Raw genomic sequence first — 113,065 nt, 5'->3', positions numbered from 1 at the left:
AAGGAAAAATGAAAGTGTCTGTCAAATACAGTTATGGCTTATTCAAAATGAAAATCATGGGAAAAAATATTCTTCGATTTAGATTATCTATTTTGTTGAATAAAACAGGAATAACAATGAGAAAATGAGCCACTTTTATCCTCTAAAATGGTAGTTCCTGGGTGACTTTTAAAGACATAACATCTTTAATCCCTCAGACTTCCTAAGATGTGTTTCTAGGTATTGTTCCACTTCATACTTGTCCTGGGAGGTAAGCGCAGTTATCATCCCTTTCCTCAGAAAAGGAAAGTAGTTAAGCTTGACTAGGTAGTTATCAGCAGCACTGAGGCTAGAATTAATTTATCCTGTTCTGTGGACTGTTTACTGACTGCCTGGTGTGAGTCAGGTCACCTATCCTGTGCCACTGGGCTTTCCTCATTTTTAGTGCAGTCTTTCCTCTCTGCTTGGCCTTGGTGTGGAAAGACAAAAGGGGTTGTGCAACCCTTTAATGCATGAATGCTGGGAGTTAACCAAGGAGGAAGACAAAGAGGGCTTTGGTTCCTCCAATTTGCATTGTACCACAAAGTTCAGAAGCCCCCTAGAGCCGCCCCTCACCCGTCTATAGGGTGGTCTCCTCTGGGCTATGTTCCCTGGGTTGGATTGCATGTGCTTAAAACAAACAAATCTGAGCTCTTCTCTTTGATACGGAACTGTAGATCCTTTGGACGTTTTTATTCCATATTCTCTCTCTGAGCAGAAAGGGACTATTTGAAATTGGCAAAACTAACTAAAGGAGTTGATAGTTAACCAACTGGATCATATGATCACGCTCTTCCTAAATATAAGGCCAGCTCTAGTTTTAACCATGATCCAAACAAGTCTTGGTTCTCTATGGCTCTTGTGTATACCAGAATCCTATAAAGGAAAGCTAGAGCGCCACTTTTTCCGACTGGTTTGGCAGTATGTTGATCTTTTGTAAAGCATACCAGCCAGATAAACTGATCTCCGACCTAGTTTGCCAAGCATTTCTGCATTTACCAGAAAATGGGAAATTATCTTTCACACCAATGACATTGAATACTCACATCTTTCCTGAGATTTTTCTGCTTTGGACATGAGCAATCACGGCTCTATGATGTAGGTGTTTATGAAATCCCTGCAAAAATCCGTTGGGTTTTTTGGCAAAGGAGCACCTCTGCCGTTTGTTTTTATTCTAAAGAATTGCATCCATAGGCCGCAATCTGTCTACCATTCCAAAACCTAGCCAGATGGACTGTTAGCGGGTCTGTTCTAATTTGGGAACCATTCCAGCTCTGAAATAAAGTGCCTTAATAATTTTGTTCCATGTGTATCAGCCATTGACTGAGGTTTTGGCCCACCACAAAGAGCAATTATGCAGCTTTCTTATTACTATCATTATCCATCTGTAAAGCGTCCTGTCAATAAACCACATTTTCTCCTGGCTTGGGGTCTTTTTTAACCTAGTCTCCTGAATATTATTCTATTCTGCCTAAGGTGAAAGGCGATGCAGCAGACAGCAACACGTGCAACAGAAGGGCTTCTAGAGATAGACTAGTGACCGGTGGATAGCGGAGTGGACTGAAAGACTGACGAGAGTTTTCTTCCTGTCTTTAGCATCACACCCTTGGAGCTATACCTTTCCAACAGCAGACATAATCTCTTCAGGGCTTGTAGGTATAGCTATTTATTATAGAGCCTGCACTTGCCTTTGGATAGACTTAATCATGCAGTATCTTTCCCAAAATTGAGAAAGAGAGAAGTTCTGAAGTAGTGAGAATATTGATTACTTGACTACTATTGTCTTTTGTTCATATCACACAGTTATGATCATGATTTCTGCATGGCTATTTGTAGACAGTATTGGAGAGTACTCAGTAGTGACTAGAACAGTAAGACTCAGACTCTTCTTACAGTTTATATATATATAAGTAGTTTTTTAAAATCTCAGAAAGAGTGCTCCTTTTTTTTAAGATTTTATTTATTTATTTGACAGACAGAAATCACAATTAGGCGGAGAGGCAGGCAAAGAGAGAAAGAGGAGGAAGGAGGCTACCCACTGAGCAGAGAGCCCGATGCAGGACTCAATCCCAGAACCCTGAGATCATGACCTGAGCTGAAGGCAGAGGCTCAACCCACTGAGCCATCCAGACGCCCACGAGTGCTCTTTTTAATTTGGAGTGAATATTAACAGCATTATGAGTTTTGTTGATTTATTTATTTGGTATATTAAATATTCTTCAGCTGCAACTTAAAGACAACTTCTGTGACAATTTGTTGATGATGATTTCAACATATTAAAATTTTAGCTACATACTGAATTTTGATTAATACTTTGGCCACCATATTATTGGGGTTGTTTCAATTATCCTAAAACTAGAAGAGTCCTTTTTTGTTTGTTCTTAAGCTTCTAATAGTGGTGGCTTTCACCGTTGGCACTGTTGACCTGGAAACCAATATAAAGATGAACAGAATAAAAGAAATAAGGACTAAAAGAATGTAAATATAATTGTATGGCCACATCCATTCATACTGCCATGAAGTTCTGGAATTGCTTTGAAGAATATGTAAAAATTAACTCAAGGAAAAGAAATACTTTTTCATAATTGGCTCACGAGATTGAAAATTGGCTAATTTTTCCATCTTCCGAAATGTTTTTTAATTTTCACCTCTATTTTGTGATATGTAAGGGCAATGTATGATTGAAGGAAATATTCCTGAAGTCATATGATATGCAAGAGGGACACGTGGAACACCAAAGGTGATAATTTAGCATCTCAGGCCCCTGCTAACGTGCAGACTTTAACAGCAACTCAGTCTAGGTTCCCACACTCACTGACTTCCATCCCGTTGCCTAAAGCCGATTGTTCACAAAGTGAAGTCACTTTACCACCCTCATAGTGCTCTGTGTATCAATTATTAATTCAAATCCATTAATTCTATTGAATTCAAAATGAAGAAATTAAGATAAGAATTAAACATGCTGTTCATGACCAATGTTTTATAACTTAAATATAATATAAATTGTAATAATACTTTAATTTTTACATTCTACTGTGTTCTCTCTGGAGAGCCCTTTTACCAGGCACCTCCAACCAGCTGACAACAGGGGTTCTCAAATTTTCGCTTGCATGGGAATCATCTGCAGGGTTTGTAAAAGCCTGATTGCTGGGCGTCCTCACCAGTTTCTGGCTCAGGAGGCCTGGGGTGGGGCCAACGAATTTGCATTTCTAACCAGCTCCCAAGTGATGCAGATAATGCTGATCCAGGGACTACACTTGGAGAACCACTGGCTTAAAGGACCCTCCATCCTGCCAGGATGGCATTTTCCATCAATCAGCCATTTTGAAAGCTTGCAAATGAATAAAGACTTATGTTCCTCTGCATTATTGAGATATAATTGACATACAACATTACATAAGTTTAAGGTGTACAAGGTGTCACTTATTATAAGCAGCGAATTTATATAAGAATCTAGGAAAGTTAGAATACTGATAAGAGACGCTCTGAACAGCATCTAATACTTTGAATGTTTCTGGAGATTTAGAGTTTCTTTTCATGGATGGTGCTACTCTCCTCAATCAAAGAAGTTAACCACTAAACACCTGTGTGACTAATTGCCATCTGTGCTCTCTGGAACCTTGCTAATAGAAGAACATGTCAGAGATCTTTAATGAATTTTAAAATGCACCACTGGTGGATGATCTTAAGCACTTCTTATGTAAGGGAAATTATGGACCTCCTGTCTAATATATTGCACAAATCCAAATAAATGAAATTGAGCCAACTCTTTTGTATGATGCGGCATTAATTAAGAGGTGGGAATAAAGTCTATAGTTATGCAATCTACACAGTTTCTAGAATGAAAAAACTGGCCTACCTGTTGAGACCCCAGTTCAGTCTAGCACTTAAGGACTAGGGATTATTCTCCACTGGCAGGAGAGCAATGGAATTGGACAGTGAAAATGGAATTGGACAAACTGAAACTCAGCAAAAATCTGAATATTTTGATTTATAAATTTACTACCTCTGTCTGCCACGGACTTCCTAATGAGGATCACCTAACCTCTCAACCACTGTATTTCCCCAATTACATAGGAGGGACAATTACATAGTTTTGTGAGAACATTTTTAATAGAAATGAGCTCCTTTCAGAACTTAACTTTCTAGAATAATGGTCAAAGCACTTATTACTGTATCTTTGCTCAATTTGATAAACCAGTTTTCTTGAGAGTTCATGCTGTAAAACATGAGTACTGATAGAAGTAAAAAAAAAAAAAAGAACTCTGTTTCACATGTACAAATAGTGATGTCTGTGAGGCTTTTGTTATTTTAAGGAGAGTACAAATTGAACCATTAATCTAACCATAGAAGAAAATTTTGCCTTCACATGCATTACTTTTACTGTACTATCTTTCCAATAACCACTCTAAGTATTTTTAGAGTGGTAATTACTGACCTTGCCCAAAGCTTTTTCATTCATCCATTCATTCATTGAATAAATACTTAGTGTTCTAGCTGAACTGTGGTTGAAACTGTGCCATGACCCTACATTTTAATCACAGTTGTAAGTCCCAGATACAAGATATTCAAACATGGAATTAAAAAGGAATAAGGAAGACAAATGAAAGGATTTCTGTTACTTATGGGATGATTTAAAATAAGTGAAAAAATCAGATCAAATATGCAGTTTTATGGTTCTTCAAATTGTTTCTTTACTTTGAAACTATGTGAAATACATACTTATATCTTTATCATGTAGCTGCTTGTCAAATTTCATTCACTTCATAGAGTTATCCACGCATGCAATGCATGCAACAGGCATTGAAATAAACTAATTTGCCTATGATCATATTTCAGGCCAGTGCCTACAGCTATAGAACACAGCATCCCTCCCAGAGAAGTTGAAGATCATCATTTCCCACAAAAATAAAGCCAAACATTCCTCTTTCACAAAATCTCCAATAAAGTTGGTTAAATACTATATATATATATATATATATTTCAGGCTAAGTTAGTAACATAAGTGAGGGTAAATCAGAAGTTTTACTCAGGGGCACCAGGGTGGCTCAGTGGGTTAAGCCTCTGCCTTTGGCTCAGATCATGATCTCAGGGTCCTGGGATTCAGCCCCGCATCGGGCTCTCTGCTCTGTGGGGAGCCTGCTTCCCCCCCCCTCTCTCTCTGCCTACTGCTCGGCCTACTTGTGATCTCTCTCTCTCTCTCTGTCAAATGAATAAATAAAATATTTGAAAAAAAAAAAGAAGCTTTATTCAGGGACAAGTACTTTAGGGTAAAATAGGTATTATGAAACTTTGACTAGAACGTTTCAGCGTGGCTTTTTGTTAGGGTTTAATTTGTTCTTTAAGGGCTAAATATGAGTAAGATATATTCTAATTATTTTTTCAAATAAAATGGTTTTGATGTATTTAAATGAACAATACTCTTTTAGAAGTTATTTATATTACACCATAAAATTTAAAATTTCACAGCAACTTCCCAAACATTATTGAGGGTACTTTGGACCAAACACTGTACAAGGTGCTGGTAATGTAGAAATGAGTGCAGAAGTGTGCCTGAAAGTGTTCAGACTAACTGATAATCTTTGTTAGTAAGCTACAGAATCTATTTGAACATAGACTTGATTTTTGGACTAATCACACGGGTGTCAGGGCACTTATTAAGTAGTTGCAGACATTTTGAACAAAAAAAGACCAATATTTCAGGGCAGTAGCTAGCAGTATCTTATACTCTGGAACCTCAAATAAGCCAGTAGACCACTATGCTTTTTGAGTAAGCTTACTAAGTTAAACTGAAAATGGTCACCTTGAGGAAATGAACAACAAAAGCTCCATATCTGTCATTAAACCTGTGCAGGTCTGTTTCCTGCAAAGATATATCACCTTCAGTCGTTTTGACCCCAACATAGTATTTCCTTCCCCACTAGAGCAAACCTGCATGAAATACAGAATTCTGCCCCCATGAAATAGGCTTCTGTTTGGTGAAGTGCTTCTGTTGTTTATGTCTATCTTTTATAATGGCTGCAGGCCTTTGTTTTGTCTCAGAAGCCTATAAACAGAGTTAACCCTCGACGTTGTTTTGAAGTGGGTATATTTTGTTTTGGATGCTTTTTTCCAAGAGGCAGTCATTTTTCTGAAGATGTCTACCTACTTCAGTTGTTTGTCATCTTTAATCAGAGGATCTAAAAAATTTTATTTTGGTAAAAAATTTATTACTAGAAAATCACAGTACTGAATAAGTATAAAATAAATTTAAGTAATTAAATTTTCGAGTGTTACTTTTGTAAATTTATAGCATTTATGGTTCAGAAGTGATTAAAATTTAAAACTATATTAATATTTTTGGGACACCCTTTAAATAGATGAATAATATTTAGATATAAAATTTAAATATAAATGCATGCTTTTTAATGAATAGTACATAATACAAATTAACTTTTAAAAGTTATATGTAAATTTGTGTAAATTTATAAGTTGATATAAATATGTATTTATTTGAAGTTGTATAAATGTAGATTTGTATGAAGTCATTTTACTGTCTATAAATATGTGAATCTGAAATACATATCAGTATTTTTTATTTATATATATACTTAAAATTCACTCTTTATATATATACTTAAAATTCACATCTATTTGACAGAGAATGAGGAATATACATTATTGAGTGAATTTGAAGTTCAGCTAAAAGTTTTAAAGCTACTTTTATATATGATCACTCTTTATAAATAAAAATTCATTCCATAATACAAATCTAAATTTGGGGAGAAAAGCAGTTATGAAGAATAGATATTTTTTTCTCAGAACTATTTTATTTTGACTCATAGTTTTATGATATTGGAGTAATTTAGTTCACCTTATATCAAAAGAATAGCTAACCTATTGTCATGTATTCTGGGAATGAATGACCCAAAGCTAGAATTTTGGTATCTTACGTCTGCTCGTAAATTTACACTGTCGAACATAGATTCTCTCTCTACTCTTTAGAAAAAATTTTTATTTAAGTCATAAGGAGCTATGCTGTTGAATAAACTTCTAATACTTACATAGTTATAAGAACTAACATCTTGTACTCTCTCTATATTGACAAATAACATGGAGTCATTTTGCTTCTTTTTGCAATAATATAAACTGTATGATCTGCCTAATTGAAATAATATTTCTTAAGTTATCATCTTACATTATTTTATAGTCTCTCCATATCCTGAAAGTCTTTATGACCCTACTGCAATAGAACCCCTATACAAATCTAAGCAATTCAAAATATTCATTATAAATTGCAAGCTAAGTTTTTCTTTGTCTTGTCTCTGAATCAGTATCAGTAATACTTTATTTTTCCCCCTTCTTTACACTGTTCTGTATTGACCACTTATCTCCAAAGGATAATAACAGTATGATGAATTGATACAAACAAAAGAATAAATGCCAAAAGAGGTGTTGTCTCCACCATTCCCTGCTATTGTACATAAGGGTCATCTTGGGGAAAATTGCTTCGTAAACTCAGGGTCTAAGTTTTCTCACCTGAACAAACAAAAAACAATCCAATTCACACAGATAGGTGCTAAAGCCTCGGTCTGTGTTTCACTGCCCATGAATCCTTTTGGAATAGTGGTTTCTAATCTTTATATTGACTCCTCATCAAATTAGTTCATTGACAAATGTCCATTGATTCCGATCACATTTCGTCTATCCTTGTTCATTTCCTATGACTAGAAGTGACAATGAAAGCAAAAATGTGAATTCCAAGTTTGCTAACTTGTTCCACTGAGATTGAACGCTGATTTTTCCTACACATGATAATTCTTTTCCAAAGAGCATTCACGTTTAGATTAACTTAATATGAAACAAGTCTCTAAACACATAAAGAACATTACCCAAAAGAAATATTGAAACTGTTACTGAAATATTCCATAGTCAAAGAAATAATCTGATAGGAAGTTAATACGCATACTGTAATGCATGTAAAGTGTTTAAGAACAATTGTAATAAAGCTGTTTCTGAGAAAGCTAAAAAGTGAAGGAGGAAGGAAGATAACCTAAGGATCGACACTGATTAACTGTTGTCAATCTAATTCCTAACTGGCCTAAATTCCTAAACTTTCAAATTGACAGACCTACTGACTTAAATCCTTATAGCAAAATCTCCAGCCTTGATATCAATGAGTATAGTGTGATCCTGATACTGGAAGGGATAGATTGCCATGTGGCAAGGCAGACACAACTTGAGTTCCTGGCTCCTGGTTTCCTTTGTTTTGTGTCTAGCATATACACTATTATCTGCTCTATATCGTCTGCTGCTCTCAACCTTAATTTTAAAAGCTCTCTACCTTTGATGGGATAGTTATTTCTTTCCTTAAAATCTTTTTAAGATTTTATTTATTTATTTGACAGAGAGAGACACAGCAAGAGAGGGAACATGAGCAGGAGGAGTGTGAGAGGGAGAAGCAGGCTTCCCGCTGAGCTGGGAGCTATCCCAGGACCCAAGACCATGACCTGAGCTGAAGGCAGACGCTTAAGGACTGAGCCACCCGGGTGCCCCAGTTATTTCATGTTATTAGTGTGAACATAGTTCTGAGAAATCCAACCAGGTACCTTCTGAGATAGCTTACACATCTCTAATAGCCTACCAACTTCTGTTATACTAAATCCAGATTCTGTAAGAAATGCAAATAATTGGAGAAAGGTACAGCAGAGAGTCAGTGTTAAAGGTCATGTTTTTGAATATTTTTTGAATTGGTCAAATTGGGAAGATAGGAAAGTATAGAATGGGAAAGACAGGAATATTTAAGTGATTTCTAAAAGAGAAATATGTAAAAAATATGTAAATATGTAAAAAAAATATGTAAAAAGAAGAAGAAGAAGATTATAATTTTCTATTTAATTGAAGCCAGGAAAGGAAAAAATTCAACCTCAAGATTTGAGGTTACTATTTGACCATGTAACTTGCCCACTAATGATCATTATAATTGACGTTTATGAAGCACTTTTTATGTGTTCAGGCACTTCTCTAAGTACATCACAAGCATTAATTACTTTAATTCTTCAAACCTATAAGGTGAATGTTTATATTAGCCTTTTATTTTATTTTTTTTAAAGATTTATTTATTTATTTGACAGAGAGATCACAAGTAGGCAGAGAGGCAGGCAGAGAGGAGGAGGAAGCATGCTCCCTGCCGAGCAGAGAGCCCGATGCAGGACTCGATCCCAGGACCCTGAGATCATGACCTGAGCCAAAGGCAGAGGCTTAACCCACTGAGCCACCCAGGTGCCCTAGCCTTTTATTTTTAAAGATGAAGAGCCTATGCTTGCAGAGGTCATATGACTTGACCTAAAAATTTCAGTTTTATAGTAAAAACCAATAGGGACACAAAATTCACTTTCTTTAAAAGATACTTTATTATGAGTACCTTTGGAATTCGTTTTCTGAAAAGGTTAATAGTCTCATTATCTACTTAGGGACAAAGAATTAAAGATACAGCTGTCTATAAAAATTACACACACTCTCTGACAGACATACATTAGTTTCACTTTTATTTATTTTGTTTTTCTAATATTTTGATAATTCTTTGAAGTCAATTGCATATATGAGTTCCTTGGCAAAGGAGAACACAATCAGTAAGTTTTGGGAACAACTTGAAATTAAATTTGCTTACTTAGTACTAGAAGGCATTTTTTTTTCCTTAAGCAGAAATAAACTTAATAAATAAAATATATGAGATATAAGATTATAATTTGATTATAACTTAGAAGAGAAAATTATAAATATGTGTACAAAAATACATTGGAAAAAATAGACTGAAATATTGGAGGTAGTTGTGTTGGGGTGGTGGGACTCTAGCCAATTTTCTTCATTCTACATATTTTTTCCATTTTATTTAATGAGTGGTTGTTACCTCTATGATGAAAAATATTTAAGTATGGAAATAGGAAATGTAATTACAGAATGCTATAATCAGAGAGTCTTAGAGTTATAAATATATTATCTAAAATAAATTTCTATAAAGTATGGGCATCCATTATAGAAATTTCTAGGCATTAATATGCATATTTGTTAGATTTGAGAACTTAGAAACAAACGACTTCAAAGGGAAATCTACCTCATTATCAAAATATTAGATATTGGAACTTGATATTAGATTTTTAATATCTACTTATTGAAAACTTTTTTATGTTGACCCTAAGTTTTATCTCACTGTTATGGTTTAGACTTAAAAATAAAGGAACAATCTCTAGGTTTAAAAAACCAATCAAGGGGAATGTTTTGCATTGATTTTGGAAGTGTTGCTTTGTTCAAGGCACTCTGCTAAGCACAAGACCAATAAAATATAAGTCCCACTCTCTTAAGAGTTACTGATATAGTTGAAGACATGAGACACATACCCAAATAAAAGCCGAAAAAAATCGAAGACCTAAAAGTGATAGACTTGATTCATTGGTTCATTCAGCACACATTATCGAATACCTAGTAGATGACAGGAACACAGTGGTCAACAGAAAGCAGTCCCTGCTATAGATAACGTCATAGTCAAGTTAGAACAGCTAGTAGGAAACCTAGTGATTATGGTACAAATACACTCATTTATCCATCCTTTTATCTCTAGTTCATTTTTAAAGCTTTCACTAAGCACCCTTTGTGTAGCTACCAAGAACAGCACCAAAAAGAAAAGTGAGGGCTGTAGAAGCATGTCAAAATTAAGTCTTTATGGAGAGGAATTTACCATGTGGAATGAAGTAGGCAACTGTTTGTATTTGAAACTATTGGAGAAAAAAAACTCAAAATAATTTTTCTAGGTTTTAAGTGATAAGAAAGGAGATAAATGAAGAACATGCTGAAGCCAGGGACACATTCATGGATGAAGTATTCTCTAGTGTTCGTTTGAAGGGGTTAACTTTTAAATTCCTCTATTCTGCAGCCATCAAAAGAAATGAAATCTTGCCATTTGCAACAACATGGATGGAACTAGAGCGTATCATGCTTAGCGAAATAAGTCAAGCAGAGAAAGACAACTATCATATGATCTCCCTGATATGAGGAAGTGGTGATGCAACATGGAGGCTTAAGTGGGTAGAAGAAGAATAAATGAAACAAGATGGGATTGGGAGGGAGACAAACCATAAGTGACTCTTAATCTCACAAAACAAACTGAGGGTTGCCGGGGGGAGGGGTTTTGGGAGAAGGGGGTGGGATTATGGACATTGGGGAGGGTATGTGATTTGGTGAGTGCTGTGAAGTGGTGATTCACAGACCTGTACCCCTGGGGATAAAAATATATGTTTATAAAAAATAAAAAATTTAAAAGAAAAAAGAAAAAAAAATGAAAAAAAAAAAAATTCCTCTATTCTATTACATTTCAAGGAGCTCACTATTATGAAGCAACATTTTTAGTAATGCTACTTTAAAACATTAACATTAATAATGTAATGGCTAAGTCACCTCAATTTTCTTAGCCTATTTTACACAAACGAACAAAACAGGAATAAGCTAATTAAAAATAAGTTAATGATGCTCTATCCTTTGTTATTTACCTCCAAACAGTTTTCAGGTGGCATAATATCTTTCTTTTTAAAATTAATTAATGATTTATTTTTTGTGAGAAAGAATATATAAGGGGGGAAAGTCTAATTCTAGAATCATTGCCTTATAAATAATTTATTTTAAAATTATTATTTTGATGGTAGATAATCAATTTTTATTTAGGCTAATAATATTAAAGCAATCAAGTAATTATGACAATATACAGAATTCTAGATAAAATGACAACCAAATTTATAAAAATTAAATTCATAGAACAGATAAAGCAGAGGAAAAGATTGGTATGTTATGAGGGAAGACTAGAAGTCTTTAAAGTCTACAGGAAAGGTCTTCATATAAGACTCTAAGTCACCTAGAAGATTATGAATAGCAGTTAATGAACGTAACTCACATTCATTTAGCATGGTTTAAGTTTGTTATTATAAAATCAACTTGGTCACTAAAAAGTACATGATGGGGTTTGTGCCTGAGTGGCTCAGTCGGTTAAGCCATGCCTTTGGCTCAGGTCATGATCCCAGTGCCCTGGGATCAAGCCCCACATCAGGCTCCTTGCTGAGCGGGAGCCTGCTTCTCCCCTGCCTGTAATTCCCCTGCTTGTTTATGCTCTCTCCCTCTCTCTCTCTCTCTGTCAAATAAATAAATAAAATCTTTTTTTAAAAAATAAATGATGTAGAAGATTTACATAAAAATGGAAGTTTTTTCTCTAAATTCTACAACTCAACTGCCCAGAAGAATCTACTATAAACAATTTTTTTTAAAGATTTTATTTATTATTTGACAGAGAGAGGCACAGTGAGTGAGGGAACACAGTGGGAGTGGGAGAGGGAGAAGCACACCTCCCCACTGAGCAGGGAGCCTGATGTAGGGTTCGATTCCAGGACTCTGGGATCATGACCTAAGCCGAAGGCAGACAATGACTGAGCCACCCAGGTGTCCCTAGATAATTTCTTTTGTACCTTTCTGGATGCTTTTTTGGTAAATGCAAATATATGTTTATGTTAAACATAAATGAGATCAAATATAAAAAGTGTTATGTATTTTTAACTTAGTGAATCATGAAGATCTTTCCATATTATCCCATACAGATTGAGCTCCTTTTTAATAGTTAATGCTCCATTTCATTGATGAAAAATAACTATTCTAGACTGTTTCCAAATTTTGTCTGCTTTAAAAACTGCTGTAACCAAACATTCTTGATGGTCTGCACATGCTCATATTAGTTAACCCTACAGAAAAATTCTTGGAACTAGATGGGTTAAATTTTTATAGTTAATGCCCTTCAAGAAAATTGTACCCCTACACTCCCAATAACAAGGAAAAGTGCTGGATAATAAGACATTTTAGTCTTTGCTGAACTAACAGGTGGGAAAGTTCCTCACATTAATTTTCAGTTATTTAATTATGAATAGAGCTTAATAATAATAATTAATTATTAACAACATAAGTATTTCATTAATTATGAGTGGAGTTTTCCCATATTTGAATTGGTCATTTCTATTTTATTTTGTCTGTTTTTATTGAGTTTTTCATCTTACTGATTTTTGTTTTTGTTAAAGATTTTAGAGTTTTCTGTCATATAAGTCATGAATATTTTCCCTAGTTCCTAGTTTGTGTTCTGCTTATTTATGTTTTGCTGTATGTATGTGGTGTTGTGAGGAAATTTTAAATTCCTACCTTGTCTGAATTACCAATCTTGTTTTTTATGCCTCCTGAGTTTGACACGCCTGGTAGAGTTTTTTCTATTCCATGATTATAAAAACAATCATATGTTTGTTATTTTTAATGTTATGTGTTTTTACATTTACTTATTTTATTTATCTAAAATACGATTAAGTGTAGGGAATGAAGAAGAACCCAGTTTTTCCCCAAATGGCTTTTCAGTTGTTCTAGCACCATTTATTAAGTAATCCGTCTTTTCCCTACTGACATCAGATGCCACCCTTACCCTATAATAAATTCCCACGTGGAGTTGGACTTATTTCTGGATTTTCTATATAGTTGTACTGAAATAATCCCTTTTAAAGTTCTCCTTCAGTCAGTATTTTACTCAACAAGATTTCCTATCTTGGATAGAAAATATATCTTCATTATAGCTATAAGATAGAAAGTAATCCTAAGGGGTTTAGGAGTCAGGCTGCCTTCACAGTAACTATGTACAGAGAAGTGTGGGGTGTGTGTGTGTGTGTGTGTGTGTGTGTGTGTGTATTTAATATCTCAAATCCTTAAAGTTTTAGTAGCTTGAATATGAGAATAATTTAAAGTTGTCTTTTCTCTCTATATAGTTCCATCTGCTCTTAGTTCTTTGTCTTGTAAAAGAGGGCATTGTTATGGATTGTTATGAATTACTATGCTATATTTTAAAAGTGTTTTTGAAAAATAGAAATAGTAATAATTTATGTGCACTAATCATTCATAGTTTATCCTATATAATTTATTGTATATAATTATTTAATCTTCCCATGTGAAGAGGCATGATAATTATCAATGTCATCTAAATTCTATAGGATTGAGATCTGTCTCAAAGATACAGGTCATTGATCCAGGACCATATGGCTAGCAAATAAAAAAAAAAAAAAAGAGAGATCCCAAATCAAACCCAGATCTTTTCAGAATAATAATGCACAGGTTTTTCCAGTATTCCAAATTTCCTAAGTGTAAAAGCATTTTCAGAGTTTGGGCTATGTATGGTACTATGATAAGACATTGGGTTATAGGAAAAACCTTCAGTTCTAGCTCCCTGTGTTAAGATGGAATGACTCGTGAAGCCCCTTATAGTTTAGGCAGAGGCAAAGCTGTGAATAATGGCTTATCTTGATACCCTGTTGGCAACTTTGTAGTATCCTCTTCTCAAACACCGACGATTGCACGTTCTCCTGGTTCTGATGGGCAAAAACATCCCAGTGTCTTCCCAAGCCTGTCCTCCTTGGACTTACTCTCAGGTCTGATTCATAACTCCTTTTTACTGTCAATGCTATGCTTTTAGAGCTCTGCATCTTAAAGTGGTCTCCGGAAACCCATGATTATTTGAGTGATACAACACAATACTCTTTTCAGGGCCATTTGTATTTTATGAAAGACTTTTAGTAACTGATTGTTATTTTTTGGTTATTTAGTTCCTTTTGGAAAATAGGTAGCATTATGGGAAACATCACCTATCATCCTCCAAAAAGAGATAAATAATCTTAATCTGTATACACACACACACACACACACACACATATATATACAAATGTATACATGTGATAGTGCAAAAGAAAATGGGCCTTCTAATGGAAAGATCTAGGTTCTAGTCCTGTTTCTAGCACTTATAAGTTGGGTAATAATGGCTATATGTAGCCTTTGTGTATGTGGTAAAATGTGAGCAAGTTCCATTTATCTAAGCCCCATATCCTTATCTATAAAATGAACACATTTCCATTTGTTCTCCCCATTAAGTGTTGTCATGAGGTACAGTTAAGATCATGGATATAGTAATCAATTGCAAAATATAATGTAGCAAAAGATTCAAGATTCAGAGCGACTCACTCTTAGGGATGCTAATCTTCAGATGAATCCTGCCTGTACCTTTCTGATCTCTACTGGCATGAGGGATCTACTCTTGGTATGTAAGAAGATTGGGAATGACACAAGCAAATGTGCTAATTATTCTGCAGAAACATTAGGACTTTAAAATAAAAATTCCATCCTACCATATAATAGTAAAGAAGTCTTCCATCTCCTCCCTTCCCCTAGGAGTTAACCAGTAGTTTATTCTCATTATGTCAAAGGTAGGCATAATTCCCCTAAGATGGGTTCTCTTCATTGTGGCCACAACTGGAACTTACTAATTTTTTTATTAGACCAGAATCACAACAGAAATAACCCAGTCAGCAGACAGAGTGGAGCAGATTAGATCTATAGGATGTCAGTATCATTTTCCCTGTTTTCAAGGCAAATGAAATCTCTCATGACTTAGTTTCAATGACTAAGACAAGAAGTTGGCCTTGTGGGTAGAGGTCAAGTGCAATTTGATAAGGACCTTGGTCTCAAAATATATTAAAGATCAGAACATCATATAAAGATTAGGATGAAGTTTCCTGAGCTGTTACAAGAACCAGATAATGTCAAGTTTCTAGGGACCTTAGAGAGCAGCTAATAAAGCACTTTCATTTTATAGATGGGGAACTAGAGCCATTCATTGACTAGCCTGAGATGATATAGGTACAGTAAGTGGTAAAACCAGGACAAAAGTATGGATCAGTAATATCACTTAAATATTAATATTTGTAACTCTAATAGTTATTTACATTTTTAAAAGTTTCCTTCTAATTTTACTTATAAACACTACCTCATGACTACCTAGGGCACTCCCTAAAATGCTTTCTCCATCTGTTTGGGATACAGAACTGGTTCTACATATGGATTATATACTCAAAGGAAGCTTTCCATAGAAAGGAAGAAGAAAGATAGGAATGCTGTGTTCCATTGTTCTCATTGTCACACTCCCTTTCTCCTTATTTCTTTAATTTGAAAGGTCTTCAAAGCAAAGCTCCTTTGCTTCCAGGGTATCTAGAGCAACATGCCTTAACACTGATGTTCTCAGAACATATGTCAGTTATTCCTTCTCTTCTTAATCTCTCTGTGCCTCATTTTTTCATCTGTAAAATGGGAGTAACAGTAATACTTACTCCATCCATTACTGTGAGAGTTAAATGAGACAACATATTTAAAGCACTTTGAACATTGTTAATACATAGCAAATGCTAATAATATTAGCTATTATTACCACCACTGTTATTTGCTGAATCCTTTCTTCAGGGAGTGTCAGTAAGATGTCAGTTTTTTTTTTTTTTTTAAGATTTTATTTATTTATTTGAGAGGGAGGGAGAGAGAGAAGAGAGCACAAGAGCAGGGGGAGGAAGAAGCAGACTCCCCACTGAGCAGGGACTCTGACACAGGGCTGGATCCCAGGACACTGGGATCATGACCTGAGCTGAAGGCAAACACTTAACTGATTGAGCCTCCCAGGCACCCCAAGATATCACTTTTTAAGATATAAGGCTATTCACAGGGCACATGGAAAAACCTGGCTAATAGCATCAACAACATATTTGAGATTATTTGAAAAGCCTGGTTTAACAGCAGAATAATTTTAAGATCCCATTGAAATTTGCTCTTTATCATTGTAATGAGATAAGATGGTGTAGAGGATAGTAGGTGTCTGAACAGAACTTTTCTTCTTAATGTGTAAAATTTTATTTTGTTATAAAAGGAAAAAATTTACCAGGAATATGCAAAAACAACCCCATAAATATATAACTCTCTCCTAATAATCTTACTGCACAAAGACTTAAAGGTTATTATCTCAATTCTATATGCTTTCTAAGGACTTTCTACTTCCCTGACTGTATCTGGGCCTTCTCTCCCTGACTTCTCAGGCTTTCTAGAGGCTACATTCTCAAATTATAGTTTGTTCTCAAAGAGAAGTGGAACAAGCTCAGGTCACAATAAAAATGTGTCCATATATTGAATAGTTTATTGCATGTCAAATGTTTTATGGACCCAACCTCCTTGAAGTTCACATTAACACTGGAAGACAAGTATTATGATCCCCATATTTCAAATAAGAAAATGGCGCCTCAGAGAGATTGACTGACTTTCCCAAGGTCACACAGCCCCTAAATGCCTCAGTGGGGTTTCAAACCTTGTTGGTCATTTCACGATGCCATGCCTATACTTCAAGAGGTTTTACTGAAAACACAACATTCTAGAAAATATCACCTTTTAAAACATATGTAGAAATATTAAGAATAAAACACAAAAGAAAAATTCAAGTGAATGGAAATATAAAAACAGAAGAAATATCTTTCATACCAGCTGTTCTCTCTATCTCTCTCTCTCAAAATCTTTAAAAAATAAATAAGTCAGTTGTTCTGGAAGAAACCTGTGGTTCTGTATTGCAGTATTCAATAGAATATCCCAGCAAATAAACACATACATACTTTTACTCTGAGCAGATGTTGTTAGCAAGATTTTTTTTCCATTTTAACTTGTATTAACACGAATGATCAGTTTGATCTTCAGTGAAAATACATAATTTTTTTCTTCTATGAAAATAAATAATTTGTTTTCACATCCTCTGTGGAATATTTGAGACTTCTAATTATCCTTTGGGATTACTCACCCCAGTTTCCTTTGAAAGCAGTTATTACTTTAAGACCATCCCAGGGATGCCTGGGTGGCTCAGTGTGTTAAGCCTCTGTCTTACACTTCAGGTCATGATCTCAGAGTCCTGGGATCAAGCCCCATATCAGGCTCTCTGCTCAGCAGGGAGCCTGCTTCCCCCTCTCTCTCTGACTGCCTCTCTGCCTACTGGTGATCTTTGTCATATGAATAAATAAAATCTTTAAAAGAAGAAAAAAAAAGACCATCCCAGAAGCACAGCAAGAGGAGAAGAGTCAGGATGAAGGTGAAGGCAAGTCTTGGGCCTTTGGGAAGCACAGAGCCCTGGGGAAGAGCAGCCTCCTGCAGCACCTCAGTGTTGGGATTTGGGGGTGCACATGTATTTGGAGAGTGTTTATGTCACTCCTGGCCTCTGTGGAGCCTCTGGTTTACCCTAATATTTTGTTACATGCCCAGCTTCCAGCCTGATTCGTTAGATGCCAGTTCCTAAGTACAGTAATCATATGTTGGAAGGAAAGTAGTTATCATAAATTATGTCAGTGTTCCCATTTATTGAGAAAAAAAAATTTATGAGTGCTATTTAGAACCAGATAATTTTCTATGGAATCACAGAACACTCTTGTGTGTGTAAGGGGCAGATGCTGTCAAATGCATGAGCTGTTGAAGAGTTGCTAGAGAGCCTCTTCCATGCTGAGGGTTGCTTTTTAATTAGACTTTTCAGGTTGTCTGTGTAAGTCGTAATAATTCATAGTATCAAAAATATAATTATCTTAAATATTTGAGGATCTCCAGCTGGATTTGTTTAAGCAAGAGGGTACCCCCATGTTTATATTCACCAAATGATTGTTGATCCCCTGTACATTGCACAAAAATCTCATGTTACATATACTTTTAAGGCTCTGAATTACTTGTATTACAAGTTGTGGTGCCATAAAACAAAAGAAATGCTTTTCTAAAATGAGAAAACCACCATGAGGTACTATTGGACAATGAAAACAGAGGCTGTCGAGTCAGAAAAACTTGGGTTTGAATTTAAACTCTGCCTCTTCCTAAATGGAAGACTTTGAATAAATCTCTTAATCTCTCTGGGATGCAGTGTCTTCCTCAATAAAATGAAGAGGCTGTGTCCCACACAGGGTTGTCAGGAAGGTAACTAGCGTGATGCCTGGCCATACCAGGTCTCTGAGAGTTTTTGAGTTTAAGAAGATCATGAGCAGTACCCTATGACTCCTCCCCCCATCTCACCTGATTCCCTTCCCCCTCGGAAGTAACTATTATTTGTTCTTCTAAAATGTCTACTTATGATCTCCATGATTTTCTTCATTGCATGTGTTTGTGTCCTTAAGCATTTTTTTTTTTTACCATCTTGCATATTTTTATACTTAACTTTCTCTTCTCATCTCCCCCTTGAAGTCTTTCCCAATGCCCCAGGCTTCGGCTCCCTGACTGTCCCTGCCACTAGAATTGCTTTTCCCCAATCCATTCTCTAAAGCAGAATCCTACCGCTCCCCCAGTTAACACTCTAGTGACTCCCTAGTTCTCTTGGTCCGGGCTTAGAGATGAAGGATTTGAAGCGACATATGCAAACTGCTGAGTTACTCCTAACTTTTCTGAAAAGACTGATTGAAGCTCCCTTAGGAAAGCCCCGCTACTCCTGCTGAATGCCTCCTTCTGGAAGGTCTTAGTTCATGTTACTCTGAACCATAAGGAAGATAAGGAGCAGAATTGCTGACCAGCACTGACTTCAAACTATAGTTTTTAAGGGAAGACACATTTTTATATCATCCATGTAAATATGTAAATAACTATAGAGTTCTCATGACTCCACCTGAGTTCCAGTGAAATAACAGAATTAAATGCCTTTGCTTATGACAGGAAAAAACAACTCAAAAGCCTTTAGAAAAGACTTCAGGTTTTGCCTTTTTTTTTTTTTTAAGCTACAGATCATTCCAAATCAGCTCTGAAAATCCCTTCTATATTAAAAAATTAGTAAAACTACTATAAATATAATGCTTAATTAATATGACTTATAGGGAAGCTTTAAGTTAAACTAATGATGTAGGGAAACCAAATTTTTGTTTTTAGACTATGCACATTCACATTTTCTAGTTAGAATTAAATATTACTACTTTTACAATAGAGATTTTTTTTAGTTTTGTATTTAAACTTTCATGATATACTGATACCATATATGTAATTTATTTGGTGCTAAGTCCTTAGGGACATAGTCTATAAATGCAATACTATTACTGGAATAAATCAGATTCACCTGATGGGATGATTTCCATTGAGAAAATAAACTAAGAACTTCTGTATTTGGCAAAAAGTTAATATCCAAATGTGAGTTTTCCAAACGTTGCTTTGACCAAAGTCTTTAGAAAGAAAATAAAGCAAGTTTCTGCTTTGAAAGCAGCTGACCTCCAAAGTTTTAGATTGATTCTAAATTGGAATTTTTTGCTGAGTTGTCTTGAAAGTTTTTTCATTTTGTTTTGTTTTTGTCATACGTACTAAAAGGTCCAAAAGGACCTAGGGCATTAGTTTATTTATATGATACGAGGTTAGGAAGCCTGTTCGCTCTTAAATACCCTATTAGGATCTTCTCTTATCCTGATAACAATATCACATTTCTAATAACTCGAGTCCCAGAGTTGCCAGCAACTCTTGAGAGAATGGCTCCCCAAATTAGATTTTGAGAAATGTGCAAGATAAGATCATTTCCTGCCTAATAATGAATATCATTGGGGACAGTTTAAGAGATTTGGGAAAAAGAATTTTGCCCACGAATCTATAGGCAAAATTCTTTTCCCCAAATCTATGGGATTCCTTTTTTGCCACGCTTTCATCTGAACCAACCCGGTGCCACTGTGCCTTGCTCTGCCCTCAGCTCAGTCTCAGAGATCCCACAGGCTGAGTCCAACTCCTAGAACCAAAACTTTATGCTGTCTCACTAAAACCAGGTCATCTTTCAAGCAAAAACATTTGGTCTGATTTGCTGAAGGTCGTATTTCCTGGCTAATGGTTCTGAGCATGACAAATTGATGCCCACTTACCTGGTGTAGATCTTCATTCCGGGTCAGCTGAGTCACAGTCTTGCAGGGTGGTCTTTTCCTTTGTGTCCCACTCCGTTTCTGCCACACAGGATTTTTAACACAGAAGTTGGGTTTTCTGTGATCAAGAAAGACGAATTCTAGGATTTTCGTGTCATTTTGTTCCCTTTAACTAGTGCCTTCATTTAAGGATCATTTTGTTTCTGGGGCCCCTGGGTGGCTCACTTGGTTAAGCATCAGCCTTCAACTGAGGTCATGATCCTGGGGTGCTGGGCTCGAGCCCCACGGGTCCCGGGGTCCTGGGATGGAACCTCACATCTGGCTCTCTGTTCAGCGAGGTGCTGCTTCTCCCTCTCCCTATGCTCCTTCCCCAGCCTGTGCTCTCTCTCTCTCCCCCTCTCTCAAATAAATAAATAAAATCTTTAAAAAAATTTTTTTAAAGGATCATTTTGTTTAAAAATAAAGAAGATACCAAATGCCTCCTCCTGACAGAGAAGTTCCCTTTTCCTCTCTTCTCTGTCTCTCTCCAGGTAGAGACTCAGGAAAAGTGAAAAGCAAGAGTAAAACGAAGAGCTAAGAGTTAATTTAGGCTCTAGCCAGGCTTCTCTGTGGGATGTTTCCTTACCAACACCTGGGCCACACCCCGAGAGTCAGAGTCCTGAATGAGAAGCCAGGACACTAGTGTGTTTTGAACGTTCCCCAGGTGATTCTAATCTGCATCCAGGCTTGAGAAACCCTGGAGTTTCTAACCACGACGCAATACAGAATACCGCTTGAATCTGCAGCTTGCACTTGCTACTGCATTTTACCTGTGTGACTTTTAATATTGTCTATCTATCCTGTTTTTGTGTCTGTAAAATGAAGGTGGTGGGTAATGACCACTGGTCTGTCTTCCTTCCATCCTGAAAACCACAAGCAAAAACATCTCTTCCGTATAGCATTTCATTGTGTTTGAGGATGTTGTAAATGTGTATCACTGTGTTTAGGACAATCAATATATTGATTCCACTCCATTCACTCTAAAGCATTTGGTTAATGGCTATTATTTTACTTTTGAGTTGTTCATTCATTCAACAAATACCCACTGGGTACATCTCTTGATACACCCTTATTTAGAATGCCCCCATCACAGAATCTTGGATCCTAAGGCTAAAAGGGACCTGTTTCAATTTTCTCAACTAGAAGTTGGAGAATCTGAGACCCAGAAGGTATTGCGGCTTATGCAAGACTTTGTTATACTAGACTAAAACATCTAGTTAGTGGCAGAGCAACTTAATCTTTTACCTGAAGTCCTTGAGCCATATTTTAATATGGCTACCTATTGTTGCATAAAAAAATTACCCTAACATTTAGTAGCTTCAAACAATAAAAATCATTTATTATATCTCACCATTTCTGTGGACCAGGAATTTAGATAGGGCATAGTGGGAACAACTTGACTTTGCTCCTTGATGTCTGAAGCTTCAGCGGGAAGTCTCATGGGTAGCAGGCTAGAATCATCATCCGAAGGCTAATTCATTACATCTGTGGCTGCTAGTGCTCAGACTAATGATCACAACAGCCATACTTGGCCCTTCCCTGTGTTGTGGTCTGGGCTTCCTTACTGCATGGTGGCTGAGTGCAGGAGCAAGTGTCTCAAGAAAAAGAGAGAGCCAAGGAAAAATAGACAAGCTTGGAAAGGCATGAAGAGTTACTTCTGCCACACTCCCAAGGGCCAGGTCAGTTACTGAAGTACCCAGATTCAAGAGGAGGGACCATAGTCCCCAACTCTTAGAAAAGTGTCCACATCACATTGTAAGAAGATAATGTGGGGTGATTTACCTGTCCTATTGGAGCCACCATCTTGGGGAGAATACTTTCTGCCACAAGTCAGAGACTATTTATGGGAGCCCAGTACAAGTTGAAAACAATGTCCATCATCATTTTATATAAATGAGGCAAGAGAGTACAACTCCATCAAGAATATATCTCTGAAAAGCCTAAAGCCAGTCAAGCTTAAGCAACATATGCCCTCAAAAAAACCCACATATACCCAGTATATACCCTCCACATTTAGTGTTCTGATTTTATGCTCTAGCTTCACACTCTGGCTTATTAATGCTATATAAATGATGGTTAAGTAAGACTCTTGAAAAAAAAATAATGACAATTTTCTCTTTATTATTTTCCACAGCATTTGGGAAATGAGAGGGACTTTAGCCCCATCGTGACTTCTCAAGAAGTCAGGAAATAACTGCCATACATCTTGGGCATTTGAGTGGAGTAAGGCAACTAAATGTCTCCTAGAACCTAGAACTTACATCTTTTCTTCTCTATATCTTTATATAGAATGTAACTCTGAGAGAGAATTGCTTGTGCCTTTTTTTACTCACAGTTGCGTTTCTAGTGCCGGCATAGTCCTTAACACAATGCATATGTATGTTATTATATGTCAACATATATATGTCAATATATACACTGAACCATTTTATCTTTCAGAAACATTGCAGAGTATATACATGCTGAAAAATATAAAAAGACTTCTTTTTATTAACATTGTAATTTTTTCCTCCTATTTATTCATAGGAGAGAAGTAGAATTTTATTGGCTTTATTTCCAATATGAATAAGCAGGTTCATAGTCCAAACCCATGAGAAACTTATTATATAAAGGTATATTAGAAAATTTCTCATTATTTAAGAATATTAAAAAATATATATATATGAATGTTGAAATATAGGAATAATCGACAAATTTTTAACCCAACAGGATATTATTTTCTACTGTGATTAATGCAGAATAACCAGAAAAGTTAAAACATTTTAAAAAATCTAGCCAATTTGATTTCTTGATGGGAAACCTTAGTTTTATTTTTTATTTTTTTTATTTTTTAAAAGATTTTATTTATTTATTTGACAGAGAGAGAGAGATCACAAGTAGGCAGAGAGGGGAGCAGAGACAGAGGGGAAAGCAGGCTCCCTGCAGGGATCCTGATGTGGGGCTCGATCCCTGGACCCTGGGATCATGACCTGAGCTGAAGTCAGAGGCTTAACCCACCCAGGCACCCTTACTTTTATTTTTAAACTTACTACAATGACCTCTTGTTTTGGAAAATAATCTGTTTCTTTCTTTCCTTTTTTTTTTTTTTGTTTTGTTTTTTCTTTTTTCGGCCCTACTGTTGCTGTTATAGTTGGGCAAATATCAACATAATTTAGTAGATTCAAATGGTTTTGACATGCTATTACCAGTTTGGCTACTGACACAAGGAGCCACTGTTGTTATCTTATTTAACCATCTCTCATTATACTCCATAGAATAACTTAAATACATACACAAAGACACAGTATTAAAAAATAAGATGAAAAATCTTTCTAATTCTTTCAATCTGATGTCAAAGTTATTTTGTTGTATAGGTCCCAAGAAGAACTTCTTTATTAATTCATCCTTTCTAACCACTAAACAAGGAGATAGTCCAAGTCCTTTTTGAAACTTCTATCAATTTATTTTGGAAATCATTTTCTAATATTTTTAGAATGTAAAACATAGTCCTTGAATTAAAAATGTAACTGGGACAGAGTCCTTGACTCAAGCATCATTAATTGAATGACCCTTAAGTCAAATCTCAACTGAAGAGTCCTTCAAAACTAACTTAATTCTAAAAATACATTCATAAAGAAGTACATGTATAAAATTTTCCTTGATACCATAATATAAAGGCAATGTTGAAAGCTTTACACATTACCCAATCGTGATAATTATTATATCTTATATCCTATAAAAATGAAAATCTTAGATCATATCAAACATTTCTTACCATCTATTTATCAGAGTCCCTATAATTCTGGTGTATTTAAAATTTAGTGACCTGTTTGGGAAAATATCTAATGTTCTTCTTCTATAAATGAAGGTCATCATGAAGGTTCATGATGGCTCATGAACTTCTTTCTTGTAACACTGATGTTTATGAAATTTTGGTCTGTAATCACTTCCCACACTTTCATTCTTAGCATGAACAAATAACATCTTTTTCCGGTCAAATCCAAAAAAGAATACGTATATGAGTCCACATTTGTGTACACACATGGAGTAGAAGACTAAATGGGTGGGACAAATGATTCTTGAATTCCTTTGCTCAAGTCACCCATAAACTGATGTGAGAACCACATATCTACCTAATATCTAACTCCTAGTTTGTCTGAAATTTTCACTTCATTAATTGATTTACTCTCTCCTGACACTTATTTTGGCATAATATAAGTGCAATCTATTTGAAGTTAATTCTCCAAATACTCCTGACTGTCAGAATGCACAGCTTATGTCAGTCGTTTTGTGACTAGTGAGAAGTAGAAAAGACATAGCCAGTTGTTTTCTGTACTGAGTCCCAGTTTGTTTAATTTTGAACAAGGAAGCAGGAAAGAGGAACCCAATTTCCCAAATTTTAACCCAACTCTGTGGAAATTAAAATCAGGGAGAGTTTACTACAAATTCACTGGGTCCCTGGAGTGCAAGATCTTACGATCTGATATTGAATCCCAGATCTGCCACTTTCTCACCTATGAACCTCCCCTCTTGGGGCTGTGGAGTTAATTCAGGTGATGTGAGTGAAGGCCTTAAGCACTGCCCTAGGCACACAGTGGTTAGCATACAAATAGCTCCATATGTCCCTCTATCTGTGATGCCCCTGATGGGCTTCATTTCAGATTGGGTTAATTAAATATATTGTAATGACCCAACCCACTAGACCACTCAACTCTTTACAGTTATGACTTTCATTTTGTTCATTGCTACGTGAGAATTCAATGTCAGTGGAAACAGAATCAAGGCTTAAATTCAGTTAAATTGCATTAAAAACAATTGCTTTTAATGCTTTAATAGGAGTGTATTAAAAAAAAATAAGTCAAGCAGAGAAAGACAACTATCATATGATCTCCCTGATATGAGGAAGTGGTGATGCAACATGGGGGCTTAAGTGGGTAGGAGAAGAATCAATGAAACAAGATGGGATTGGGAGGGAGACAAACCATAAGTGACTCTTAATCCCACAAAACAAACTGAGGGTTGCTGGGGGGAGGGGGTTTGGGAGAAGGGGGTGGGATTATGGACATTGGGGAGGGTATGTGCTTTGGTGAGTGCTGTGAAGTGTGTAAACCTGGTGATTCACAGACCTGTACCCCTGGGGATAAAAATATGTTTATAAAAAATAAAAAATTAAAAAAAAAAAAGCCCACCCTCCTTTGTTAGTCCACATGCCTTCTGATAGCCATACTTCCAATATAGACAACTGGAAAATATATATTACATTTTGCTTTGACTTGGTCTTCTCTTTTGTTGACCTAAGTACATTGGAGATTTGACTAGTTTCTATTGAGAATCTTACTGTTGTTTTTTTTTTTTTTTTGTCTTAGTGTATGATTCAGTTTTGTTTTATGCTTTTTTTTTTTTTTTTTTTTTTTTTTTTTTGCTTTTTTATGATGATTTCAGCACTCACCATTGATGTGCTTATTAACTGGGCAAAACCACCCAGTGAAGCATTTTGATGACACAGCACTCCGTTTCTGATGGTGGCACAAGGCAGCTGTCACTGCACTTTCACTAGGAATTGTGCGATGCCCACAAGGAAAAGAGAAGAGCTATTGAAATAGCTAATAGCCCTGATTGAATGTCTTCTATTTCTTGGCCACGTTCTGGAACTATCCAGGAATGGATGTCCTTATGATTCTTTCCAAACCATTCTCTAGGGAAGCAAGACATCTGCTCCTCTCTAAGCTATGTCATGGAACTGAGTTTTCCATGTTTGGCATGCTGTCCTCCAGAGGGGAGAAGGGATCTTGCCTGATAGGGAGAGAGAAGAGTACACAATGTATCCTCTAGGCCCTAGAAAATCTTTGGTCTCCTTCTTCCTTTGTCCCCAGTCACTGAGTATTGTGGAGCTTAATTCTCTGTTCATCATTCTCCATCTTCATACAATTGTAGAGTTACTAGAAGTCAGGGGGCTTATAGTGTGGTTTCTCATTGTACACATCCACAGTCCTGTCTTGCCCACTTCCCACAAGCAGTGGATCGCAGAGCTGGGTCTTGAATCCATATGTGCAAGCAGGCACTTCCTATCCCCCATCAACCCCATCCCAGGCAGTTACTTCATCCTTTCCCATCATGTCAGTGATGAACTCAAAATGAGACTATTCAGAGCTTCTTCTTCTTTTTTTTTCTTCTGTTGTCTTTTCTTCTATTATTTTTATTTTTCACTGTGGTGAAATACACATAACACAGAATTCACCATCTTAACCATTTTTAAGTACACAGTTCCATGGCATTAAGTACATTCACCTAGCTGTGTAACGAGCACCACCGTCCATCTCCAGAACTTTTTCATGGTGTACCCATGAAACAGTAACCTCTCCAATTTCCCACCGAGGTGGTATCTCACTGTGGTTTTGATTTGTATTTCCCTCGTGATTAGTGATGTTGAGCATCTTTTCATGTGCTTATTGGCCATTTGTATTTCTTCTTTGGAGACATTTCCATTCAGGTGCTTTGCTTATTTTTTATTGTAGTTTTTTTATGGTGTGGCTGACGGTTGGCTTTTTTTTTTTTTTTTTTAGTTTTGTTTTTTGAACGTTTATGTAACACCTCTCTCTTCCTGAGAAATGTCATGCTAAAAAAAATACCATTTCAAGATATACCATGGGTGTAATTTACACAGAGCTGCCAATGGGGCTTTTTTTTTTCCGTCCGATAGATATCACAAGCCTAGTCATTGAACATTTTGAACATTTCTCTCTTTTTGATCTTATAACCTTAAGGACTATATAGATATAGAAGCCTATCTTATTTACAAGTATTATTTGAGTGTCTGTCCAAGATGGCAGATCACAGATTTCACATACAGTGAGAGAAAGGAAAAATATTGCTGAACAGAGAAAACAGTATGTGGTTAAAGAATTCCTGCTGGCATTCTTTGAGTACCAGTTATTGCTGAGGTTAGATACTGTAACTATCTTATGGTCTGTTATTTTGCAGTCAGGCCTTGCCTTTATTTCAAACACAGATGTTGCAAAATTTACCTATTTTTAGCTACATTTAAGTAATGTTACCATAATGCTCATTAGGAAAGGCAGATATGAAATGTAAGATAGAATATGTTGTGTTTTTTTTTTTTTTCTCCTGCTTATGGGAATTTCCAAAGAAGCAAAACAGTGATAAGAGGTAAAATGGAAAACTTGGGCAATTTTCTATAATATCACCAAACGTGTTCCGCCTTTGCTTGCAGTTGTTTTTATGGGTATATTATGACTATTCCTCATTGGCCACTGAGATTCATTTCCCTTTATAGTTTAGTAATTACATTTGTGAAATATATTTATTATTATTATTTTTTATTAACATATAATGTATTATTTGCCCCAGGGGTACAGGTCTGTGAATCATCAGGCTGTGAAATATATTTTTAACAGCTAATCACCATCAGGACACTCTTAAGAGATGTAATTAGAAAGACCAGCAGACATTCTGTCTTAAACATATTGCTAATTTAGTACTAACTCATTTTTTTAATTGCAACTTACTGTTGGTATCATGAATGAAGCTTTAATTACAGAGAATGGGCCGCTCTGAAATGGCACTCCCACTTGGTTGAAGTGCCCTCTTTTAATCTGTGGGGTATTCCTTATCGGGGATTATTGTCAAACATTTTTTTAAAGTATTTTTCCAGTTACCAGAAGACAGATTAAAAGCAGGGCCAAACAATTAAGGTGAGATGAGCGTCACTTTCTCTTCTCCTCTGTAAAGCATTCTTTTTTTTTTTTTTTAAAGATTTTATTTATTTATTTGACAGAGAGAAATCACAAGTAGATGGAGAGGCAGGCAGAGAGAGAGAGAGAGAAGCAGGCTCCCCGCCGAGCAGAGAGCCCGATGCGGGACTCAATCCCAAGACCCTGAGATCATGACCTGAGCCGAAGGCAGCGGCTTAACCCACTGAGCCACCCAGGCGCCCCTCTGTAAAGCGTTCTTATTCTCCGCTACACCACAGGGAACTTCCTATTAGCAACACCAAATAAAGCCCAGAATAAATCCAAGTTAGTTTATTTTGTCTTCTCTCCCCCTCCCTCTATATTTCACATGCAATTCCTACACATTGTAGAAGTTAGAAAATGCAGATAAGCAAAAGAAAATCACCTGCAAACCCACCTCCTGGTGAGGTTTTAGTATTCCCTTTGCCATGACTCTACTGTGAAAATTTGTGCAGTTGTCCCGGGTGCGTGTGTGTGTGTGTGTTTCTAATTATTTACTTTCTCTCTCAGAAAAGGATTATTTTTTCCTGATACATTGACTTTGGGCTTCATGTTGTGACTTGCTTAGGTCAGTGCGAGGTGACTGAGAAGCTGTGTCTTACCCCATCGGAGCGAAGTTTGAAATGCCATTTTGTAGTTTGGCTTTTCTGGCCTGACAACCCCCTGCCAGGACAGCAACAGGATCAGGTTCCCTGCTGCTCCTTCAGCCTTGGTCACAGAAAAAAAGTCTCTGAGGAAGGAGATCTAGTGAGGGAGCCTCAGCTGCCCCGTAGCTCCATGTCATTTGAGCAAAACATAATAATAGTAATAATAAATACCTGTTATTTTAGGCCACTGATTGTTTATTACACAGCCAATCTAATATTTTACCTAGCCCCTAAGGCTTAGTTTCCACAGCTACAAAATTATAATAACAATATTATCTGCCCAGAAAGGCTACTGAAAGGATTAAGGAAAATAGTACATTGATAGTGCCTGCTGCCTAATAAGAACTCAGAACATGCAGGCACCTGGGTGGCTCAGCCGGTTAAGTGTCTGCCTTGGGCTCAGGTCACGATCCCTGGGTCCCACAATAGGCTCCCTGCTCAGCGGGGAGTCTGCTTCTCCCTCTGTCTTCTCCCCTCTGCTCATGCTCTGTCTCTCTCTCTCAAATAAATAAAATCTTAAAAAAAAAAAAGAACTCAGAAAATACATTTTATTCTTTTCTTCAAGCTATTCTTCTGTGCACATATATATATATTTTTTTTACAAAAACAAGATTATGCAGTACATTCGATTTGTAGTCCTTTTCAAAAGTGTTAATGTAATAAATATGTAATAAGATAATTAAATATCCTAATACAATTTTCAATGGCTGCACAGATTTCCATAGTGTCGATGTACTAAAGTTTATTTAACAAATCCATTATTTTGAGCATTTAGATTATTTCCAAATTCCACCACAGTAGACAATATTATAATGGCTATTTCTATAATTAAATATGAGCCAATTTATGATTATATAGTTAGAAAAAAATCACATCAAAGGATCTCCATGTTTTAAGGATTTTGACACATATTATAAAGTTGTTTATAGTTTATAAACTTATGCAGTTAATAAAGCAAAACTTTGCCAGAAGATAGTTATATATCCCCATTAGTATAATGCTTATAATATTTAAGCTTTCCTGTGGTAAAATCCCATCAAGAAATTATGTTAAAATGCATGAACCCTTATGTTGCAGTATTTTTTCCTGCTTCCACTAAATTAGCCAAAAGAGACATATTCTGATTTGTTTTCTAAGCATCTAAAATTTATGTTGATACAAGGAAAAATGTGCTGCTGATCATAATATTATCATTGCTCTTAAATGGGGTGCCGTTGAATTTTGTGTCTTTGATAGTATTGTGTGAAAATAGCAAACCACATTTTTGCCATAGGACTCATCTATATGACAATCAAGTTCTTCCATATTGTCTTCTTATAATGAAATAGGACTTTTGCTATTTTATTTTTCAAGAAACACCGAGTTTTAATTAAAAAACTGTGATAAGTATCCTAGTCTTAAAAATAAGTCAAGGTAACAGTTTCTAGACTATGTTTCCAATTGTGCTATTGATTTTGTTTCCCGTTCTAGTAAATATTGTCAGCCCATGGGGTCATGTCAACTTTCTGTCAGTTGTGGGTATATATATATATGTATACATATATGTATGTATATGTGGGTATATATATGTATATATATGTGTGTGTGTATATATATACACATATATACACACACACATATATATAGTAGGTGGGCTTGGGCACTTTACAGTCATGTTTGCTGCCCGTTTCAAGTTTCGAATTTGCACAGAGCTCCATAAGAAACATCTCTGTTCTAGGGAGACAAATTAGAATTGAACTGCAATTAATCCAGTGCCCTGAACTATGAACCTCCGAGGCATTTAGCAAAGTATTAACTGATGGCAATATGAGCAAACCACTCCTAAAGGTGTTGCTTTTTTTTAAAACATTTTTTTAAAGATTTTATTTATTTATTTATTTGAGAGAGAGAGAGAAAGAGCACAAGTAGGCAGAAGGGCAGACAGAGAAGCAGGCTCTTTGTTGAGCAGGGAGCCCAATGTGGGGCTCGATCCCAGGACCCTGGGATCATGACCTGAGCCGAAGGCAGAGGCTTAACCAACTGAGCCACCCAGACACCCCCTAAAATTGTTGTTTTTTATGTTTGAAAGTTTCTTTGTTATGTGTTATGGACCAGATGGAAACATTTGGCTGGCTCTATTTCCCACAGTTCTTTGGTTTAGGAGAGCCCTGGGATCAACATTAGCCTTACCACTGATACAGGGCTAAGAAGATCCTTGATGAATTGAATATTTTGATTTTGATCTTAATTATCTTTGTGTGTATAGACTGCATTTAATTCTGATAGAAGGAGAGAATATAGTACTGCATTTTTAAATTACGTATTGTAAGAATATTGAAGCAGTTAATTGAGGAGTATTAGTTGTAATCTAGCCCAATATTCACCTTGGTGACCAACTTTGGAATTAGCATAATTCCACAGAGAGCAACCTTGAAACTGACATTGAAGCACTTGTGAATAATTGCTTCAATACAGAGAAGTATTGAAAAAGAATATAAATAATTTACATTTGTCATTAAGCAATAATCATTCCAAAGTATGATTGTTAGTTTACTTGTATGATTTAGGTAAAAGTCAGTATAGTTAATACAGTTGACCTAGGAAAATAATATTTGTCTAACAGTTTTATTTTGTTGGGAGGGAGGGGCAGAGGGAGAGAGACAGAGAGGATCTTAAGCAGGCTTCACACCCAGTATGGAGCCCAATGAGACACTCTGTCTCACAACCCTGAGATCAGGACCTGAGCCAAAATTTAGAGTTGGAGGCTTAACTGACTGAGCCACCCCTGGTGTCCCATCTAATGATTTTAAAATGAGTGGTCATAAATCTCTTAATGTCTTTTAGATTATGGGCTGATAAGGATTCTTAGTTTTCATCCATTATAACCACCAAAAACCTTCAACAAGGAATATTCATGAAGAGGCTCTAAAGGGAAATATATTGTCATTATTTGTAATTAATTATTAAAAACATATGACAAATTAGAATTCTATAAAATATAATGTGTAATATCTAAACCAAGAGAAAGAATAAAATATGCATTAAATATATTTAACGATCTTCAAATTGTCAATTTAAGAGGCAATAAATGTCTACCAAACTTCTACACATTTTCCAAAGCAAAATTTCACACACTTTTTAAAGCACAGACAATTCTTTCTAAAAAATAAAAATTACTGACAACTTATTTTCAAACTGTCATTACCTAATATTGATTTTAAATGTCTGTACTTCTAGAATCAGTGTAAAATATGAAGAGAGTGTGGTTTTGAAGAACTGTTTTCAAATTTTGTCTCTGCCCCCCTCATTGACTGTGAGAACTTAGTAAAATCACTTAACATCTGCAAACTTTTGTTTCCTTATGCATAAAGTGGATAATGTTTATTTGCATTTGATGTGAGGATAATGTTATAAATATAATTACCCGGCTCTTGGTGTGCACTAGGTTCATTTTAGTTTCCTTCCTTCCTTTCCCATCAGTCCTTTCTTTAAAAAAAAAAAATAATAAAAATAATAATAATAATAAATAATAATAATAATAAGTCCATTTTAATACGTATTTTACTTTGGCTAAAGACTACTATATAGTCCTGTGTATCAATCAGCCATGATAATAATAGGTTTTCTTAATAAACATCTATATCTTTGCAAAGAATATCAAAACTTAACTGAGGGCACCTGGGTGGCTCAGTTGGTTAGGGGACTGCTTTCTGCTTAGGTCATGATCCTGGAATTCTTGGATCAAGTCCTGCTTTGAGCTCCCAGCTCCATGGGGAGTCTGCTTCTCCCCCTGACCTTCTCGTCTCTCATGTTCTCTCTCACTCTCAATCTCTCTCTCTCTCAAACAAATAAATAAAATCTTAAAAAAAAAAAAAAAAACCAACTTTCCTGAACCTAAAGCCTTAAGTTCAGCAGAGAACAAAGAGGCTAAGGGAAGAGCTTTATTACCTGTCCCCTTCCTGCCAGCAGTTAGTTCAGGTCCCAGGAAGACCTGCTGATTAGCTATTCTGCCCAATAGCAACAGCAGAGCAGTGAATTTATGTTAGTCAGCTGACATTAGAGAAGCAGTTGCTAGTCAAGTTTCCTTTGGAAAGAGTCACAGGTCCTGTTAGAGTAAACTCTTGGTCAACTCAGTTACTCCAGTTCACTTCATTGGCACAACATGAATTCTAGCACTTAACCTCTCCAGTGTTTCTGTTAGCTACTATCACTGAATGCAAACCACCAGAGGTAGGCAGGGGAAGTACAAAGAGCTGTCATAGAAATTCAGCCAGAGATTGGGAAAATATGAATAAGGATTACGTATGGATGGAGATTATCTAGATGTCTCCCAGACACATTCTGAATTCACTGAACTTGGCTGCCTGCTTCTCAGTTATTGTCCCATCTATATCCCCAAACCAAATCACATGCATTAAGATTACTTCTTTGGTATTCCTAATTAAATGTCAGATTGGCCAAGTCCTATTTTAGGGACCAAAGCTTCTTCACATATATAATTTTAAAAAAGTGAATTGACAAAGTGAGTCACATGCAAGTTTTATTTTAATAAAGAAAGTACCAAGGTTCCTGAGTGGCTCAGTTGGTTAAGTGTCTGCCTTTGGCCCAGGTCATGATTCCAGGGTCCTGGGGTTGAGTCCCGCATCAGGCCCCCTGCTCAGGAAGGAGTCTGCCTCTCTCTTTCTCTCTCACTCTCTCCCCCTTCTGGTCCTCCCCACTATTTATTCTCTCTCTCTCTTTCTCTCACAAATCAATAAATAAAATCTTAAAAAGAAAGTACAAAGCTTTGTTTAATAAAGCAGGTTGCAAAATGTTGGCTTCACCTGAAATACTAAATTCTCATATTGAAATTTACTTTGATACCATCCTTTTAGACAAGTTCCTTAGACTGCCATCTTGAATATTAGCTGTTAAGGTCATGGTGGGAACCAACTGCATCATCATGGCTGACATTGAGGGTTCCAGCTTGGCTGGCCATCCCTGATGTCATTAATCCCACTGAATCTCTGTTTTTTGAGGGAATCCAGCTAATTTTACAGAAACTTTGAACTGCTTACATAGCCCTGCAAAAAGGATAATTTCCAAGGCACTCAAATTTCAGGGAAATGGGCCCTTAAATAATTTAATAGGAAGAAAAGGAAAGCTTTGTAATGATTAAATTATATCCGATAGTGCCTTTCTCTATTAGTAAATATATGCTACTAGAATTGGAAAAACAGAAAGAGACTTGTCCCTTGTAAGGTTCTCAGTGAAATATCTTCATGTACAATCCCAGAAATGGTGAAGGGATTGGGAAGAATATATAAATAAAAGGGGTCCATAAGAGTAGTTCCCACTCAGGCATTCTCTGTAGTACATAATGGCGCCTAAGAGCAAAAAGTGCATCTGACTCAGTAAATATTTGATGAGTGAATTTATAAATACAATAAGAGCTCTCTGCTTCATTCCACTCCCCTTCATTTCTGCAAACACAAACATACGGAGATACATGCACAGTGAACACCAGCGCTATGGGATAGAGGAGGGAAGTGGAGAACTCCACGGCTGGCCTACAGCTGGTGAGCACTGGCACAACAGAGCTGTGGTTAATAGCCAGTGGTTGTTCTGATTGGTGGATGTGGAAATAGCAGCCACTGTTAGCCATTTTGAATAATACCACAGGGTATTCCTTTATTTAATCCACTTTATTCAGGCCTAAGCATCTTCTTCCCCAAGGTATCTTTGAAATCAGAACCAAATGGAACTCATGAGGGTGAATAAGAGGAAACACACTGGCACAAGGATGAGCTGTGGTTGTGGATTATTTCTATCCCAACTAGACTGGACCTTACAGGCTTTACTAGCAGAAGGCTGAAGCTAGAAAAAAATCTTTGAGGTAAGGCATTGTAGGGGGTTACAGTGTACACCCATTTGGGAATATAACAGGGGTTTAACTAGAGCTCTTCCACTAGCCTCCTAACCAATTTGAGGGAAATCACTTCAGTAGGCTTTCATTAACTCACCTCTATAGTGAGAGTTTTGGAAAATTTGAATTCTGGAGTCTCTTCCAGTTCCACCACCCAGTGAAATCAGGCATATCTTTTTCTGAAAGAAGTTTGTCAAAGGTGTATTAGGACACAATAATGTGTAAATAAGGGCCAAATCATAAACCCACAATTTTGAATTCCTGTTGGTATTTATAGGATGGTTTGATGTGTGTCGGACTATTTCACTTAAGCAGTACATCACCTAGCAGGAAGTCTTCTGGGTAAGAAAGAAGAATACTTTTCATATATCCATATTTGTGAAAGCAGACTTTCAAAACAAAGGAGATATATATATATAGATATATATCACCATAGCTGATCTCAACAGAAACCATGAGAGTATTAAGTTATGAATTTATACAGAAGCTGTAAAGCTGTTATTTATTATATATATTATTATATATATATATTATTGGCTGTACTCCCTATTCTGTAATAGCACCAACATATTCAACTAAATCATCTATTTGTCGGAGTTACAGAAATCTAGATAAGTTGTGGCAAAGTCCTGTCATTTCTATTCCAGTATAATAAAGAGATGCTAATAAATCTGTAACAGTTGCCTGTAACTACAGTCTTTCTGCTCCTAAAGAGTAGCATAGCTTTCATTCACTGAAATCAGTGAAAGTCAACCATTAGTTAAATTTGCCTGTCCATTCCTTGAGTGTTAATTACACATTATTAATGGTGAAGTAATTGATAACAAGAGCTAACTTAAGTGAATTTAGTTAGAGGGTCCATTGTTGCAGGACTTCTCAGAACCTTTAGTATCCTAACATAAACATAAAATTTTTTTCCAGAAAAGACCACATAGTGTTCCATATTTCTCAGACCTTGTCCTTGTGAACTACTCCTTCCTTTTTCATTATTAAATGAGTGGGCACAATGGTCATATTTTAGAGATCATAATGTGAAAAATGATGTCTTTCTTTATTTTCTATTGAAGGGTCAGAAAGACCCAATATTTATCTAATTGCTATGGTTTCCCTTTCTCCAAAATGTCTTTTTTATTTTATTACAGTTCCATTTAGAGCCAATGTTGGAGTATGAAGAACCCTTAATTATAGTCCAATTGTCTAATTTATAGATAATTAAATTGAGGTCCAGAAAGGTGCAGTAACATGCTTAAGAGTCATATGATGAGTAGGGAGAAGGTGGTGGGGTTATGGACATTGGGGAGGTTATGTACTATGGTGAGTGCTGTGAAGTGTATAAACCTGGCGATTCACAGACCTGTACCCCTGGGGCTAATAATACATTATATGTTAATAAAAAATTTTTAAAAATGTTAAAAAGAGTCACATGATGAGTTTGAGGTTATTTTAGGATTAGAATGTAGATTCCTTATTCCTTAGCCCAAGATTTTTTTTTCTATTACACTGCAATGACTCCTCTTACCATATTCACCATAGCTGATCTCAACAGAAACCATGAGAGTATTAAGTTATGAATTTATACAGAAGCTGTAAAGCTGTTATTTACAATCAGGTGCATTTGGGGGTGGCTGTGTGGCTCAGTCAGTTAAATGGCTGCCTTCAGCTCAGATCATGATCCCAGGGTCCTGGGATCAAACTCCATGTCAGGCTCCCTGCTCAGCAGAGAGCCTGCTTCTCCCTCTCCCTCTGTCTGCCACTCCCCCCTTGCTAGTACTCTCTCTCTTTCTCTCTCTAGCAAATAAATATAATCTTTAAAAAAAAAAATCAGGTACATTTTAGGTTCTCCATACGTATGACCCTGTTGACAACTCAAATTCCATTTGTCCAAAGCTGAGTATTCTTTTCATGTCAGATGGCAGTATATGTGTAATGACTAAGAACATGAACTTCAAAATCAGCCCAATTAGAGTTTCTTCAATATAGTCAATGATACCCACATCCTCATCTTTGCTCATGCTGATTCTTTAAACTGGACTATTTTTCTTCTAACCTCTCACATATTGAAGTTAAACTTTATCCTGAGATGGTATTAAAACACACATAATAAGTGCATGATGTGCTTTTAATTAAACTGATTTGAGCCAAACAGTTCCTGTCTTTCTTTTCTCTATCATGGCTGCTATTGTAGATCCAGTACTAGAAAGGATTGATGAGGTCACAATGCCTTTTCCTCAAATTCGTCTTAATTAATGAAGTACTATCTAATTATTCATTAATAGTATCCATTTGAGTAATGTCACACTTTTGAATTGCACATGATTCTGAACCACTTCTCCAAGATTTCTCACTGATTAATGTTGCCTAGCCAACTGCTTAGAGGCAATCTATCTTTTTCATTCGATAAATGTTTATTGAACACTTACTACATCGGGCCCTTGACAAGAGTCAAAGGAAAAGTCATTTTTTTCCAATATGACATCATTTTTATTCTGCTTCCCTTCTCATCTAGACTCTTTTACATGACGTGCCAACCTGTTTACCAAAAACAGCTCCCCAAGGCAGAAATACCAATTCTTACTAACTAAATTTGGAGCTTGGAGTCAGATGAGCATTTTAAACCCATGATGAGAAGCAAAAAGTTGTTTTGCTTTGCATAATAGGCCAACAGAAATTGCGTTTATGATGACATTGTATCTTGGCAAGTGAGTTCCTGTAGTAATGAAGAACGATTTCCAAATAGATCATGTAATAAAGGCGTTATCCAAACAGAAGGCATTGTTAAGGCAACAAACCAGCAGACCTTGTGGCTTCACAAAATATATTTACCTGTCCACTTGGACTATACCTACAGAAGCTTACTAGATAGATCTGTCTTCAAAACAAATGTCAAATTTCAGATTTGAAATGGATTCTAGGCAATGGATTATAGACAAAATGGATTATATAGACAATGGATTATAGACAAAATGGATTATAGACAAAAGGCTATAGCTACTCTGAGATAAGCAGTGCCTGTTTCTTCTCCTTCCTGCTCTTTGCCCATACCCCCATCCCTCTCCTGTTCTCATAGCCAGGGTATTAGGGGAGAGGATCTTAAAGAATAATGCTCCAAAGGAGCAATTGCCTCTGAGATGCCTTTTATAGCTTTGGGCTTTGTACCAAGGCTGGGGAATATTTAAGACCTCAGAAATTCCACTTTTGCTCCATGGAGAAGAAAAAAGAAATTTTTAAGTAAAAGGGCAGCTCTTTCTCATGACTTGCAAACTTAATAGACTATGGTGGGTTAGAAATTGCCATCGAGCCAAAAGAGCATTTTCCAAAGTATATTCTGTAGATGGGTTAATAACCGTGATTACAAAAAAAAAGGTTTTTTTTCATCGTCAAACAGGCTTGGAGAATGAAGACTTAATGAAGTCAAACTAGTGGTTTTGGTAGTGGAAAATTAGCTACTTTAATGTGCTAATGTCTATGGTAGATCTCTAAGAAGAATATAGGAAATGCTTAATTTCCTAAACATTTTTGGCCATGGAAACTTTATTTTATGCTGCTTCTCATGGGATTACTACTATTCTATGGAATACACTTTTGGAAATGCTGATCTATGAGAATAGACACATTATTTTCAGACTTTGACATTTCATATTCTTTCCACAAAAAATAAATAAATAAAAACAATGTAACTTTACATGTCAAGGAAATTTGTTCTCCTTAAATGAAGATTATTCTATTCAATCATCATCATTGAATTAGTGATTTAGACTGAGTGTATTAATAGAAGTGGTTTCCACTGACCAGCTCATCCCTGCAACAAAGGAATACAATTTGCTAGGGAGGAGATTAGTGATGAGTGCTCCTTTGTGGATTCAAACCAGGGCAGATTCTGTTATCCTACCCAGTAGCTGAACCACTGTCCAAGGTTATTTCATTTCCATGTTCTGTATCAAACTCCACAGTCAAGTTTTTAGACTCTACCTTCATCTGGTTTCTATATGGGGCTATATGGGGCTTCCATAAAAGCTTTTATCTTTTTTATTTTTTTATTTTTTTAAGATTTTATTTATTTGACAGATAGAGATCACAAGTAGGCAGAGAGGCAGGCAAAGAGAGAGAGATAGAGAGAGAGGAGGAAGCAGGCTCCCTGCTGAGCAGAGGCTCGATGCGGGGCTCAATTCCAGGATCCTGAAATCATGACCTGAGCTGAAGGCAGAGGCTTTAACCCACTGAGCCACCCAGGAGCCCCAAGCTTTTATCTTTTTTAAAAAAGGGTGCCTAAAAGACATCTTGGAAACCACTGCACTAAGTAATTAGACTGATGGACAGATCCAGGGGAATCAATATGTTTCACATATGGAAGTGTGTTCTTCTAGTCAAAGGAGGATTGGCCAAGGAGTCTTTACATAGACATGGAAGTGGTATAGAGGTGAAGCTACTTGTCCAAAATAAAAGAAATCATAAAAGTAAAAGTAGAAATTAGAATCTCTTGGCTCTACAATTAGGGCTCTTTGGGAAAAGAATAATGCTTGCTGTCTTACCACATTCTGACCCTACATCACCCCTTAAACTAAGCAACCAACATTCACCGAGCACTTACTGTGTTCCAGATTTCTTTCTAGGTTCTTGGGTGGCAAAACTGAATAAAGTCCTTCCTGTAGAGAAGGAATAGGGAAAACATCAGGAAGTAAACAAATAAATCATCTAATGTCAAAGTCAAACTTTGTTCTGGTTTCTCAGAGTCCTTTTCCAGGATTCCAGATGACTGTCTGATCACAGGCTACCTGTCTCAGAAATACCCACTCCAAATCGAACATTTCCAAGTTTCATATTTATCTCCATTAGCCGCTGTTTGCCCGACTTTGTCCTTTCCTGTTTGGGTGCAGGTTTAACCCTCTAAGCCTTAGGCTAAAACAGTTCTCTTCAGAGTCACTGAATTCTGAACCCTACCTGTTGGAAATTTCAGGTTAGTCTTTCCTGAGAGTCCACACTGCAATCTATCCGTTCTTTAATCATCCATTCAACTAAGCTATGGGTCTCTGTTAGTTCATGTGGGTTCTCCATGTCTGTCATTCTTTTTAACTTCATCCTTTTTTTCCCCTCTTTCCTTGAAAAAATCTTCGTGAAGGTGAATTACTTCATTCTCCATTCTTTTTTTTTTTTAAGATTTTATTAATTTATTTGACAGAGATCACAAGTAGGCAGAGAGGCAGGCAGAGAGAGAGAGAGGAGGAAGCAGGCTCCCAGCGGAGCAGAAAACCCAATACGGGACTCGATCCCAGGACCCCGGGACCATGACCCAAGCCGAAGGCAGAGGCTTTAACCCACTGAGCCACCCAGGCGCCCCTTCATTCTCCATTCTGATTCTACTTTTTTTTTTTTTTGCCATGTTTTTCTCTCTTAAATTCATAAAGCCCTGTCTTTATTCACTATTTCTACTTCCATGTTCTCCTTCTCCTCTTCTCAGATCACCATGAAATACTTCTCTCAAAGAGAGGCATATCTGAAAAGTGCTGTTTTAACCTGGGAGAATTACGACTGAACCTTTCTGACTAGAGGCAGGTTCAGTATAGCCCAGATCTTCTATAAAGTTGCACATGAGAAATTTATTATAGTTCAAAATAAGGCAAGAATATTTAAAGTTATAGACCTCTTCACTTAATAAGAAAAAGGAAAGGACTCTGTTTTTTGACTAAACCACTCTGTCATTTCCAAATATTCACTGAGCTCCATGTCCATACTATTTTCATTCCCCTTAGTTGTTCATGGTACAATCATAAAAGCAGTGTGTGGGGCTATGAAACCATAGGGCTTCCCTTTCCTATAGCAAAATGACTGGGAAGCCTCACTCACCTTCAAGGGGACAATTGTCCCACAACCTCTAATGCTCCTCATGGTAACGATACTGTTGAGCCAAAACCTAGCAACTTAAACTTTATAAAATGTCAAATGACATCAAATATATAACATAGATAGAACAAGCCAATTAACTGCCTAATCACCCCATATTCACCTTCATAGAAAAGCTGACCTCTCACTGTACTTAGCCCTCACATTTGGAATTAATGAGTAGAACTTTCATCTGAAGAAGAGATCTGGCTTTTAATTCTGGCACCCATCATGTTCCACACATCCTGCTTCTCTTAGCGGCTAAATCATAGGACCACCATAAGCAGCAGACCGTTAGAAATTCAATGTATGTCTATAATTTCCCTCTAAAAAAGCAGGATCTAGTTAAGGGAAGCTGTGTTAATTTCATGAGTACCCATAATACATTTCTTTTTTTTCCCCCATAATACATTTCAAAAGTCCTACCTTTCACCCCAGAATAAGACTCATCCAATACTCAGGTAGCAATATTTTCCATTGAGGGAGAAGACAAATTAAAATCTCCTTCTCTTTCCCCTACTTCCCTTCTTGAATTCCTTCACTGTCCATCCTTTTACCCAGGCTAGCAAACTGGGAGAAAACTTTAATTTCTTCTTCATTTTCTCTTCCCATAGTACTAATATATAAATGGAATACAACTTACTCATTTGGGAGCCAGTAAACCAGGCAAACAATGTAGATACTAACTTAGACCTAGGAGAAAGTATAAGACATATGATGCAGTCATAACCACTCACCCTTAGGTGAAATACAGTTTCACACAAATATCACTGATGAAAAAAATATATATATACATATTTAATTTTTTGCTTTTTTATTACCTTTCCTTGTGTAAAATTATCTGCACAGTCACGAAAAATTGTTATTTGTGACACAGCCGCATGTTTCTCTTACATGCTTGTGAGAAGGAATGGTGAGCTGTTAGGTGACATAGTCAGTCCTTGCTATTGAAGAAATTCATTCTTAGTAGCAACTTGAAGCTTGTAGAAAATTTTGTAGGAAAGAAAAATGCTCAAGGCTCTAAATAAGACTACTCAAGTCAAAGTTGGCCTTAAATTACCTAGAGGGATGACTAACGATCCTTCACAAATCGTTAGGTCGTATTCGTTCCTGTCCAGTGAAATGATTTCTTTGTGGATGTTTCCACTGAAATTTTCAGCAGTTTTACTGATGCCACGGATTAACTGAAGTCCACATTGGCTGCTCTTGATTTCTCCGAATCCTTTATTTTGGTCCTGATAGGTAAAGGTGGTTCCGGAATTTCATAATAGGACTTTTGACAACGACCAGACACCAGTCCTCCCTGGCTGGAAGGAAGGGGCGTAGAACATGCGACTATATTTGCATCCCCAGCATATTGCTTACATACATGAATTTTATGTAGAGTGTCTTGGGACATGATCCTCTCCAAGTGAAATAGAAAGAGAAGAAAAAGAAATGAACTCTAGTCAAGATTAAAGCTGTATTTATTGATGTAAATGTCTTTGTTACATTTATGTTTTTCTAGGATTTGGACGACCATCTTCAAAAACCAAAAATGAAGTTCACATTCACACGCCGGTGCTTGGTACTCTTCATCTTTCTAAATGTAAGTAAAACATCATTTTTAAGCTACATTAATCAGGAATGCTGAAATAGAGCATACGATTGAATAGACATTTGGAAGGGTAGACATCTTGCCAAAACTAAGTTCCACCAGCCATAAGTTCCTCAAAACTATCCTTTTATTGATATTTTGTTAACAGATCCACACTCTGAATTTTCCCAATTTAGATTAGTGTTATGGTTCCCTGAGAAATGTGAGCTTTGTTTACAAAACTTTAGCATTAACTTGAAACATATCCACATTATCTTGGAATTTAACATGAAAGGTTAATAATGTTCCTGGGTAAAACATTTTTCATGTTAGACAGGTGGATTTGAAACAGTTTCTAGGCTCCTGTCTTTTTCAAACATCTGAACACTTTCAGTCAGGTTATTAATTTTAAATGCATCCCTCAAAAAAACTAAGAATCTTAAGTCTTAACAGACCAATGTCATTTCATAACTCCTTCTCTAACCTTTTAAATCATGTCCAATTTATGAGCTTTTATATTGTTTTATTTCTAAATGGTTAGCAAGAAGTCAGAACTGCAATTATCTTAGAAAATGCTACCGGGGCCTGTCTATTTATTTGTGTTGACTTCACTAACCCACCATCATATCAGCTTCCACAACACACATGAAAGAGAGATGAGTAAATTTTACATAAATAAATTAGGAGTTGTCTTTATCCTTATCCTTTCTAGCACATCAGAACAACAGTGACCAATGAATCATAAGGGCAATAAAAATCAGTCAGTACCTGATATTATTATAGTCACCTAAACAAAACTCTCCCAGGGTTCCAGAACCTACATTTTTAATTCATGAATAGTCATAGGCTTACAAGTTTGCATAAACTATTTCTCTTAACATTATTCAGGAAAAAGTACTAATATTCCAAAAATGTTCATCTGATTTTTAAGGGAATTTTTACTTTGTAATGATATACATTAAATAAATGGTCTATGGGTATGATTGTTAATGTGGCCCTTTTGTATCTACTTGGATAATGAGTATAGTCTATTTTATTATGTAATATTGTTGTATTATTTTAATCTTTAGATAAAATATAGTATAATTTGCTAAAAGTAATCCAGTATTTGGAAATGCAAGTAACTTCATGTCATTGTAAATATAATAAAAACACTTAAACAAGAATATTTTAGGAACTACTAGCATATTTAATTTTGTCTCTAACTGCCCATGACCTATATGAGATTCTATAGTTGCAGAAATAGTGATATATGCCAATTCATAATTGATATTATTATTTTTAGAGCTTAAATTAAACCCTTGTGATCAATTACATGTAAATATTTCTAAATAATTTTATTTCATAAACCATATAATTATATTCGACAGTGACAGAACAAAAGTAGTTACTAAGTTACTAAAGTAACTTACTCGATACAAATAAGACAGTTTGAATACTACTGCAAAGATGAGAGATCATTTCTGATATGTTATTCAAAACTTTTACCCAATATATCTTATAATTCAGACATTAAAAGAATTTCATGTATTTGAGCCATGGACAAAAAAGTTTTCTGATTTGTGAGCATCTCTTTGCTAGCAAACATGCTGCACAGGGTACCTGAGTGATTTTGTGCTCTCTGCTGTGACAAAGAGAAATTTGCTTCTTTATCCTGTATTTGGTTCATATATTTGATTTGGAGAATTCTACCATAAAAAATTTTTGATATGTTGGTTTCCTCCTAAAACATTCATTGTGTTTCACAATGGATACTCCTCCAAGAAAATTAAATTTTTTAATAAAGCGATATTGATTTAAATCACTATAAAATATTGTTTCTTAAGTACATTGGTTTGAAAAACCACTATGAGTGTGTCTGTTGAATTCTACCAACCTGATTTCCAAATGCTCTTTAAAGTATCAGTTTGTTACCACATTCCATGAGCCTAAGTTTACATTAAGCAAAACCATCCCCTCACTTTCTCTCCCTTACCTACAGTAATGCAATAAATAGACTTAGGACAGGGCTTGACACATAGCGAGCCTCAAAAATGTAGTGATGATGATAATTATAACAACGATGATGAGGACATAGAAAAACTAGTTTCTTTGGAGAAGCATTCTGTTGTTAATTAAGCTGCATTCCCTTATTTGCTTAGAATTTAAAATTATGCAGCAGTTTTGTTGTTTATATAATGCTTGCATAGAAAGTACATAGGACACCAACCATCTGATGCTATCTGGAAAAACCAGGGCTAATACTTTACAAAGTTCTGTTTTATCCATTCTTATTTTGAAAAGTGTAAGTAACTGAAACCTACAAATAAAATCCTAACATCTACATTGTCAGTATTAAGGATGGCGACATCAGAATCCTGTTGGTTCTATCAGGTTGTGGATTCTAGAATCATGTTCCTTTTAGAGTAGTTGTGTCTCTGATAATCATTAGGAATCTTTCCCTATGCTAGCACCATTGCATGGGTTCCCACGTTCATTAGGTTTAAACCACTGAAGAGATGGACCGTTTCTTAAAGTTTTACACAGAACAGTCCTGTAATTATTTTTGTCTCTGTGCTTCTAGAAACCACCTGTAACCCAAAAGTAGGCTGGTTGTCTTACATCAAAGTAGGAATTCCTTGACTCCATGACCATTCAAACCAGATTGCTTTCCACTAAACTCCATGACGAGTGTGCACGAAACCTAGAATGTAAGCCCCATGAGGGCAGGGACCTGGCTAGTCTTCTTCACTGCTGAGTCTCCAGCACCTAGAACAGTACCTGGCATGTGGGAAGCAGAGTATTTATTACCCGAAAGAACCAGCGGTGTTTCGGCTGAGGACTACAGGTATTGGTGGCAGCTTGGCAGTCGTATTTGTGGCGCCATTTGCTTGCACCTTTAGGAGTGACATCACATATACGGTGGCTAAACTGCTACACAGGACAACAATTAAGAGGTTGGTTTTTGTTTTGCTTTGGAAAAATCATGTAAAATCATGTAAGATGTATGTAAACCTTTGAGTACCAATCGTTATCCACAAAAGCAATGTGCCCTTAACATCTCATCTCTACCCTCACGTGAGCATAAAATATTTATTTACACCCCAAAGATATAACATAAATGTAATACTTATGATAGGTAAATTTTTTTTAAATCTTTCACATTTCTTGGTGGTCTTATCTACTCACTATGCTTCTATTTTGCCTCTATATTGCTGAAAACTCTACCACCTCACTAGCCATTTTTATTGGTACAAAAGTGACATTTTTATTGTCAGCAAAAAAGTGTATATGTCCAATGAACTTTATGAAATTTGTATATGTATTATTGTCAAGCAGTAGTAATTCCATTTTTGGAATTATATATATATCTGTCTATGTCCACCTACATAGACAGAATTCCTCAATGTGTATGTTATTTTCAGAAAAAAAATCACTGAAACATTCAGTTACCACTGGAAAGATTCCATCATCAAGCTCACACACGAACCAGACAAGGAGCAGACTCAGACCACTATGGCTTATCTACAACAGGAGTTCTAATTTCTCATTCCTTCAGTGTTGAAACAATCTCTATGGAACCAGGCTCCAAACCAAGTTCACTGGAGTTTGTTTCAATATTGCAAGAATGGTAGGATTGATGCTACTATCGTCCACATGATTGACACCGGCTCTTTCAGATGGTCATATTTATACTGTTACTGGTGTTAAAACTGCATTAGAACAAATAATGCTGTAATTGAAACTACAAGTACAGGGTTTTCCTCTTGATATCTTTGTACATAATGCCCCCCCACCATGGTTTCCAGGAACATTTCTTAACTGGCTGCCCAGTCCATTTAAAGATAGAATTCAGAATGTTACTTCTGGAAAGAATGCCAAACTTAAACAAAATAGCCCCTAATATCTAAAATATAAATGTTATATATGACATCACATTCCATCCTCTAATATGATTTGCATATGGTGAGAAAGATGGCCCATAAATAAGTAATACATGAAATGATAATTCTCATGTCAATGAAAGATTCTAAGAATAGAGGCACAAAAAATGTAAAATAGATGCCCAAGGTTAACCTGTAATTAATATCTCTTATTGTGAGGAACACAATGATCTATTAAAGACCATGGTTATGGTGATCTCTAGTGAGATTATTAAAACATGCACAGACACGTGTGTTCATACAAATGTAGGTTCATACAATCCAAAATGAAGTCTTAACATGAAATCTCTTCAAAATAAGTCTTTGTTACCCCCAAAACACATTCCAATTCCTGAAGGAATTTCTGAGCATTCAGTGATTGATGATTCTTTACTGTCACAATTTCTGGTGTCTGAAAATATTTTATGATGTTGCTCCTTCTTGCTAGTCTGTAAGCTCCACGAGGGCAGGATCTATGCTTGTTTTATCCAGCACTGTATCCTCAGTTGCTAACATAATGCTTGACTTCCTAGCAAACCATGACTATTTGCCAATTGGTTGGTCTTAAAATAAGTAAGAAAGGGTCATATGACGGCACAATGATGTTCAACTACATTGGTAAAGGATCTGTACATTTTTAAATAATTTCTGCCAGTACATTAATTTCTCTTTTCATTGTCATACACTTAAGAGGCATTAAAATTAGAAATAATCCTAATAGTTAAAGAGTAGTATCAGCCATACTCACAGTAAGTGTCCATCTAGAGTTAGAAGTATCAAGTATTCAGAACCTCTTCTGTTGGTAAGCAATTTCTGCTTGGATGGCTTGCTGGCACCTTCAAAACAAGTACAAAAGAGAACTTACCTTCTTCCCCCTCTAAGGGTTTTCTTTGCCCAACTTCTCCCTTCTCAGGGCACTCCCACGTTTTCCATTATATAGGTTAAAATATCAGAGCTATCAGACTATTACTGTTCTCCTTTCCTTGTATTTCCTTATATTCAAATATATCTTTTTATTATTTGAGAGAATGCTGAGGGCTGTGCTTCCCTGCTCCCTCCTGCTGTGATCCAGTCATGCCTTGGGCTTCCTGGCTCCCTCCCCAGCTCTGATCTGTGGACATCTGATGCCCACCACATGAATTTTCCTAACACTTTCCTTTCGCAACCTTCACTGATCAAAAACTGGCATGAGATTTTTATTTTAGTCATGTTGTAGTAACATTAGCTAAAATGTATTGAACCTTTCATTGCACCATGCACTTTGTATTTATTTTCTTAGGGCTCTGTATTTCCTGATTTTCCTTGACTCCATTTATTACTAACCCCCAAAGATGCTCCCCTCCAGGAAGGATGGTTTCCTTGCAGTGTCTCACACATGTCACTTCCTACCTCTGGAACTTAGATGCATTCCTTTCCCTCCATCCAGAAAGCTTTCCCTCTCCTCGGCTTGGACAGGCACTTGAAGTCCAATTCAAAGTCTCCCTTGTTATCTGTAGTCATCCCTGACTGCTCTTGCTCTCTGTCCTCCGTCTGTTCTGAATTGTTGCTGTATCATGCACTGTATAGTTTAGCATTTAGAGCCAAACTATCTTAGAGGATAGGACGCCCGTCTTCACAAGGACACACACTGGAAAACAGTGTGGTTCTCCTATGAGTCGCCTGACTTATACAGCTCAACTTAATAAAAACGAGTTTGTTTTAGAGACTGTGAGGCATTAAAAAAAAAAAAGTACCCAATGCTATTTCTGCCATCGGTACATTTGGGGAAACTTTAATCTTAGAATAATTTAGACAGAATAAGGCCAAATAAGCAGTGTGTTTAACAGGTGTGATAGAAAAAGAGCAAGGAGTATTCTTAACTTTAGAAGAAGAAAAGTCAGTGCGGGCTGAAGCTTGCAGTCTTCTCTGAAAAAAGTCTCTATGTGGAAAACGGATATAGAAAATCACAGATTCAGGCACCACCAAAAACATCACGGCCACAAAAGAGATTGAACTCTTAATAAACACAACTTGGGACGATGGGTCAGATGGTGATCGTGACCCTTGTCCACCTGAACCAAAAAAAGCAGAAGCACTAGGAGAAATATTTAAGATTTACATTGGTTTTCAGCAGTGAGAATAAATACCCTGTGTAAATCATCTGCTGATGAAACCAAATTAAAGATATTGAGGCCAAGCATCAAACGCAGAATATCTCAGAAGAACAGATTTTGTTTGTTCTGTGGAAAAACTGGGGTGAATTTTTGGCAGTGTACATATTCTAAGCACAAATTTTTAAAAAGCTAAAATAATCTAATATAAAAGCTTATTTATTGCAGTAATATATCTATTTTTAATAGTATGACTCATGATTATTAGAAGTTCCAAAGAGGGCAAAATTGATTTAATGTTAGTATTTTTTGGAAATCAGGTTATTTGTTTTGTTTACTTATAAACTTTACAGTGATAATAAAATTAAAACACTCTTATATGATAAAGAGGTGCGTGGGTTTGGGTGGGTGCTATACATTTTTAGCAGTGAATGGAACAAATACAAATGTGAAATTTGTAGGTGGAATTTGTAGATGAAATATAAATATACTTTTTAGTTACGAAGAAAAATATCCTAGGTGGAGACTATTCGTAATTGTTACTCATGAAGGAAAATGTTTTCAAACTTTTTGATTGTTTCATTTATTTTTGCATTCACCCATTCCCGCTCTGTGTAAGTAACCAATGTTTTTTTTTTAAATACAGCACCCAACCCCAATTCTTCCTGCCAATTCGAATAACACCTATCCCCCCAATATGAAGTCCGAGCCATTTCTGTACGTCCTAGGACGAAAGAAAATGTCGGATGCGCAGTACAAATGCTATGACCGCATGCAGCAGTTACCCCCATACCAAGGAGAAGGTAAGAAGATGGATCTCCGCAAATATGTTTTCAAGCATCATTAAAGGCTCATTTTCTTCCGTGGATAAATATGTTTTGACTAATTTTAATATGCCAGCATTTTTAACAGTGGTTTTCAAATTATGGTATGTTTGTGTATGTCATGTTGGAGACATGTCTACTTTCTTTGCCCAGGCTCACCCAACTGGTTTTGGGCTAACAGCAGCACCCATGACAAAATTACTATAATAACTCAGTATTCACACCTGGCAAGGAGGAACAATACAGGGCTAAGTGATGGAAAGGAACTGGAAAATGACAGGAAGGGAAGTGGAAAATATTGGGCAGAGAATTAGCCTCAGGTCAATCCTGTCAAAACCCTGTCTTGCTTGGGTTAATGAGGCAGTATCTTTCCTTAACTGTCAATGGGTTGGCAACTCTGGCTATTCCTTTCTCTTTTCTACCCCCAGTTCTCAGAGGAACTAGTAAAATCTGTCTCCTAGGCAGGCATTGTTTATCTACCACCTTCTCTAGAATGCTCTGTGGGACTGTTCAAATATTTTCAGAACCAAGCTCATTCTATTAGCTATAGAAGGCTATGTGATTGCCAAACATTACTACATCCAGTTCTCTCCCCTGTCCACTAAAGCATTTGAAAAGTCCCAACAAGACCATGTGTACCCTTGTATATTCTAAGATAACACCACTTGGTAGGGGGAATATTTTTTAAGTATATTCTATTTCTACGTGTGGTTTATCTTCAAATAGTTAAAGTTTTAATTTCTAGTTCCTATTTTTAGCATTTTCCTTTAAACAAAACTCAAGACCATTAAAAGACAGGTACATGTTATTCTTCCGTCTGCACAGTTTTAATGTGTTTTTAAGAACCTGAAAAGTTATTAGATGTGGCTCTGCCCACATCAGACAAACCATTCCTCTGAAACAAATGAAACGATAGAAACACGAAATTTATTTTCGGAGACCAATGAGAGCAGGCTCCTGCACTTCAGTCCTAATCATTTGGGGAGGTTGAACTTTCAGACTATGATCATTATATTGAGATTTTTTTCTTTTCTTTTTAATCTTTTTGCTCTTTTCTATTCCTTTCTTTCTCCTCCCTCCCTCCCTCCCACCATCGCCATCTGTCTCCCTCTCTTTCTTTCTTGTCCGTCCTTCCTTCCTTCCTTCCTTCTTTCCTTCCTTCCTTTCTCTCTCTCTTTTTCTCTCTAAGAACTGACTTCCAAGGCTGAGTCTTAATCTTTTGGATAGCTTTATAGAGGCAAATCTTCACGTGTTAGGGTAGATTAAATTTTGAAAGGAGTGAGAAACTACTTGGAGCCAAAGCTGATAAATACATAAACTGCTCAAACTGAGCATTGCTTTAGTCACTAATAAAGTGTGATTCTAAAATAATAAGACTAGTTTTATACGTAATCTGTTAACTGTCTAACAAATGCAACTCCAATAGGAATTTTGAACAATTGAATTTTAAACCCTTGGATTAAGAATAGAATTATCCAAGGGATGCCTGGGCAGCTCAGTCTGTTAAGCATCTGACTCCAGATTTCTGCTCAGGTCATGATCTCAGGGTTGTGGGATTAAGCCCTGAGTCAGGCTCTGTACTTAGCGGGGAGTCTGAGGATTTTCTCTTGCCTTCTCCCTCTGCTCCTCCCCTGCTCTTGTGTGTACTCTCTTGCTCTCTCTCTCAAGGAAATAAATAGATCTTTTAAAAAATTAAGAATAGAGCCATCCAAGGCAACCAATTTTAAGTTAATGTTTAGGAAGATCTGTATGTTCTAAAGCCATAGAATTTTTTCAAATTAAGCCTCTTATCCAGGGGTGATATTGCATATACTTTCGCAAGATTTCTTTGCAGCATTTCTGAAGATATTTTCTTTTTTTAAAAAAAGATTTTATTCATTTATTTGACAGACAGAGACCACAAGCAGGCAGAGAGGCAGGCAGAGAGAGGAATGGAAGCAGGCTCCCCGCTGAGCAGAGATTCTGATGCAGGGTTTGATCCCAGGACCCTGAGCCCAAGGCAGAGGCTTTAGCCCACTGAGCCACCCAGGCACCCCTCTGAAGATATTTTAAAGGAAAGATTTTGGAGGAAAGATTCCATACAGATGACATGCATGTCTTTTGAAGAGCAAATGGAGAAAACCTATAAAAATGTAAATTTGATTAAGAGTTGGTAAAGTTAATATCTTTATTTTGTTGCTGCTGCTGTTCTTTCTAATATTTCTATATGCACACAGAGAGCTCCAGAATAACTATTAAATGGCTAGATCCTATCGAACACTGTTAAGTCCTGTTGATGATTCTGCAACTTTTTCCAACGTCAATATTAATTTCTTTCTGAATCATCAGGTCCGTATTGCAACCGTACCTGGGATGGATGGCTGTGTTGGGATGATACACCGGCTGGAGTATTGTCCCATCAGTACTGCCCAGATTACTTTCCAGACTTTGATCCAACAGGTAAAATATTTCTTTTTATTTCATATTTTGCTATAAATCCTTTAGAATTTTCATGGTTCTGAAAAGAAAATCAGATGTAAAGGATACCTATCAAATCATACTCTATGTGTTTCAGCACTTTCTGAAGCCTTTCTTCATGTGAAATATCACCCAGTTGTACAAGTATTTCAAGCTCTCCTTATTTTTTAGGTCATGTTACTGGTCCAATGTGCACATGGGTCTCCAATTCTAAATGAAAGTTAGATTTTTATGTATTTCAAATACTTAATTTTAAATTAATTTTTTAACTCTTGAGGTTTTATTTAAAGGTGGTTGTTTTTCAGTTTTCAGCTGTCGCACGTTTGATGACTTATGCAAATACTTGATCTAGACTTTCTGTATATGAGACTGGTAGAGTACACACAATGGAAATTTTATGTAACACTGGAAGTTATATAAAACTGTCATATGTAAAGGAAAAGAAATCAGAAGATAGTAACTCTAGACACTTGCTAGATTTCTTTTCCAACAGTAGATTATTAATATATGTTTGGTAAATAAAACTAATGATAAAATGAATGGATCATACTAACATCCCCCTCCAGGCCCTGCACAACGTGAGCGGTCAACAAATGTGTGTTAAATAAATAAGTGACACCAAATTCATTTTAGTTATAAAAGTAACATGGAATACTTCTCATTGAGTATCATTTTTTACTTTTCAAAACAATTTCATGTGTATTATCTAAATGTATATACTCACACAATATTTGATACAAAATTGCAAGCGAACCAAGTCTCCTGAGCTCTTACCTAACCCTCTCTTTACAAGTCAGTACAACAGCCTTGGAAAAGCATTTGAGAAACAGTATTGCTAATTCCCCATGCACACTCACTCATGCAGATTAAAAGCACTTAGAATACTTAAAAAAAAAATGTTAATTTCCTAGGGAAGACATGTTTTTCCTTCAGGCCTTCATCTAGCCACACTGGTATAATTGGAAATTGAATCAGGATACATGGAGAGGATGAGAGTCTAGGGGTACCATCTACCAAGTGGAGTAAGGAAGAAGCTAGAGGGGCTGATGCGACGTATCTCAGAAACGTCAGCTATCCAGATAGATTCGATGTCTGGAATCCATGATGCTCAGTGGTTAGTGGTCAGGAGCAACGCAAAGAATGTGGAAAGAGGTATCTGAGTTTGTCTTACAGCCTCAGGCCAGAGAGTAGACACATGAAGGACCGGGAATGGATTTGGATAGGGGCTGGTGGTGAGTGATTCTCGACTTGGCTAAGAACCTTGAAAACTTATCAAAATCCTGATGCCTGGTACCACCCCAGACATTCTGAATTAATTAGTTTGGAGTATAACCTGGACATGAAGATCTCTTAAAGTTCTGCTTGTGATGAAACATGCAGTCAAGATGAAAGTGTGTTAAGAAAATAAAATAAAATAAAGAAAAATAAAGAAAGAGGCAGATGCCTGGAAAGTTCAGCCAGTACACTGAGTAGCTGTACCAGCGGCATCAGATGAGAGTGATACAGACAATGGAGGAAGGCGGGTCCCAGAGAGGTAAAAAGCAGTAGCCAGCTAGCTTCAGGGACTAGCGGTGTTGGGGCCAGAAAAACTTTGTTCCGAGAAACTAGATAGAAAATCTGTCCCATTGAAGCATTAACCGAGATTAAGAGACTGAAAAGGGAGTATGTATCTTAGTTATAAAAGAGACCCCCATGATGAATGGAAGCTACAGGCACAGTTAAGCCCCAGTTAACAGGCGAGGTTTGCTGGGGAGAGTAGAGCGAGCCTGAGGCTGCAGAGTGTGTTTAAGCTGCCCCACAGGATGAACTGGCTGGCGGGGCCCCAGGGGAGCGGGTCATTCCACTTCAAGCTCCAGACCTCTTCTCACAAGATGTGATATAAAAGAACACAGTGAGCCCTCCACACTTCACGGTGCTCATTTTCCTCCTTCCTTCAGTATCCTTTTGGAAGTGGTTCCATGGAAGAGGAACAGGAACATTCAGTCAGTAGAAGGGAAGGTCCTGATAAGAAGATCTTCACTGAATTATCTGGTCTGAACTAGAAATAGCATTTTAAAGTTTGTTTCACGTGTAAGAGACTTGGAGAAAACAACCCTGACTTTCAGATTTTTCCACAAGTTGCTTGGTCAGAGTTTCTACCACCTTTCATGGTCAACCAGTCCATCCATCTGTGTTCCTTTGCTCACTGAGTATGAATGACAAGAGGTTACAAAAGTGAGAATTTCAGTTAAGATAGAAAACAATCGTCAAATGGTAAAATCTAGGCAAGAAAGTTTCCAGAATCCAGATTAGAGCAGAGAAATTCATCTCTCCCTGTGTCAGTGTTTAAGAAATGCTTTGGCGCTTCCAGCAAGGATGAGATCTTAAATTCTACCCGAGTAAGACAGAGATAATGAAAATGAGATTACAGGGGACTACTTTAAAGACCAATTCAAGCCAGCCACTTCTGAAAATTTTCATTGTGCAAAGAGGAAGGGCTGAGTGCCCTGCCCTCCTCAGCACTACTTTCCTGTAAACTCCAACTCAAAGCTGTTTGATGATCATCTTTCTGGCTTTTACTGACTCTTCCCAATAAATGATGCTTCATTCATCTGGACTTGACAACTATATTAGAGATAACATGATTGGCATAAAGAGCTTTTCTGTAATAGAGGCTACAAGGCCGTTACAGAGCAGCAATGGGCTCTTGCCAAAGTGGCTATAATTATTGACTAAAAGGCAAGCTTTTGGTCAGCAAAACATGGATTTCCAGGCATAGATCCATCTTATCAGCCTGGTTTTTAGAAAGAACCCTCTCAAGTGGGGGTGGGGGGCGATCTACTTCAAAAGAAAAATTAAAAATATGTATATCCAACACACTTAATTTCATTAGGATTTTACCATTGACCCAAGGCTATATTTTAATAATAAACAAAAACAGTTTAATGAAATGACAGAGATTTCATTTTAAGATGAAGTGTTTGGTAAAAGACAGGTTGTGATAGAGTGAATAACAGCACTGAAATTCAAAAGAGGCTGGTAGCCTGTAGGAATATGCTAGAATGTAAAAAGCGCATTTAACAAGGATATGCTTAGGGCGCTGCCTTTAATGTCAAACACTCAATCAACGTTAATGGCAAAGAGGCAAGAAGGTCAATATACAGTTTAGGACCATGATTCTCAACCTTGATACCCTTCGGAATTGTTGAGTTTTTTTTTAAATGCTGATGCCTGGTTACCTCTTCAGATAAGCAAATTTGAATCTCTGGGGATTGGGCCTGAGAATCTGTAAAAAGCTCCCTCCCTGGAGTGAAATTCTGAGCATGTTGTCCTCTTTTTTTTTTTTTTTTTTAAGATTTTATTTATTTGACAGAGATCACAAGCAGGCAGAGAGGCAGACAGAGAGAGAGGGAGAAGCAGGCTCCCCACTGAGCAGAGAGCCCGATGTGGGGCTCGATCCCAGGACCTTGAGATCATGACCTGAGCTGAAGGCAGTGGCTTAACCCACTGAGCCACCCAGGCGCCCCAGCAAGCTGTCCTCTTCATGGGGCAGTCCAAACAGAGTATTTCAGAGGGAAATACCAATATCGAGCACATGCCGAACGGCTCCAGGCAGTGAAGGAACACCAAACTGTGTATTGTGAGTAAATGGGGATGTTTGGTTTGGAAAAGGAAGTTAGAGTAGACATATCCTTTCATCAAATACTTAAAGATTTGCCAGGTGGAGAAGGACAAGTTCTTACAGCTGCAATGGGTAGAACCAGGAAATGCCTAGACCTAGACTTTGGTGACATCAGAACAAATTAATATCTCCTACAGTCTTGTCCATGATTGGAACAAACTTTTTCAGGGGGAACATCCCACCCTCTTCCATAGAATTTGCCTTTTGTAGCTAAATAGCTTTGTCAGAATTTATTTCCTTTTGATAAAATAGTAAGCTACTTTCTGACAATACAATAAAGATAAAATGCTTCATTACAAGCCACTTTTTTAAAATTGCAAATAAGCTTGGAATGGTCATCACTGACAAATAGCATTAGCAAAACCATGGACCTGTTGTCACTATCAGTTTTTCTATGTTGATTAGTCCTAACCCTTTCTGAAATATTGTTGGGGTCCAATTGTGATTCTTTAAATAGTTTTTGTCTGATGACTGTCTCAGCAAATTCACAATTTAAAATTCTTCTATGTAACTTTCTAACAAATTTACATTAAGCATATAAATGAAGAAAAGTATGGTCTTGCCAGTCTCACATAGTTCCTATCTAAAATCAAAAAGGTAGGGTTTGTTAAAAAATATAAGGTACAGTAGAGATAGCACTTCTGAATGCGATGGGCCTGAGATTAGATCCCAGCTGACCCACTCTCTGGTGACTTCAGACTCTATAACCTCTCTCACTCTGTTTCCTGTTTGTAAAGTGGAGATAGCAACCTCTGCCTTACTTGGCTTTGCTGAAGATAAAACGAGACAACACGTACTAAAACATCTTGTAAAATGCATGATTCATGGTAGTCTCCTTTGACCTATATTCACATTCAAGTTCTATAAAGGGATTAATGCTGTGGAATGGCTTGTAAGCCTTATTTTTCCTTCTTGGTGTTTTGAGATCGCAATGTAATAACTGTTATGTCTCATTAACAGAAAAGGTTACAAAATACTGTGATGAGAATGGGGAGTGGTATAAGCATCCTGAGAACAATCGAACCTGGTCCAACTATACTATGTGTAACGCTTTCACTCCTGAGAAACTGAAGGTGGGTTTCATTTCCAGTTTGGGTATTGGGTGAGAATGTCATTATTTTTACATAGAAATGTATGCATAACTAAAATACCTGCTACCAAGAAGCCAACCAGTTCTCTAGAAGAAAATTATATCATGGCCTGTGAGTTCTAGGGACTTTCTGAAGTAGCATTAGAGAAAATGACATTTTACTTCTTGGTTGGAACTCAGTGTCGAAGAGTTCCAAGAGAATCAGGCCATTTATAATGAGGGAAATATTGTCCATGGAAGAGATGATGGGATTTCTCACGAGGCCAGATGTTAGGCAGCATTTCCAAGGACTCTCTAAGATCTAAGATCTTAGGTCTTCTACCAGAAGAGTGCGAAAATCACAAATTTTTTCCCCAAGTGACAGTTGCCCCCAGTTCCCTGCCTGAGGATGCCCATTATAGTTTTCCTATCAGGCTTTGAAGGAACACTTAGAATGAGACTTCTCAGCTACCTGTTGATACAGGTGTGGCAGTTTTGTCTATTCTGATTTGTTAGTATTTATGTCTTACCCCCTGTTAAATATTCATAATATCGTCTCAGCTCAGAAACATTTAAGCCAATGGGAAAAACCCAGATACGTACTCTCCAAATGCATGAGAAATCGGAAAACAACAACAACAACAACATAAAAAAAAAACCTCACCAAGCCCACAGTCAGCCTCCTCTCCCCAAGGTGCTGGGGGAAACAGTCAGTCAGTATTTAACCACACAGGCTACGCCATGAGCAGCCTCCTGGTGCTACAGTGGAGACCTATTGTTATATAAAGTTTTCTTAAAAATAAAATATACAGAGATAAAAATAAAATAGTGACAGAGGTTAGGCGCACGGCTATATATCCAAATTAAAAACAGTATTTTAAATGGTAAGAGGATTCTATATCGTGAACTGTTTAAAAGAAGGAACTCTTAAAAAGTGCCACTTCTAGTTTTATCTAGTTGGTGAAGTCAGGAAAGTAGCCAGAAAATAAACTGGTGGGAGAAAAGACAGGAGCTGAGTATTTCTTTTCGTGCAGAGACTCCTAAATACTTTCTAAGAAGGGGAGTGTACGCTATTTTGAAGTCTTTATCAGCTCTGGCTATAAACCAACGATTCCAACTTTGTCATCATTTCTGCAAGGATAAAAATGGTGCCATTAGGAGGGTAGTTATCAATGAAATTGGCAAATAATAATATGTAAATGCCCCATCAAGAGGTACAACAGCCACCATTCAGGAGAAGTTGATTAGTTCATTTTGAAATTCTAAAGCCTAGAAAGGCAATATTTGTTTCTGTCCAGCAAAAATGCATATCAACAAACAAAAGACTGCGTGCTTTGAGAGCTTTTTAGCAGAATCAGTGCTTCCATATCAGGCTCTTCACAAGGAAATTCACAAGAATCAAATGTTGAAGCATAATGATCTATACCTAAATGCCACATTTCTCCCAGGAATTAAAAAAACTGCATAGAAATGATCCAACTTATCTACACTGCATTTGTATCATATGTTCAGAAACATTCTATTGAGCATGGTGTCACTTTTTGCTTTATGCTTTATGTGGTTTAAGTTTATATTATTAAGTTAATAGAAATTAAAAATTGTTCTGTCTTCCTGACTTAACATCTGGACCTCTATGATATAATACCAGTTTTCTTGTGGTTAGTGTTTGCATAGATCATCTTTTCCTGTCCTTTTATGTTCAGAATTTCTGTATCCCAGTAGTTAATGATGTTTCTTATACACAGCAGATAATTGTTTTAAAAATCATTTAGTTTTGACCAAACTATTTTAGAGATGAGGCCTACCGAGATCCAGAGGGACGAAGTGACTGACTTATGAGAATCACACAAAGACTTAATGATTAGTACTCTGAGTAAAGAACAGTGCTAATGAATCCAGTCTGATGTTCTTCCCACCACATCATGCATATTCTAATATAACTGATAATCTTGTAAAATTTTAACCTGTTAACCCCAAATATTATGATTCAATATAATTCTCTGAAACATTTGTTGTAATTTTAGTGGATTTTTAAAAGGATGAGAACAATTGTTGATTTACACTGGTATTAAAGATAGAAACTATTTTCCCTCCTCTATTATCATTTATTTGCCTGTTCATTTTTATAACTGTTTTGTTATTGTTGTTCCAGAATGCATACGTTCTGTACTACTTGGCTATTGTGGGCCATTCTTTGTCGATTTTCACCTTGGTGATTTCGCTGGGGATTTTCGTGTTTTTCAAGTAAGTACCCTTATAGCATCTGCTTTTTATTTTCTTCTTTAAGGTACTGAAATAAATGGTAAACTGTACGAGTTAGGATAAGGGTCGTCTTCTGCAAACCACAAGAGAAATGCAACACTGGGAATCATGGAGTAGTAAGGAAAGTGGAATTACTTAAAACAGGTTTTTTAACCCTATCTCTGAGGAAAATAAGATGGATTCATATAATTTTCAAAGGTAATATGACTTCCTCCCCAAATGAAATAGTCCTGTGAGCCCGTAGGTACATTGGGTTAACATGTGAAAGGCTCCACTTACCATGGCTAAGATTGCAGAACTACTCAGGAGAGGCTGCTCTTCCTTCTTTCACCCTCTTCCTAAAATATGGAGACCATGGCCAGAGGCTCAAATGCACCGTGTCTAATTGTGAGCTTGTCACAGGTGGATTTGGCCAGAAGAGAAGTGTAGCTAGTGAGCTCAGAATGGTGTTTAGCCATAGAAGGAAGGTAAGGCTCCCTTCTGGTCCTGACTCACTCAGCTGGGACCAAGCAGATTCTGGAAGAAGAGTTAAGTGTCAATATTTTGCCCTTGCAAGCCGAGCATCATCAACCAGTTATCTTCTAACACTCTGAGGAGTAAAATCCCAGGGAGGTTTCTATTTCAAAGCCATGTCTAGGCACTTGATTGCAGAATCTATGACAAAATGATTAAGTTGATATAAGTATTGATTTTGTAATAAAGGAGAATTGGAAGCATTGAATCTGTTTTTCAGGAATGACTGCATCATACGTGTGAGATGGTAATGTGTGTTCAATTCAGCCCTAGACATGTCCTATATTTGGTGTGATTTCTGTAAATCAAAGGCAGGAGGCACTATATTACTCTTTCATGAGAACTCTGAATAATGTCTAAACTACTGGGCTGTCTCCTTCAACTAATATGTTCTTTAGTTGTGTGGAATTATACAAAGGGTCAAGAAAAGCTCCTTCATAGGATCAGACTACAAATAATCCTCCACACTTTAAAGAGGTGAGATATATAATGTAAGTAAATATACAGTGATTCATACATAGTATAACAGAATCTTAATTTGATTTTTGTCAAAATATTATCATGCTACTACTAAAGAAAATTAAGCTGGGGGGGAACACCTGTAAGCACATCTGAACATAACTACTATTATTATTTTTCCCTTGACCCTTTTTAATCTTTGCCTTCATCTTATACCACTGTCACATTAGGTCTATATCTTACATAGTCAAAGTTCTTACTCTGACCAAGCAATGTAACTGAGTAGCAATTTTTTGTTAACTGAATAATAATAATTAAGTAATAGTAAATAAATAATAATTTAAATAAACAGAGAATGAGCTCCTTCCATATGTGGTTTAACTGGAGAAAGATATAAACAAAGCAGCAAGACAGAAGGGACTAATTATTAGAATTAGACTAGAAGAGTATTTTCACTTATAATGATCAAAATATATCAGAGTAGGGCACCTGGGTGGCTCAGTGGATTAAAGCCTCTGCCTTTGGCTCAGGTAATGATCCCGGGATCCTGGGATGGAGCCCCGCATCGGGCTCGCTGCCCGTCAGGGAGCCTGCTTCCTCCTCTCTCTCTGCCTGCCTCTCTGCCTACTTGTGATCTCTATCTGCCAAGTAAAACAAATAAAATCTTTAAATATATATATATCAGAGTAAACACATAGCATGATTAATCTTGGAATTTCTATCCATTTTTCAACTGCACTTGACCATGGTGAATAAATATATCATCATGGCTCCCATATAACTTTGATTAAAAAGTCTGTCACTAAAATTCTATCCTTTAAAATTTTTAATATAACCATAAAAAAATTGAAAGGAAAAAAATTGAAAGAAACAGCCCCAAAATTGGTAATGGTGCAACTAATACATGTATTCAGGAGTTTAAAGATAATAAAGTGTCAATGGGATATTTCTTAGTTCCTTATTTCTACAGTCACTTAAATAAGTCACTTAAATAAGTGAAACGTGAGAGCCAAATCAGCAAAGAAAATAAGAATATTCCTTCAGCACTCATTTCTATATTAATACGAATTTCTATCTTCATGGAAGATGTGTGTTTAAAAGTACAGCACGTAAGTAAAGTATTTCTCAACTGGTTCAGTTAGACCCAGAACAGAATTAGTCTGATCAAACCCCTGAGAGAATCTGGGGGCAGAGTGTCTAGAAAGCACCTAATTTTGTCCTACTGTCTCTCAATTCCAGAAGCCTACCAAACAGCAAGTTAAATCTTAGGAGGAAAATCAAGTCTTATTGATTTATAATCTGAATACGGTAATGGGAAGACAGAAACTGAAATAGCTTGTTCTCCAGAGTACACACAACCAGAGACAGATAGGATATGAAAAACATACATGCTGAGATACCAATATTAAGATCGAAAAGCAGTCACATCTGATTTTAATACTTGTTCTTAATTTTATCTTAAACCTACCCAAATTAAAAATCTGAAGGGCATCTGTTTTCTTCAAATTAAAGTATGAGGGCGCCTGGGTGGCTCAGTGGGTTAAGCCGCTGCCTTCGGCTCAGGTCATGATCTCAGGGTCCTGGGATCGAGTCCCACATCGGGCTCTCTGCTCAGCAGGGAACCTGCTTCCTTCTCTCTCTCTCTGCCTGCCTCTCTGCCTACTTGTGATCTCTGTCTGTCAAATAAATAAATAAAATCTTAAAAAAAAAAAATTAAAGTATGAAAAAAATTAAAGTATATTTCTGAATGTTCAGATTTTTTCTGTATATTTGCATTTCATAAATATTAAAAGCAAAAAATAAAAGGTAATTCTGATCTATCACTGGATTTTATCTTTTAATTAGCAACATTTCCCCAGAATTGTTTTCAGATTCTCAACATCAGCCTTAACGTCTTTACTGCACATTACAATGGAAGCTTTTATGATTTATGTGCTTAAGTGGCATCATCTGTGTGAAACCTGAGCAAAAATATAATCATCACTCCCTTGCTTAATTCTGCATTCCCAGGCTTGAGTTATTCTGCAAAATCTAATCAATTTCATAAAACTTTCATGAAACCAAAATGAGAAGTTACACCCAGCTCCACTTTTGAGACCTAATGCCCCATTCATAATCATCCCACTGAAATCTCACTCTCAACTCATAAAATGTGCCTTATAGGGTCTATAAAAAGGAATAACCCTGCAGGTGTCCCCCTCAAACCAGCAGGCTAAGAAAGCCTGCAGAGGAATTTACAGTTACTAAATATACAGGAGGCTGTGGAACTGCCATTACTTTGCTGCTAAAAATCTGGGAGATTACTCATATATATACTCATTTTCTTTGCAGGAAAAATAGTTAGGAGCAACAGTATGGAGAGGGATTAAATAGAAACATCAAATTTATTCAGCAAGACTCCCTCACTACTAGATGCCATAGTAAATGTCAACAAGAGAGTTAAGATGAAGATCCCCTTAGGGAAGACGGTCTTGAGAAAGTCCCATAAGTGGCCATTTATCTGTGTTTGTTCCCTGACCGTTTTAAGCAAGTTTGCAATAAAATTCACTTACCCCATCAGTTCCACTTGGAATTTACCAATTGACATTTCTGTGGAATTATCCTAAATTACTAAAACATCTCACTGTTTTCTCTCAAAAAAATCACCACAATCAAACATTCATTAACATCCATTTTGACTGTTTGATACTCATGCCTTACTGATTGTTGAATTTTGAATATTAATTACTCTTGCCTGAAAGTGGATAGAGATCTATGTTGGAAGACAGGGGGTGTCTTTATTGCTCTGCATTGTCTATGTTACATTACCTTGGCCGTATCAATACAAAAAAAGGGCTTCCACAGGGACCTCCAGAAGCAATACTGATTCCACGCTACACACTCAGTATGCACTGTTACTCTCTGTCACATCTACAAAGTGGATGAAGAGTTAACACTTTATCTTGTACTTGTAGAGTAGCCACTATTATACATCTCTGGTTGCCTTCCTAGTGCTCCAGAAACACCACTCAATCAATGGCACCAAAGACAGCCGGCATCCTTTCTCCCAACCCACCCTTGACATGACAGGACCTAAAAGATAACTGTTGCTCATGTCTTGGCAAACTCTTCCCTCATAGAACAGCAGTAATAGGAAAAGAGACAAGAATAATGATTGAAAAGGAGTTCCGTAAGGAAAAAGATTCTGTGTTAAATCAAAAAGTATAAAGTCTCTTGTCAGAGAGGAAAGATGTATAAGACACTGGGTTTCGAATTTTTCTAGGAGTTTTAATGCAATCCATTCCATATTCCCTCCCATCCCCTCACTTGTCTTGTCCATTGTGAACAAGATAGGATAGCCAGGTAAAGAAAACTTTGAGTTACACAGAAAGCTACAACTGCTTGTATCAATCACAGCAGGTATTGCAATGCATATTTTCACATGTACCAGTAAACTCAAAACAGCTTTTACTTGGTTTATGACTGACTTCTTTCCTTATTTATTTTGCATATGATTATCATTACAGTCTTACAGAGAACTGAACACTGCTGTTCCTTATCCTGTGATATCAAACTGGTTTACACAATCTGCAAAACTTAAGGCAAATATTAAATGCCTTCTTATACAACTACAAGCTCCCCCAAATCACACACATGCATATCTAATGTCCCAATTACTTGAAACATTTTTCACTGTGGAAGATTTACACCAAGTAAACTAAAACCATGAAAATAACATTAAGTTTGAGCCTTAAAATATGGCATCTTGAGAGTCATATCTAAGTAAATCATTATCGCTTCCTCACATCTGAATGACACTTTGGTTGGGCCAAGACAGAAGTAGATGTTGTCTTATCATCCTGCTATTAAAGAATCTATAGTACTTGGGGTTCCCTGCCATTCAAAAAGCAAGGAATGTTTGGTCTATCTAAATAAATACCTATTTTCATCAAGAGGCATGAAGTATAGGGGCCTCTGGGTGGCTCAGTGGATTAAGCCTCTGCCTCTGGCTCAGGTCATGATCTCAGGGTCCTGGGATCGAGCCCCACATCAGGCTTTCTGCTCAGCAGGGAGCCTGCTTCCCTTCCTCTCTCTGCCTGCCTCTCTGCCTACTTGTGATCTTTCTGTCAAATAAATAAAATCTTAAAAAAAAAAAAAAAAGAGGCATGAAGAATAGCTAATATCAGTTTTGTGCTTTTTCTACTTAAGACATTTCAGATCTGACAGATCATGTTCATTCAAGCAACAAAATATTCGCATTGAAAACAATTGAACACCTAATTCCTTATGTTAAGTTCAGTTAACCTCTTTAGCATCCTGTGCCTCTCCTTCAGAACAGTTATCCTAATAAGAGTAAATAAATAATTATGTAGTATATAAGGTCCCCGTAGACAGAAGCTGTCTGTTTTGTTCACCCATATATCCCTAGTATCTACCAGAAGGTCTGAATCATACAGTAGTGTGTGTTGGATTATCAAATGGGTACACAGTAATATGTGTTGGATTACTGAATGAATTTTAATAAACTTAAAGTACCTCTAACTTGCTTCAAAAGGCTGAGTGTAAATGTCATCAAGTAAGTGTAATAAAATTTTTTAAACTCAATAAGCAGAAATTATATTGAAACTTTAAGACACAGAAACTCATATTCTATACTAGTCATATTCTTCCTTTGGAACCTAACAGTTTATCCAGCTTTAAACCAGATCATTTTCTCATTATGTACATAATACTGCACTAGAGAGAGGTTTTTGCTACTGTTGAACAACAGCATAATGTTCAATATTAGTTAGTTAATACCTACAACAAGAACTTGGCAAGTGTTCAGTATGATACAAAGTATAAGATATGAGACAATCTAGCATTTAAGTAATTCTTTGAGGTACTAGAAAGCTGTTTACTGGTCACAGCATGAAGAAGCAAACAGCTCTTATGTAAAGATTTTTAATTTAAAAACATGAGTATCAAACCCTGTAGGATATCAGACCCTCTTCTAGGTGGACAGAATGAATTCCTTTAGCACCCCCACTCTGGTGACAGAAACAGAGAAAATAAGAGGCAAACAAACAGATAGATGATATGTCAGGAGGTGGTGTTAAGAACAAAAAATAATAAAGCAGGGACAAGAGGGCGATGGAGTAATAAGCTAGAAGCGAAGGAAGTATATTTCTGATTTTGATTTTTGAGTTTTGAGTATTAACCAGTCCTTTACACTGATGTCGTACATTGGCAGATTATTGAACTCTACCTGGTCAAAAGAAAAACAGTCATGAGAATAGCGACGTTCTTTGATGCATCCATCTATACTCTTTAGTTCTGGATCATGTCAACTGCTGTTGATTTAAGCCAGGCTGAATCCAATAATGAGACCACAGATAATTGCCCCCCAGTGAGAAGAATTATAAAATGCTATTATGACTCTATGAAAAATGGCAGGTCACAGGTTTAATGTAGCAGTCTCAATAATGAAGAGTTTATGCAGGATAAATGGGTATGATGTTTTGCATAAATAATTTTTTCTTTTTAAAGCCTTAAGTTTGCAACCTACTTTTATAATACTATTATAAAACCAATTAGATTTGGTTTGTTTAACAGAGCTTTCTGCTGCCAGATAAAGTAGTACATGGATGTGTGTGTGTGTGTGTAAGTTCTTCTCTAAACCCTTCCTGAATATTAAGTTCTGCATTCTATCCCTGATCAACAAGTTGAAAATTTTAAAATATTCTGTATTTACTATTTACTAATGGCTATGCTTCCTGAAAGTTGGAAGATGTAGCTACAATAATCAAAAAATGCCCTAACAGATGATCTCATTACTTAAATATACTTTTTACTACAGATAATTACATTTTCTTTTGATTTGAAATTTAGGAAAGCATTGTAAATAAACCCAGACCATTCTCATATTTCATCTTTCCCCAGAATTCCCTTTTCAAAATTCCTAGAATCCTAATTTCCTTCCATGAAAAATTTTTTTAGAAATAGTTACTGTGATCTATCATTGGCATCATTAACTGAATGTTTTGAATTTTCATATTATGTTAAACATTTTTTGACAGGATCAATTATGGTAAATGCAAGATTTTTGTTCATCAAGGATAATCATTCCAATTTTGTTATAGCCATCCTACAGGGTTCTCTCTATTTGCATCGAAAAGTAAAATAGGATATTCAAACTAATGTTTATTTATGTGCTCATTCACACAAATACATATGTACAAGCTTATGAAGTGGAGGAGAGAGGAATGAAAAATCAAACAAATTGTTTAGTACCCAAAAGGTGGGAAATGGCTATGCCAATAATCGGCAGAACTTGGATGGGTTTCCTCAGAGGGAAACCACAATATGCCTTCTAATGAGATCAAATTTGAGCCTATTTAGAATTCTCTGACTGTGTCTGAGCTCCACCATCAGGAGGATGTGGAAAGGGAGAACCACAGAATTGATTCTAGTTGGAATATGAGAAATAAGAAAATGATAGAAGAAATGGCAAAAGAGAAGAATGATGGAGATTTAATAAAGTCTGGAATCGGTCAAGGACACAAATTCAGTACTTTGTCAAGGGCAGCCTTGGTTCTGACTTCATGCTCTGTTATCCCATTTGCCACACGATTTCTGCCTGGTTACATCAATGAATATTTGACTTTTCATCAGAAGCACCCTCCCAACCCTAATGGCTTCTCTTGTAAGAGTCCTTCTCTTAATTAATTTCATGACATTTGCTATAATTAAAAGTGATTTTATCACTCACTCTTTGAGTTATTGTATGAAGTCATGCTGAGGGCTGAAAACTAGGAACTTCCGTGACTGGAAACTGTTTTTAAAAATCAGGCAGAAAAGTGGTGATGAGCCTTTAAGCTGGGACCAGCCTCACTTATTTCTACAGAACTCTCACCTATTGTTAAAGGAAATATTACAAATATTACCAAAACTTTTTTTCCAGGTACTTCAACATTTTGGCACTAGATAATGCTTTCTGTTACATTTTCTTCCAGGAGCCTTGGCTGTCAAAGGGTGACTCTGCACAAGAATATGTTTCTGACTTACATTCTGAATTCCATGATTATCATCATCCACCTGGTTGAAGTCGTACCCAATGGAGAGCTTGTGAGAAGGGATCCTGTAAGCATTGCATGATTCATTCGTGATTTATTCTTAAGGACCTAGTCCCTGTAAATAGTGAATGTGATGCTATTTGTCTGACTTAGAGAGCTACAGGTGTGATCATACTGACTTTTACAGTTGAGTTTTGCAAAAAGCATGGTGTATCATTTCTATCCAGTTATTGGAACTAATTGCTATATGCAGTAGTAAAGAGTTGGGAATAATTCAGTCATAACCAAGTAAGAATTGTACAACAAATCAAGACTTTTTACTACTAACAAAAAATGTATTCACATCTATGGGAAGTTTACTGAGCACATTTTATGAATATAGGTAATACGAGGTGTACTAAGGCAATGCCTCAGTGTGTCACTAATCAGTTACAGGTAAGCCTATATAGGAATCCCCTTCGTGTCCTGGCACTGGGCTGGGCTTGTGCCAGCCAACTGAGCTATAAGTAGCTATGTATCTACCTGATAAGCCATATAAATACTGTCATATTTTATGTCTGTATGGCTTGAAAAGGTTTTAAATACCCTGAGCTTAGTCACTGTCTTCTCCCAATCTCTGCTGTTGATCCCCATTGACTGAGCTCAGTCATAAACCAGAGGACAAGGATGCCCTGGTAGAGATGTACAGATGGGTTTCTCTGGGCCCAGGGCGGTGGGAGCAGGGTGAAGAGTGCATCTAAAAGCACAAACAGAAGCTATCTAGCACCCAGTGAATGACCAAGGGATATTTTCATTTTTGTTTCTCTGCTTAACTGTGTTATGCAAGCATCTGTAGATAGCCTCATCTTTCAAAACTGGCGTTTGACAGCTCCGCCAACCCAAAGACAAAAATGCGTGAAATCTGCCCAGAGCATGCATCCTGCGTGACAGTGGCATGGCATGGGAAAGCAGCTTAATTTGGCTTCTAACAAATCCACACTGCTAATCATTTTTGCAGTGTGAATGTATTTAGAAGGATATTATGGTCCATATTTTAAAACCATGGCATCTTTTCTTAGCTTACCTGCAAAATGTGATCCAATGGGTTTATCTTCATGAGTTTTCTTTTTTATGTTTTTTTTTAAGATTTTATTTATTTATTTGACAAAGAGAGAGAGATCATAAATAGGCAGAGAGGCAGGCAGAGAGAGAGCGGGAAGCAGGCTCCCTGCTGAGCAGAGAGCCTGATGCTGGGCTCGATCCCAGGACCCTGAGATCATGACCTGAGCTGAAGGCAGAGGCCTAACCGACTGTGCCACCCAGGTGCCCCAATGAGTTTTCTTTTTTAATGTCAACTGATTTCAATAAAAATAATTTCATTTCATCTAGTCTTCCCAAGACTCCAGCAAAGGATGGATATTATTCCCGTTATTAACTGAGTACACTGAGATTCAGTGAAGGGACGGGTCCTCTGTCCTGTGGTTTTTTAGAGATGGGACTCAAACCCAGACATGTCTCACTCAGAAGCCCATCCTCTCTTTTATATACCACATTGTGCTCTTGATTTATTTCCTTAGGAAGAATTGTTCTTAAAGAAATAGCCTCAATCCAAAAAAAAAAAAAAAAAGTTCCAACAAAGTGGTTGGAACTAGAGAGTATTAAGCTAAGTGAAATAAGTCAATCAGATAAAGACAATTACCATATGATCTCACTCATATATGGAATTTAAGAAACAAAACAGGATCATAGAGGAAGAGAGGAAAAAATAAAACAAGACAAAATCGGAGAAGGAGACAAACCATAAGAGACTCTTAATCATAGGAAACAAACTGAAGGTTGCTGGAAGGGAGGGGGTGGGGGGTAGGGTAAGTGGGTGAAGAACATTAAGGAGGGCACGTGATGTAATGAGCACTGGGTATTCTATAAGACTGATGAATCACTGACCTCTACCCCTGAAGTCATTAATACATTATATGTTAATTGTATTTAAATTTTTTAAAAAGTTAAAAAAGAAAGAAAGAAAGAAAGAAAGAAAGAAAGAAAGAAAGAAAGAAAGAAATGGGCTGAGCCATTCCAAAGTGGTAATTGTCCATAATTGAATACATATATTTAATTAGGGACGCTAACTCCTATTAAGATGTAGAAGCAATTAACTAAGCATTTCTCAGCAAAAAAGATTCAAAGTTTTGGTTTCCCATACCCCATTAAGTGTGGAAATCCTGAAAAAGTTACTATCTGTATGGAGGAGGCCAGGAAATGGCACTGAGTCATTAAAGAATCAATGCAGTGCTCAGTGGTCACATTATGAAGTATTGTAAATTCTTGAGAAGGCTTTCTCCCATCACTTTTGTGGGGGTCTCCTACCCATCTCCTGTATCATTCCACAGCCCACTCTCTAGAGGCTTGTAGGGTGAAGGGGCTTTTCATCCATTGTAAGACCATACTAAACATACTATCTTCCCTAAATAGTCTAAATTCAGGATTCTTTCAGATTCACTATTGAATTACAGAAGCCATTTAACCTTATCCATCAACAAGAAAAATAAAAACTGCCCTGCTTACTTCCAAGAACTTGTCTTGGAGTCCCAAAAGAAGCATAAAGCTTTTAAAAATTCCCAAGGGCACAATATTGCAAGTGATTGCTCACAAGTGATTGCTAACTCTTGCCCTGTAACTAACGCCCTTGGTCTCTGCACTTGGCTTCCCTAACTCATCTATTAGTTTACTCATTGCTCTTAACAGCTCATGAGTTTATCACTGGATGTTTTCACTTTCATAGGATACTTTAGGGGCAGACGTGCCTGTATACTTGGCCAGTCACCATGCACACCTGCCTGCTAGCCACCACCAGGTCAACCTGACTTTGCCTTGCAGCTTCTCTATTACTTGGAAACCTATAATAAAGCCTGTAAGCAGATGTCTAGGGACCCAGTTCAACTACAAGGCAGCTGATCTCCTGGGAGAAGAGAAGTGTGAGCATAGAGGAGACAGAGAAATTAAGAGTAAGCTTTCTTATAGAAGAGTGAGGTTGGCTCTGTTGCACACATTAGGGACTCTCAGTGACCTAAGTTTGAAAAAAAGGAAAGAAGCTTATCTTTATGGCATGGCTAACACCTGGTTCTGCCAATCAATATATTGTTAACCTAACAGAATTATGACTTAAGCTATCCAAGAACAAACTTCCTAGGAAACAAAATTGTAAAATCTTGAAAGGTAGAATTTAATCCAATCAATCAAGTGTTTATTGGGTGCCCCAAATTCAAATTTTAGTCTTTAAGCTAAACTGAATTTCATAGCATTTGGGGAACATCGCTATTTATGATAATCCCTAGAAATGGACCACACCTCATGTGGAAACAGTTTCCTATGTCTCATAACCATACATGAGGGATTCAGCCCTTTGTTTACCTATTTCCAAGTGTTTGTAATTTTTTTTTAATGGAAAACAAAGGAGCAAAAAGTCTGTGTGCCTGAAAGAGAAGCCTCGTCTCCTCTGAGGGCTGACAAAATGAAAATAAGCTACCAATAATAAGCCACTGACAGTGGGAAACAGGAAACAGTCATAATGTGTGAACACCCTGTGCCCCCTTTAACATTTCCAAAAGTCTTTTTATTCCATAAGACAAAATTTGGAAATTTGCCCTGTTTACCAAATACATACAAATAGTGTTGGCTAAAAAGAAATGGCTACAATGACAAAAATTAATTCATGTTTGCAAGTTGTGAAGCATAATGCACTTGGCCCCCCAAAACGATGTCATTTGTGTTTAGTATGTTTTCTATTTGCAACAGTCATTGTTTTCCAGTGGGATCTTGCTAAATCTTTTCTCATATGCAAACAACTCAGGGCTGCTCTGTCTAAGCAAACAAAGTTCAACAAAGGGCAAGAAAGAACCCTTGAGTAGGATGTCTTATATGATACTCAACCTTGAACTGTTTATTTCCAAGAGAGACAAAGGTCTTAAAATCTGTGTTATAGCTCCACTTGAAAATAGATATTCTGTTATAAATGGGTTCATAGAGGCCCAATTTATTAAGTATTGCTTCCCATCCAGCAGACTCTGAAAGTGAACTCCAGTTGAAACCATAAATCCAGGCATCAAGAAAGGAGAAATTTCCCTGTTGTAATATAATTAAATTTATAGGGGATAAAGAAGAAGTAGGAAAAGTTTAAGTAGGAAAGCCCCATCTTTCCTAAGGGTAAAGTTCTCCATCTCTAAAGAGCCAGACAAAATAACGTCTCAACACTGAGAATCAGGTCATCAATATATTACTAAGTCACATGCAAAATTGTATATTTAAAATGTACTTTAATTAAATTATTTAAAATATATTTTTCTTGAAAAAGTGACATTCCAGGAAACTTAGATTAAGGTTCTCCATAGCCAAGAAGAGTGGAGATATTAAAGAAAAACCCAAGAAAAGGCTCCCACCAAAAACAACAACAACAACAAAAGACAAAAAACCAAAAACCAAACCCACAAGAAATTTTTGAAAAAGGGAAATTATTGGACATTGTCAAATTATACATATCAATTGAAATGATAACTAACAAAAAATATATAACTGAAGCCATAAATTAAGGCATTTTTATCAGCATTCCATTTACCTATGATTCAGGTATGTGTCATATATATATATATATATATATATATATATATATATATATTATTTAAAGATACTTTTTCTCTTAAGCAAACTGAAAGCAGAGTTGTGGATTATTTTTTTTTCATTTTGACCCAATTCTCAGGTCACTGAATCAGCAGTTAAGAGGCAAAAAGATTTTCCTTCCCAGTGCCCAAGGGAATATATTAAAAAGAAAGTTATTTCTTGTGAAAGGAGGCTGCATCCTCCCAAATGCTGTTGTACTACTTCTATAAGAGTTTATTTTTGGGGGGCAAAAGAAAACAATGTTCTCACTCCTCAGTAGGGAATCCCCTTGGGTTTGTGCCCCCTTACCCATCTAAGTAGTTAGATTCATTCCTTGAAATTTTTTTAAGTTAGGCAGATTCTCTGCTGTAAAACCAAGGGTGAGAATTTCATTCCTTGACATTCTTTTTTAAAAAGTTAAACTCAAAATAACTCATGGCATAAATAAGGGCTGAATAGAGCCTCAGTTTATTGAGTGATGTGAAAATTGCCCATTGTCATTTGTGTCATTTGAGCATTTCATTTCCATAATATCTAAAATTTCATTTTCTTGTTCTATCTGCTTATTTGATGATCTTCATGTAGAGAGTCAGGAGGCAGAATTAAAAGCATTGTTCTTACTGCATCTAAAGGAAGCTGGCAGCATATTTGTCATTTTCTAGAAAGAAATGTCTCTCTGCACTTTTTCTCCAGGTCTAAAAGGGACAATACAGGGAGATTAGATTTTACTGGGAAACTGGGCACTTTGCACTTCAAAAGTCAAAATCATCCAGTCACATTTTCTGTAGCCTCTTACATAAGTAAAGTCAAATGAGTCCTAAATTGTGAAAAACAATTTCTTCTAATTCTAATTTGTTTGGGACAGTTGAGCCACCAGACTATGTCAGAACTTCATCCTAGTTGTAGGAAGCTCAGTTTGGAATGGATGCCCAGAACTGAGACACCAGAGACAGATGAAACCCAGGTTGGAAACAGGACTCCTCATACCCAGTCCAGAGGAGGCTGGTACCAGGGAGGGCATCTCAGTGTGAGAGAGGTGACAGGGACAGCAGTTTTTGAGATGAGAGAGATCACTGCAGGTAAAAATATATTGAAATTATTCACCTTAGTAGCCTATGGAAGAAATTAGACTGGGAATGAAAAAGTATGTTGGATTTGAGGGACAATGCAGGAGAATGGTGGTAAGGAAATATCCTACTCTGGTCATTTATGCTATTTCATTTAGATATCGAAACCAGTAAGTGGTATTTTATCCAAGTTCATATGGTGCAGAGAAGTATGGAGGATTTCTTTATTTCCTTTAAAATGTGTTATTTATAAGAGACCACTTTCCTATATGGATTTGAAGAACATATTGCTAAAAATGGCTATAAAACATCAACCAACCTGTATTTTCTCTCATCGGGCCAATCTGGGTGGTTCCTCTTCATAGGAAATCAGTGATGACAAATGGTGCCTTGTGAGATGGTTTAGGTAGTGAGGCTTCATGTCAACATTTGCAGCTAAGCTATTATGAATTTCTTACAGATTTGTTTTCACTCTCAAAAAGCTTATAGTTGAGATAGAAAGAATTTTGTACCCTCCAGCAGTGGTACATTCTGTTGGTTCATTGCTAGAAGGCTAAGGAGCCCAGTCAGTTTGTACATAGAGGGATTGCTCCCAGTACTGTAGCATTGATCTTACTGGTCTTACAGGATCTCAAATCCTTAGCTCTTAAACCTAATGTACAGATTATTCTGCGCCGTTAAGCAATGTCCTTAACCTCACTTTTCTAACGTGTAAAGTGCCGATGATAATCGCACCTTCCTCACAGAGTCGTTAGCGAGGGTTAAATGAACGGATACACCTAAAAATCTTCAGAGCATTCTGGCACAGAACAACTCTCAAATGTTAGCTATTGTTATTTATATGATAGTTGTTATCATGGTTGGTAGGCCTTAAGCACTGTCATTTTCTCCCGGGGCACCTAGTTTCATTTCTGCATGACACAGCATAAATTTGGAAACTTAAGAGCATTTGTAAAAATAAATAAATAAATAAATAAATAAATAAGATGAAATAAAACTGCTTCAATCTAAAAGGGACTAAGTGGAAAAACAGAATACAGAGAATACTCAGAAGTTAGTAAATCGGAAATCAGCGAGGTCTGAGAAAATAAAATTCAGTCAGTCATGGCTTGAGAACCTCTAGTGAAGAATGACATAATATCCTCATTATACCATATAGAGAAACACCCTTGAGCGTGGCAAGCTGTTAATTTGTATTCCCCTGTTGCATTCTTAACAAGTTGTGGTTTTTTTTTTTTTTCCCCCAACATGGGTGCATCCTGCTGTTCTGTTTCCTGTGGCTTTGTTTTCTGAACACTTCCAGAGTGCTTGCTTTGCCAATCTGTAGGTCATCTTCCAACATTCTTATCTTAGTTGGGACTTTTATCTCCCGTGCCTTCTTTCCCCCTAAACACACGGAATCCCAACCGTTCCATAGACTCAAGCTCATTTTCTCTGACGCTTTATCAGAAATCAGCCCAGGACTGCCTGACAGACTCACATTTAATTGCAAATGTTACATTCTTAAATTCCTCTGGAGAAAGACTACAGTACTTCCTTACAAAGTTATTTAATGCTGACTTTCTGACTGGGGGATTTTTCTCCTTCATTCAGCTAGCTTTAAAGACAGTTTTTGAGTTTATATGAGTGCCTTTTGCTCCTTCATTTATCAACTGCCCTGCCATCTTGACAAAAAGTACTGTGATCCCTCCTCATGAGGTTTTAGTATAAATGTGCATCTAAGTCGGGACTTGCCCCACTGCATTGTGCTTCTACTGAAACACAGATAATTAGCATTATAAGCACTGGAGGGCCCGTGAGTAACCAAAACAGGAATCAGATACTGAAGAATTTCCTTCTATAATCTAAACCCATTCAGAGTGGCCCATGGACCAACAGCATCAGGATGCCCACATGCTCCCTAGAAGTGTAGAATCTCAGGTCCCATGTTAGACCTTCTAAATCATGATCTCTTCTGCTGGAGCCCAAGAACCTGTGTTTTAACAGGCTCTGCCAGTGATTTTGATGCATCCTAATATTTCAGAAAATCACCCCGATAGGAAGATAATGACTATAGATACTTTCATTATTTACATTTGACCTGGACATATTTGCAGGGTTGCATTTTAAAATGCTTTCAGGAACTCAGATTCCTGTAAGTAAACCATAGTTATCCCTTTTAGAATTTAATATCAAAGAGTAGATTAGGGGCACTTTGGTTGCACAAGTTGGTTGAGCATTCAACTCTTGGTTTTGGCTCCAGTCATGATCTCAGTGTGTGGGATCAAGTTCCACGTAGGGCTTCACACTCAACACAGAGTCTGCCACTTCCCTTTCTAAAATAAATAAATATTTTTTCTAAAGGAGTAGATTAAAGGGCATTTTCAACCTTGTGAGATATATGAAGGGATGGAGAGGAAAAGTTAAGCAATATTCCTTTTGAGTTCTCCATGTATCAAAATAACCCTCTCACTTCAATAGAAGAGAGCTGGGGAAATTACCAACCTTACTCAATGTCAGTCTCATTTAATCCATCCTCCCTGGTAGACAAACAAAATGTTTGCCCAAAATTCACAGTGGCATTCACTCCAGTTCCAAATAATTCAAGGAAGATCATGGAGATGAAGCCTTCATGTCCCAAAAGTTTATGCCCATACAAGACAGAATGATCTACACATCACGTAGATACAAGAGACAAAACAAGCCAGAGACACAGAACCAGCTGGTGCCTTGTTGACATACATATATCTGTTGGCCAGATCTTCTGGAACATTCACAGAAGAACAAAATGTGATTTCCAGAAACTTAACAGACTCCAACAAAATCAGCCAGAAGATCGGAATCCTTTTTGTTTTGGCTTTTAGTTGTGATTAACCTACCTCTCTCCCACAAGGATTTTTTTCTCTACATTTTTACTCACCACTCCTCCCCATTTCCTAGTTTTTCTGGATGGTTTCATCGCAGTTTTCACCTGTAACCAACCCTGGTGGTCTGTGTGGAAGTGATTAGAACATAGATAAAGTCCTAATCCAAGCAGTCATTCACAGGAGACAGCATTGCCCCTACAGCCCTGACTGCTTTTTCCAGAGGAAACCCCACATTGACTCTGAAAGTATAAAATACTTCTTCCATTGCACCTGGGCCCAGTATGTCATGTTTTCTTAGAGAAACTGGAAGAAACCCTTTCCAGTTTTTCCTGATTCACATAACATCCTCAGATAACTGTGAATGACACAGAAAAACTTCTCTGGGGTAGCACTACTGCAGCTCCCCAAAAAGCTCTAAAGAGAAGTTGCCCTGAAAAAAGTAATCAAAAAATCTCCCTCGTAGGAAGATAAAGAGACCTTGGGGATTTAGAAATTAACATTTAGAAATAAAAACACCCAAGAAACGAAAATTTACAGTCCTATGACTAGAGCAAGTTAAATGCTAGTCTGAAAAGCAGACATACAATAGGCAGGAAAAACCTATGAAGAAAATAAGAAAGTGAAAATCTTCACTGAAAACTGAAATTTGAGGTCATGAGGCACCAGGCCAGATGTAAGCTACCTTTGATATAAATATATCACATTCCAGAGAAACATTCTCATTTCTCCCTCTAAACTCTGCACATTTGGAATGTAGTCCAATGGTTGATATGTTAGGGAAACATAACATTCCTAACAGCATGAAATGATCAGTCACCTAATAAAGAAATTGATTTAAAGAATATAAAGTTTTGGGGCACGGGTGGCTCAGTTGGTTAAGCTTCTGCCTTTGGCTCAGGTCATGATCCCAGGGTCCTGGGATTGAGCCCCACTTTGGGCTCCCTGATCAGTGGGGAGCCTGCTTCTCCCTCTGACCCTCCCCCCTCTTATGCTCTCACTCTCTCTCTCCCCCCAAAATAAAAATCTTTAAAAAACAATATAAAGTTTTGCTTATAAATTTATAGATTATCATCCTTAAAATGAAGGCCTAAAGAGAGAGGCAGTATTGTGGAGTTGTATAGTAGCTGTGTTGGATATTAACATTTGCCTATAAAACTAACATTCTCAAATAACCAAAATTATCCTCAAACATCCCTTAAATCATCTATCAAGTACAATATACTTTCCTCTACAGAAATGCTTAGGCACACAAAAGTTTGAGGATGAGTTGTTTTTCTGAGCAACTATCTCTCCTTGGAGTGCTGAGTTCCTTGCTTTCAGATAGGTTCCAGAATAATAAGGAACCACTTACAAAAGGGAGAAAATGGCAGTGATAAATAACATCACTAATTTTTTGCCAAGTCTTTTTGGAAACTTTGTAAAATGGATACTGTTTTGGAGACTTCGTAAAACTGATATTGTTTTAGAAAAGAAAAGCAATAGAAAAGATTGAAAAAATAAGTCCTTAACTCTAAAAATGTAAAATAATTTCACTTCCTTTGATTATCTACCAAAATATTCAGATACCTCATTCCCTCATGACATGTCTCAAGACAATTCACAACCTCAAATAATTAAGTAAGGGAAATAAAACTCTTCTCAGCATCCCTCATCTCATCTGATCTAGTATCTCCTGTTTTATTTTGGTCTTATAACTGGGTTCAGTAGTGTTTATTATGAATGAGAAATAAACGCACACTTCCCATCATATCACAGAGAATGGGAACACTTGTAAACTTCTTCACGTAAAACCAAAAGCTAATTATGGAAACCCTTCTCCAATAATAATACTTCAAAATGATCCTGAAATCAAAATTCCTTCTCACAGATAGGGGGCAGACTGATGAAAGGCCCCATAACGTAGGACCTTTTTCAATCATTTGAGAGCATGTTTTCTTTTGATTTTCTGTTTTCTAAAGAAGTGCTATTTGGAATGATGGGGTGGTTAGAAGAGATACTGAGCATATTTGACTCAGACAAAACCTTGTTTTCTTTTAATTGAAATGATAAGGGAAGCAGCAAAAGACATACTTTTAAATAGGTCTCATATAACGATGGCCATTGTAGAAAAATGTTTCAACTGCATACATAAATAGTACTTCAATAGAGAGCATCCGTCTTCCTGTCACATGCAATTGAACTCAGCTGATAAATAAGTCTTGCATCTCTCCTTTATGAGAAAAAAATGATTATGGATTTTACATGTAATAAGCTCAAAGGCCTTGAAAAGTTCTGGATGATTTGCATGCGGTGTAAATAATTGAAAAATGTGAACCACTGTGACAGAGTAAAAAGGAGGTATATTATCAAAATTAAACTACCAGGTTTATAGGTGACTATATTTTAAAATATGTTATTTTACCATTATCTCAAGCCAGGGAATGTATTAAGATAAACTGCAAATCATGAAAATTGGAAGTGTTTTCAGAAAGAAGACTTTGTATGCCCAGCTTGAAGACTTCTGTGCAAAGAAAAGGAACTGCTTTAACAGGGCCATAGGGTATAAAGGACAGGGAATTGCTGATGTTGGGAATGCTAACTTCTAAAGATATCAAAACTTAGAAGAACATGGCAGAGACTCAGGGGGGCACCCCTAACAGGGATCCTGCCCAGCACTGTAGGTTTTTTATTGATGTCAATAGCCTGACTCCTTCAGACATTTGCAAGAACCATAGGTCTGTTAGGAAAAAAGGACTCTGGAATTTATTTGCCAAATCTTGATTAAGCAGCTCTTATTTTGATACCTGAGAAAAAATCAAAGTAGGTATCAAAATATTTTTAGTGAACAACATTATAAACACTACCCAAAACCATATTCATTTAGATTTAATTGGCATCTACTGCTCACCTTTTGTATAAATATTATTGAGTTGGGGCGCCTGCATCACTCAGATGCTTAAGCATCTGCCTTTAGCTCGGATCATGATCCCAACGTCCTGGGACTGAATCCCGTGTCGGGCTCCCTGCTCAGCAAGAAGCCTGCTTCTCCCTCTGCCTCTGCCTCTCTCTGTGTGTCTCTCATGAATAACAGATAATTAAAAAGATAAATAAATAAATAAATAAATAAATAAATAAATGTATGTTATTGGGTTTAAATTCTGAGGGTCCAGATAGGAGAAACTGCAGAGACAAAAAGATGATCAAGTAGACACATATTTAATAGCAATTACATGTTCACTTAATATGTAATCTAAATGTCCATTAAGTAAAATATAATAAAAAATTAAGCTGGCAAATTTAACCAATGTAGACCACAATTCTTTATTAAACAGCATTTCTAAAAATGTCTTTTCCTTCGAGCAAAATATCTAGATTGACTTATCGATTCTTCTTCCCTGGCTCAAGTAAATATAACTTTGCACCCTTCCTTCTGTGCTAAAATGAACTGATGAGAAACCTTTTTTGAAGCTTCAGGGAAACATAAATAATCATGCTTAATCACTGGAAATCACTCTGAACCTAAAGGAAACTTTAAACTTTCTACTTTAAAACATAACAAACCTGGCAGCTTTGACTTGACAGAATTAATAAGAAGCTGGACCTGTTCACCTGATACTTCATTTTACCAATGAAAGGCAGAAATTGCAAGTATTTTGTAGAAGAGAAGAGTTTTTTGTCACATATATAATATATTATGTGAACAAAATATGCACTGGCTTGGCCCTTGCCAAAGATTTCCAGTATAGAAAGCTTACCTTTGGCAGCACTTCTCTGGGCCTTCAAGACTCTAGGTTTCTTGGGAGTATGGTTGCTGTTTGACGACTTTAATCTTCCAACCTAACGCCTGTAATCCAGTCCAAGAGTAAGAAGTATCTGTTATGCCACATTCCACATCTGCATTTCCTATGGTTCTCCATTCCCATTCCCTTTAATGTCTTCAGTCCTTCCACTCTAAGGTTTCTATGAATGATAGGATTAAATGTGTAATCCTTTCCAGAGGTATGGCATTTTAATAAGGAAATAGTCTTAAACTAAAGAAATGAAATTATGTGACATATCAGACATTTCGAAGATGGTGGAGTGAGTTCTGAGAAGTGAGATGGTATTCCCTAGCTCCCTTTCAGACCTGGTAACATACCCATAGGGCAAAGGTACCAAGAATGGTTCATGGTAGATTCTTCAATGGCTTAAAAGTAGGATATAGGCTGTGACCTACTGTTACCTGAATTGCTTCCATAGATCAGTGCTGATTTCCTTTCTACTTCTTATCCCCAAATCCTTCCCTTGTCCCCAGCACAATCAAAGAACACCTCAAAATATTGACCACCTGTTCTTAGGTTGGTCTTTTCTAAAAAGCCAAAAAATTCCAAGGCAGCTTTCTTATGGAGGCATTCTTTCCCCCATTGAATGTTTTTGTTTAAAGATTTATTTATTTATTTGAGAGAGAGAGAGAGAGAGAAAATGGTCATGGGTAAGGGCAGAGGAAGGGAGAGAGAGAATCCCAAGGAGACTCCGAGCTGAGCATGGACCCTGACACAGGGCTTGATCCCACGACCCTGAGATCATGACCTGAACTGAAACCCAGAGTCAGATGCTTAACCAACTGAGCCACCTAGGTGTCTCCACTGAATTGTTCTTAAAAACACTGACACACATTATTTTCTATGCTATGCAGATGAGAAGAATTATTCTTAAGTGTGGTTGGGAGATATAATTGGAATAAAATGTGCAACTGAACATCAACATTCCATAAAATTTTGAGGTTGACTTAATTGATTAGACTAAAGAAAATCTTCTTGCTATAACTACAATTCCATTTTTAATCAAATTACTATAAAGGCTCTTCATGCCATGTGATGAAAACATAGATTTGTCTAATGAGTATACTAAATCAAGAAAACTGTAGGATCTCTTCTCTTGATAGTGACATTATTGCTCAAAAAATCTTATATTTTATTGAAATACAAACAGATAATGAAGACACTAAATGGTGATACAATTCATCTGAAGCCAAAGTGGATAGTACTGCTTTTACTTCTTAGGATACATATCATTCACAGAATTATCTCTTTTTTGCCCATAATAAAGAAAATAAAATAGAGCATAATTCACAAATTCCATATATTTTTGACTTGGAACATTTGTTGTTTTACTTGGGAGTGGTCTAGTTGTATTTGAATATAGATTATTTCTTGCAATTTAGGAAATCATTAATCTATACAAAATTATAGTATTATGACTGCTTCCTGGAATAATAGTCAAAGAGCTGTTTAGCTAATTTAATCTCAGAATTAATCTCTTATTACCTGATGCTGCTAAGCAGAAAACCATCCCAGAATGATGGAGAGGACTAACCTTAGGCAAGAGGACCTGTCTCTTTGTTGAATGCCTGGTTTACTCCATCCTTGAGGGAAGAGTTGTAATCAAGTCAGAGATTATATGACCATACCTTATTTATCTTGATATTCACAGAGATACTAGAGTTCTTGTCTCATAATAGGTTTTCCATAAATGTTTGTTGAATGCACCTGAATGACCTTGAATATCTCAGGCATGTGATTCTTTACTAGGAACCTAAATTAGAAACTCCTAAAATATTTTGAAAATACACAAGGGAGTTATGGTCTAGTTACACGTATTTCGTAAGTGTTCCCCAGGTGATACTGATGAACAACCCTAGTTATGAACCACTGATCTAAGTGGTGATGAATTTTATAAAAATTTTAATAATCATCTTGATCATCTAGATATATCAAATTATGCCCATGATATATTGGGAGGAAAAACTAATAGACTGTTGGTTTTCAGACTTTTTGTGAACTTTTGAGCCATTTAGCCTCAAAAAATATCTTACCCTGAACCCAAATACAAATGATCCTCTTTATTCAAAGATTCCATATTTGAAAATTTGCTTACTTGCTAAAAATTTACTTGTAAGTCCAAAATCCATATTCTCAGGGTTTTCATGGTCATTCACAGACATGCACAGAGTAGCAAAAACACTGAGTCACTTGATGTACACATTCTGTACAAGGCAACACTCTGTCTTCTTATTTCATCTCACATAGTGTAAATGTCCTTTTCACAGTCTATTTAATTCCACATTTCTTTGCTTTTTGTTAGTGATTTAATTACTTAAAATGATCCCCAAGCGCAATGCCTAAATGCTGTCATCTTCCTAAACACATCTTCCATAACACTGTTATGATGTATCTAACAGAAAAAAAAAATAGGTATGTTAGATGAGTCTCCCTCAGGCAGAAGTTATAGTGTTGTTAGCCATGAGTTCAATGTTAGTAAATGAACAAAATAAAATAAATAAGTTCTCTTTAAACAGAAACAAATTAAAAGTTATATATTGATTGGTGGATGAAAATATTTAGACCAGAGGCTTAGAGGAACCTGACCCTGTATTTCCCTTTGGAACAATAGCTCAGTATTTGCTAATTCAGTTTTTGCAGTAACTTTGCAGAACATAACTATTGTGAATAATGAGAAGTGACTGTATATAAAACATGAAGCCAGACTTCTCCGGGTGACAAAGAGCCACCTCTTTGCACACGTCTATTGTCTTTATCTTTTTCCTCTCTCTTCCTCTATGAGTGGCAGCCACCTAAGTATTCTACACTGGGATTCTCGACCCGGAAGGCATAGAGCTTTCAAATAAGAGTAGTCTTCAAAATGAATGCAGAGTATCAACTGCATTTCTTATTTCAGCTATATGTTCAAGTTCATGTGCACCTGACAAGTATTTGCTTAGCAAATGCAAACTCATATAAAATTAAATCAAATAATTCCACTCAGGGGGCACCTGGGTGGCTCAGTGGGTTAAGCCGCTGCCTTCGGCTCAGGTCATGATCTCAGGGTCCTGGGATCGAGTCCCGCATCGGGCCTCTGCTCGGCAGGGAGCCTGTTTTCCTCTCTCTCTCTTTGCTTGCCTGTCTACTGTGATCTCCCTCTGTCAAATAAATAAATAAAATCTTTTAAAAAAATAATAAAAAAAATAATTCCACTCAGGAAGATATTCAGATAGAGGAAAAAACAAAAAAAAAAGTCAGTGCCTTCCTAAGCCAAATATAAATTATTTTGGGTCACCTGATATTTTGAATTCTGTGCACTGCTCTTCCACTTTGGTCAGAATCAGAAGTTGCTTCTGTCTCTGAAAAATGCAGTATTTGCTTTCTTGTGAACCCAGCTGGCATTTTCCTATGTTCTATGAGTCCCAGAAGGATTGAGCACATTGGATTCTCAGTAAATAAATTATTACGGCTATGCATTAAATAGAAATGTGCAGTCCTGAAAAGGTTAGTGCAGTGCTGAAAGTGATGTTATGGCTTTCTTACTTTGTAAAAAAGAAAGCCTGAAATCAGTCAGATTCAAAATGCAATAGGGAGCAACATGATGTAAAGCAGAGAAGTTGGCAAAGTAATAGTGCAAAAAATCATCTCTAAAACCTAACGTCTGTTGTTGTTGTCGTTGTTGCTACAGAGAGTTAAGCGCAGTTAAATATCTTAGGGTAGCGCTCCTCAACCAGGAACATTTTGCTCCCCAGAGTATATTTGGAAATGTCTGGAGACATTTTTGATATTACGAATGGGTAAGGGCTGTTACTGGTGTCTAATGGACAGAGGTCAGGAATGAGGCTAAGTGCCCAACAATGCATAGGACAGCACCTCATAAGAATGACAATAAATCATCTAGTCCAAAATATTTGTGGTACCAAAATGAGAAGACCTATTCTAAAGGTGACTATGAAATAATTTAGGATGTTCTGTTATGCAGTTTAAGCAATAATTATTTCTATACAGACTATATGTACCGGATCTGATTCCCCAGAGATGTGGTTCCTTCCTCTACACTTAGTACTAAACAAGGATCTATTCCTAATCTCTGTGCACCAAACATGTGGATCCCAACTTAGAAGCTAAGCCTCCCATATGAAAATAAAATCACTCACATCAGATGGGTTCAGCATAGGTCCTGGCTCCTACATGAGAAATTTATCACTTGGTTCTCTCCTCTGTATTGCTAACGAGACATCATCAACAGATCAATGGACTTTAGGAGCATCATGAACAATTTCTGGGTTATTCGCCTCATTGGCCACAGAAAAGGGGCCATAAAAGTCATGTGAAAAATCCTTGGATGCTCAAAAACTATAGGCTCAGAAACAATGCAGGGAAATCAACCTGTTGAGTCTATATAAGTCACCAGAATGTAACAGGAAAAGAACACTTTGAGGACATGGCTTCCATTGCCCTAAATAGCTGTTTACCTGTAATATGAATGCAATACTAATGGTCTATGCACTGTCATTCTGATTTGTGGGGACAGAGGGAGGCACATGTCCACAGATGCCTGGGACAGGCTGAATGCAAATCCTTTGGTTCGTATTAACATTTACCCTCTGTTCACAGTCACACTCTTGCCAATACCTTCCACTGACTTCTTCCCTTTCTTTCTGACAGCTGAGCTGCAAGATTTTGCATTTCTTTCACCAGTACATGATGGCATGCAATTATTTCTGGATGCTCTGTGAAGGAATCTATCTGCACACCCTCATCGTGGTGGCCGTGTTCACCGAGGAGCAGCACCTGCGCTGGTATTATCTCTTGGGCTGGGGTATGTATTTTTTTCAACTGAGTTTTGAGTCACCTTCACCTCTCTCTGTAAATTTACAGTCTTCTTCTAGTCTTGGTCTCAAAAAATGATCAGGAGTCTAGGTCTTGCGAGGAATGATGCGACACAGGTTGGGGCAGGAGTTCAGTCTCCAAGAGAGCTTGGTAGAAGCCCTTTAATAGGTTCATATGGATTGTGATCAGTGTGGGAGTCAGGACAGAGAAGGAGAAGTGTGGTTATGTGTTTCACCAGGAAGCAGACCCCAAGTACAGATGGACAAATGTGCCTTGACTGAGAGAAGATCTGATCAGACTCTCCCTTCAGTTTTATTTATCACCTGTTTGTAGTGCAAAATAGAGTTTCACATTTTCGATTCTGTATCTCCTCCATTCGGGCACCACTTCCCTCCCTCAAAAACATTCCTTCCTATCAATCCATCAGCAGGACTCCTCCAGTGAAAGGTCAGGAGGTACACTATCACCGAACAATAGACATAAATAACCTCACGGGACTCCACAGTGCATGGCAATGGCTTTGAAAAGCCTGTAGCTGGTTGCTTAAATCATCGTTGCTTCTGCACAGATTGACTAAGGTAGGGTGCTGAGGTCAATGAGACCACTCTAAAACTTCTCCCCTTCCCCCAAGGGATGCTAAAGTCTAGCTCACTCTGATAGAAGGAAACTAGGTAGGTAGTAGAGGCAGGGAGAGGGGAAAAGGTCTGAGACCAAAAAGCATGCTGTCAAAAACAAAACAAAACAAAACAAAAAGACACATCCTGTGAACCTCCCATACCAGAGAAAGTTCCTGACTGTAGAGCCAAACGTTTGCCCTTATTGTTCACTGATTAGTGACTGTGGCTCTTGGAGTAGAAGCTGTGGATTATCCTCAGTTAAGCCCACTCTTTCATGTGGCATTTGGGAGAGCCCCTAAAAATATTGATAGGAAAGGAAAGAGTTAATGAGGAGAGAAGATAATCCAAAGGTTTTCTGAAAACATCAACCTTTGTACTTAAACCCCTACTCAACAGGCATTGTCACCAAAGTATGGAAATATATCTGGGAAGTCATGTAAATGACCTAAAGTCTTTCACAATCTACACCAGGCCTGGTCCTATGTGATACTTGTTTCAGTAACACCCTTCCTAACAGGTGTATATGGACTTTAACAAAACATATGACCCCAAACCAATAGGACAAATGTATAATGGTGGGTTAGTGGGGCAGATATTTGGGGTGTGTCTTCAATGAACTGATCATGGTTGCGAGTAACAGAGAACAAGATTTTCTAACTTAAGCAAAAAGAGAATCTAGAGTATCTTCTGGAAGTCAAGGGCTGAAATGCCACCAAAGCTAATATAATGGGACTAGAAAAGGAGCACCCTCCCTCTATCTTTTTTTCTGTTTTGTTTTGTTTTCCCCTAAGCATCGTTTTAACCCTTCTCTGTTTCTATAGACCATAGATCACAGGGTCTCCAATCCTAATGGTCAGTACAAGCTACCCCAGATTTTCCTGAGCTCACATTTTTCTGTTCCAGGTACATAAAAAAACTAGATGCTTGTCTTTAAGTCCCAATTCTGAATAGCAGGACAAGAGAATCTGATGGGTCCAACTAAACTCAGGGGGCCAGACCTGGCTCAAAGAATCATGGTTACGGACTTTGAGAGGGAGATGATCACATAGTGCAAACATGTCTGGAAATGTGTGACCCATCCAAAAAAATGGGAGAGGGGTCTTTGTGACCTGGACAGCCCATCTAGAATATTCCCCAAACCGCCTCACCACTGTTCCCCCATGATCTCCTCATTCTGTTACCTTAAACATCCAGCGAGATTAGAAAGCAGGCTTGTGACTGTCCTGCCAGTCTCACGTCCAGTGCTAGGTTCTCTTGCTCTTCCTTGACCTCAAAACACATAGAATACAAAGAACAAAATGGCCTTTCATTATTTTTTTCTTTTAGTCGCAACCTTCCACAAAGAGGCTGATCTTACCTTTAACTGACCTTCTCAGCCTCATATGTACCTTGTCAGAGATTTCTTGTCCTCCAAAGCTAATCATACCAGGAATCAACTGAATACAGTTCAATGCCCCCTAATAGTAATTCTGATCATTACAATAGTAATGATTGTTGCTGGTCAGATGCCTTCCAACTGAAGACCTGAAAATAACATCCCACCCCTGGTCTTCCACACACACACACACACACACACACACACACACCATTTCTGTGTGATGTATTTTACTTTTTTCCTTTAAAATAAAATCTATGACGTATTTCTTATACTGGTTTTGACTCTTCAAAAACATCTATCTACCATACTCAGAAATTTTTCCATGGAGGAAAAAGGCTATAAATTTATTCTTGCCTGTGACATTCAACAGAGATGAGGGCACCCCGGAAGGAACAATTTATAATTACTCTTTCCATTCTGATGCATTGTGAATTAGTTATGAAACTTTTGACATCATCATAGACAGCTCGATGAAGACATCTGCTTAACATGCATAAACAATTCAAAGCGAAAAAGGAACAAGCTGTTCAGCTGTATCAAAAAGAAGGTAATAAAAATAAGTAAAAATATTTATGGGATCCCTGAACCTTCCTTAATCAGAAAATACTTAAAACTTTATCAGAATGATTGAAGTGGGATCCTAAGGAACATTACACTCACTCAGTAAGGTAAGCATGGAATCATAAATTTAAAAGAATGAGAATTTGCACTTCCCCCTAGACCGATGTTTGGAAAGACAAATAGTCAACCAATATAGTTCTAAAATGTAATTATTTTTTAGCAGGTCAGACCTCAGTCTATCTTACTCTGCCCCTGCACACATGCGCGTGCGTGCACATGCTCCAAAATTCCACCAAACCCTTTACTGTGTTTGAGAACAAAATTGAGAGACAACCGTGATGATGTCTTTTGAAGCAATAGCTCTGTCCTAGAATTTGGGCAAGCATTGTCTTTGGGTGGGAGAAAAACAGCTAAAGGCACAAGTGAAATAATGCCGCAAGAAAAATAGTGTCACAGAATCTTTAAAGAATTTCTAGTGGAGCAGAGAGGAAGAAATTTCTACTGGGTAATATTTTTATTGTCCTTTTGAAATTATTTTCACACCTAAAAAGTATGATAGTTCCTAAATGTTATGGTGCCATGAAATAAGGTAAAACCTGTGCTTTGAAAGGAGGTGAGAGTGGGACAGCCGAAGATTTGGTGCAAGAAAGCTGTGCCCGAAGATGTGACTTTGTTTACAGGTGACGTATGTCCCATCCATTCTTGTCAGCTGTGAATAGTGTTACCCACTCCAGGATCTGGAACAGATCCTAAAAATTATAAAAGACATAAGGAACATCACCCTCTTGGAGGAAAGTATCCAGTGATGTAATTCTCCCCAATAGAAAGTGAAAGAATGCTTTTCTTTTTTTTTTTTTTTTTTTTTTTTTTGGTAGTTACTCCCTTACAAATCTGCACAGGGCCACTTACTAGTTGATTTCTCTCAAATCGAAGCAACTTCAAATAGTGAGGTTTAGTTCTCAGAAATAAATTATTTGTTTTACAGCCCTCTCCTGATTGATTCTTCGCCTTGCTCTTTCTCCTCTTCTTATAAATTAAAGAAGGAAATTCCCTCTGTGGACTCTTACAATGAACACACAGAATTTATCTAGTCCCCCTTAAAAAAAAAAAATTCCTAGGGAGAAGGGATTATTTTTACATCTTCGGTGGCAGGAAGGGCCTTTAGGGTTCTTGGGGCCTGGGGGATAAGAGGAAGAGGAAGGGGAAACAAACTGCCTCAAACAAGGCAAACAGCACTAGGAATGAGCAGAGTTGGGGTCCGCACTCCTCTGTACATTAAGGAACACATCCTCCTCTCTACAAAATGATGAGGTGGGAGGGAGAACTCCATATGCTTCTTCTGCTAATTCTAAAACGTATGTTTCAGAATATATCGAGAAAATGAATTTCTGTTTCTAAAACCCAAGTGGGGAAATGATATGTTAGAACTGCCGTGAATAAAACACAATTATGTTTTGTGTAAAGAGTCTAACTCAAAATTCTCTCACGCCAAGCATTTAATCAATGGCCCTATTGAATTATATGCTTCACGGGTTAAGAAGCTGAGGTTGTTCTCAGGTGAAAACTCAATATTCTGAGGCAATGTCATTTTGCATAGAATTAACAGAAAATAAAAATGTGGAGGTCTGACTCACTTCTGAGATACATTTCTCAATCTGATGATAATTCTAAAAGCTCTTTCTACAAATGTCTCAACCAAATCAAGCAATATTCTGTTGGGCTGGGGTACATCTGAGGTGGGGAAAAAAACTATTTTGCAAGAACCACAACTGTATTCTAGATGACACTTATAGAATGAAAATTGATTTTAAAAAGAGGTACCCTGACAGAATGCATTGCCGATAATGACCCCTATCATTCTGTTTATAAATTCAAAGTTGCTTTTTACTAGAACTTAGAGTTCAGTGAGGGAGGTAGACTCCAAGTTACCTTCATAGAGGTTCCACAGGCAGAACTTACAGAGGGCAGGGAAGGCAGTCGTGCCCTGAAATATTCTAATGGAAAGACAATGGAATCGATACATGTGATATAAACAGACAGGAAAAAGAAAAGCCTACAAGAACTATTATGAACATCAACAAGGATTTCAGAGCAATCAGGCTATTGTCTCCGTAAGCTATCCCAGGTCATTGCCCTCCATGGTGACCTAACTCCTGTCTATTAAAGAGTCCAGTTCACATGCAGTGAAGAGCTTTGTGGACTCAACTAACAGTCATCACCACAGACATAACGATGGTGTAATGGTCACAGTGAGAGTAACAAGGTACCTACCATCCTGGAATATTTGTTAAAGACTTTTAATTACCTGGATGCTCTTCACAAAACTCTGAAAGCACGTGATATTCTAACCAAGAAAATAATTATCGGGATTGACCAAAAATAGTTTGTGTAAAAACATCAGGGAAGTATCTTGACAGAGATATTAAAATTTGCCACCTTTTTTGAAGATAAACTACCATTTTCCACGCAATCACTGTTGTAGCTTAAGATCAAGAAATCAGGTGTGATTTCTGCTTTTTCACATTTTTAGGGTTCCCGCTGGTGCCAACCACTATCCATGCGATTACTCGGGCTCTGTACTTCAATGACAAGTACGTATTTGGGTGGTTTTTAAGTGAACGTATTTGTAAGTAAAATGCATTTATATTCATGTATTCCCTCCCTCCTTGTTTTCAGCTGCTGGCTGAGTGTGGAAACCCATCTGCTTTACATCATCCACGGTCCCGTCATGGCCGCACTGGTGGTGAGAATTGCTTTTATTTATCTTGTTGTTGTTGTTGTTGAGAATTGCTTTTTAAATCCATTATTAAGTGTTATCTCTTTGTGAAGATTTCTGTAAAGATGGCCCTGTGTCCCATATGGCTCAGGACTTCAAAATTAGGCTAAGGTAATGATGATCTGTAATGAGATCATCTGTAACAATTTGATTTGAGGATCTTTAAATGAAAAAAAAACAATTTTTATTTAACACTGTTGGGGAAGGGTTGCATTAAGTTCATTTATATACCCGCCATCACAAAAATACAGTTTTCTTGAAACAACACTATACCTACCTGCTCCTCATTAAAGGCAAAGATCAAGGGACTGAAGAATGGTAAGAAGATGTTACTGAGAAAGAAAGTAAAAAATCAGAGTCCTTCTGCACCTTTTTCCCTGGTCTCTGCCAAACAAAACCATCTCTCATTTCATCTCTGGTCCGTGAGCCATCGTGGGAACTACCACTGAGCATACACTTCAGGATTGTACATTGCCTGCATGTACATTGCCAGGCTCTTCCTAACAGCAGCCCTTCGAAGTAGATGCATCAGGACTATTGGTACTCATTAAGAAAACTAGACCCAAAGATTCAAGTAAATGCATTCCCAAATTACATGACTAGTAAAAAGTTGGGGTTGAGGAGAACATGACCATCTGCATGTATTTCCAAGCTCTTTGTTTTTACCTAAGGTTTACTCTATGGTAGTGAGCATGACAACCAGCCCATTTAATATTTAGACACTATTTTTCCCACTAGCCTCAAAAACAGTGCTTTTCCCTTGGAAAAAGAAAAACGAAAACAGTCCGAGTCATAAACCATGTTCTGCTCATGTACTGAAGAAGTATCCATTAGAAACTGATCAAACCAAGTCATCATCCAACCTGACTTCCCACTGCCCCAGTCTCTCCAGTGCACACTCAATTTCTTTTGCCCTACTTCAGAGCAGTGATGGACATGCCAGCCCAACTGTGCTGACAAAGACCCATGGATGTGGATCTTGAATATTTCAATACCTCCTAAGAGTTCAATTATTACTAAAGGTCTCTCTTCTTTCTTGAGTTTTGGGGGCAACTATGCTTATTTCTTTTCTGGGTAGAAAAACCACACTAATCATTTAAAAATAAATCATCAATTAAATTTAAAAAACAACTTTGGTTTCAAAATTAATCTCCATAGCCAAAAGTAGTTTGAGACCCACTGCAATGGCTAATATTAAAAAGTGTGACCATACCAAGACTTGGCAAGGGTAGAGAACAACTGGAATGCTCAGCTAGAGCTAGAGGGAATGTAAAATGAAGCCACTTCTTTGGAAGACAGTTTGCCAGTTTCTTATAAAGTTAAATATACATTTATCATATCAACAGGCAGTTCTACTCCTGGGTACTTACTCAAGAGACACAAAAACGTATGTCCACACAAAGACTTGTATACAAATAATCATAGCATGTTAATTTGTAATAGTCAAATTGTGAAACCTTGCCAATTTCCATCAACAATAGAATGAATAAACAAATTATGTGTATTATCCATGTAATGGAGTACTACTCAGCAATAAAAAGGAATGAAATGCCAATATACACAACGTGAATGAATCTCACAGATAATATGTCAAACCAAAGAAGCCAGACATGAAAGAGTACATACTGTATAACACTCCACTTCTGTGGTAATAGAAATTAGTGGTCGATTGAGGTGGAAGGGTTGTTGAAGCAGGAGAGAGCTTTCTAGGATAATGAAAATGCTCTTGTCTTGTTTGGAGGGGTTGCTACCCAGATACCTACATTTCTCTAAACTTCTTGAATGTAAACTTAAAGTCTCTAATTTACTTAATGTGCCTTACATCTGAATGAAGTCATGTTCTTTAAAAAATGTTATTAGAAAGAAAAGAGGGCTGGGAGAGCTATCTCTACTACATAAACTTCAGAGATGAATTCTTCGGTCCTCATTTCACTTTCTGGGAAGTAGTCCTGCCTAAGGGGAAAATCTCCATAATGAAATGACCAGAAAACAAGATCTGAAAGTGTTGGTTATGACTCTCCTTCGGAAAAATCATAAAAATCAAAGTGATGAATAAACTACCCTCATTGGAATTAAACTTAATTTATTTACTTATACAGAAAAAAAATGTTTTCTCATTTGGACAAAAATTTTTTTAAAAAAAGGGAAATGTTAACTCAGGTCTGGAGAGGGTCTTTGGTTTTACGGCTGCACCCGGTAATGCCGAGCTTATTACACCAACTCACACGCCATCTCTCCTGTCCTGTGACATCTGCTCCCAGGCTGAGATAAACAAGAGTCAAGGAAAGCAGTCATCCATAAGTCGGCCGGACCTGGATGATTTGCTCATAATGTCACATCTTTGCAGGTCAATTTCTTCTTCCTGCTCAACATCGTCCGGGTGCTCGTGAGCAAGCTGAGGGAGACCCAGGAGGCGGAATCGCACATGTACCTGAAGGCCGTGAGGGCCACTCTGATCCTGGTGCCCCTGCTCGGAATCCAGTTTGTCGTCTTTCCCTGGAGGCCTTCCAACAAGATGCTTGGGAAGATCTACGATTACCTGATGCACTCTCTGATTCACTTCCAGGTAAAGAAGCCGGTGGTGTATTGATCAGCTGTTTGCTCAGCTAGTTGATGTAGGCAGAAGCACTTCTAAGGTCCATCTGTGATCAGAAGGACCTTTGCAAATATATATAACCTGGAAGGGATACAGCTTCTCTTTTTCTCATTACCTGTTTCCCCCTTTTATTTTTGAATCTCAAAACCGAGGAAGGAAAACAGGGAGGATGAGCTTTGAGAACACATCTTTCTGAGGACAAATACTTGTCCAGGGACTGACCCACTGCACAGCACTGAGTACTGAGGACAGAGTTTCTATTCCCACCGTCCTTTCAACCTTTCCTTCCCCTCTCCAGTAGTTTGAGGGAAAGCACATTTGTTTTGCCTTTATGAGGGGGAGTTTTGAAGATCAACATAACCAGTGCCAATCAGTTTCCCAACCTGATAGCTAGCATCACAGTCACCAATGCCATGAAAACACAGTCACCAATGCCATGAGGCAGATGTTCCTGTCAGTAGGAAATGTCTCCAGTGGACCCCAAGGTGGAAACTGTACCCCCTTAAACTAGAATATTCTTATAGTGAAGCACTGAATATGAGTGTGCTAGTAATTGTCTTTCATCGAGCCTTGACTTGCTAATGCAATAGTGAAATGCTCCTCTTCAGGCTGTCTATTAATATTGATTCCTAAACAATGTAACGCACCCAAAAATAATCTCAGTTCTATTTTTCCTTCTCTTTTAAGGGATTCTTTGTCGCCGTGATCTACTGCTTCTGCAACAACGAGGTAAGCGTGCATTTCACAGAATACCATCACTCGTTGATACAAAGCCAGCACTTTACAGTTCCCAAAGGGCCTCTGGTCACATTTCATTTGCTCTCACTTCTGCAGTTGACCTCACGGGGTTTCGTGACATACAGGATCATGTATTTTTCCACTACTTCACATGAATCTTATCTGTGTTTCTATGGGAGAATTGTAGATATGATCCACATGGGCAGCTATGTTCTGATTTCATTGGATGGCATCTTAAGCTAGTCAGTCCCTGGAGCAGCAAGAGTGAGAGCTATTCTGGATTCTCCTAGAAAGAGAAGTCATGCTGCCATCCTTTTGGAAGACTCAGCTCCTCCCTGGGGCTGAGCCAGGATCCAGCCAGTGTGAACTGGTTCACCACTTTCTTGTCCTGTCGCTTGGTGCCAGTGTCACACCACGTCTTCGAGATGGTGGCAGTCCTCCTGAAGTTAAGACCCCAAAAGGAGCCTCATATAAGTAATTTATTATCTGAATATTTAGCTCAGTGAAATCTAGAGATCCACATGGCCAGTGTTGTCAGGGGGAGGTTAGCCAGAGTGCCCTTTCTTGCAATGAAATCTTCTTGCCTGGGACCCCAACTGTGAAGTAGAAACATGAAGCTGCTTACTCCCTAATGCAAACTGGTGCAGCCACTGTGGGAAACAGCATGGAGGCTCCTTGGAAAATTAGAAATAGAACTATCATATGATCTGGTAATTCCACTACTGGCTATTTACCCAAAGAATATGAAAACACTTATTCAAGAGATATATGTACCCCTATGTTTATAGCAGCATTATTTATAATAGCCAAGAAATGGAAGCAGCCCAAGTGTCCCTTGAAGGATGAAAGGATAAAGTAGTTCTGGTACATACATACAATGGAATATTACTCAGACATAAAACAGTAAAATCTTGCCATTTGCAACATATATGTTAATTGCACTGGAATTTCTTTTTTAAAAGTGGAGCTGCTTTGGGGCGCCTGGGTGGCTCAGTGGGTTAAAGCCTCTGCCTTCAGCTCTGGTGGTGATCCCAGGGTCCTGGGATCGAGCCCCGCATGGAGCTCTCTGCTCTGCGGGGAGCCTGCTTCCTCCTCTCTCTCTCTCTCTCTCTGCCTGCCTCTCTGCCTGCTTGTGATCTCTGTCTGTCAAGTGAATAGATGGAATCTTAAAAAAAAAAAAGTGGAGCTGCTTAAATTTGTACCAAAGAAGACCCAGGCTTTCAAGAAACACAGTTTGTAAGCTCCCTCATTTTTCAGGTGAGAAGCCTACACTCTAGGAAGAACGTGTGACTGGTACAATGTCACAGTCATAGTTCCACAACCAGGACTAGAACCTAGATTTCCTGATTCTTAATTAAATGAACTAAATATTCCACTACACTATAATATGTCTATGATTCCTCCCTGGAGCTTTGCTCATATACTTTTTCTAGTTATATACCACATGAATTGTAATGTGCAATTATTTTTTATCATTTTACGTTGATCCCTATTTAGAATAATTCTATACCAAGAAAAATACCATTTGGTGAAGAGATCAACAAATGTTAAGATTTTTCCTATTAGTAATTAGAAAGGTTTCTAACCAGAATCAGTTGATCTTTAATTCTCTACTCTTTATTTCTTCGGTTATCAGGGAGCACCTATAAGATTTTGCTGTTCTATGACGTATTATTTATCTCCAACCTCGTCACTGCTTTATAAGATTTTTGTCGCTCTCATTCTACTATTTAATTGGTACATTTTACTCCTCCCTTCATCCATTCACCCATAAGCTCATTCCTTCATTCAGCAGAAATAGATCATCCATTCACTATCACTAGGGGCTAGACTGAAGGCCTGGGGTAGAAATGAAAAGTCACCCTTCTGCTGTCAGCTGTTAGTGTCTCTTTGGTTTTTTTGTTTGTTTTAAGAATAGCAAAAACCAAATAAATAAATAAATATGGTTTAGGACATCCTCTCTTTATATCAATTTCTATGAATGCATAATCTGTCTTATAAGTTATTTCAGGTGCCATACAAATAAATTTTCCACCTAAAGCAATATCTCTATAGGGCTAACACAAAAATCAGGTTCAGAAGGGGCATACCTTGAAAACATGAGAGGATTGTAGGCATTTGCAAAAATACTTCACCCCCCTTCCTCTGTTTTAACCATGACGCTGTCTTTGAAGCATCAGGCATAGAGAGCAAGACAAGAAGTCCTCCCAACAATTGATCATTTCTATTTCATTTGAGTATGTTATCTCTGCTTTTCAAAGCCAAGAAACCATCTCCATTTTAATTAGGATTCTTTTACTGGGGAAGCTACCAGAGTGACATTTCTAATAAGATAGAAATTTTGTACTGTGCCAAATGTAACATCACAGCCCCGTGAATTTTAGATTTGCAGCTCTCCACTGGGCCTTCTGTGAAGGTGCTGTCTATACCCCCATCAACCCGGCAGGGCATGCAGCCCTGCGGGTGGGTCTCGAAGCTGCCACTGCCACTGCCAGAGAAGTGTGTGGGCTTTGCTGGGAGCACGTTGAGTTTTAGCAGAGATCTAGGGGGCTGAGATGGCAGCTCGACAGTGCAGAAGGAGGTTTTCATTTTCATTTCTTACCTGCATGTTGTCAGTGATTCCCATTATGGAAATTGGTCAAATACCGACAGATAGACTAGAAGCAGGGAAGGAATTTGGAGAATGACAGGAGTAGGAATCAGGAAGCACCCACGAGGGCATGCTTATGGATCACGTATTTCCTACAAGTCTTCTAAGAGTATGGATGTTGACCATGTATTATTAAGTATGTAAGGGACCTCAAAGAGATGATGACGGCTACAAAGATGCCCAGCGGTTCTGAGTTACATCTTAAAAATAGAGAGAGCACCAACAAGACAGTGGTTGTTCTCCCTTTCCATGGGTCTTGCTATTGTCCATGCACTGTGGGTAAAATCGTTTGTCGATCAAAGTAGCATGATCAGAAAGATCTCAATTTAACAGTAACAGATTGGAGTGGATGGAAACTACCACTGCTTTTTTGTTGTTGTTGTAACTTGTCTTGCTTTAGATAGCTCATCCCACCAGCTTCTAAGAGATGGCAGTCTCTTTCTAGAAAATATTTGGTCCAAAGCCTTCATCCAAAGGTGCAGTTGGTAGGCCCTGCTGACACTCAGGGTGGCTCCCTCACTCCTGAGGAGCCTAGAGATCCTTCTAGTGTGTCGCTTCCTTGACCAGGCCCCAGCCTTGTTCTGCCTCACCAGTTCTCTCTTCCACCCACCCAAGGACCCCAGAGGGTCAGCCTCCTTTCTTCACACTGTGAAGGGCCTACGAGTCTGTCTTTAGCACATGTCATAGCCATTCCCGCTCCACCACTCAGGCACCAGCTTGGACATGGTACCAAGCCAAGTGTGGGACTTCTTTACATGGCTATCAATTTCTAGACTGTGCTCTCAGAATCAAAGAGAAAGACTTGCTATACTGGGGTATAAGCATAAGCACCAGAAGTTATATACTGTTGAGTGTCTTCTCCCCATTTCCCCAGGTATTCCCACCATGAAGGGGAAATGCAAGGTCATTTGTGTCTCTGTATATCTCTCTCCCTCTCAGGACTGGAAGGGCTTTGTACTAACCACGGCTCCTTCCTATCCTCAGGGGACTCTCCCTACACTGTATCTTGTGTGTCCTCTATACTATGGCTTTTAGTAAAATTCTTTTTCCAGGGTAGCATGGTTTTCACTTCATAATGCAAAGATAAGCTTTTCTATTTAGAAATTCTTTTTCTCACTCAATAAAACCTGGTTTTCAAAGCTGTTGTCCTTCTAGAGACTCAAGAAAGTCAGCTTTGAGACTCAAAGCTAAACAGTGATTTCTTTGTTCTAGAGCAGTATTCTCAAACTTTCGTGTGCATCAGAATTGCCAGGGAAAGTTTGTTAAAACATAGAGTGCTTGACCCCTCAGAAGAGTTTCCTATTCAGGAGGACAGGGATGAGGCCTGAGGAATTTGCATTTCTGACAAGTTTCCAGGTGAAGCTGATGCTGCTGATCAGAGAACACACTTTGAGAACCCACTCTAGGCAAAATCTAATTTGTTCTTCAAGCAATGAATGGCCATGACTTAATGAACTAGGGAGTTGCAGGGTAATGTTATTTAGGAAATATAATAGTTAAATATTTTCAAAAATATTAACCTTATCATAGATGATATTTATTTGTTGGTGTCTTCTAGAACAAGAAAGCTTCTACAGACTAGAAGAGTACATAGTGAATGGGAATTAGAAAGCCTGGTCTTATGATCATGAAGTACCCAATTTATCTCAAACTGTAGGGCATGTACATTCTGTAAGAAAAAGACCAGTAAAGATAATGCTCCAAAAGGTGAAAAAAGTATCAGTGACAACTTTATGAATAATATTCAGAAGCATCCCTCAGTATCTAATTAACAGGATTTAATAGGGGTTCCGCCTCAGAAAGTCATATAAAAGCATTTAAAGCATACCTCCAAGTGGATCTAAAATGTTTTTAAAGTTCATGATTTTAAATCTTAAATTTCGATTGCAGCAGGCCTGTTGAGTTGTGGAATCAGCAAGTGAAGGTATGAGGGAGCAGGTTTGAAAAATCTTTCTATCCAATGGATCAAAACTCCTAGGAATAAACCCCACCTTCCACTCAACAGTATATAACTTCTGGTGCTTATGCTGAACTTGAGGAAAACTAAGGCCAAAGATGAAAGCATTCAAGTCCAACTGTGAAGATTCTGACCTGATTTTCTTTTTCACAGATGTAGAAACTGAGGCCCAAATATACCAACCTCATATAGATGGTTAATACTAGAGCCAGGTGTAATACTTATGACTTCAAACCATCAGATCAGGGCTCTATTTTTTAAAGTGGTTAATAAAGAAATTGATATAATTAGGGAAAATGTAAAGTGATCTGTGTTAATTGCTTTTATAAGGAGTGATGAATCTATATAATTCAAAACTTTGTATGTTATATTTATCACATTGGTAACTCCTAACATTTCTGATGCTTTTCAAGAGCAATGAAAAGTCTCCCTGTTTTTTTTTTCCCCCAAACAGATTCAATGCCCTTATTTTAGTGATCAAAGCAGCATCAAGCTCAACCTGTGGTATTGTAGGAGATAATTGCCCTATTAAACTATAATTATTCAAGTGTCTTTTACATCCTGCTAAGGGCCTATTCTTATATATGTGGTTTACAAATTGAAGCAGATTGCCATCTCCACACAAAAGAATAGATTATAATTCGGGAATGCAATTATAGAAGGCTATGAACATTTCTGTAATAATAATAATATTAAAAACATAAAATAGGCCTCAAACCCTTTGGCCTCATGCTGGGCAGGGTACTTCATTAATACGCATGGATATGCCAATGGGGATTATTTTCTTAAAATGTGAGGAGAAACAAAGCCTTTTTTTTTTTTTTCGTCCTCTGGGCACTTTTACAAACTCACTCTAAACTTAAACTGTCTGCTTTGGATACCTCTAAATAACCGTGTGAGTTTTATCTATAAAGACAGTGTTGGTATTTGAGAGATGCTGAATCCACGGAAACTGTCAATTCCCTTTGTCTGGGGACATCACTTCTCCAAAAATATGCTGAAGCAGTATATTTCCTAATTCCTCAACAGGGCATTTGATGGTTCCTAGATTACAAACCTGGCATTTAAAGCATTAAGGACCTACATTTAATAGATAGTATGACCCAAATAAAACCATGCCATCTTTTGGCTAGTCCCAACAGAAAAATAAATGGTATAGAAATCCAAAAGAAATCCAGGAAGTAGCAAGCCTGGGCCATGGAGCACTCTGTAGAGACCTAGTGTAGAATGTATGAGATCAGCAACTATGTGTGTCATTGAGAGGTCTTTGTATTTTCTTAGCACTACCACCCTCCAAAAAAGAATATGACAGAAGAGTTTCATTTTAGTCTGAAGACTTGAGGTCACCATCCTGCCATAATAACAGCACAGTAATAGCAATAATAACAGTAGCCTCCCTGTGTAGTACTTTAAAGCTTAGATGCCACTTTGATATATACTGTCACAATTTAATCCTTCCAACAGCAAGGTGAGGTAGAAGAATTGTATTGAAGAAAGGAGTCTCAAAGAGGTTAACTATCCTACCCAAGATTATAAGGCTAATGTGGGCAGAGTGAGTTTCTTGACCCAAAGTTCAGTCCTTTCTTTCATGGCATCGAATGAGACCCAGTGAAATGATGCTATAGGTGGAAAAAGAACAGAAAGGTGGTGTGATGTGACCCAATGACACTCTTCCTTCCCTGCCCAGCTGGTTGCCAGGTTGCCGACAAGTGCCTGCTTCTGCTCATTTCCAAAAGTAGCAACTCACTGGAGCTCAAGAGCAGTTCCCCAAAACACACACCATGGCATGAGAGAAGACCTAGCAACAGTTGTAGGTGATCCAACACCCAGTAGCTTATGGTTTACCTCTGGAAGGAATTCAAGTTCTCAAAAAGCAATGATTCTAGGTCTCATATCAAAACCCATGAAAGAACATTTCAATTTCTCCATAAGGTTTGTCCTAGATGCTTTCAGCTCCCCACCCTGGTACCACCGGATATCAGTGCACTAATTATGGTCATTGGTGATCATTTTCTTGGCTGAAAGAGTTATGAACTCATTCTAGAATGGATGTTGATAGTCCGCAAGTATTTGTTGAAGAACTGCTGTATGCCCAACAGCATGACATGTTCTGGAAATACAAAAATGGACAAGACATGGTTCCTGCTTTTCAGAATTTTCTTGTACAGGAGGAGAGAGAGACACAGCAAGTCACAATGTTATAGCGCAGTAAGAGCAATAATGAGTATAGGTTACTGCAACAAGAGCACGGAAGAGAGACTCCTGACTCTGTCCGTATCAAAGGATCAAGAAAAGTTTCCTAGAGAAACAGAGTTGAGTCCTGAAAAACAAGTTTGGGCACGAGTGAGGGTGGGAGAGGGCCATTCCGGTCAGAGGGAGCAGCATGAGCAGAGAGACCTGATGGGAAGAAACGATATAGCTGGTGGAGAGAGACAAGCAGTTTGTTAATTTTGGAGAATTCAGGTCAAGGCCATAAGTGGCTTAAAACCACTCTGGCAGAGAGATGAGCCAACTCAGACAAAAGCAGTAGAATGACAGGAATTTTCCACTCCTGCCCCTGATAGCAGCTCTGTGCCTGGTATCTAAGTGCTCTTACAGAACCTGAATCCCTTCTATCTGTGCTGGCCGGGTGACTGAAATAGAGGCATTTGGGGTAAATAGCTAAAGGACAAAACCATCAAACCAAGATTTCAGGTCACTCTGGGTATGGACTGAATTCCTTCTGAAGAGAGTAACCCCAGTCCAGTTCAGCCCATTCGGAGTATGTCCCCCTACTGCTGTTTTGAATGGCAGCAGCCGAGTGCAGGAAGCCGGTGTGAGCAAGAGCACATTGTTTCAATTAGAGAGAGTAAATGGACCCAATCCTTCAGACTTTATCTTCTCTTTGTGTCTTGACCTCTAGACAGAAATGTCACAGAGGGGAAACAAACTAGTCAATGCTCAGTTATTCGGCACTAAATGCAGATAAACTGTCCTAATTGCTTTTCTTCTTTACTGTTTCATTCTTCCTCATCTCTGCCTCTTCTATTCCTCCAATCCATCTTGTCCCTTCCAGCTGTGTTACACCTTCCATCTGTACCTCTTGCACTAATGTGCTTAGGAAAGCAAAGGAAGCAAAACACTTATATGAATTAATTTCCAACCAGTAAATAGCCCTAATAAAGAACTAGGCTGGAGAGGAGCCTGAAGGTGTCAGACTATCAAAAGGGAGATACCTGACTCTCAAATCCAGCCACACTGACTGGCAGAACCTTGGAGGTGGTGGGAGGTGGGGTTAGCAAGGGGTGAGAATGGGAGAAAAAGTAGGAAATTACTGCTGCTACGCACCAACATCGTATGAGGTGATTCAAATAACCTCAGTAAATCTTACTCATAACTGAATTCATGTCCTGATCTCCTTTTTACAAAGGAGAAAAATCTAAGAAAGAAAAAAACAAAAAACCAAAAGACAAAAAAGCCTATGCAGGCAATAAGCTGGGACCCAAACCCAAAGAGCACAGTCTTTGGGGTCGGTGTGTCAACACTTAGTGCTCTCATCCTGCCTAAGCAATGACCACAGGAAACAAATTCTATTTTCAGTTCAGTTCAGAACTTGATGGTCAGCTATCTACAGTGTGTATTGTGGCCAAGCACATGGTCAGGAGCCACGAGCTTCCCCTGGTGTGGTGGTTCCACCACATTCCAGCGGTTCTGACCCTGGACACGTTACATAACCTCAGCCCCCATATGTAAAGTGAAGGGAACAGTAGCCATTAAATCAGCAGGATTAAATAAGTTCATACTAAACAAGAGCCTGGAAAATGGCATGTGGTAAACCCTCAGAAAATAACAGCGACAGCTCCAACTTTTCATGCTGTCCATGACCCTCAGCACGTCTTTTGTCAACACAAGGTTCGGATACAAGGTGCACAGCTTGACCATGGCACTTAAAGTTTTGGTGTTTGTCTCTTTTAAATAAAATTAGATAGATGCACATTAGAGAGTACACTCACACACTCATCACCTCCAAAAAACTAAAAACACAAAAACAGTTTGTTGCCACAATAATTCCGAATGATTGGATTACCAAATTCGTCTACCATTTGTCATCTTGAACTTGATGGCTGCTCTGCGATATGAAGAAGAACCTCTCCTCAGTGACAAGTTTCATACCCTCTTGTCTGTGATGAATCATTTGACTGTTTTGCCTTTTTCTGAGTAAAATATTTAAAAGGATATGACAAATACTAATAATTATTTGGAAAGACTGTTCTGCTATGATACACAGAAAATGTATTTGCCACAGAAATTATTCAGCCTTCTATCATGCATATCGGTTTATAACATTAGTATGTTGTACTATCATTTATATCTTCTTTTAGATTCAGACAAATTTGGCTCTTCACAATTAACTCGTTACATGCTTTATCTCAGGTCATACTGTTGCCGGATTCCCCCTCCTGTGCCCCCAGAATGGTTAGGTCTTACATTCAAGTTCGGTAGCAAGATAACGAAAGATATATTAATAAATCGATGCAAATATTTGATATAAAAGCATATCTCCTGTACTGAGCCATAGAAAATCAGAAATGTAAAATAGATACTGCAGCAATAATCTCTATTTTAGTCTTGCTCAGCTATAGAGAAAAGCCAGAAGTTAGGAGATGACAGGGAAGATGAACTTAAAGACTAAACTGAACTCAGTTCTGAAGAAAGCAGAGCTAGACAAGCAGTGTTACTACTTTTCCGCGGTGGTTATTTTTTTGTATTTAGAACTTCCTGACTTTAGCATCTTTTCCTTCTCTGCTATACAGTTTATCATATTTGTAAAGCAAGTTTGGTAAGTTTGTTTACATATTAGAAGTTTTTTCGTAGGAAGAGATTGAAATTTTATTCTTAAAAGCTTCGTACTCCATTAACCAGAGTTTTATCCGGGGTGTCCCATCTCAAGCCATGCTGGAGAAAGGAAAATCCACAGTATGAAGCCCTTATAATGAAACCCCGGGCTGTGCTGTGGTACATGCATATGTATATGTATATGTATATGTATATGTATATGTATATGTAAACAGTAATGTGTTTAGGTTTAGATAAAAATTTCTGCATTATCAGAGGTGGTAGCAGATAAAAACTTTTCAAAAATCTTTTCCTCTGATAGGACATCTATACCATAATGGGTATAATAAAACCAAGGCAATTTTCATTCATTGGACAGGAGAACTAAAGAAGAGACTTTTGCTCAAAAAGAGCAAACAACCTTGCCCGTGGTAGCTTAGGCAAGCAACTCGTTTCTCTGACTTAAAGATTCTTCTCCCACGATGGTATATATCCCCCAACCAGAGCGTGTGTACTGCAGGGTCCTTCGGATCAGAATTACAACTCAGCCTCCTTTGGCCTCTGATAAGCTCCACGAACTGTGGCCATAAGCTTGGCTTGGGTCGTTTCCGACAATTATACCAAAACAAGGTTCCCTTTTCTCTTTCAGGTCCAAACCACCGTGAAGCGCCAATGGGCGCAGTTTAAAACCCAGTGGGATCAGCGCTGGGGGCGAAGGAACCCCCGCCGCTCCGCGGCCAATGCCGCCGCCGCCGCCGCCGCCGCCGCTGCCGCCGCCGCGGCCGAAGCCGGGGACATCCCGGTTTACATCTGCCACCAGGAGCCGAGGAACGAAGCCGCCGACAACCTGGGCGAAGGGGGTGCCGAGGTCATTGCTTTGGAAATCATTGAGCAAGAGTCATCCGCTTGAATGTGAAGCTAGCGCAGCATCGTGATCACTGAGCCTTCATTTCCTGGGAGACAGACAGACCATCCGTTTAAAGTGATCCCCATCCTCCCAGGAGCTGAGCATATCATTTGTGAAGAATTATTAAGTGAATTTGTCCATAGTAAATCTGGAGAAAGTTATCCTTGGTACTATTGCTGTGGGAGACAGTCTAGGAATGGGGTCTCCCACTGCATCCCTTGTGAACCCCATCTTTCATCTGGGACTGAGATGCAGTTGTCTTAGTAATGCAAGCAAAGTATCCAAGAAAAACACAATTAAATTGACCTAGTTCAGAAACAGGGTGCTCCTTGTTAATCTTGAGCCATTTATAACTTTGAAAAATTAAAAGCACGGTCACTATTTTTCTTTTTAACTCTAGACTTTGAATTAGAATATTTCTGTATTTGGCTATGGATCTGATTTTTAATTTTTTTATTTCAATCAATTCTGATGTTACTCAGATGTTTTACCATCCTCACAATGTAAACCGCACAAATTACATGACCTCTGCAAGACCAAGTGGCTTTCTTACATAGAGATGACTAAGAAGGTAGAGGGGAGACCTGCATTTGGCAGGAAGAGGTAATGTTTTGGATGAAAAAGAAATTTAGCGTCAATTTGCTTAAAACATTAGATGGGCCAGTTTATTAACTGGTTTATTAATATCGTATGCTCAGTGTGGTTTTGGATAATCCTGTCCGTCAAACAGGCCCTAACTGCCGTAAGAACTGGCCCTCACGTTGAGTGTGCTTTGGTTGCTGACATTTATAAATTGGGAGGTCACAAAGAATCCATCACTAAATTTTTCACAAAACTGCCAAAAATATAATTTCTAGTGGAAGAGAATATTCTCTTTAAAGAGAGTTTTCCACTTTCTTAAGCTCCAGGATTTATAAAGCAAATCACTCTAAGGTTTATAAAGCAGATTACCTCTTGCCCTTGGGTGCTATCTAGCAGTAAAAGATAAATTTGTTTAAGACTGGTAATTAAAAGACTCCATATAAATCCATTAACTGCCTTCCACCCAGCTTCAAAGCTTAACAAGATCTCAGTCTTTTCCAGGAAGATTCAGTAGGGCTAATTAGAAATCAGTTTGTAGTTGACCTTTGGCTTGATGCTATTAGCAAAACAGGAGGAGGAAAAGTAACTGCTACGAGTTGAACCATCTACCAGTTCATTTAAAATAAAAGTAGAGGGTCTTATTAAAGCCCAATATTATATTCCCATATCTCTCCTTACATCCTCATCATAAAATCTTCAAAAATCCCTGAACAAACCAGTTATCGTTACCGGCACCTAAAGTTCATTTGTGGATTTGCAACAGTAATCAGAGTTACCATCATTTGATTTTGTGCCAAACGGGGAGATCCATTGAAACCCTTCAAATCCCAGATCTCATCTATGTCGATGCCACTGCCTTTCAGAGGTGATCTAGTTGTGGAAAAACAAAAAGTTGATTTGTTTATGGTTAGATATTTAGTGCACCCAAAGAAAATTATATTCCTTCAGTGAAAATGTATTTTGGATACTAAAGTGGTTTATGTCTCCTTTACTGAATGTAAGGGAGGAATTGAAGAGAAGGTATTTTTCCAATCACAGTATTTATGTAGTGGTGTTCCTATTTTCGTTTACAAACATGGAAAACAGAGTATTTGAGGCAGCTCTAGTACAAATGTGATAATATATTGCTAGATATTCTAAACATTATTGTGCTATTATAGTAGGGGCTGACGAAACAACACAGCTTACCGTAGAATTATACATAGTGCCAAAATGATGTGAACTGCTTACGCTATGTATATGTATAAATTAATACAGAGTATGTTAAAAGCAAAAAGATGTATATGTGCATATTTTTCTACAGAAATATATTCTCATCTTTCATTCATTCATCATGTCTCCAGCTCATTCCATGCTCATTTTTTCATTTCAGTCATGCGCGGCTAACATCCCACTTAATTTGGATAGCAGGAAGGGGAAAGATAATCCAAATAGGTTAGAAAACCAAATGTAAAAACATTGAGGTTATTGTCTTTGTCAGTGTAATCAGCTTCCATCTTCAACTTTGCTATAAACTCCGAAGCACAGTTCTCATACCCTGGAAAATGCAAAAACCACACACAACTGTTGATCTCTACGGTGTAAATTTGGGGAGCACAGCAAAGAAATCTAGGGCAAGAAGTATCCTTTTATTGTTCTTGACTTATTTTTTTTTTCATTATTCTGGGACCAGACTTGAACTGTCCAACATCACATCAGATCGTTAGAATTGTCACAATCATTGATTTTTAATATAGTCTGGGAGAGAGACTAAGATGGGACCAAAGGCGACTAATTAAATGTCATTAGAATGCATAAAGACCACTATTGGAAAGATTTTCAGATCTAGAAAACATAAAATGGAAAAAATGAGGATTAAATGAGAACTGTGATAGGCAAATAAAGGGGAACAGGAACAATTTGTAGGTTCTGCATACTATTCAACTACTGTCCTCCTGAGAGCTGGAGAACTCTTTCAGAAAAGATACATAAGGACTACGTCTTTCCCTTTGTGTCCCAGTAGACAATACAGATAGATATTATTACCCTTGTGATCCTGAAAAACAAAAGTAATTTTCCATCATACCATAAAACCTGATTCTTCAAGAGGACAACTTTAACTCAGATGGTCAGTTTCCCACCTGCTTTGATCCCCACTACAAAACAGACCTTTGAAAGATATCATGGTTCTTGAAAGAGGGAAAGATGTTGAAAAAGAAATGACAGAAACACTATTGTCATGGAGCTCCAACCCTGTTCATTCATTCCTTCATTCATTATCATTGATTCAACAGACATTTCATACACTTTTCATCTAGCTCCACAACAAATAGTTATTAATAGTAGTTATCCTGGCAAAGTTTCTTGGCAGTGGTGACTGCTTCTTTCCTGAGTCAATGGTACAAATCAAAACCTACTAAGTGAACCATTACCCTAAAGCCATAACCACTGACATCTTTGGAGTGGAAGAACAAAGGGACCCATGCGGTTGGAACTGGTAGCTGAATGTGACCTTTCCTCTTTACTAGTGCTCTGTGGGGCAGCTCACGTTATTAGAAACATTCTCAGAACAAGATCTCTGCATAAACTCATTTTCTTAAGAACAAGGCCTGAAACAGTGATTCTTCCATGGGCTAGATTACCATTCAACTGCTTATCAGGGGAGTTAACGCTTTAGAGTTTAAAATAAGGTTATACCTGAAGAGGTGAGATCAGAAGCCATATTTAGAAACACAATCAGGTACACTCAGAAGTAAACTCCATTTATTATTTTGAGAGGGGAGACAAGATGGCTCACTCCTAGCTTAAGCTTACATAAGATTGATTTTAGTGAATTAATCCATGGGTAATTTATGTGTCTGCAGGGGGGCAAGAGGGGAGAAAACAATAACTGGAAACATAAAAGAAAGAATGATACGTGCCTGTGAGAGTCAAGTAACGAGGAAAAACCACATTTGAAAAGTAAGAGCTATCCTTCTGATTATTTTTGTTCTTTGGGACACAGGATTAACATCTGTTTACCCCCTGTAAGTAATATGAAGCACTGAAGGAATGAAAACTCAGCGTAACTCAGGCCAGGAAGATTTTCTAATAACATGCCTTCCTCCATTTGGACTAGTGAGCATCTCTGAAAGATTTCAGAGATTTTCCATTATCTTAAACATTGACCAACCAGGCTCTCGGGTCACTGATCCGACTTACAGGAATTTCCACTTACAGAAATACAATGCCTTGTCTCTAACTTTCCAGAAACCCTCTTGGCTGACTGACCAGCAATGCAGCTGCATGTCATTGCCATCTCCTCTACTTAAGAGACTTATCTTATTTTAATTTGGAGAAATCACTTCCCAACAAAATCTCAAAGTACTACAAGAGAAGTGCTGAACAGAAATTCAGTAAAACCAGTTGAGATGTCTTTAAAGAGGGGAGGAAAGAAAATGCATTCAGAAGAGACAGGAAGTCCGTGTCCACACACCCCTGCCAGACTGGCTAATCGAGGCTAGTGCTCACACAGACTTGTCTCACACAGATGCCCTGCACCAAAGCGTACACCCAGCTGCGACGTCCCAACATGTGCACACAGCGCGGTGTGTGGCGACTCTCATGGCTGCAAGCATTTCCCTCCTGTGCTCGAGCATGACAGCTTCTGCGTGCTGTCATCAGAAGAGGGGTATTGTCAGGGGTGGTTCATGTTATGGAGAGCATCCCTTAAATAGAGATGATTTAAGAAGACAAAAGAAAAAAAAAGAAGACGACAAAAGAAAGGAACTCCAATCATGGAAATACTGTAGTCGATATGAATGGACTCCTAGACACTAGCTTACTTACTCTTTGTAATCACTGAAACTGGTTTTATCCCCCATTTTAGTGATGAGGAAACTAAGTGAAAGAGGAGTTAAATAATGCACCCACCACAGTCACACAATTAGTAGTAAGTGGCCAGGCTAGGATTTGAATCAAGAGTAGCCAGTGCCTTTGTTTTTGAAACTGCCTTCTTGGTTGGGTGGTCCCACCATCCTGTCTCTCAAAGAAAGACTGTCCGTTCCCCTCTTGACTCTAAAGGATACAGATCATTGTCTCCTGTTGGCCAAGAGGATAGAGATTGTTCATAACGTGTTTCTCTTTTGGTCCAAAATTAACTTAATTCATGGTCCATGGATTCCTTCAAAAATTGAGTAGTCTTTAGATGAAATTCAGCTTTCTACAGCTTAAAGGGTTTCTTCTATCATGATGACTCCTGCTTCTACCCAGGGATGTATATATATATATATATTTTTTTTTTTCCACACACAGTCTGCAGCTTTTCCATTTCAAGATGGAGTCTTTGTGCAGACATTGGGGAGAAAAAACATGCTTTGGGAAATTCTCAGTGGACACCCCAGGCCTAACTTGAGACCTGCGGCAGAGCGGAAGAAGAGGAAGGAGGGCTGATTTTAGCGCTGTTTGTCATAAGACTTTCACTTACTGATTTTCAAGAAGGGAGGCCTGCACAGAGAGGACAATAAAGACCACAAACATGAACTCACCCATGGAACTCAGCGTCAGGTGATGAAGAGAGGCAGAGTGGAGAAGGAAAAGGTTCGAGGAACTGTAGCACCAGCCAACGGGGCAAAGTAGTTAGGGCTGCTGGCTCCACCTCCAGAAATTGACCCTGGAGAAACTACAGAAATGGAGGGCACACATGCATTTTAGGAATTAGCATTTAATGGGGGAAAAAGAAAAAGGAAAAAAGAAGTAAAAATGAAAAACTCTAGGTTTCTCAAATGAGTACACCACTTTGAGGAGAGGAAGGGGTCTAGACAACGGCTGGAGGCCACAGCAACAGAGCACAGGACAGACTTTTATTGTGTTCTGCTCTTTACCTTCTCAGGGCTTGGGACCTCCCCTACAGCCACAGGCCTCACTGCTGGTCCCAGGGTCCACAGAATACTCTCACAGCAGCATAAGAACCCTAAAGGAGTAAGGGGTTCATGAAAACAAGTAAGTTTGCACTAAGTTGCTACCCTGGGCATCCATTCCTGCCCTTCGTTTCCTCTCCAGCATGGCTAGACTGGTGCATTATAACTTGGGTGGGGTGGGGAGGGGAGTGTCTTATCCCAATACTTTCCTTTAGTGGCCAGGTGTAAGTGTTCCTGTGGAGTAGCAGCCCAGGAAAGTACCCAGGATACCCCAAGGTGACTTGGTCTTTAACCTGGGACTCACTCCCCCATTCTCCTTAAATTCACCAGGATCCAGAAAGCCATGGCTTGGTCTTTGGCCACTCCCCAAGAGACTTTAGAGACCAATTACTCCAAAGTCAGAGGCTCATAGGCCAAGACAATCCAACGTCTCCAGAATAGAACCATTCCCAAGGAGAGCCAACAAACTAAACAAAGTCTACAATAAACCAGTGTGATTAGGAAATGCTGATTAAAAATTCCAAATAAGCTTGAAAACATATATTGAAGGACATAAGGAAAGATTATTAACAATACAGCAAGGAACAAGAAAGAATACAAAAGAACCCAGGGGAATACTGTTTATGAATAAATGCAATGGCTGAAATAAATCACACTACATGCAATAATTGCAATGAATAACAGTTAATTAGTAAGATGGCCACAGCTTTTAAATGAATTAGTAAGAAGATCTGATTAGGAATATCCCCCAGAGGAAGCAGGAAAGAATAAAGAGATAGAAAACAGAAAAGACAGAAAATAGAAAACAGAGGTGGAAGTGCCAGTGTGTAGACAACAGGAGTCCCAGAAGGAGACCAAAAACATACAAATATATTTTTTTAATTAATTAAAGAGACCTCAAATAAGAAAACTCAAGTGTTACTAAATAAATACCCCAAACTAAAATTCTTGTTGATATTGACAAGACTGGGGACAAGATCAACATACCAAGTAGCTGAAGCTTTTCTGAGTTTTTTGGTGGGAGGAGAGAGGAGGATCGAGATTGGGGTAATTAAGAAAGCAATATGCTTGGGGCACCTGGGTCAGTGGGTTAAAGCCTCTGCCTTCGGCATGTGTGCCCTCCATTTCTGTAGTTTCTCCAGGGTCAATTTCTGGAGGTGGAGCTGGTGCTACAGTTCCTCGAACCTTTTCCTTCTCCACTCTGCCTCTCTTCATCACCTGACGCTGAGTTCCATGGGTGAGTTCATGTTCGTGGTCTTTATTGTCCTCTCTGTGCAGGCCTCCCTTCTTGAAAATCAGTAAGTGAAAGTCTTATGACAAACAGCGCTAAAATCTCAGAGTCCTGGGATCAAGCCCCGCATCAGGCTCTCTGCTCGGCGGGGAGCCTGTCTCCCCCTCTCTCTCTGCCCTCTGCCTACTTGTGATCTCTGTCTGTCAAATAAATAAAATCTTTAAAAAATAAAAAAGAAGAAGAAGAAGAAAGAAAGCAATATGGGTAAATAAACATGAATATGGGTCTTAACATGTATGAAACAGTCTTAATATATCATTAATTATAATACAGCAGTTGTGGTCACCAATTAAAACAGAGAATCTCAAATTTAAAAAAAAATAAAGCCCCACAACATACAGGCAACAAGAGATACACATAAGACCATAAGACAAAAAGAAAATAAAAGGTTGAAAATCGGTGGGAAAAGTTTTGTTAGGGAAATGTGAACCCAAAGAAATATGGGGTTGTTTCTTAATGTCTGACTAAACAGAGTTTAAGACAAAAAAATCATAAGGGAAATCATGTGCCAGTAAAAGAAATAATTGAACAAGATTATAACTATCATAAATTTATACACATTCTAAAATACAGCTTTAAAACACATAAATACTGAAAGAACTCCAGGAAAAAATACGTAATTTATCAACTATAATGTTGGTTTTTTTTTTTTTAAGTTTTGTTTATTTATTTGGGGGGAAAGGGGCAGAGGGAAAAGGAAGGAGAATCTCGAGCAGATTCTCAAATGAGCACAGGGATCCCCATGGGGCTTGATCTCATGACTCTGAGACTGTGATCCTGAGATCATGACCCAAACTAAAATCAAGAATCCAAAGCTTAACTGACTGAACCACCCAGGTGCCCCAATTGTAGTTGATGATTTTAACATACCTGCCTCAGAATCTGACAGATGAAGCAAATAAAATGTTAGAAGTGTTACAAAAACATCTGGAAAATATAATTACCAAACTCAAGCTATTGAAAATACATTAGCTATGTTCAACAAACAGGAAATACACATTCCTTTTGCATATACACAGAATGTACAAAAATGCCATCTTTAAGATCATAAAGAAAACCTCTATTAATTCCAAATGACTAATACCATTCAGAAGATCTCTGACCATAAAGCAATAGGATTAGAAATAAATATCAAAATCATAGGTTCAGCAGCCTTATGTTGAAAATAAATATTTTAATATAACCCTTATTTTTAAAAGAATATTTAAAATTATAGGATGGTGACTGTCTTAAATTACTGTCATACTAGTTTTTAACCATTAATGCTATTTAGCACCTCATCTCTAAATTTACAGGGCATACTAAAGCAGTTCCTTGAAGGACACTTAAGCTTTTTTTTTTTTTTTTCCAATCTAAGTGAAGCCATCTCTTGCCATAAGCAAAGGGATGGGAGATCAGTATACTGGTCATCATTTGATACAAATAAGGAAGGTGAGCTTAAGGTTCCATGTATGTTTCTGGCCTATGTGCAAACTCATAGTTCAAACCAGTGCTATGGATCTCATCAGGTAGTGGGAGGACACTTTAGATATATTTATCCGAGAGGAAATAAGATGGTGAGCAACAGAATGAAAGCAGAAAAACATAAGAAGGAAAAAGTTACATGAGAAATTCCCCTGAGGTGATGGTATTCTCCAAGTACACTGTCAGGCAGGCTAACTCAGAAGTCATGGCCTGCAAAGACTTAACAGACCAAGTTAAGATGCTCAATTCATGCAGTTTATTTAATCAACTGAAAACAGTGAGAAGCTTATAGAAGAAGATCTTATGGTAGAATATAGCAGGATACACTAACCATACTATCATGTTTCCTCTCTAGGCCACATATTCCCTGCCGAAAGCATAGAGTTGAGGTTTGAGCAAAGGGGCACAGAAGAGGATGCCTAGAGTCAACACACTGTGCTTGCTCTACCAGGGAGATGAAGGACTCATGGCTACAGTCGCAGCTTGCCAATGACCATAATTAACAGCTATGGGTTTTATCTGTATTTCTTGGGCAGAAGACACAGGAACTAGAATAGATGTCACGTGGGCAGTATATTTAATCTCACGATTATTGAATGTCTTAGAAGCCTCATGCATACGTAGGTTACCATTAATATCGGGGTTTGTATGCCTTGGTATATTTGGTATAGCATATATACTTTGTGTCTTGTGGTTCCTCCATATCTTATAGTCTATGTTAAACACACAAATGCTCTATGCAAATTATTCTAGTGTATCTCACAGATTGCTAATCTACTTATTATTCATACCTCTCATTTACTTTCCTCGTCTTCTCTGGAAGAACTGAATGTTCTAACAATCAAACGCCTATTACAGAGGGATATAAGTTTCAGAGCAGAAGTCAATAATGAAAAAAAAAAAAGAGCAACAAAACCAAATACTTGGTTATTTGAAAAAAAATTTTTTTAAAAAGGCCTCTAACAAGACTGATCAAGGAAAAAAGAGAGAGTACGCTTAGTTTAAAAAAAAAATAATAAAATGATGAATAATTAAGATACCACAGAGATTATAAAAAGAGTAAGAGCATTATAATGTCTATATGTATATGTTCAAAGTCCAACATACACTAATAAATTTGAAAAACTTAAAAGAAACAACTAAATTTCCAGAAAAAATAGATAAAAATGGACAAATTGGGCAGCAAAAACAGAATACTTGAGTAAACTAGTCAAAAACCACAGTCTTAGATAGTTTTATAGGTAAGTTACATCAAATTTGTTGAGGGATTGTTCATTTCTACCATAAAATATTTTCCAAATATACAAGATTTTCCAAAATATATAATAAAGATGGTACCACAAATCAGGGGAAAACAATGATTTGTTTAATAGATGGTGTTAGAAAAACTGGCATACAACATGAAAACAATAAAACTGGATCTCTTATTAATCCTACATAAAAAGATAGAGTCCAGGGATATTATTAAATATCTAACTATGAAAGATAAATATATGCATGAATGAAAAGAATATGTAAGCAAATGGCTTAAGGGCAGGGAAAGACTTCTTAAAGAAATACCATAAACTAAAAGTCAAAAAAAAAATAAATAAAACAAAACAGTGAGTTTGTTTACATCAAAAGCAATATACCTGGTCAACAAGGAATAGTGTCCCCTTGTTAAATAGATATCTCTAACTGACAAATGATAGCATGGAATATAAAACTGAGTTAATACCTAGAACATAAAAAGAACTTCAGCAAATTAACAAGAAAAATATTGGCATAGGATATGCACAAGCAAGTTACAGAAGAGGTCATCCGAAAGGTTAAAAAGTATATGGAGATATGCACAGATTCCTTAGTTAGCAGAGAAGTCCTTACTAGAACAACAGGGCCACTATTAGACATGGGAACATGCCTACTTCCAGGGAGAACCACCA

At 37.5% G+C, this 113,065-nt stretch overlaps 1 protein-coding gene and 1 long non-coding RNA gene across 6 annotated transcripts; one reads left to right on the top strand and one right to left on the bottom strand.

The window, feature by feature from the left end:
• Positions 1–42,349: 42,349 nt before the first annotated feature.
• Positions 42,350–102,932, top strand: CALCR (calcitonin receptor). The gene is made up of 12 exons (XM_013047850.2): positions 42,350–42,521; positions 49,148–49,304; positions 51,654–51,764; positions 56,404–56,516; positions 58,665–58,756; positions 66,721–66,847; positions 83,770–83,923; positions 89,021–89,081; positions 89,167–89,233; positions 91,614–91,832; positions 92,550–92,591; positions 102,672–102,932. The coding sequence occupies exons 1-12, from the start codon at positions 42,471–42,473 to the stop codon at positions 102,930–102,932; spliced, it is 1,455 nt and encodes a 484-aa protein (XP_012903304.2). The 5' UTR covers positions 42,350–42,470.
• On the bottom strand, positions 94,202–112,075 carry LOC123387005. 5 transcript variants are annotated; one of them, XR_006601320.1, is made up of 5 exons: positions 109,466–112,071; positions 108,353–108,441; positions 108,017–108,141; positions 104,288–104,381; positions 94,202–102,975 (listed from the first exon to the last, which is right to left on the bottom strand). It is a non-coding gene; the product is annotated as an uncharacterized LOC123387005 (long non-coding RNA). The 5 variants fall into 5 exon arrangements; XR_006601318.1 differs by having other exon boundaries at positions 108,017–108,441; positions 109,466–112,075; XR_006601319.1 differs by having other exon boundaries at positions 108,017–108,150; positions 108,353–112,071.
• Positions 112,076–113,065: the final 990 nt, after the last annotated feature.

Source organism: Mustela putorius, unplaced genomic scaffold (genome assembly GCF_011764305.1).
Source record: "Mustela putorius furo isolate JIRA1106 unplaced genomic scaffold, ASM1176430v1.1 tig00003845_pilon_pilon_pilon, whole genome shotgun sequence".
Classification (NCBI taxonomy): domain Eukaryota; kingdom Metazoa; phylum Chordata; class Mammalia; order Carnivora; family Mustelidae; genus Mustela; species Mustela putorius.
The sequence above is the reverse complement of the archived record's forward strand: the minus strand, read 5'-3'. Positions and strand labels throughout refer to the sequence as shown.

Coding starts and splice junctions, on each gene's coding strand:
- CALCR (XM_013047850.2), top strand. CDS start 42,471: ATGAAGTTCACATTCACACGCCGGTGCTTGGTACTCTTCATCTTTCTA. Junction 58,757..66,720: donor GGGATTTTCGTGTTTTTCAA/GTAAGTACCCTT, acceptor ATTTTCTTCCAG/GAGCCTTGGCTGTCAAAGGG. Junction 89,082..89,166: donor GCTCTGTACTTCAATGACAA/GTACGTATTTGG, acceptor CCTTGTTTTCAG/CTGCTGGCTGAGTGTGGAAA.